This window comes from Bos indicus, chromosome 11, assembly GCF_029378745.1.
Source record: "Bos indicus isolate NIAB-ARS_2022 breed Sahiwal x Tharparkar chromosome 11, NIAB-ARS_B.indTharparkar_mat_pri_1.0, whole genome shotgun sequence".
Classification (NCBI taxonomy): domain Eukaryota; kingdom Metazoa; phylum Chordata; class Mammalia; order Artiodactyla; family Bovidae; genus Bos; species Bos indicus.
In genome coordinates, this window is record NC_091770.1 from 46,916,685 (window position 1) to 47,060,863 (window position 144,179).

Sequence of the window (144,179 nt, forward strand, 5' to 3'; positions counted from 1 at the left end):
GACAATTCATTTCCAAGTGTTAGGCAAGAGCCCAGTTTCAGGCCCTGGAATGGGTCCCCCTTCCTGCAACAGTCAGAGGATAAATACATTCACATAGACTTGTCTTTATTTCCTAGAAACTAAAATGCTTTTCCAAGACTGCGGGTGAATATTTGCTTTCAAGTTTGAAAGGCAATCAGCTCCCTGGACATCACAGATGGCTTTGGGTGCAGGATCTAGTCTAGCCCAGCCCATCCGCAGCAGGGAGCGCCCTCTGCTGGGTGGACTGCTCTCAACTTTTCCTCAATGACAGTCTCTCCAGTGTTCACATAAGGGATCCAAGTTTGGATCCAGGAGGTGAACAGGCCTCTGTGTGTCTCTAACCTTGCCCATGGCAGCATGGGCTTGTCTGAGAGGGTGGGCAGGTCCGCAAAAAACCCTGCACAGAGGGTGTCACAATGTTACAGTCTCCCTTCCACAGAAAATGACAGCAGGAAAACAAGCTCCAACACCAACAGCAGTCTCCAAGGTCCTGCATATCACACACTGGCTTCCAGTTTTGAGGAACTGAAACTAATCGTATCTGACAACAGAGTCAAAAGTGCAATGAACCTGCCTGCCTGAGGCCTTCCTCATCCAGTTGACTACAGTCAAGATTGGAGGCTCACAGAGGCCTGCCCCTCACCTGGAACTCATAGAGCTTATACATTCAGTCCTGACAAACTCTCCTTATTGCTGGGTGGTGTGACGTGACTAGTGTGGGCTGCTATTTAGTTTTGTTTACAGGCCTCAGCCTGGTTTGCTAACATACGTGAGGCAGAGAGTGTTTCTTAGAATGAGAAATCTTATACTTTCTGTCTAAAGTAGGAGAGGAATATTTTAAAGACTTTTTTCCTGACAGAGAAGCAATTTCTAAGAGATTTTTCATTTTCTGTAGATTTTAGGATAGTTGTCTATGAGATAAGACAAGCATTAATAGAGACCTTTAAAAGTTTTCTAGTAATTTCACAAGAGACAAATTCTCTCTGAAATTCATCCATCTTAACGAATATTTTGTAAAAGGAGTTTCTGAACACTTGATTTGTCATAAAAGAAAACACCACAGAATTCTCACTTTAATTCTTTTCCCCACAATTTATGTTTCCATTCTCAGGACTGAATTTATTTGTTTCTTAAGACTTCTGTAAGAAAGTGCTAGAGATTGATGGGCTAAAACAACAGAAAGGTATTCTGTCAAGACTGAAGCCCTGAGGAATGAAACCAAGTGTTGTCCAGGCCAGGGCAGCTACCCTCTGAGGTGAAGGCTCTCCTCACCTTTCTCCCTTTCTTGAGCCCCAGGTTTTCCTTAACCATTGGCACCATAAGTCCAGTCACCGCATCTGTCTTCACATGGTCTCTTCTTTGAATCTCTGTCTTTGTGTCCTTTCTCCTCCCTTAGAAGGCCGCTTATATTAAAGGCCCACCATAGCACAGTATGACCACACCATGATCACCAAATGATATCAATACTGGCTATTTTCTAAATAATGTCATGTTCACAGGTCCTCGAGTCCAAAATGTCACTGTAATTTTTAGGGGAACAGAATTCAACCAGTAATAGTACATAAAAGCAATTCTTACTTTAAAAGATGCTAAAGGATTCATATAAAACTAGCATTAATACTTCTAATAGCTTCTTCACTTTGTTTCGTATTTGTTCGCTTTTCTTTCAGATGCTTATCTTTTGACTTCGTTCACTATATCGTTAATTAGAGGGCTGGAATTTTCAGAACAGCGGCCTGCCTGCCACCTGCTAGAAACCCCTATTTGTCTTGGTAGCTTCAGAAAGCAGGAAGAAAAGCCAGGAGAATTTTTTTTAAAAATACAAGATCAAAGAAAGAAAAAACTAAAAGAAGTATAAATAAATAAAACAGTGAGTTACACTTTGGTGAACTATAGAACATATAAAATTCTTTATCTCCCTCTACACCGTGCTTTTTTGTTCGAGTGAATGAGAGCATCACCATAAAGTTCAGAGTTGAAAGGCAAGCATCATTTTTGCTCATTATCAAAATTTTATTCTTGAGTATTTCTCAGAGAATATACAGACCAAATATTATTATGGAATCTTGCAGGATATTGTATTAGTTCATTTGTCTTGATTACGTTAGTCTGATTTTGGATTTAAACAGCAACATACATACATATAGATCTATCGAGAGACAGAAAGACAGAGAGAGAGACAGAAACAGAGACAAAGACAGACTCAGATAGAATCATGATAGCATATGCACTAGGTTGAAGCTGCTGAGTTTTTGATATTTCATTTTACATAAAATTCTTACACATTTTTCCTTATCTTGAACTGAACTATCACTTTCTGCACAAGCTATATGATTTTTCCCCTGTCAATTTCTTTGGACGTAAGTGTCTTTGACATTTAATTCACTAGGTGCCAGGAAAAGAGCAGTTCTAACACCTGATTTCAACATTCTTAAACAGGTAACCTGAGACCTGCAGTTATTGGACAGATCTTGAACCAGCTCACCTCCACACTGTTGTTTGGAGAAATTTCTGAAGGTCAGTACTAGCTGTTCTGTTATCTAGATCATCTGGGAAGAAAAGCAAGATGCTCGTCCCCTTCCGAACACTGACCCTGGACACACCTGTCTACATGTCAGGGTCTTCAGTGCTTTCTTGGAGCCCCAGGCCTTGTACACTGTGTCCTGACAGTCAATCTGCACTTTCTCAGTGAGATTCTTCTTCCCACTGTTCCAAGCAGTATAAACTTTAGCTAATGGTATTCATCTAAACACACAAGAGCTTTATTTCACTTTGCTTGAGCTTGACCCCTCCCACCCTCCTCTGGCTCTGTCTACACCGCTGCCCCCACCAGGGGATTTGCATGTGGTTCCCCAGGGAGGACCTTCCCTTACAAGTCTGAGATAAAAGCTGAGCTCTGGTCTTGCTCTGACTTATCAGGACTCCTCAGTTCAAACTTCTGAACATGAGATTCCCTGCTCAGCTCCTGGGGTTCCTCCTGCTCTGGGTCCCAGGTAAGGACAGAGTGGGTATGAGAGGAGGATGGGGACCTCAGTTCTAGGGACATCTCCGCTCTCCATGTGTGTTCTGTCTGCGTGTTCGATGTGTATGGCTTGTCGTGCAGATGTTTAGATCTGAGAGAGTGAGGAAAGTTCCAGAAGGAAGAAGGACCTGTACTCTGGTCAGGACGGTGACAGAGGAAGTGGGGATGATGTAGGGGATGTTTAGTGGCTTTTTACACTTCATGGATGTCATGTTCATTATCGTGATGGTACATTTTTGTTGTATGGATGAAAAGTATTGATAATGAGAGTAAAACAAAGTAGTATTTTAGCTAACATAAATAAGAAATTGGATATGATAATATCCAATTAGAGCTCATAATATTTGTATGTAATTTGAAAATTTCTGTCCTTTCTTTAGGATCCAGTGGGGATGTTGTGCTGACCCAGACTCCCCTCTCCCTGTCTGTCATCCCTGGAGAGACGGTCTCCATCTCCTGCAAGTCTACTCAGAGTCTGAAATATAGTGATGGAAAAACCTATTTGCGTTGGGTTCAACATAAACCAGGCCAATCACCACAGGGTGTGATCTATCAGGTTTCCAACCGTAATACTGGGGTCCCAGACAGGTTCACTGGCAGTGGGTCAGAAACAGATTTCACACTTACAATCAGCAGTGTGCAGGCTGAGGATGCTGGAGTCTATTACTGTTTTCAAGGTACATATGAACCTCCCACAGTGATACAGCCCTGAACACAAACCTCCCTGCCTGGGTGGCTCAGCTGCTCAAAGTGCAGCTTCTCTGGGGAACTGACAGAGGATGCTCTGAGTCTTTATAAGTGGTGGCAGTCTCAGGGGAAGGGTTTTCAGTGAGGACTCTGGATCATGAGCGTCTTCAGGCACCACATGTTAAGGTCCCATGAGCTGCACAGCCTGGTCCTGGCAGAAGCAGCAGGGACTGTAGGGGTCCTGTGTCCTATAGCAGCCAGTTCTGTGAAAGGTGGGCTGAGTGAAAGGTCAGGGATTTCTTCTCACCCAGGTTACCATTGTCTCATTGGTGTGATATGGAGAAAAGTTCAGGAAAAAGAACATAACAATGGTATTTACACCCATCTGAGACAAAAAGGATGGAACCATGCATGCTTGTTCAGAATTTGACTTGTATTAAATCGTTGTATATATTTGGAGATTTGTTTAACCGTTTCCCCTTGATCTGCATGCATGATAAGTCACTTCAGTTGTATCTGACTCTTTGCAACACCATGGACTGCAGACTGCCATGCTCCTCTGTCCGTGGGACTTCCCAGGCAAGAATACTTTAGTACGTTGCCATTTCCTTCTCCAGGGGATCTTCTCGACCCAGAGATCAAACCCACATCTCTTGTATCTCCCCATTGGCAGGAGGGTTCTTTACCACTAACGTGATCAGTAAAGCCCTTTCCCCTTGGTTTATTGATCGGTAATGAAGATAATTAAAAGATTTTATTTTCCTTAGCAATAAAAACGCTAAGACTTGTTATAAGAATTAAATAGATGAATATATACAAAATAGTTATCATATGACTGGTAAAATTTGTAAGTGAAAATGAAAAGTGAGTGGCAGTGTGAGTCGCTCAGTCATGGCTTTGCAATCCCATGGACTGTAGCCTGCCTGGGTCCTCTGTCCATGGAATTCTCCAGGTTCTCACTCAGCAAATACTTGTTGCCATTGTCAGTTTGCTTCATCTTGTACTTAGAGAGATATGGTCTTTTGCACAGTATCTGAATTTCAAATCATTCCTTAGAATCTCTTTATCTTTGGTAACTCCAACTTTGTTAAGTGGTGGGGTATCGTATTTTCTATAACCTACCAAGAAGTGTATATATTTTGGGGGGAAAAGGAAGGGCTACAGCCCATCATTCTTTCCAAGGCAAGAATACTGGAGCAGGTTGCCATTCCCTTCTTGAGAGGATCTTCCTGACCAAGGGATTGAACCTGATCTGCATTGGCAATGGCAAGCAGAGTCTTTATATAGACATCAGAGGGGCTCCAGATAACAAGGAGTCTGACTCCATTGTTAATATGGGATCAGTGACACCTCTCAGCCTGTTCTCCAACATCCACTTTGCCCTATATCTGTCCAACAACCACAGGGACACTCAAAACTCACAAACCCAAGTCCACACAAGGTGACTTTACCAAGTCCCTCTGCAACCCTATTAAAAGCCCAAACTTCTGCCTCTTTCAACCCAGCCTGCTCCAGCTAGTCCCCACCTTACTCCACCTGGAATTTGCTTATGTAAGTGATAATCTTTCTCTCATATTATATACATATGGGGGCTGTCTGGAGACTCAAGAAAATTCTTAATAATTATTTCTATCTCATGTACAAGGAGTACAAACAGAGAATGTACTTGAAAAGTTGAGAAGCAGTGGCCTAGGGAAGTGAGCCCTATTCCTCTTTAATGACACTTAAACACTTTTGCCATCTCACTAAGGAATCCTCAAAGCTAAAAATCTTTAAGGAAAAAAAAAAGAGATGGTGGAGGCCTCAAAGCCAAGCACAGCTTTCAGTAATATCCTTGGTCAGAGATGAAAATAACGCTCTAAGGGCACCAGAGAAGGTTGGATCCTGATTAGAACAAAGCCTTCAGGTATAATGGGGGAAGGGCCACTCCTGGGAGAGGAGATGAACCAGCGAGAGCAAGGAATCACCAGGCTGAGGACCAGCCTCAAATTCATGTCTCCCTGATTGGATGAAAGTGATCAACAGCTAGCATTTTGCCAGATTCCAAAGTAAATCATTTCTTTTTTTTTTTTATTTTATTTTTAAACTTTACATAATTGTATTAGTTTTTGCCAAATATCAAAATGAATCCATCACAGGTATACATGTGCTCCCCCTCCTGAACCCTCCTCCCTCCTCCCTCCCCATACCATCCCTCTGGGTCATCCCAGTGCACTAGCCCCAAGCATCCAGTATCGTGCATTGAACCTGGACTGGCATCTCGTTTCATACATGATATTTTACATGTTTCAATGCCATTCTCCCAAATCTTCCCACCCTCTCCCTCTCCCACAGATTCCATAAGACTGTTCCATACATCAGCATCACTTTTGCTGTCTCCAAAGTAAATCATTTCTGACTGACATGAATCATTCCAGGGTCTAAAATCATCTCTAACATTTTTAGGGTAAAAGTGTATGTTAATGTACATAAACATTAAGTGTATACATTACAGTCTCACTTTTATTAAAACACAGAGGCATACATTATCAAGAGGGAAAAATACTCAGTTTCAGAGAAGGGAATGAACACAGGTGGAATATAATGGACATCAAGACAGAGCCAGAGGATTCATAGCTATGAGGGGAATTACTTATTATATGCTTATCATACATGTGACAGGATGTAGAATATTTTCATGAAACCATAAACTTTTAAAAATGACCAGGAAGAATTAAGTACCTACATTAACAAGAGACTTGACTGAGCTTCTTCCAGTGCTTTGTTGTTTGGGGTCTAGTTAGCAGTATACCCTCTGGAAAATGTTCATATCATGCTGCTGCGGCTGCTAAGTCTATTGTCGTGTCCAACTCTGTGCAACCCCATAGACAGTAGCCCACTAGGCTCCCCCTTCCCTGGGATTCTCCAGCAAGAACACTGGAGTGGGATGCCATTTCCTTCTCCAAAGCATAAACGTGAAAAGTGAAAGTGAACTCAATCAGTCGTGTCCGACTCTTCGCGACCCCATGGACTGCAGCCTACCAGGCTCCTCCATCCTTGGGATTTTCCAGGCAAGAGTACTGGGGTGAGGTACCATCGCCTTTTCCGTTCATATCATACCAGGTTATAATTGCATCATGCCTATGTCTTTAGGTTTATCTACATCCAAGGGATATTTTAGTTATTGCTTAGGTTATAGGTACTTAAAACTAGAGAAAATTTACACACAGAACTACATTCATTAAAAAAAAACCTGAATAAGCAACATCACATTTTCCTTCATAACTCCTGTTCCATATTTGCACTCACACTAAGTTCCTTCTTTTCCCAGTTTCCCGTGGGGCTGCTGTGCTGACTTCATCTCTCCCTCTGGCCTGTGGCCATGGAGGGAGCATTGCCATCTCCTGAAGGCCATCTCTTCTCATCCACAGTAATGGACACACCTGCCCACCATGCTTCTGGCACAAACCACACACTCTCCTCAACCACTGATCATAGGGCTTCCCCAGGCTTCAGGGATCCAAGCCTGGCTCAGTGACTGTGGGTCTGGGACGGATTTCACACTTGCACTCACCAGGGTGGGGTCCCTACATGTGACTTCTGTGCACAGAACCCTCACTTGGACCACACGTGTCATGGCCCTAAACACACCCCTCCCCCATGGGCTCAGCCCTTGTGCTCAGCTGAGCAGCTGCTTCCCCCAGGGAATCGGGGTCAGAGCAGCTACTCCTCTCAGTGGAGGAAAACTGGGGGAGGACAAAATGGTGGGGAGCCCTGGAAGGATGTGGGAACATCCTCAGGTTCAGAGCCCAGAAGTCCCTGTTATGAACTCCCCAGGGTCTGGACCTCTGGCTGAGATGCTCACAGACGGCTCCATGCTGACTCTCCCTCAGCTCTCAGCATCACTGACTGTGAAGGACCAACCACCTGCTCTCCAGTCCTGTGGAGCACTGATTTACCTGCCAGACTCAGACACTTGCTCATAGACAGGGTTGTGGCCCCAGGAAGGGACTGGTCAGTGATTCTCAGAAAACTGTCTTTCCCTCAGTCTCTCTGGCAGAAAATCCTAGTCTAGAGAATCTTAATCATCCTGATGTATATTCTCTTAAAAATCTGGACATTATCCTCATATTAGAGACAGAGTACTATGATGAAATTTGAACTTCATGTGAGTATCATGTAGTCACAGCTTCTAAGTTTGTTCAACTAAATCCGTTCTAGAATTTCCTGGCTTTGAATCATACTCATGCCTTTCCTCTGCTCCATGCATCTCAGCTCCTGCTTCTGTCCTAGACTACCATGACCTCAGGTTTCCCTGAAGGTAGACATCTTCTCCCCTAACTCTCACAATCCCCGTGTTCTTGGTTGGAGTGGTTAGTGGCTTTGAAAGTGCAAGAGTAGGGTATGACGTATTTTATATTTTTATCCAGATGGTGATATATGTAAACCTTCATGTGTTGTATACTTAACATATGTGCCTATTCTTCCTGTATGTTTTTTAATATCACAATGAAAATGAAAAAGAACAAATCCAGAGTCTTTAAACAAATATTTAAACAAGAACAAAAATTAGCACATAGAGAGGGAAACTCAGCATTCTTATAGAGAAGTGTAATATGATGCACGAATATGAGAGCTGGATCATAAAGAAGGCTGAGCGCTGAAGAATTCATGCTTTTCAACTGTGGTTCTGGAGAAGACTCTTGAGAGTCCCTTGGACAGCAAGGAGATAAAACCAGTCAATCTCCCCCCCTCCCCCACCGTTTATTTATTTATTTATTTATTTTACTTTACAGTATTGTATTGGTTTTGCCATACATTGACTTGAATCTGCCATGGGTGTACTTGTGTTCTCCATCCTGAACCCCCCTTCCACCTCCCTCCCCATCCCATCCCTCTGGGTCATCCAGTGCACCAACCCTGAGCATCCTGTACTATGCATTGAACCTGGACTGGTGATTGGTTTCACATATGATAATTACATGTTTCAATGTCATTCTCCATATCATCCCTCCCTTTCCCTCTCCCACAGAGTCCAAAAGACTGTTCTATACATCTGTGTCTCTTTTGCTGTCTCACATACAGGGTTATCATTACCATCTTTCTAAATTCCATATATATGCATTAGTATACTGTACTGGTGTTTTTTTTTTCTGGCTTACTTCACTCTGTATAATAGGCTCCAGTTTTGTCCACCTCATTAGAACTGATTCAAATGTATTCTTTTTAATGGCTGAGTACTATTCCATTGTGTATATGTGCCACAGCTTTCTTATCCATTCATCTGCTGATGGACATCTAGGTTGCTTCCATGTCCTGGATATTATAAACAGTGCTTCGATGAACATTGGGGTACACGTGTCTCTTTCAGTTCTGCAAACCACTCAATCTTAAGGGAAATCAACCCTGAGTATTCATTGCAAAGACTGGTGCTGAAGTTTAAGCTCTAGTACTTTGGCCACCTGATGCAAAGAGCCAGCTCACTGGGAAAGAACCTGATGCTGGGAAAGACTGAGGGCAGGAGGACAAGGAGTTGACAGATGGTTGAATGGCATCATTGACCCAATAGACATGAGTCTAAGCAAGCTCCAGGAAATTACGAAGGACAGGGAAGCCCAGCTTGCTGCAGTTCATGGGGTTGCAGAGTCAGACACCATTTAGTAACTGAACTACAATGACATGAATTCAAAAGTTCTAAGAAACTAGAGAACCGGAAGGCAAAATGGAAGGACACATTTAACTGTGTGCTTTTTACCCTTGCAAAGCATGAATTTCATCTGTAATGAAGTTGAAGGTCTTTCTTCCAAATGTTTCTTCAAACATTTTCTCTTTCTTTGCTCCCCCTTGGGCTCTGTGCACATCGCTGCCCCCACCAGGGGATTTGCCTGTTGTTCCCCAGGGAGGACCTTCCCTTGCAAGTCTGAGATAGAAGCTCAGCTCTGGTCTTGCTCTGACTTACCAGGACTCCTCAGTTCACACTTCTGAACATGAGGTTCCCTGTCAGCTCCTGGGCTCCTCCTGCTCTGGGTCCCAGGTGAGGACGGAGGGGGGATGAGAAGGAAGATGCAGAGAGTGGTGAGCTCTGGGCCAGCACTGCTTTTCATGTGTCTTTGTCCCCATATTAGATGCACACCTTGCCCTCTGTAAAGGGCATGTGATGTTTATCAACATGAGAATGAGGATAAATGCAGAGGAAGTAAGTAGGTGTTCCCTGTTAAATACTGTGAGATACAAAGTGTGCGCAAGTGTGCATGACTCCTAGAGACCTTTTACATTGTGAATCTTGGATTATTTTGAAACTGGAAATTTGGGTATTAATCAGGATTAAAAAAATAACTTAGTCTGAAATAAGCAAGAGAAAATTTCAGAAAATGCCTCTTCAAATTTGTCTGAAATATTGTGCTTTTCTCTATTTATTTTAGGGTGCATTGGGGCTATAAGGCAGACCCAGACTCTACGCTCCCTGTCTGTCATCCCTGGAGAGACGGCCTCCGTCTCCTGCAGAGCCAGTCAGAGCGTTCAAAATAGATATGGAGACAATTTTTTTGCATTGGTATGTGCAGAAGCCCAGCCAGTCTCCACAGCTCCTGATCTATGGAGCTTCTAACCAGGCCTCTGGAGTCTGAGACAGGTTCACTGGCAGTGGGTCAGGGACAGACTTCACCCTCAAAAGCAGCAGGGTGGGGGCTGAGGATGCTGGAGTTTATTATTGCCACCAAAGTAAAGAAACTCCTCCCACAGTGATTCAGCCCCGAACATAAACCCCCTTCTCCTGGTGGCCCGGCTGCTCACATGTGTTGATTGTGTGGTAAGCAGGCAGGCAGAGTCTCTGAGTCTGTGTAGGAGGAAGATGCTGGAGAAAGAGGGGAACAGAATGTGTCTGAAGGCTCAGGAAGGTGTTGAAGTGTCTTTGCTCAACTTCAGACAACATGGATTAAGGCCATGGGGGTTCTTGATTGACAGCACCAGCAGGACAATGGGGGGTCTAAGTGCCCTCTGAACCAACAGACCTGAGGAGGGAGAGGTGAGTGAGAGGCATCATACTTTACCCCTTGCGTAGAGTGACGTGTAGAATCAATACAGTTCGTATATCAGGGAGACAATGAGGCAGATTTGTAGCAGAATAGGTGGTGGGATTTTTAGGGAGATAAAATGTCATAATATTAAAAAGTAGTTTTTTCCACTTTCTGCACTTTCTGAATCTTCTTTTTCCTACATATCTTCCTATTTCTTAATCATGTGTCAGATCACAGTCTCTACAAGGAGTCCCCAGACAGACTTAGTGGGGAAAATTTAGTGAAAATTTCGAGTTATGAATGTTCAAAATTTTTTTGGAGTGATAGCAAGCACACTATCCTAATGCTAACATTAATTGTCTCAATTAACCTTCATGGAAAAAAAAATATGAGTATTTGTATTCTTTAACCTGGGTTAAAACAAAATTTTTTTAATAACATAAACTAGACGGGGTAAGGTATAGAATTTATACCAAGGAACATTGGAAGGATACAGAATAATATGCCTAGTTCTTTTCCTCAAAAGTTAAGAATTTTAAGCTGTGGGGAGACTGCAGGAATGGAAACGTGAATGGAATTGAGTCGACACACACAGCTGAGCATACTGCTCTTGGCTTCTATTCAGTGGGATTAAAAATGGTGGTGCTGTTGAGGACTGACAAGAAGAACCCAGAGAGAAAACCCAGTAAGTTCCTTATGGAATCACGGGGAGGAAGGGCCATCTGCCTGGTTTCCTGGGTTGTGTATGCTGCTGCTAAGTCGCTTCAGTCATGTCCGACTGTGTGTGACCCTGTGGACTGTAGCCTTCCAGGCTCCTCTGTCCGTGGGATTCTCCAGGCAAGAATACTGGAGTGGTTTACCATGCGCTCCTCCAGGAGATCTTCCCAACCCAGGGACTGAAACCATGTCTCTTATGTCTGCTGCATTGGCAGGCACTAGTTCTTGACCACTAGTGCCACCTGGGAAGCCCCTGCTGTGTCTCGGCCACTGCACATGTCACAGGAAATGAGTGTGTGGCCAGGGATTGAGATCTTCCATCATCAAGGGCTCAGTGACGTTCCTGGGCAGAGACCCAAGGTCATGTCCCCTAGTCACTGTCACCTTAATTCAGCCGAGCAGTCTCCAGACATACTTGCTCCTGAAGGTGGTCCAGCAGAGGCCGAGGAGATGGAGACCAACTTCCAGGAGTCAGACAAGTATTAAAGTTGCACATAGCAGCCTTGAGTAAAGAAAAAGAAACTGTCTGAATAAGTAGGAGGTTTCTATTTTCTGACCCAGCACCCCTAGCCTGCCTGCTGACTCAGATTTCAGGACTCTCCTCTCTCATGGAGGTTACCTTATGAGGCCTCAAACCTCAGGTGGATTTATGGTTTCCAGCTGGGTTGGTGCACTTGACCCAAGTCAGAGCTTCTGTCCACATGAAATTTTGGAAAACAGTATAAGAGTGAAATGTTGGGTAACATTGGCTCAACAAGAAAAGAATGTTTTTTACTTTGTTATTTCAAGTCATCTAATTCTTACACCTTCCATTTTCCCCTGATATTATACAAATATGAATTTTCCACTTTACATTTTCTTTATTGGTAACTTTTTCAGTAGCTAGATTTCCAAATTGTCCAACATTCATGGAGATTTTGGAGAAGGAAATGACAACCCACTTCAGTACCCTTGATGGAAAATACCATGGACAGAGGAGCCTGGTAGGCTACAGTCCATGGGGTGGCAAAGAGTCAGACACAACCGAGCGACTCCACTTTCACTTTTCACTTTCATGCATTGGAGAAGGAAATGGCAACCCATTCCAGTATTCTTGCCTGGAGAATCCCAGGGACAGAGGAGCCTGGTGGGCTGCCGTCTATGGGGTCACAGAGTCAGACACAATTGAAGCGACTTAGCAGTAACAGCAACAGCATGGAGATTTATGTCACATTTTTATCAGGATCACTTTATCAGGAGCTTAGAAACTTGGTAGTAAATTGTCATAAAAACAAAAAATTCAAACAATAAATAAATACTTTGGGTTCGCATGAATGTTCATTTCCTAAAAGTGCACCTGACTCCTGTTTCTAGTGATAGTTGTATAGAATGTGAATACTTCAAATAGATCCCATTTTTAGAAGTGCTCTAAATACTTCTGAGTTTATCACAGGCATGCTAGTCACATTCTCTGACATGGCATGGATTGCATTAAATAATTTCAAATCCACCTGGACTACATAATACTGTTTCTTGTTAAAGGGATAAAACTTATTAGAGGTCATTCCTTACCAGATAATGGATTTCATAGTAAGTGCAATTAAAGCTGGATTCTTGATTATAATAGAAATTTTAAGAAACGGTATACACAGAGAATTTGTAACACGAGCAGAGAACTGCTGGACTTCAGGAGGTATTTCTACACATATTCACAGGAGGAACAGTTTTATACCAATTCAGTTGACTTCTTATTACCATCATCAGTGAGGAGCCTGGAGATGCTACACGTTTTTCTCTGAGCAGGAAACTCACTGGACCCTGAATGGTGTATAAAGATTCAAACACAAATTACCATAGAGAGACTCAGCTTCTCACGGTGGCAGGAGCAGCTGCAGTGCCCAGAGGATGAGCTGACACCAGGATGGGCTCCAGTGGAAATGGCCTTGGAGCCTCGAGAAAGAGACCGTGAGCACCTCGGTCACAGGCACTGAGTCCTCTTTTTGTAAACAGAGATCAGGGCATCACTAGGACAGCCTCCCACAGCCTCTTCCTTCCTTCTGACTAAGGCAGCTCACGCCCCACAGACCCTCCAGGGAAGGGCTGCCATGTCCCCCCTGGAGCATCCACTAGGTTCCCTGATGGGTTTCCTGTTGCTCAGCAGGCTGATCTCTGAGTGTCGGTTATGTCCAGATGGCTGATGTCTTTGATCAGCTCTCTGTGTCCGCAGTGGCCCGGAGGCAGGGGTGCTCACACCACAGGCTGAACCTACTGCACAGCCCTCTGAAATCTGGCAGATTCAGTGTCACCTGGTCCATGAGCCACAACAGCCCTCCTACATGTGGACTATGTAGTGTCCAGAAGTCACAGAGGCTGTCAGACAATTCCTTTAAGAAAAAGACACACATTCAGAACCCTGGAAAGTGATGCACATCCCAGTCTTGTTTATGACACCCTTGAAAACTCTCTTACCATTGGGGGAAAACTTTCTGTGCAGTTTGGTATCAAGTGTTCTTGTCCAGAAATATAATCTGGGCAGTACGTCCAACCAAGGGAGATCATCAACTACACAACGACCAGAAAATCACCAAGCAGCCTGAAAAGATTCCCAACTCACTGCACAGGACTTTGTTTTGACACAATTTCTGAACTGGTGCTCCAGTTAGGAGGGTTTAAATTGGAATTATCTTGGCGTGTATCTACTGTCACCTGGTCCTTGTGTCAAAAGCACACCAGGAGGCAGTCAAGTCCATTTTCTAATACACGTTGCATGTTTCGTTCCTAAGTTTCTCTTTATTTGCCTAGCACCTTCAATATTTTGATGCTGAGAGGCTGGAAATTCACTTTATGCGTCCTCTCTCTCTCTCGTGCTCTCTCTAAATCTCTGTTTTCTTTTATTTCTGCAATTCCTTAACATAGACATATTTTCTCAGCTGCTTCTCCTTCTCTCTTTTTTCTACATGTTCTAAGTGTCATGAACTCCCAACACTAGAAGTGTAGCGACCAACACTAGTAGTTTTAGCTTGTGCATGAGTGCTCGGTCGCGTCAGTCATGTCCGACTCTTGTGAGCCTATAGGCTGTAGCCCAGCAGACTCCTCTGTCCGTGGGATTCATCAGGCAAGAATACTGGAGTGGGTTACCATGCCTTCCTCTGCAATCTTCCTGACCCAGGGGTCGATCCTGAATCTCCTGCACTGAAGCTGGTTTCTTTACTGACTGAGCCACCAGGGAAGTCCAGAACTTTAGTTTATACCAAGACAAATGATTTGACTGCATCTTGAAACATTATTGTCTGTTTCAAACAAAGAGGTTTTGTATGTTTAGGTTGATTGTGACCAGCAATTATTTGGTATATTTATATAATAGAATAAACAAATTGTCCTCCTTATAAAATAATAAATTATTTGTGGGGAATTACCTGAAATAATAGATTTTTATACATTCTAATAACTGGTTTTATAATTCACATAGGCTGTGGGGATACCAGAACAGAGAGACAACTTGTGGGATCATGTTTCTGATTGTCTAGGAATAGGGTATGGAATGTGAGTAACATCTGCACAAGGAAGTTTCCAGCAATTTATCATACACTATAGTTCTTCCTTAATCTTATACCTTCTTGTCTTCTCCATGGAGTACAAATGTAATCCTATTTAATATTCAACATGTGTACTTATTTTTAATATCTGATTCTTATTCTCTCCTTGGTCTGGTAACTGTTTTAAAGAAGCCAACATGCAAATTTCTGGAAGCACCAAAAGATGGGGTCAGCTAATGCTTCAGAGAGCGTTTGAACTTCAGTCCTGGTCTTGGTCAAAGTGACTAGGTAGACACGAACTTCACGGCAGAGAAAAACCACTCTCACTTACTCATGAAGGCAAAGTATTTTCATTTTAAGATGAGGAATGGCCACAAAATACTTTATTCATCCCTGTGTCTTTCCTGTTCAAAACCTTATATTTGAGTTAATGGGAGATAAAAAGAAATGGTTATAGAGAATTCAGTTGATTTTAAATATCAGTTTAAGTGATTTAACTTGATTTTTTCCCCTACAATATCTTGAATATCCCTTCTGTGTTAGGATTTGTAAACTCCTGAATTCATGAGTAGCTTAAAAAAAAGCATTAAATTTGAGAATTCTCAGCTTATAGTTTCCTTTTTTTTCAGGTACACCTGCTTATCTGGATGAAAAATTGGAGAAAACTATGTCCTTTGCAATCTTGGTATACCATACAAATTCTCATTCAAAGGCAGCTTCAACTAAAACTTAAGGGACTAGAATCTGTGATTTGTTGCCTAAAATCTTCCAGTGTTCTCCACTCCCCATTTCTCAAGTGAACTACACATTCTTAGAGGCCAAAGAAAAAAAACACATGTAGACAGTGGAAAAATATTAAACATTCAGAGAATCTGTGCTTTTGTAGGAGAATATATTTTGAGTACACGGGTGAGTTTTGAGTGAAGATCCCAGAGGACATGAAGAGCTTATATGGCAGAGAAAGCTTGGGCGGGCAATGCAGTGAAATTATTGTCTTACTTTGTCCAGTTCGTCTATGGGTGAGTGGGAAACAGCACAGAGTAAAACTATTACAGACAAAGGCTCCATCTCCAGCACACGATTTCCTCTCTCATCGTATTGATCAGTTGTGTAGATCGACAGAATTTTTTACTTATTTTAAGAGAAAGGAAACAAAAATGAGTCAAACATTTAGATACCGATTCTCTCACGACCATGAAAAGTAAGGTTTTAATGATGTGAAACAAATGGGCATGGATCAAACCTGTTTCACCTGTGTTTTGAGAAGGCTTATACAGTCATGTTAGGGGAAGCACACTGATTGAAACCGCCCACCCTGGCCAGGCACCATGGTAACCATTTGCATGAGTTGTTTTATGACAGGAGATCCCGATAAGAAATACGGAACTAATAAGCCACCACCAACCGGAAGAGTTCGAAAAGGTCGAAAGGAGACACCCCATGTCCATCCACTTCCCAGAATCCCTCTCGCTAGCATCCATCTTGGCTGAGTGATGTGTGCGCCACCAGGAAAGACTCTGAATTAGAATGATTGGCCAAAGACTACCTGGAAACTAATCCCATCACCATAGAACATGAGACTGTGAGCCACGCGCAAGAGCGGTTCTCCTGGGTTCCCTTACCCTACTGCTCTCCACCCAGGTGCCCTTTCCCAATAAAATCTCTTGCTTTGTCAGCACATGTGTCTCCTCAGGCAATTCATTTCCAAGTGTTAGACAAGAGCCCAGTTTTGGGCCCTGGAAGGGGTCCCCCTTCCTGCAACAGTCAGAGGATAAATACATTCACATAGACTTGTCTTTATTTCCTAGAAACTAAAATGCTTTTCCAAAGACTGTGGGTGATAATTTGCTTTCAAGTTTAAAAGGCAATCAGCTCCCTAGACATCACAAAAGCCTTTGGGTGCAGGATCTAGCCCAGCAGATCTGCAGCAGGGAGCGCCCTCTGCTGGGTGGACTGCTCCCAACTCCTCCTCAATGACAATCTCTCACCTGTTCACATGAGGGATCTGGGTTTGGATCCAGGAGGTGAACAGGCCTCTATGTGTCTCTAACCTTGCCCATGACAGCATGGGCTTGTCTGAGAGGGTGGCCAGTTCCACAGAAAACGCTACACAGAGGGTGTCACAATGTTACAGTCGCCATTCCACAGAAAATGACAGCAGGAAAACAAGCTCAAACACCAACAGCACAGTCTCCAAGGTCCTGCATATCACACACTGGCTTCTGGTTTTGAGGAACTGAAACTAATAGTATCTGACAACAGAGTCAAAAGTGCAATGAACCTGCCTGCCTGAGGCCTTCCTCATCCAGTTGACTACAGTCAAGATTGGAGGCTCACAGAGGCCTGCCCCTCACCTGGAACTCATACAGCTTATACATTCAACCCTGACAAACTCTCCTTGTTGCTGGGTGGTGTGACGTGACTAGTGTGGGCTGCTATTTAGTTTTGTTTACAGGCCTCAGCCTGGTTTGCTAACATACGTGAGGCAGAGAGTGTTTTTTAAAATGAGAAATCTTATACTTTCTGTCTAAAGTAGGAGAGGAATGTTTTAAAGACTTTTTTCCTGACAGAGGATCAATTTCTAAGAGATTTTACATTTTCTGTAGATTTTAGGATAGTTGTCTATGAGATAAGTATTAATAGAGACCTTTAAAAGTTTTCTAGTAAGTTCACAAAAAAGACAAATTCTCTCTGAAATTAACCCATCTTAAAGAATATTTTGTAAAAGGAGTTTCTGAACACTTGATTTGTCATAAAAGAAAATACCACAGAATTCTCACTTTAATTCTTTTCCCCACAATTTATGTTTCCATTCTCAGGACTGAATTTATTTGTTTCTTAAGACTTCTATAAGAAACTACTAGAGATTGATGGGCTAAAACAATAGAAAGGTATTCTGTCAGGACTGAAGACCTGAGGAATGAAACCAAGTGTTGTCCAGGCCAGGGCAGCTACCCTCTGAGGTGAAGGCTCTCCTCACCTTTCTTCCCTTTCTTGGGCCCCAGGTTTTCCTTAACCATTGGCACCATAAGTCTAGTCACCGCGTCTGTCCTCACATGGTCTCTTCTCTGAATCTCTGTCTTTGTGTCCTTTCTCCTCCCTTAGAAGGCCGCTTATATTAAAGGCCCACCATAGCACAGTATAACCACACCATGATCACCAAATGATATCAATACTGGCTATTTTCTAAATAATGTCGTGTTCAGAGGTCCTCGAGTCTAAAATGTCAGTATAATTTTTAGGGGAACAGAATTCAGCCAGTAATAGTATACAAAAGCAATTCTTACTTTAATAGATGCTAAAGGACTCATATAAAACTAGTATTAATATTTCTTATAGCTTCTTCCCTTTGTTTCGTATTGGTTTGCTTTTCTTTCAGATGCTTATCTTTTGACTTCGTTCACTGCATTGTTAATTAGAGGGCTGGAATTTTCAGAACAGCAGCCTGCCTGCCGCCTGCTAGAAACCCCTATTAGTCTTGGTAGCTTCAGAAAGCAGGAAGAAAACCCAGGAGAATTTTTTTTAAAAAAGACAAGATCAAAGAAAGCAAAAACTGAGAGAAGTATAAATAAATAAAAGGGTGAGTCACACTTCAGTGCACTATAGAACATATAAAATTCTTTATCTCCCTCTACACTGTGGTTTTTTTTGAGTGAGTGAGATTATTACCATAAAGTTCAGAGTTGAAAGGCAAGCATCATTTTTGCTCAGTTATCAAAATTTTATTCTTGAGTATTTCTCAAAGAATATACAGACCAAATATTATTATGGAATCTTGCAGGATATTGTATTAGTTCATTTCTCTTGATTAGGTTAGTCTGATTTTGGATTTAAATTGCCCAAAGTCTAAGAAAGCAAAGTCTACTTTTATAATTGCCAAGATTCTGTTTTCAGTACAAAAGGAATTTGACATTGTCATTATTTTTAAGGAACCGTTCAGTTCACCATGACCTGCATCAGGCTGACCCATGAGAACAGTCCTGTAGTTTTCCTATTTAATAAAAGCTGGTGTGACAGACTGACCCCCTGAGCACTGGTGGCCTGGAGCCTGATTCCATAAGAACTGGACTGAAATAAAAGCCCAGAAAGGTGACAGTGATAGACACAGGCCACCCTGAGACTTTCAAATAAAGAATCCAGTCATTGCTCTTCTCACAAACACCATCTCCTTTTGAAATGCAGGCTCATGACTGTGGCTTCCAACATACAGGCAGTGAGAAACCTTAGTTTTTCACACAGAACTGACAAGAACCAGGACATCCTGCGGAAACTGGTTCTACTTAATGAGAGTTAACAGAGGAAGAGCTCTCTTTAAGCACCACTGGGAATAAAAGAAAACACGGTCATACATTTTTCATGTTGTCCCATCATCTCAAGTGAGCTTTTTCTTCAAGAACTTCTTTGATTATATATATATATATACATGTACATACATACATATATATGTATATACATATGTATATATATACATACATATATATATGTGGCTTCCTGGTTGGGAAGATCCCCTGAAGAAGGAAATGGCATCCCACTCCAGTATTCTTGCGTGTGAAATCCCATGAACAGAGGAGCCTGGTGGGTGGGCTGCAGTCCTCGATGTCGCAAAGGGTTTGATACATCTCAGCAACTAAAGAAAAACAGCAACATATATACATATAGATCTATCGAGAGACAGAAAGACAGAGAGAGAGAGAGAGAAACAGAGACAAAGACAGACTCAGATAGAATCATGATAGCATATGCACTAGGTTGAAGCTGCTGGGTTTTTGATATTTCATTTGACATTTCATTTTACATAAAATTCTTACACATTTTTCCTTATCTTAAACTGAACTATCAACTTTCTGCACAAGCTATATCATTTTCCCCCTGTCAATTTCATTTGACTTAAGTGTCTTTGAAATTTAATTCACTAGGTGCCAGGAAAAGAGCAGTTCTAACACCTGATTTCCACATTCTTAAACAGGTAACCTGAGACCATAGTTATTGGACAGATCTTGAACCAGCTCAACCTTCATACTCTTGTTTGGAGAAATTTCTGAAGGTCAGTACTAGCTGTTCTATTATCTAGATCATCTGGGAAGAAAAGCAAGATGGTGGTCCCCTTCCGAATACTGACCCTGGATACACCTGTCTACATGTCAGGGTCTTCAGTGCTTTCTTAGAGCTCCAGGCCTTGTACACTGCGTCCTGCATTTTCTCAGTGAGATTCTTCTTCCTACTGTTCCAAGCAGTATAAACTTTAGCTAATGGTATTCATCTAAACACACAAGAGCTTTATTTCACTTTGCTTGAGCTTGATCCCTCCCACCCTCCTCTGGCTCTGTCTACACCGCTGCCCCCACCAGGGGATTTGCATGTGGTTCCCCAGGGAGGACCTTCCCTTACAAGTCTGAGATAAAAGCTCAGCTCTGATCTTGCTCTGACTTATCAGGACTCCTCAGTTCAAACTTCTGAACATGAGATTCCCTGCTCAGCTCCTGGGGCTCCTCCTGCTCTGGGTCCCAGGTAAGGACAGAGGGGGCATGAGAAGAGGATGGGGGCCTCAGTTCTGGGGGCATCTCCACTCTCCATGTGCATTCTATCTGTGTGTTCGATGTGTATGGCTTGTCATGCAGACGAACATAGGATGTTTAGATCTGAGAGAGTGAGGAAAGTTCCAGAAGGAAGAAGGACCTGTACTCTGGTCAGGACGGTGACAGAGGAAGTGGGGATGATGTAAGGGATGTTTAGTGGCTTCTGTACACTTCACAGATGTCAGGTTCATTGTCGTGATTGTACATTGTTTTGTATGGATGAAAGGTATTGATAATGAGAGGAAAAAGAAGTAGTATTTTAGCTAACATAAATAAGAAATTGGAAATGATAATTAGAGCTCATAATATTTGCATGTAACTTGATAATTTTCTATCATTTCTTTAGGATCCAGTGGGGATGTTGTGCTGACCCAGACTCCCCTCTCCCTGTCTATCATCCCTGGAGAGACGGTCTCCATCTCCTGCAAGTCTACTCAGAGTCTGAAATATAGTGATGGAAAAACCTATTTGTACTGGCTTCAACGTAAACCAGGCCAATCACCACAGCTTTTGATCTATTATGTTTCCAGCCGTTACACTGGGGTCCCAGACAGGTTCACTGGCAGTGGGTCAGAGACAGATTTCACACTTACGATCAACAGTGTGCAGGCTGAGGATGTTGGAGTCTATTACTGTTTTCAAGCTACACATGATCCTCCCACAGTGATTCAGCCCTGAACACAAACCTCCCTGCCTGGGTGGTGCAGCTGCTCAAAGTGCAGCTTCTCTGGGGAACTAACAGCGGATGCTCTGAGTCTGTATAAGATGTGGCAGTCTCAGGGGAAGAGGTTGCAGTGAGGGCTCTGGATCATGAGTGTCTTAGCTATTCTTCAGGCACCACATGTTAAGGTCCCATGAGCTGCACAGCCTGGTCCTGGCAGAAGCAGCATGGACTGTAGGGGTCCTGTGTCCTATAGCAGCCAGTTCTGTGAAAGGAGGGCTGAGTGAAAGGTCAGGGATTTCTTCTCACCTAGGTTACCATTGTCTCATTGGGTTGAAATGGAGGAAAGCTCAGGGAAAGGAACATAACAATGGTATTTACTCCCATCTGAGACAAAAAGGATGAAACCATGCATTCTTGTTCAGCATTTGACTTGTATTTAATAGTTGTATATATTTGGAGATTTATTGAACCGTTTCCCCTTGGTTTGAATGCATGATAAGTCACTTCAGTTGTATCTGACTCTTTGCAACACCATGGACTGTAGACTGCCATGCTCCTCTGTCCATGGGACTTCCCAGGCAAGAATACTGGAGTAGGTTGCCATTTCCTTCTCCAGGGGATCTTCTTGACCCAGGGATCGAACCCACATCTCTTATATTTCCCCATTGGCAGGGGGTTCTTTACCACTAATGTGATCAGGAAAGCCCTTTCCCCTTGGTTTATTGATCAGTAAGGAAGGAAATTAAAAGATTTTCTTTTCTTTAGCAATAAAAATGCTAAAACTTGTTATAAGAATTAACTAGATGAATACATACAAAATAGTTATCATATGATTGTGAGTAGTAGTGTGAGTTGCTCAGTCATGGCTTTGCAATCCCATGGACTGTAGCCTGCCTGGGTCCTCTGTCCATGGAATTCTCCAGGTTTTCACTCAGTAAATACTTGTTGCCATTGTCAGTTTGCTTCATCTCTTCAACTTAGAGAGATAGGGTCTTTTGCACAGTATCTGAACTTCAAATTATTCCTTAGATTCTCTTTATCTTTGGTAACTCCAACTTTGTTAAGTGGTGGAGTATTGTATTTTCTATAACCTACCAAGAAGTGTATAAATTTTGGGAAATAAAAGAAGGGCTACAGCCCACCATTTATCAAGGCAAGAATACTGGAGCAGGTTGCCATTCCCTTCTTGAGAGGATCTTCCTGACCAAGGGATTGAACCTGATCTCCTGCATTGGCAATGGCAAGCGGAGTCTTTATATAGACATCAGAGGGGCTCCAGATAACAAGGAGTCTGACTCCATTGTTAATATGGGATCATATTAACACCTCTCAGCCTGTTCTCCAACATCCACTTTGCCCTATATCTGTCCAACAACCACAGGGACACTCAAAACTCACAAACCCAAGTCCACACAAGGTGAATTTACCAAGTCCCTCCACAACCCTATTAAGAGCCCAAACTTCCGCCTCTTTCAACCCAGCCTGCTCCAGCTAGTGCTCACCTCACTCCACCTGGAATTTGCTTATGTAAGTGATAATCTTTCTCTCAAATTATATAGGTATGTGGGCTGTCTGGAGACTCAAGAAAATTCTTAATAATTAATTCTATCTCATGTACAGGGAGTACAAAGAGAGAAGGTACTTGAAAAGTTGAGAAGTAGTGAAGCCCGGAGAAGGAAATGGCGACCCACTCCAGTGTTCGTTCCTGCCTGGAGAATCCCAGGGGCGGGGAAGTCTTGTGGGCTGCCGTCTATCGGGTCACACAGAGTCAGACACAATTGAAACGACTTAGCAGCAGCAGCAGCAGTAGCAATGAAGCCTAGGGAAGTGAGCCCTATTCCTCTTTAATGACACTTAAACATTTTTGCCATCTCACTAAGGAATCCTCAAAGCTTAAAATTTTTAAGGAAAAAAAAAAAAAAAAAGAGAGATATGGTAGAGGCCTGAAAGCCAAGCACAGCTTTCAGTAATATCCTTGGTCAGAGATAAAAATAAGTCTCCAAGGGCACCAGAGAAAGTTGGATCCTGATTAGAACAAAGCCTTCAGGCAGAATGGGGGAAGGGCCACACCTGGGACAGGAGATGAACCAGCAACAGCAAGGAATCACCAGGCTGAGGACCAGCCTCAAATTCATGTCTCCCTGATTGGATGAAAGTGATCAACAGCTAGCATTTTGCCATTCAAAAGTAAATCAATTCTAACTGACAGAAATCATTCAAGGGTCTAAAATCATCTCTAACATTTTTATGGACCTAACAGAAGCAGAAGGTATTATGAAGAGATGGCAAGAATACACAGAAGAATTGTACAAAAAAGATCTTCACGACCAAGATAATCACGATGGTGTGATCACTCACTTAGAGCCAGACATCCTGGAATGTGAAGTCAATTGGGCCTTAGAAGGCATCACTACGAACAAAGCTAGTGGAGGTGATGGAATTCCAGTTGAGCTATTCCAAATCCTGAAAGATGATGCTGTGAAAGTGCTGCACTCAATATGCCAGCAATTTTGGAAAACTCAGCAGTGGCCACAGGACTGGAAAAGGTCAGTTTTCATTCCAGTCCCAAAGAAAGGCAATGCCAAAGAATGCTCAAACTACTGTACAATTGCATTCATCTCACATGCTAGTAAAGTAATGCTCAAAATTCTCCAAGCCAGGCTTCAGCAATACGTGAACCGTGAACTTCCTGATGTTCAAACTGGTTTTAGAAAAGGCAGAGGAACCAGAGATCAATTGCCAACATCCGCTATATCATCGAAAAAGCAACAGAGTTCCCGAAAAACATCTATTTCTGCCTTATTGACTATGCCAAAGCCTTTGACTGTGGATCACAATCAACTGTGGAAAATTCTGAAAGAGATGGGAATACCAGATCACCTGATCTGCCTCTTGAGAAATCTGTATGCAGGTCAGGAAGCAAAAGTTAGAACTGGACATGGAACAACAGACTGGTTCCAAATAGGAAAAGGAGTACGTCAAGGCTATATATTGTCATCCTGCTTATTTAACTTATATGCAGAGTACATCATGAGAAACGCTGGACTGGAAGAAACACAAGCTGGAATCAAGATTGCCGGGAGAAATATCAATAACCTCAGATATGCAGATGACACCACCCTTATGGCAGAAAGTGAAGAGGAACTAAAAAGCCTCTTGATGAAAGTGAAAGAGGAGAGTGAAAAAGTTGGCTTAAAGCTCAACATTCAGAAATCGAAGATCGTGGCATCCGGTCCCATCACTTCATGGGAAATACATGGGGAAATACAGTGTCAGACTTTATTTTTGGGGGCTCCAAAATCACTGCAGATGGTGATTGCAGCCATGAAATTAAAAGACGCTTACTCCTTGGAAGGAAAGTTATGACCAACCTAGATAGCATATTCAAAAGCAGAGACATTACTTTGCCAACAAAGGTTCGTCTAGTCAAGGCTATGGTTTTTCCAGTGGTCATGTATGGATGTGAGAGTTGGACTGTGAAGAAGGCTGAGCGCCGAAGAATTGATGCTTTTGAACTGTGGTGTTGGAGAAGACTCTTGAGAGTCCCTTGGACTGCAAGGAGATCCAACCAGTCCATTCTGAAGGAGATCAGCCCTGGGATTTCTTTGGAAGGAATGATGCTAAAGCTGAAACTCCAGTACTTTGGCCACCTCATGCTAAGAGTTGACTCATTGGAAAAGACTCTGATTCTGGGAGGGAATGGGGGCAGGAGGAGAAGGGGATGACAGAGGATGAGATGGCTGGATGGCATCACTGACTCGATGGACGGGAGTCTGGGTGAACTCCGGGGGTTGGTGATAGACAGGGAGGCCTGGCATGCTGCGATTCATGGGGTCGCAAAGAGTCAGACATGACTGAGCTACTGAACTGAACTGAACTGAACATTTTTAGGGTACATATGTATGTTAATCTACATAAACATTAAGTGTGTACATTACAGTCTCACTTTCATTAAAACACGGAGGCATACATTATCAAGAGGGAAAAATACTCAGTTTCAGAGAAGGCAATGAACACAGGTGGAATATAATGGACATCAAGACAGAGCCAGAGGATTCGTAGCTATGAGGGGAATTACTTATTATATGCTTATCATATATGTGACAAGATGTAGAATATTTTCATGCACCATAAACTTTTAAAAATGACCAGGAAGAATTAAGTGCCTACATTAACAAGAGACTTGACTGAGCTTCTTCCAGTGCTTTGTTGTTTGGGGTCTAGTCAGCAGTATACACTCTGCAAAATGTTCACATATTACCAGCTTATAATTACATCATGCCCATGTCCTTAGGTTTATCTACATCCTAGGGATATTTTAGTCATTGCTTAGGTTATAGGTACTTAAAACTATAGAAAATTTATACACAGAACTACATTCATTAAAAAAAAAAAAAACACCTGAATAAGCAACATCATTTTTTTCCTTCATAACTCCTGTTCCATGTTTTCACTCACACTAAGTTCCTTCCTTTCCCAGTTTCCCGTAGGGCTGCTTGCTGACTCCATCTCTCCCTCTGGCCTGTGGCCATGGAGGGAGCGTTGCCATCTCCTGAAGGCCATCTCTTCTCATCCACAGTAATGGACACACCTTCCCGCCATGTTTCCAGCACAAACCACACACTCGCCTCAACCACTGATCATAGAAGGTCACCAGGCTCCTGAGGTCCCAGCCTGGCTCAGTGACTGTGGGTCTGGATGGATTTAACACTCACACTCACCAGGGTGGGGTCCCTACATGTGACTTCTGTGCACAGAACCCTCACTTGGACCACACGTGTCATGGCCCTAAGCACACTCTTCCCCTGTGGGCTCAGCCCTTGTGCTCAGCTAAGCAGCTGCTTCCCCCAGGGAATCGGGGTCAGAGCAGCTGCTCCTCTCAGTGGAGGACAAACTGGGGGAGGAGGAAATGGTGGGGAGCCCTGGAAGGAGGTGGGAACATCCTCAGGTCCAGAGCCCAGGAGTCCCTGTCATCACCTCCCCAAGGGTCTGGACCTCTGGCTGAGATGCTCACAGATGGCTCCATGCTGACTCTCCCTCAGCTCTCAGCATCACTGACTGTGAAGGACCCACCACCTGCTCTCCAGTCCTGTGGAGCACAGACCTTCCCCACACTGATTTACCTGCCAGACTCAGACACTTGCTCATAGACAGAGTTGGGGCCCCAGGGAGGGACTGGTCAGTGATTCTGAGAAAACTGTCTTTCCCTCAGTCTCTCTGGCAGAAAATCCTGGTCTAGAGAATCTTAATCATCCTGATGTATATTCTCTTAAAAATCTGGAATTTATCCTCATATTAGAGACAGAATACTATGATGAAATTTGAACTTCATGTGAGTATAATGTAGTCACAACTTCTAAGTTTATTCAACTAAATCAGTTCTAGAATTTCCTGGCTTTGAATCATACTCATGACTTTCTTCTGCTTCATGCATCTCAGCTCCTGCTTCTGTCCTAGACTACATGACCTCAGGTTTCCCTGAAGGTAGATATCTTCTCCTCTAACTCTCAGAATCCCCGTGTTCTTGGTTGGAGTAGTTAGTGGTTTTCAAAGTGCAAGAGTCAGGCATCTGTAGGGTATGACGTATTTTATATTTTTATCCAGATGGTGATATATGTAAACCTTCATGTGTTGTATACTTAACATATTTGCCTGTTCTTCCTTATGTTTTTTAATATCACAATGAAAATGAAAAAGAACAAATCCAGAGTCTTTAAACAAATATTTAAACAAGAATAAAAATTAGCACATAGAGAGGGAAACTCAGCATTCTTAAAGAGAAGTGTAATATGATGCATGAATATGAGAGTTGGATCATAAAGAAGGCTGAGCGCTGAAGAATTCATGCTTTTGAACTGTGGTTCTGGAGAAGACTCTTGAGAGTCCTTTGGATAGCAAGGAGATCAAACCAGTCAATCTCCCCTGTCCCCAATTATTTATTTATTTATTTTACTTTACAGTATTGTATTGGTTTTGCCATACATTGATTTGAATCTGCCATGGGTGTGTGTGTGTTTTCCATCCTGAACCCCAGTTCCACCTCCCTCCCGATCCCATCCCTCTGGGTCATCCCAGTGCACCAGCCGTGAGCATCCTCTATCATGCATTGAACCTGGACTGGCGATTGGTTTCACAAATGATAATTACATGTTTCAATGCCATTCTCCCATATCATCCCTCCCTTGCCCTCTCCCACAGAGTCCAAAAGAATGTTCTATACATCTGTGTCTCTTTTGCTGTCTCACATACAGGGTTATTGTTACCATCTTTCTAAATTCCATATATATATATGCATTAGTATACTGTATTAGTGTTTTTCTTTCTGGCTTACTTCACTGTATAATAGGCTCCAGTTTCATCTACCTCATTAGAACTGATTCAAATGTATTCTTTTTAATGGCTGAGTACTATTCCATTGCGTATATGTACCAGGACTTTCTTATCCATTCATCTGCTGATGGACATCTAGGTTGCTTTCATGTCCTGGCTATTATAAACAGTGCTGCGCTGAACACTGGGGTACACACATCTCTTTCAATTCTGCAAACCAGTCGATCTTAAGGGAAATCAACTCTGAGTATTTGGAAGGATTGGTGCTGAAGTTTAAGCTCTAGTACCTTGGCCACCTGATGCAAAGAGCCAGCTCATTGGAAAGAACCTGATGCTGGGAAAGACTGAGGGCAGGAGGACAAGGAGTCGACAGATGGTTGGATGGCATCATTGACCCAATGTACATGAGTCTAAGCAAGCTCCAAGAGATTGTGAAGGACAGGGAAGCCCAGCTTGCTGCAGTTCATGGGCTTGCAGAGTCAGACGCCATTTAGTAACTGAACCACAATAACATGAATTCAAAAGTTCTAAGAAACTAGAGAACCAGGAGGGAAAATGGAAGGACACATTTAACTGTGTGCTTTTTACCCTTGCAAAGCATGAATTTCATCTGTAATGAAGTTGAAGGTCTTTCTTCCACACATAAACATTTTCTCTTCCTTTGCTCCCCCTTGGGCTCTGTGCACATTGCTGCCCCCAACAGGGCATTTGCATGTTGTTCCCCAGGGAGGACCTTCCCTTACAAGTCTGAGATAGAAGCTCAGCTCTGGTCTTGCTCTGACTTACCAGGACTCCTCAGTTCACACTTCTGAACATGAGGTTCCCTGTCAGCTCCTGGGCTCCTCCTGCTCTGGGTCCCAGATGAGGATGGAGGGGGGGATGAGAAGGAGGATGCAGAGAGTGGTGAGCTCTGGGGCAGCACTGCTTTTCATGTGTCTTTGTCCCCATGTTAGATGCACACCTTGCTCTCTGTAAAGGCCATGTGATGTTTAACGATATCAGAATGAGGATAAATACAGAGGAGGTAAGTAGGTATTCCCTGTTAAATACTGTGAGATACAAAGTGTGGGCAAGTGTGCATGACTCTTAGAGACCTTTTACATTGTGAACCTTGGATTATTTTGAAACTGGAAATTTTGGGTATTAATCAGGATTAAAAAATAACTTAGCTTGAAATAAGCAATAGAAAAATTCAGAAAATGCCTCTTCAAATTTGTCTGAAATATTGTGCATTTCTCTATTTATTTGAGGATCCACTGGGGCTATTATGCAGAACCAACTATACGCTCCCTGTCTGTCATCCCTGGAGAGACTGCCTTCATCTCCTGCAGAGCCAGTCAGAGCATTCAATATAGATAGGGAGACAATTTTTTTGCACTGGTATGTGCAGAAGCCCAGCCAGTCTCCACAGCTCCTGATTTATAGGGCTTCTAACTGGGAGTCTTGGGTCCCAGACAGGTTCACAAGCAGTGGGTTGCGAACAGATTTCATCCTCATAATCAGCAGGGTGGAGGCTAAGGATGCTGGAGTTTATTACTGCCAGCAGAGTTTACAAGCACCTCCTACAGTGGTACAACCCCAAACATAAACCTCTCTCTCCTGGTGGCCCAGTTGCTCACATGTGTTCATGGAGGGCATGAGACTCTGAGTCTGTGTAGGAGGAAGATGCTGGAGAACCATGGGAACAGAACGTATCTGAGGGCTCAGGAAGGTAATGAAGTCTCTCTGCTCAAGTTCAGACAACATAGGTTAAGGCCCCGTTTGGGTACTTGAATAACAGCACCAGCAGGAGAAGGGACAGTTTAAATGTGCTCTGAGCAAATGGACCTGAGGAAGGGGAGGCGAATGAGAGGTCATCCTACTTCTCCCACTTGGTACAGTGACGTGTAGAATCAATACAGTCAGTATATCAGGGGACAAGTGAGGTGAGTTTATAGCAAAACAAGTTCAATACCTGTTAGCAGTTCACACTTTATAATATATTATTCAGTTCAGTTCAGTTCAGTTGTTCAGTTGTGTCCAACTCTTTGCAACGTAGCCACCAACGCTAGTAGTTTAGCTTGTGCATGTATGCTCAGTAACATCAGTCATGTCCGACTCTTGTGATCCTATAGGCTGTAGCCCACCAGACTCCTCTGTCCGTGGGATTCATCAGGCAAGAATACTGGAGTGGGTTACCATGCCTTCTTCCGCAATCTTCCTGACCGAGGGGTAGATCCTGAATCTCCTACATTGAAGCTGATTTCTTTACTGACTGAGCCACCAGGGAAGCCCAGAAGTTTAGTTTATACCAAGGCAAATGATTTGACTGCATCTTGAAACATTATTGTCTCTTTCAAACAAAGAGGTTTTGTATGTTTAGGTTGATTGTGACCAGCAATTATTTGGTATATATTTATAATAGAATAAACAAATTGTCCTCCTTATAAAATAATAAATTATTTGGGGGGAATTACCTGAAATAATAGATTTCTATACATTCTAATAACTGGTTTTATAATTCTCATAGGCTGTGGGGATACCAGAACAGAGAGACAACTTGTGGGATCATGGTGTTTCTGATTGACTAGGATAAAGGTATGAAATGTAAGTAACATCTGCACGAGGAAGTTTCCAGCAATTTATCATACACTATAGTTCTTCCTTAATCTTATACCTTCTTGTCTTCTCCAGAGAGTGCAAATGTTATCCTATTTAATATTCAACCTATGTACTTATTTTTAATATCTGATTCTTATTCTCTCCTTGGTCTGGTAACTGTTTTAAAGAAGCCAACATGCAAATTTCTGGAAGCACCAAAAGATGGGGTCAGCTAATGCTTCAGAGAGCATTTGGACTTCAGTCCTTGTCTTGGTCAAAGTGACTAGGTAGACACGAACTTCATGGCAGAGAAAAATCACTCTCACTCATGAAGGCAATGTATTTTTATTTTCAGATGAGGAATGGCCACAAAATACTTTATTCATCCCTTGTGTCTTTCCTGTTCAGATCTTTCATTTGAGTTAATGGGAGATGAAAAGAAATGGCTACAAAGAATTCAGTTGATTTTAGATATCAGTTTAAGTGATTTAACTTGATTTTTTCCCCTACAATATTTGAATATCCATTCTGTAATAGGATTTGTAAACTCCTGAAATCATGAATAGGTTAAAAAAAAAAAAGCATTAAATTTGAGAACTCTCAGCTTATAGCTTGCTTTTTTTCAGGTACACCTGCTTCTCTGGATGAAAAATTGGAGAAAATTATTTCCTTTGCAATCTTGGTATACCATACAAATTCTCATTCAAAGGAAGCTTCAACTAAAACTTAAGGGACTAGAATCTGTGATTTGTTGCCTTTCATGCATTGGAGAAGGAAACGGCAACCCACTCCAGTGTTCTTGCCTGGAGAATCTCGGGGACGGGGGAGCCAGGTGGGCTGCCGTCTCTGGGGTCGCACAGAGTCGGACACGACTGAAGCAACTTAGCAGCAGCAGCAGCCTAAAATCTTCTGGTGTTCTCCACTCCCCATTCTCAAATGAACTAGACATTCTAGAGGTCAAAGGAAAAAAACACATGTAGACAGTGGAAAAATATTAAACATTCAGAGAATCTGTGATTTTGTAGTAGAATATATTTTGAGTACAAGGGTGAGTTTTGAGTGAAGATCCCAGAGGACATGAAGAGCTTATATGGCAGAGAAAGCTTGGGCGGGCAATGCAATGAAATTATTGTCTTACTTTGTCCAGTTCGTCTATGGGTGAGTGGGAAACAGCGCAGAGTAAAACTATTACAGACAAAGGCTCCATCTCCAGCACACGATTTCCTCTCTCATCCTATTGATCAGTTGTGTAGATCGACAGAAGTTTTTACTTATTTTAAGAGAAAGGAAACAAAAGTGAGTCAAACATTCAGATACTGATTCTCTCATGACCGTGAAAAGTAAGGTCTTAATGATGCAAAACAGATGGACATGGCATCAAACCTGTTTCACCTGTGTTTTGAGAAACCTTATACAGTCATGTTAGGGGAAGCACACTGACTGAAACTGCCTACCGTGGCTAGGCACCATGGTAACCATTTGCATGAGTTGTTTTATGACAGGAGATCCCGATAAGAAATACGGAACTAATAAGCCACCATCAACCGAAAGAGTTCGGGAAAAGTCGAAAGGAGACACCGCGTGTCTGTCCACTTCCCACAATCCCTCTCGCTAGAATCCATCTTGGCTGAGCAATGCCTGTGCCACCAGGAAAGACCCTGAATTACAATGATTGGCCAAAGACCACCCGGAAACTAATCCCATCACCATAAAACCTGAGACTGGGAGCCACGCGGAAGAGCAGTTCCCCTGGGTTCCCTTACCCTACTGCTCTCCACCCAGGTGCCCTTTCCCAATAAAATCTCTTGCTTTGTCAGCACATGTGTCTCCTCAGACAATTCATTTCCAAGTGTTAGACAAAAGCCCAGTTTGGGGCCCTGGAAGGGGTCCCCTTCCTGCAACATTCAGAGAATAAATACATTCACATGGACTTTTCTTTGCTTCCTAGAAACTAAATTGCTTTTCCAAAGACTGTGGGTGACAATTTGCTTTCAAGTTTGAAAGGCAATCAGCTCCCGGGACACCACAAAAGCCTTTGGGTGCAGGATCTAGCCCAGCAGATGTGCAGCAGGGAGCGCCCTCTGCTGGGTGGACTGCTCTCAACTCTTCCTCAATGACAATCTCTCACCTGTTCACATGAGGGATCTGGGTTTGGATCCAGGAGGTGAACAGGCCTCTGTGTGTCTCTACCTTGCCCATGGCAGCATGGGCTTGTCTGAGAGGGTGGCCAGGTCTGCAGAAAACCCTACTCAGAGGGTGTCACAATGTTACAGTCGCCATTCCACAGAAAATGACAGCAGGAAAACAAGCTCAAACACCAACAGCACAGTCTCCAAGGTCATGCATATCACACACTGGCTTCTGGTTTTGAGGAACTGAAACTAATAGTATCTGACAACAGAGTCAAAAGTGCAATGAACTTGCCTGCCTGAGGCCTTCCTCATTCAGCTGACTACAGTCAAGATTGGAGGCTCACAAAGGCCTCCCCCTCACCTGGAACTCATAGAACTTATACATTCAACGCTGAAAAACTCTCCTTGTTGCTGGGTGGTGTGACGTGACTAGTGTGGGCTGCTATTTAGTTTTGTTTACAGGCCTCAGCCTGGTTTGCTAACATACGTGAGGCAGAGAGTGTTTTTTAGAATGAGAAATCTTATACTTTCTGTCTAAAGTAGGAGAGGAATGTTTTAAAGACTTTTTTCCTGACAGAGGATCAATTTCTAAGAGATTTTACATTTTCTGTAGATTTTAGGATAGTTGTCTATGAGATAAGACAAGCATTAATAGAGACCTATAAAAGTTTTCTAGTAATTTCACAAAAGAGACAAATTCTCTCTGAAATTCATCCATCTTAAAGAATATTTTGTAAAAGGAGTTTCTGAACACTTGATTTGTCATAAAAGAAAACACCACAGAATTCTCACTTTAATTCTTTTCCCCACAATTTATGTTTCCATTCTCAGGACTGAATTTATTTGTTTCTTAAGACTTCTATAAGAAAGTACTAGAGATTGATGGGCTAAAACAACAGAAAGGTATTCTGTCAGGACTGAAGACCTGAGGAATGAAACCAAGTGTTGTCCAGGGAAGCTACCCTCTGAGGTGAAGGCTCTCCTCACCTTTCTTCCCTTTCTTGAGCCCCAGGTTTTCCTTAACCATTGGCACCATAAGTCCAGTCACCGCATCTGTCCTCACATGGTCTCTTCTCTGAATCTCTGTCTTTGTGTCCTTTCTCCTCCCTTAGAAGGCCACTTATATTAAAGGCCCACCATAGCACAGTATAACCACACCATGATCACCAAATGATATCAATACTGGCTATTTTCTAAATAATATCATGTTCAGAGGTCCTAGATTCTAAAATGTCACTGTAATTTTTAGGGGAACAGAATTCAACCAGTAATAGTACATAAAAGCAATTCTGACTTTAATAGATGCTAAAGGATTCATATAAAACTAGTATTAATATTTCTTATAGCTTCTTCCCTGTGTTTCGTATTGGTTTGCTTTTCTTTCAGATGCTTATCTTTTGACTTCGTTCACTGCATCATTAATTAGAGGTCTGGAATTTTCAGAACAGCGGCCTGCCACCTGCTAGAAACTCCTATTTGACTTGGTAGCTTCAGAAAGCAGGAAGAAAACCCAGGAGAATTTTTTTTTTTTAAGACAAGATCAAAGCAAAAACTGAGAGAAGTATAAATAAATAAAAGGGTGAGTTACACTTCGGTGAACTATGGAACATATAAAATTCTTTATCTCCCTCTACACTGTGGTTTTTTTTTTTGAGTGAATGAGATTATTACCATAAAGTTCAGAGTTGAAAGGCAAGCATCATTTTTGCTCAGTTATCAAAATTTTATTCTTGAGTATTTCTCAAAGAATATAAAGACCAAATATTATTATGGAATCTTGCAGGATATTGTATTAGTTCAATTGTCTTGATTAGTTTAGTCTGATTTTGGATTTAAATTGCCCAGAGTCTAAGAAACCAAAGTCTACTTTTATAATTGCCAAGATTCTGTTTTCGGGACAAAAGGAATTTGACATGGTCAGTATTTTTCAGGAACCGTTCAGTTCACCATGACCTGCATCAGGCTGACCCATGAGAATAGTCCTGTAGTTTTCCTATTTAATAAAAGCTGGTGTGACAGACTGACCCCCTGAGCACTGGTGGCCTGGAGCCTGATTCCATAAGAACTGGACTGAAATAAAAGCCCAGAAAGGTGACAGTGATAGACACAGGCCTCCCTGAGACATTCAAATAAAGAATCCAGTCATTGCTCTTCTCACAAACACCATCCCCTTTTGAAATGCAGGCTCATGACTGTGGCTTCCAACATACAGGCAGTGAGAACCTTAGTTTTTCACACAGAACTGACAAGAACCAGGACATCCTGTGGAAACTGGTTCTACTTAATGAGGGTTAACAGAGAAAGAGTTCTCTTTAAGCACCACTGGGAAAAAAAGAAAACACAGTCATACATTTTTCATGTTGTCCCATCATCTCAAGTGAAATTTTTCTTCAAGAACTTCTTTGATTATATATATATACACATGTACATACATACATATATATGTATATACATATGTATATATATACATACATATATATATGTGGCTTCCTGGTTGGAGAGATCCCCTGAAGAGGAAATGGCATCTCACTCCAGTATTCTTGCATGCGAAATCCCATGAACAGAGGAGCCTGGTGGGTGGGCTGCAGTCCTTGGCATCGCAAAGAGTTTGATACATCTCATCAACTAAAGAAAAACAGCAACATATATACATATAGATCTATCGAGAGACAGACAGAAAGACAGAGAGAGAGACAGAAACAGAGACAAAGACAGATTCAGAATCATGATAGCATATGCACTAGGTTGAAGCCGCTGGGTTTTTGATATTTCATTTGATATTTCATTTTACATAAAATTCTTAAACATTTTTCCTTATCTTGAACTGAACTATCAACTTTCTGCACAAGCTATATCATTTTTCTTCTGCCATTTTCTTTGGACTTAAGTGTCTTTGAAATTTAATTCACTAGGTGCCAGGAAAGAGCAGTTCTAACAGCTGATTTCAACATTCTTAAACAGGTAACCTGAGACCTGCAGTTATTGGACAGATCTTGAACCAGCTCACCTCCACACTCTTCTTTGGAGAAATTTCTGAAGGTCAGTACTAGCTGTTCTATTATCTAGATCATCTGGGAAGAAAAGCAAGATGGTGGTCCCCTTCCGAATACTGACCCTGGACACACCTGTCTACATGTCAGGGTCTTCAGTGCTTTCTTAGAGCCTCAGGCCTTGTACACTGTGTCCTGACAGTCAATCTGCACTTTCTCAGTGAAATTCTTCTTCCCACTGTTCCAGGCAGTATAAACTTTAGCTAATGATATTCATCTAAACACACAAGAGCTTTATTTCACTTTGCTTGAACTTGACCCCTCCCATCCTCCTCTGGCTCTGTCTACACCGCTGCCCCCACCAGGGGATTTGCATGTGGTTCCCCAGGGAGGACCTTCCCTTACAAGTCTGAGATAAAAGCTCAGCTCTGATCTTGCTCTGACTTATCAGGACTCCTCAGTTCAAACTTCTGAACATGAGATTCCCTGCTCAGCTCCTGGGGCTCCTCCTGCTCTGGGTCCCAGGTAAGGACAGAGGAGGCATGAGAGAAGGATGGGGGCCTCAGTTCTGGGGGCATCTCCACTCTCCATGTGTGTTCTGTCTACGTGTTCGATGTGTATGGCTTGTCGTGCAGAAGAACATGGGACGTTTAGATCTGAGAGAGTGAGGAAAGTTCCAGAAGGAAGAAGGACCTGTACTCTGGTCAGGACGGTGACAGAGGAAGTGGGGGTGATGTAGGGGATGTTTAGTGGCTTCTGTACACTTCAAGGATGTCAGGTTCATTATCGTGATTGTACATTTTTGTTGTATGGATGAAAAGTATTGACGATGAGAGGAAAACGAAGTAGTATTTTAGCTAACATAAATAAGAAATTGGAAATGATAATTAGAGCTCATAATATTTGCATGTAACTTGAAATTTTTCTGTCATTTCTTTAGGGTCCAGTGGGGATGTTGTGCTGACCCAGACTCCCCTCTCCCTGTCTGTCATCCCTGGAGAGACGGTCTCCATCTCCTGCAAGTCTACTCAGAGTCTGAAATATAGTGATGGAAAAACCTATTTGTACTGGCTTCAACATAAACCAGGCCAGTCTCCACGGCAATTGATTTATCAGATTTCCAACCGTAACACTGGGGTCCCAGACAGGTTCACTGGCAGTGGGGCAGAGACAGATTTCACACTTACGATCAGCAGTGTGCAGGCTGAGGATGTTGGAGTCTATTACTGTTTTCAAGCTACACATGATCCTCCCACAGTGATTCAGCCCTGAACACAAACCTCCCTGCCTGGGTGGCGCAGCTGCTCAAAGTGCAGCTTCTCTGGGGAACTGACAGCGGATGCTCTGAGTCTGTATAAGCGGTAGCAGTCTCAGGGGAAGAGGTTGCAGTGAGGGCTCTGGATCATGAGTGTCTTAGCTATTCTTCAGGCACCACATGTTAAGATCCCATGAGCTGCACAGCCTGGTCCTGGCAGAAGCAGCAGGGACTGTAGGGGTCCTGTGTCCTATAGCAGCCAGTTCTGTGAAAGGGGGGCCGAGTAAAAGGTCAGGGATTTCTTCTCACCCAGGTACCATTGTCTCATTGGGGTGAAATGGAGGAAAGCTCAGGGAAAGGAACATAACAATGGTATTTACTCCCATCTGAGACAAAAAGGATGGAACCATGCATTCTTGTTCAGAATTTGACTTGTATTTAATAGTTGTATATATTTGGAGATTTATTGAACCGTTTCCCCTTGGTTTGAATGCATGATAAGTCACTTCAGTTGTATCTGACTCTTTGCGACACCACAGACTGTAGACTGCCATGCTCCTCTGTCCATGGGACTTCCCAGGCAAGAATACTGGAGTAGGTTGCCATTTCCTTCTCCAGGGGATCTTCTCGAACCAGGGATCGAACCCACATCTCTTATATTTCCCCATTGGCAGGAGGGTTCTTTACCACTAATGTGATCAGGAAAGCCCTTTCCCCTTGGTTTATTGATCGGTAATGAAGGAAATTAAAAGATTTTCTTTTCTTTAGCAATAAAAATGCTAAAACTTGTTATAAGAATTAAATAGATGAATACATACAAAATAGTTATCATATAACTGGTAAAGTTTGTAAGTGAAAATGAAAAGTGAGTGGCAGTGTGAGTGGCTCAGTCATGGCTTTGCAGTCCCATGGGCTATAGCCTGCCTGGGTCCTCTGTCCATGGAATTCTCCAGGTTTTCACTCAGTAAATACTTGTTGCCATTTTCAGTTTGCTTTATCTTGTACTTAGAGAGATATGGTCTTTTGCACAGTATCGTAATTTCAAATTGTTCCTTAGATTCTCTTTATCTTTGGTAACTCCAACTTTGTTAAGTGATGGAGTATCGTATTTTCTATAACCTACCAAGAAGTGTATAAATATTGGGGAAAAAAGGAAGGGCTACAGCCCATCATTCTTTCCAAAGCAAGAATACTAGAGCAGATTGCAATTCCCTTCTTGAGAGGATCTTCCTGACCAAGGGATTGAACCTGATCTCCTCCATTGGCAATGGCAAGCAGAGTCTTTATATAGACATCAGAGGGGCTCCAGATAGCAAGGAGTCTGACTCCATTGTTAATATGGGATCAGCGACACCTCTCAGCCTGTTCTCCAACATCCACTTTGCCCTATATCTGTCCAACAGCCACAGGGACACTCAAAACTCACAAACCCAAGTCCACACAGGGTGAATTTACCAAGTCCCTCCGCAACCCTATTAAGAGCCCAAACTTCCGCCTCTTTCAACCCAGCCTGCTCCAGCTAGTGCTCACCTTACTCCACCTGGAATTTGCTTATGTAAGTGATAATCTTTCTCTCAAATTATATAGGTATGGGGGCTGTCTGGAGACTCAAGAAAATTCTTAATAATTAATTCTATCTCATGAACAAGGAGTACAAAGAGAGAATGTACTTCAAAAGGTGAGAAGTAGTGAAGCCTAGGGAAGTGAGCCCTATTTCTCTTTAATGACACTTAAACACTTTTGCCATCTCACTAAGGAATCCTCAAAGCTAAAAATTTTTAAGGAAAAAAAAAGAGATGGTGGAGGCCTCAAAGCCAAGCACAGCTTTCAATAATATCCTTGGTCAAAGATAAAAATAAGGCAAAATGTTCATATCATGCTGCTGCTGCTGCTGAGTCGCTTCAGTCGTGTCCGACTCTGCGACCCGATAAACAGCAGCCCACTAGGCACCCCCGTCGTGGGATTTTCCAGGCAAAAACACTGGAGTGGGATGCCATTTCCTTCTCCAATGCATAAACGTGAAAAGTGAAAGTGAAGTCACTCAGTCGTGTCCGACTCTTCACAAACCCATGGACTGCAGCCTACCAGGCTCTTCCATCCATGGGATTTTCCAGGCAAGAGTACTGGAGTGGGGTGCCATATCCTCCTCCGTTCATATCATACCAGGTTATAATTACATCATGCCCATGTCCTTAGCTTTATCTACATCCTAGGGATATTTTAGTCGTTGCTTAGGTTATAGGTACTTAAAACTAGAGAAAATTTATGCACAGAACTACATTGATGTAAAAAAAAAAAACCTGAATAAGCAACATCATTTTTTCCTTCATAACTCCTGTTCCATGTTTCCACTCACACTAATTTCCTTCTTTTCCCAGTTTCCCATAGGGCTGCTGTGCTGACTCCACCTCCTCCCTCTGGCCTGTGGCCATGGAGGGAGCGCCGCCATCTCCTGAAGGCCATCTCTTCTCATCCACAGTAATGGACACACCTGCCCGCCATGCTTCCTGTACAAACCACACACTCTCCTCAACCACTGATCATAGGGGTTCCCCAGGCTCCTGGGTCCCAGCCTGGCTCAGTGACTGTGGGTCTGGGACGGATTTCACACTTACACTCACCAGGGTGGGGTCCCTGCATGTGACTTCTGTGCATAGAACCCTCACTGGGACCACAGGTGTCATGGCCCTAAACACACCCCTCCCCCGTGGGCTCAGCCCTTGTGCTCAGCTGAGCAGTTGCTTCCCCCAGGGAATCGGGGTCAGAGCAGCTGCTCCTCTCAGTGGAGGACAAACTGGGGGAGGAGGAAATGGTGGGGAGCCCTGGAAGGAGGTGGGAACATCCTCAGGTCCAGAGCCCAGGAGTCCCTGTCATCACCTCCCCAGGGTCTGGACCTCTGGCTGAGATGCTCACAGATGGCTCCATGCTGACTCTCCCTCAGCACTCAGCATCACTGACTGTGAAGGACCAACCACCTGCTCTCCAGTCCTGTGGAGCACAGACCTTCCCCACACTGATTTACCTGCCAGACTCAGGCACTTGCTCATGGACAGGGTTGGGGCCCCAGGGAGGGACTGGTCAGTGATTCTGAGAAAACTGTCTTTCCCTCAGTCTCTCTGGCAGAAAATCCTAGTCTAGAGAATCTTAATCATCCTGATGTATATTCTCTTAAAAATCTGGAAATTATCCTCATATTAGAGACAGAATACTATGATGAAATTTGAACTTCATGTGAGTATCATGTAGTCACAACTTCTAAGTTTGTTCAACTAAATCAGTTCTAGAATTTCCTGGCTTTGAATCATAATCATGCCTTTCCTTTGCTCCATGCATCTCAGCTCCTGCTTCTGTCCTAGACTACATGACCTCAGGTTTCCCTCAAGGTAGACATCTTCTCCCCTAACTCTCAGATTCCCCGTGTTCTTGGTTGGAGTAGTTAGTGGTTTTCAAAGTGCAAGAGTCAGGCATCTGTAGGGTATGACGTATTTTATATTTTTATCCAGATGGTGATATATGTAAACCTTCATGTGCTGTATACTTAACATATTTGCCTGTTCTTCCTGTATGTTTTTTAATATCACAATGAAAATGAAAAAGAACAAATCCAGAGTCTTTAAACAAATATTTAAACAAGAACAAAAATTAGCACATAGAGAGGGAAACTCAGCATTCTTAAAGAGAAGTGTAATATGATGCACAAACATGAGACTTGGATCATAAAGAAGGCTGAGCGCCGAAGAATTCATGCTTTTGAACTGTGGTTCTGGAGAAGACTCTTGAGAGTCCCTTGGACAGCAAGGAGATCAAACCAGTCAATATCCCCGCCCCCCAATTATTTATTTATTTATTTTACTTTACAACATTGTATTGGTTTTGCCATACATTGACTTGAATCTGCCATGGGTGTACGTGTGTTCTCCATCCTGAACCCCCCATCCACCTCCCTCCCCATCCCATCCCTCTGGGTCATCACAGTGCACCAACCCTGAGCATCCTGTATCATGCATTGAACCTGGACTGGCGATTCATTTCACATATGATAATTACATGTTTCTATGCCATTCTCCCATATCATCCCTCCCTCTCCCTCTCCCACAGAGTCCAAAAGACTGTTCTATACATCTGTGTCTCCTTCGCTGTCTCACATACAGGGTTATCGTTACCATCTTTCTAAATTCCATATATATGTGCTAGTATACTGTATTGGTGTTTTTCTTTCTGGCTTGCTTCACTCTGTATAATAAGATGGGCACCTCATTAGAACTGATTCAAATGTATTCTTTTTAATGGCTGAGTACTATTCCATTGTGTATATGTACCAGGACTTTCTTATCCATTCATCTGCTGATGGACATCTAGGTTGCTTCCATGTCCTGGCTATTATAAACAGTGCTGCAATGAACATTGGGGTACACATGTCTCTTTCAATTCTGCAAACCACTCAATCTTAAGGGAAATCAACCCTGAGTATTCATTGGAAGGATTGGTGCTGAAGTTTAAGCTCTAGTACCTTGGCCACCTGATGCAAAGAGCCAGCTCATTGGAAAGAACCTGATGCTGGGAAAGATTGAGGGCAGGAGGACAAGGAGTTGACAGATGGTTGGATGGCATCATTGATACAATGGACATGAGTTTAAGCAAGCTCCAGGAGATTGTGAAGGACAGGGAAGCCCAGCTTGCTGCAGTTCATGGGCTTGCAGAGTCAGATGCCATTTAGTAACTGAACCACAATAACATGAATTCAAAAGTTCTAAGAAACTAGAGAACCGGAGGGAAAATGGAAGGACACATTTAACTGTGTGCTTTTTACCCTTGCAAAGCATGAATTTCATCTGTAATGAAGTTGAAGGTCTTTCTTCCACACATAAACATTTTCTCTTCCTTTGCTCCCCCTTGGGCTCTGTGCACATTGCTGCCCCCAACAGGGCATTTGCATGTTGTTCCCCAGGGAGGACCTTCCCTTGCAAGTCTGAGATAGAAGCTCAGCTCTGGTCTTGCTCTGACTTACCAGGACTCCTCAGTTTACACTTCTGAACATGAGGTTCCCTGTCAGCTCCTGGAGTTCCTCCTGCTCTGGGTCCAGCTGAGGATGGAGGGGGATGAGAAGGAGGAGGTTAAGGCCCCGTGTGGGTACTTGAATGACAGCACCAGCAGGAGAAAGGACAGTTTAAATGTCCTTTGAGCAAATAGACCTGAGGAAGGGGAGGCGAATGAGAGGTCATCCTACTTCTCCCCTTGTGTACAGTGACGTGTAGAATCAATACAGTCAGTATATCAGGGGACAAGTGAGGTGAATTTATATCAAAACAAGTGCAATACCTGTTAGCAGTTCACACTTTTTAATATATTATTCAGTTCAGTTCAGTTCATTTCAGTTGCTCAGTCCTGTCCAACCTTTTGCGACCTCATGGACTGCAGCACGCCAGGCTTCCTGCCCATCACCAACTCCTGGAGTTTGCTCAAACTCATGCACATCAAGTTGTTGATGCCATCTAACCATCTCATCCTCTGTCATCCCCTTCCCTTCCTGCCTTCAATCTTTCCCGACATCAGGGTGTTTTCCAAGGAGTCAGTTCTTCACATCAGGTGGCCAAAGGATTGGAGTTTCAGCTTCAGCATCAGTCCTTCCAATGAACACTGAGGATTGATCTCCTTTAGGATGGACCGGTTGGATGTCCTTGCTGTCCAAGGGACTCTCAATACTCTTCTCCAACACCACAGTTCAAAAGCATCAATTCTTCAGCACTCAGCTTTCTTTATCCTCCAACTCTCACATCCATACATGACTACTGGAAAAACCATAGCTTTGACTAGACAGACATTTGTTGGCATATATTATTATTATCATATTATATATTGGTATATTATTAAGATAATAAAATTCTTTAAGGATCAAAAATGGATTTTTCCCACTTTCCTCACTTTCTAAATCTCCTTTTTACTCTATGTCTTCCTATTCCTTCACCATGTGCCTGATCACAGTCTATGCAACCTGGCCTCAGGGGGAGTTGGTGGGAAAATTAGTAAAAGCTTTTGAGTTTAGTTCAGTTCAGTTCAGTCGCTCAGTCGTGTCCGACTCTTTGTGACCTCATGAACTGTAGCACACCAGGCCTCCTTGTTCATCACTAACTCCTGGAGTTTACCCAAACTCATGTCCATTGAGTCAGTGATGCCATCCAACCATCTCATCCTCTGTCATTCCCTTCTCCTCTGGCCTTCAATCTTTCCCAGCATCAGGGTCTTTTCAAATGAGTCAGCTCTTCACATCAGGTGGCCAAAGTATTGGAGTTTCAGCTTCAGCATCAGTCCTTCCAATGAACACTCAAGATTGATCTCCTTTAGGATGGCCTGGTTTGATTTCCTTGCAGTCCAAGAGACTCTCAAAAGTCTTCTCCAACACCACAGTTTAAAAGCATCAATTCTTCAGCACTCAGCTTTCTTTATAGTCCAACTCTAACATCCATACATGACCACAGGAAAAACCATAGCCTTGACTAGACGGACCTTTGGTTTTGTTTTTTTTTTGTTTTGTTTTTGTTTTGTTTTGTTTTTGTTTTTCTCAATTACCTATCACAATAAGGAATAAGGTGTCTTAAAAAGTAGGTATTTAAAAACTGAAAAAAAAAAAAAAGACAAAACATAAACTGGATTATATAGATGTAGAATTTATTCTGTAGAACCCTGGAAGAATACAGAATGATATGAGAGGTTTTGTTTTGTTTGTTTGTTGAAAAGGAAGCATTTTATAGTGTGAGAAGACAGCAGGAATGGAATCATGAGGAAGATCTAGTCACCTCTCATAGTTGGACATATTCTGCTCTTTGCTTCTCTTTGGTGGAATTCAAAAAGGTGGTGGGGTTGAGAACTGAAAATAGGAACCCAGAAAGAAGATCCAGTGTGTTCCTTATGGAATCACAGAGAGGAAGAGATGTGGGCCTGGGTTTCTTTGTGATGTCTAGGCCACTGTTAGTGTCAGAGGAAAGGAGTGTGTGGAGCAGGCTTGAGGTCTGTTGTTATCAAGGGCTCAGTGATGTCCCTGTGCAGAAACCTGAGGTCATGTCCCACAGTCACTGTCAACCTACTTCAGATGAGGAGAGTCTCTAAAACCTATTTGCTCCTGGAGACAGTCCAGCAGAGGCCATGTGGTTGGGTTGGGAGATGCTACAGGCATCTGTAGGCCTGAACAGAAAGACCTGAAGGGTGCAGAACAGCAGATGCAGAGGAGATGGAGACCCATGGGGAGGATTCCTGGTTTTAGGCCCAGCATCTCCTCCCATGACTGCTGACTCAGATCTCAGAATGTCCCCTTTAGGGAACTGCCCTTATGCTAGAAGTAGCCTTTTGAGTCCATAGCCCTCATATGGATTCTCTCTTTCCAGCTACATTCCTCTGTTAGAACCAAATCAGAACTTCTGTTCATATGCCATTTTGAAGATAATACAGAAGGACAGATTGCTTGGTAAATATCACCTCAAAACTGAAAGCTTTGATTTTTCGTGTCATCTAGTCCTCATAGTTTCCACTCTTTTCTGATGTTCTGAAAATATGTATTCCTCACTTTACCCCTTTATTATGTTGTACCTTCTGCAGTGGTTGGTTACCAAATAAGTGGTTGGCTTATCCAGTGTTCTCCCTAGCAATAGTGATTCACCTTTTGTATTATTTCACATTTCTTATTTTTAACCAAAATACAGTTTGGAGATTATAAGCCTGGTATAGGATTATTATGAAAACAAATGAATTCAAACAGTAAATAAATGCAAAGTTTTCACATGAATCTTCATATCCTGAAATCAAATATGGGTCACATTTTCTGTATTCTGCTCTATTGCTCTGTCATGTCCAACTCTTTTTGACTCCATAGACTATAGCACGCAAGTCTCCTCTGTGGTGGAATTCTCCAGGCAAGAATACTGGAGTGGGTTGCTATGCCCTTCTCCAGGGGATCTTCCCAACCGAGAGATCGAAACCAGGCTCCTGGATTGCTGGCGCATTCTTTACCATCTGACCACCAGGGAAGCCCAAGAATACTGGAGTGGGTAGCCGATCCCTTTCCCAGGGGATCTTCCCAACCCAGGAATCGAACCAGGGTCTACTGCATTGCAGGCAGATTCTTTAACAGCTTAGCTACCAGGGAAGTTCTCACGTTTTCTAGCGATTCTTATATAGAAACTGAATACTTCAAATAGATCCCAGTTTTTAAATGCTCTAACATATTTCCCAACTAATACTGGACATGCTAGTTGCATATTCGGACAGTGTATGATTGACATAAACTAATTCCAAATCCCCCTGAACAATATAATCCTGTTGCTGATTAAAGGAATAAAACTTATTAAAGATGATTTCCTTTCCAGCTTGAGATTACACAGGAAATGCTTAAAATTGTATTATTATCTTGATTATAAGTGTTTTTATCTTCATGGATTTGTAACATATACAAAGAAACACAAGTAGCCAGCACCAGGATTTCACCAGATGTTCAAGGAGGGGACACATTTCTATTCAACAGTCTATTGATTTCTCATTAGAATCAGCAGTGAGGAGCCTGGACACACTGCACGCATGTCTGTGAACAGGACACTCACTGGGCTCCGCAGAATGTAAGGCTCCAAACAGAATCTTCCCAATGAGGCTCAGCCCCAGGGTGGCAGGAGGAGCTGTGGTGAGCAGAGAACGGGCTGACACCAGGCTGGGCTGAGGCATATATGAGTGTAGGGCCTTGAGGAGGAGGCCACAAGAGGCCTCAGTCACAGTCACTGGGTCCTCTTCTGTGTAAACAGGGTTCAGAGGTCCCCTAGGACAGCCTCCCAGAACCTCCATCCTCCTCACCACTAAGGGAGCTCATGCCCCACCGTGCCTCCAGGGAATGGCTGCCATGTTCCCCCTGGAGCATCCACTAAGCTCCCTGTTGTATTTTGATGTCAGGCAGGTTTCGAATCATTTAACTATTGTTACACAGTGTTCTAAGTGTAAACAGATCCAGATGATTGATGTTTTCAATCAAGTCTTCTGTGTTTTCCAGGACCCCGTGGAGGGCTGCTGGCACTGCAGGCTACAGAGAGCAGTTTGCTTTTCTGACTGCACTCAGATCTGGAAGATTCCATGTCACCTGGTCCAGGAGCCAGACCAGTCCTCCTCCATGTGGATTACGCTGTGTCTAGAACCAGAGAAGCTGTCTGGCAATTATTTTCATAAAGAGAAAGACAAACATTCAACACCCTGAAAGAGAATGTACATCTACAACCTGCTTAGGGAGCAATCTGACAACTCTATAACCACTGCGGGAAATTTTTTCATCCAATTTGGTACCACTAGTTTTGTGTCCTGAAGTGGCATTTGGACAGCACCTCAAGTAAGGAAAATTGGCCACCAGACAACAACCAGAATGCCACCAGGCAGCCCAGTAAGAGTTCCCAAGTCATTTCTCTTGACTTTCTTTTGACACAACTTCTGAACTAGCGCTTGAGTGGGAAAATTCTATCTGCATTTGTACCTACTTTCACCTGGTCCTTATGTCAAACATGCTAGGGACAGTCAAGTCAAAGTCCTAATACACATACATGTCCATCCTGCTGCAAGTTTTGGCCTTAAGTTTTTATTTGCCTCACCCCGTGAAGTCTTTATGTGAGGAGGATGGTAGTTCATATTATGCCTCTTCTCTCCTTCTCTCTCTCTCTAATCTCACTGTGTTCTCTTTTTTCTCTGCAAATGTTAACAGAACACATTTTACAACAGGTTTTTCATTCTGTCTTTTTTTTTTTTCCTACTTGGTCTGAGTGTAGTAAACTCTGGTTATGACCAACACTAGAAGTTTCGAGTATATGAAGACAAATGATTTTACTCACTCTTGAAACATTCAATTCCAAACAAAAAGACACTGCCTGTTTAGGGGTATAAACAGGGTTGTTGTGTCCACCAATTATTGGCTTTATTTTCTGTAATAGAATCAAAGGTTTCTTATCTTTGTATTTATACACTTTATCATAAGGGTATCAAAAGGGTGAGACCCAATTCCTGCTTATATTTATAAAATAATAAACTATTTTGATGTGATTCCCTTGAACAATGGATTTTCAACATTCTAACAATCAGCTTCACATTTAACATAAGGCTATGAGAATTCCAGGAGAAGAGCCGACCTGTGGGATTGAAAATGTTTCTAATTGACCAGGATGTGTGTTTGTAGTGGGAGCATTTTATTTTCTTTTTCATTCATGTACTTATTTTTCATATCTGACCATTATTCTCGGATTGATCAGGTCACTGCTTTAGAAGAGTCAATATGCACATTTCTGGAAGCACAGAAAAACGGGGGCAGTTGATGCTCCAAAGAGCATTTGGACTTTGAGTGATCCATGGCTTCTGGTCAAAAGTGACTAAGTAATGTGAAATTCACTCCTGTGAGCCCAATGCTTCCTAAAGGCAGAAAATCACCATTCTCACTTACTGATGCAGGCAGTGTATTTTCATTATAATATGAGGAACGGCCACTAAATACTTTATTCATCCCTGTGTCTTTCCAACTCTAATCTTTCCATTTGTGTTAACAAGGGAGGAAAAGAAGTGATTACAGAGAATTTAACTGCTTTCAGATATCAGTTTACATCATTTGCTTTGACGTTGTTTTTTCCACAGGGTCTTAAATATCCCTTTTTCAAAACTATAATAATTTTTTTATCTTCTTTACTACATGGTTAAATAAATTGCTGGAATTCTCAGCACAGCAGCATACTGTGTTTAGCCAATACTAGAAATCCCTCTTGTCTTGGTATCTTCAGAGCCAGATGTAAAACCCAGAATCATTCTGAAAAAGACGAGGTCAAAGAAAGTGAAAGCTTAGAGAAATGGAATAAAATTAAAGCATAACTAATAGTGTGACTAGTGAAATACGGAGCATATGTCATTCTGCAAGTAACTCAACACCATGATTTTCTCAGCAGATGAGATTAGTCCAGAAAGTTCAGAGTTTAAAGATGAACATCATTTTTGGTCAGCTATCTGCCGAGGTCCAGCCCCAGCTGATCCAGGGAGTTCGAAGGGGAGACGGCTTCAGCGAGTTCACTGGATACAATAGCTTTATTTAAATATTCATCAAAGATATAAAGAGTAATAGAATGAGGATAGCTCAGTAGGAAAATTCAACGGAGAAAAGAGGCTGAGTAGCTTGGTTTACGCGGAAAATCAGTATAACCTGTGACATCAGGTTCGCTCTGACCACAGAGGCCGCAGGCGCCCTCTCGAATAGCGGAAGTTGCCTCACCTTAGGCACCTTCTCGAGTGGGTCTTAGAAGCCCAGGCAAATAAATGGTTGCAGGGGACCTCCACGCTCCAGATGGAGACTCAGCCAGAAATTGAGAAGAAGAATGACATGGGGAGACCAAGCTTCGGTGAGCAAGGCCCGTAGCTTTATTTTCAACAGGGGCCTTTATACCATAAGTTGCACATAGAGAATAACAGGGGATGTGAAATCATGCAAAGTCAGCAGTCTTTGATCCTTATCGAAACCAGGGTTTCTTTCCTGCAAATTTATCGTATACAAATGGTTTAGGTGATTTACATCATCTTCTGACCAGAAGGCCTATTAACATTTTATGACTCTGACAAAGGTTTGTCAATCCATAAGACTTATTTTCTCTAAGAGTAATTATTTTAAAGTTTGGCGCCATCCTCTAAAGGTGTTAGATAAAGTTGCATTCCTATAGGGCAGAGGTGCAGTGGGTTTACAACAAAGGAAAGAATTTATTACCTTCAGATCAGATCAGATCAGATCAGTCTCTCAGTCGTGTCCGACTCTTTGCGACCCCATGAATCGCAGCACGCCAGGCCTCCCTGTCCATCACCAACTCCCTGGAGTTCACTCAGACTCACGTCCATCGAGTCAGTGATGCCATCCAGCCATCTCATCCTCTGTCATCCCCTTCTCCTCTTGCCCCCAATCCCTCCCAGCATCAGAGTCTTTTCCAATGAGTCAACTCTTCGCATGAGGTGGCCAAAGTACCAGAGTTTCAGCTTCAGCATCATTCCTTCCAAAGAAATCCCAGGGCTGATCTCCTTCAGAATGGACTGATTGGATCTCTTTGCAGTCCAAGGGACTCTCAAGAGTCTTCCCCAACACCACACTTCAAAAGCATCAATTCTTCGGCACTCAGTCTTCTTCACAGTCCAACTCTCACATCCATACATGACCACAGGAAAAACCATAGCCTTGACTAGACGAACCTTTGTTGGCAAAGTAATGTCTCTGCTTTTGAATATGCTATCTAGGTTGGTCATAACTTTCCTTCCAAGGAGTAAGCGTCTTTTAATTTCATGGCTGCAGTCACCATCTGCAGCGATTTTAGAGCCCAGAAAAATAAAGTCTGACACTGTTTCCACTGTTTCCCCATCTATTTCCCATGAAGTGATGGGACCGGATGCCATGATCTTCGTTTTCTGAATGTTGAGCTTTAAGCCAACTTTTTCACTCTCCACTTTCACTTTCATCAAGAGGCTTTTTAGTTCCTCTTCACGTTCTGCCATAAGGGTGGTGTCACTGCATATCTGAGGCTATTGATATTTCTCCCGGCAGTCTTGATTCCAGCTTGTGTTTCTTCCAGTCCAGCGTTTCTCATGATGTACTCTGCATAGAAGTTAAATAAACCGGGTGACAATATACAGCCTTGATGAACTCCTTTTCCTATTTGGAACCAGTCTGTTGTTCCATGTCCATAACTGTTGCTTCCTGACCTGCATACAAATTTCTCAAGAGGCAGATCAGGTGGTCTGGTATTCCCATCTCTTTCAGAATTTTCCACAGTTTATTGTGATCCACATAGACAAAGGCTTTGGCATAGTCAATAAAGCAGAAATAGATGTTTTTCGGGAACTCTCTCGCTTTTTCCATGATCCAGCGGATGTTGGCAATTTGATCTCTGGTTTCTCTGCCTTTTCTAAAACCAGCTTGAACATGTGGAAGTTCATGGTTCACATATTGCTGAAGCCTGGCTTGGAGAATTTTGAGCATTACTTTACTAGTGTGTGAGATGAGTGCAATTGTGCAGTAGTTTGGGCATTCTTTGGCATTGCCTTTCTTTGGGATTGGAATGAAAACTGATCTTTTCCAGTCCTGTGGCCACTGCTGAGTTTTCCAAATTTGCTGGCATATTGAGTGCAGCACTTTCACAGCATCATCTTTCAGGATTTGGAATAGCTCAACTGGAATTCCATTACCTCCACTAGCTTTGTTCCTAGTGATGCTTTCTAAGGCCCACCTGACTTCACATTCCAGAATGTCTGGCTCTAGGTCAGTGATCACACCATCGTGATTATCTGGGTTGTGAGGGTCTAAAGTTGCTAGCACCAAGGCCACTACTTATTTTTTCTACATACCAACTATATTAATTAATACACATTCAAGGATACAATACAGGGGATGTGGAAACTTGGCAGCAAGCATTGGCTTATCAATGAAATCTTTTACTAGTTTTATTCTAACAGTTTCTAACTCTCTGAGAGGCTCTAAGCTATTTGAATATCTTAAGCTTCCCGTGCCTTTTGCAGCTGGGAGACTGTAAACAATCGTATGCATAGCTGTAGGAGTCCGGGTAAACTTGTCAGGCAAGTTAGAGAGCCATCTGAGGGGTTTGGATTTAAACACTCCTAATGCCCAGGAACTTATTAACTGGAGCTGTAAGTTAACTCCTTTTCAGAGAGAGCGAGATGGTGGTGGGGGACAGCCCCCGTAAAGTCAGAGGTGAGAGCACAAAGCAGTAAAGTAGGCAGACTCTGATTTTGGCGGGTAAATGCTCGAGAATATCCAGGGGGACTCCTGAGGCTCGATCCCGCCTTTGCGTATGCCGAGCCTCCTTCCTCATGACCTTTACCATGGGCGGAGCTCCTCACGCTGGCTCCTGGCAGCTATCATTTCAACATTTTCAAAATTTTATTCTTGAATATTTCCAAGAGAATATGCAGACCAAGCATTGCTGTGGAATCGTACAGAGTATTGTATTAGTTAATTTGTCTTCAAGGTCAATTAAGCTTGTCTTTGGCTTTAAAGTCCCCTGAAGAAGGGCATGGCAACCCATTCCAGTTTTCTTGCCTGGGAAATCCCATGGCCAGAGGAACCTGGTGGGCTAGAGTCCATCTCATTGTAAAGAGTTGGACAAGACTGAAGTGACTTAGCATGCAAGACTTGGGTTTAAATTACCCAATTTTAAAAAGACAGCAAAGTCTACTTTTACAATATTCAAGATTCTGTTTGCAGGACAAAAAGAATTTGATATTGGCACTATTTTTCTGGTACTCTTCAATTCCACATGACCTGTATCAGGCTGACAGAGGACAATGGTCTTCTTGTTTGTCTACCTAAGGAAGCTGCTGTGACAGACTGTGCCTCCGAGCACTAGTGGCCCAGAATCCTGTTCCATGCGGACCATTGGTAAGTAAAAGCTAAGGAATGCGTCAGTGATAGACACAGGCCACCCTGAGACATTCAAAGAAAGGACCCAGCCATTGCCTTTCTCACAAATTCTCACAAACAGCATCTCCTCTGGAAATGTAGATACGTGGCTGTAGCTTCCAACACACAGGTATTGAGAGCCTTAGGTCCTCACACAGAGCTGAGGGAACCAGGAAATCCTGTAGCACCTGATTCTACCTGAGTCCACAGAGGAAAATGTTTCTAAGCACCACTCAGACAAAAAACACAGTCACGCTTTTTTCCTAATGTCCACCATCTCCAGTGAATATTTTTCTCAAAAACTCCTTTGACTAACCTGCTTTATATAAATACATACATACATACATATATATATATATATATATATATGTAGAGAGAGAGAGAGAGAAAGAGAGACAGACAGAGACAGAGAGACAAAGACAAGAGAGACAGAGACACAGAGACAAAGACAGACACAGATAGAATTATGGTAGAACATGCAGCAGATTGAAAAAACTGAGTTTCAGGTATTTCATATCACTGATTTAGGCATAAAAGTCTTATCAAACTTTTATTGTCTTAAACTGAACTATTACCTCTCTGAACAACGTATATATTATTTTTTTCCTTGGCAATTTCTTTAGACTTCAATATTCTTTGAGAGTTAATTCACTTGCTGCCAGGATCAATTCTAACACTTGATTCCAATATTCTTAAACAGGTAACTTGGGAACTGCAATTATCTGACCGTTCTTGAAGCAGCTCAACTTCACGATATTCTTTGGAGGAAACTCTGAGGGTCAGTACTAGTGGGGAAGAAGTTGTTCTCTTATCTAGATCAGCTGGGAAGAATCAAAGTGAGATGGACATTCCCTCCCAGATACTAACCCTGAACATATGTGTCCACAAGTAGGGTCCCCATTGCTTTCTTAGAGTCCTGGCCCATGTTCACTGGGTTCTTGCAAACAATCTGCACTCTCACAGTGAGATTCTTCGTCCCACTGCTCCAAGCAGTGTAGACTGTAGCCATTGGTTTACATCTCAGCACAGAAGACCTTTAGTTCACTTGGCTGAAAGTTGACCCCTCCCACCCTCCCCCTGGCTCTGTCCACACCTCCGCCCCCACCAGTGGATTTGCATGTTGTTCCCCAGGGAGGACCTTCCCTTGCAAGTCTGAGATAAAAGCTCAGCTCTGGTCTTACTCTGACTTATCAGGACTCCTCAGTTCACACTTCTGAACATGAGATTCTCTGCTCAGCTCCTGGGGCTCCTCCTGCTCTGGGTCCCAGGTAAGTACAGAGAGGGATGAGAAGGAGGATGGGGGTGAGTTCTGGGGCAGCACTGCTCTCCACATGTGTTCTCTGTTAGATGTGTATGACTTGTCCTGCAGATGAGCATGGGAACCTTAGATCAATGATAGTGAGGAATGTTCCAGAAGGAAGAAGGTCCTGTGCTCTGGTCAGGACTGTGACAGGGGAAGTGGGGATGATGTAGGGGATGTTTAGAGGTCTCTTTATACTTCACAGATATCAAGTTCATTATTGTGATTGTACAATTTTGCTGTATGATCACAGACAATGTGAGTAATACAAAGTAGTATTAATGTTTTAGCTAAAATAAATCAGAAAATGGAAACAATAAAAATGGTTGCTAATATTTGTAGCTTTCTAATTCTCTGTCATTCCTTTAGGATCCAGTGGGGATGTTGTGCTGACCCAGACTCCACTCTCCCTGTCTATCATCCCTGGAGAGATGGCCTCCATCTCCTGCAAGTCTAGTCAGAGCCTGGTACACAGTGATGGAAAAACCTATTTGAATTGGATTCAATATAAACCAGGCCAATCACCACAGGGTCTGATCTATCAGGTTTCCAACCGTTACTCCGGGGTCTCAGACAGGTTCACTGGCAGTGGGTCAGGGACAGATTTCACACTTACAATCAGCAGAGTGCAGGCTGAGGATGCTGGAGTCTATTACTGTTACCAAGGTACAGAAGATCCTCCCACAGTGATACAGCCCTGAACACAAACCTCCCTGCCTGGGTGGCTCAGCTGTTCAAAGTGCAGCTTCTCTGGGGAACTGACAGCAGATGCTCTGAGTCTGTGTTAGAGGAAGATGGTGGAGATCTCTGGGGAAGAGTTTGCAGTGAGGGCTCTGGACCGTGAGTGTCTTGTCTGCCTGTCAGGTACCATGTGTTAAGGCTCCATCAGTGGCATAGCCTGGTCCTGGCAGAAGCAGCAGGGACTGTAAGGGGTTCTGTGTCCTGTAGCAGCCAGTTCTGTGAAAAGGGAACTAAGTGAAAGGTCAGCCTCCTCCATCCTTGTCTACATTTGTCAATTAAATGCATCCAGTCTAATAACCATAGGCAATTTTGGAAAATAATACAGAATAAAGTTAATAATACAGAATAATGTCCAGTTAGACATTAGTCTAACTGGAAAAGGATCTTTAAAGTTTGCAATTTTATGTCATCTAATGTCTATTTTTTCCACTGTTGTTGTATAGACAGTGAATACTTTAATGTTTTAAAAATATTTCTGAATTAATAATGGCTCTGCTAGTTACATGTCGTGACATGCTATGATCGAAGTAAAATAATTCCAGATTGCTAGGACAGTATAATACTTCTGGTTAAAGAAATAAACATATTAGACATGATTTTCTATTTCAGCCTAATGGGTTCCATAGCGATTGCAATTAAAATTGCATGCTTAATTAGTGTGTATGTATGCTAAGTTGCTTCAGAAGTGTCTGACTTTGTACAACCCTGTTGACTGTAGCCTGCCAGGCTCCGCTGGCTATGGGATTTTTCAGGCAAGAATACTAGAATGGGTTGCTATTTCATACTCCAAGGGGCAACTTTTGACATTAACCAATAAATACATGGTCCAGTGTAGCCTGGTGTATTATGTGTTGTGTCCATATTACACAGAGCCTTAAAGACACTGGTTCATCCTCAGTGATAGGAGGACAAGGATCAGCTGCTTGTTCTTTACCTTGAATAGGATGTGGCAGTATGCCTCAGGCATCTGAACCACTACCATACTCACTAATTAGCATCCCATTAATTTATCTAAAATTTCAATCCCATCCTCTTGTTGTTGCTATTGTTCAGTTACTCAGTCTTGTAGGAATCTTTGTGATCCCACAGACTGCAGCACACCAGGCTTCCCTGTCCTTCACTATTACCCAGAGTTTGCTCAAACTCATGTCCACTGAGTTGGTGATGTCCTCCAACCATCTCATCCTCTGTTGTCACCTTCTCCTCCTGCCCTCAATTCTTCCCAGCATCAGGGTCTTTTCCAATGAATCAGTTCTTTGCATCAGGTGGCCAAAGAATTGGAGCTTCAGCTTCAGCATCAGTCCTTCCAATGAATATTCAGGGTTGATTTCTTTTAGAATTGACTGGTTTGATTTCCTTGCTGTCCAAGGGGATCTCAGTTTTCTTCAGCACCACCTTCTGAAAGCATCAATTCTTCAGCATTCAGCCTTCTTTATGGTCCAAATCTCACATTTGTACATGACTACAGGAAAAACCACTGGAGAAGGCAATGGCACCCCACTCCAGTACTCTTGCCTGGAAAATCCCACGGACGGAGGAGCCTGGTAGGCTGCAGTCCATGGGGTTGCTAAGAGTCGGACACGACTGAGCTTTCGCTTTCACTTTCACAGGAAAAACCATAGCTTTGACTATATGGACCTTTGGATCAAATAATTTTTTCCAGTCATCCACATCCCAGCAATTTCTTGCCCATCGAGTCTGATGAACATGATGATACTCTAGAGGTCTGAACTGTGGTTCTCCTGCAGGTGCTTTCTGTAACATCCATCTACTGCCCCTATCTACCCCAGGCACTGCAGCATCATTGGTCCACTGGGTTATAAGGCCACTGCAGGTAGTACTTAGTGCAGATTCTTCTCTTCTGGGGATCACTTAGAGCTAGCAGTCTTACAAGTTGCTAAGAATTGAGTCAATACGTAACTTATGGAATCCAAAGAATACTAAGTTGCAACTCCACTTTTTAGTTATGAGGGTTATATTTTTATTTTGAAGATAATTTCATGATCTTCCCCCTGATCATTCAAACGCTAGAATCTTATTTGCAACTACAGCCAGTACACCAGAGGGAGCTGTGGTAAGGTGTGTGATTTTTCTCAGCATTCTTTAAAGTCAACCACTTAATTCATGGCTTTGACCTGATCTTGATTTTTACCTAGGAAAGTCCTTGAAGTGACTTTTTTTTAATCCTGGAAAATCATAGACATATTTTTCAAAAATTTTTGCACTGCTCTCCCTACGTCTTCCTTTTAGGACTTCAGTTATATATGCAATAGATTGCTACAAGTTCTCTTGCAGCTTGCTAATGTTTTGCTCATTTTATTGTATTTTTTAAAATATTTTTTCTCATTGTGCTCAGTGGTGGGTGTTTTCAGTCGTGAAAGTCACTAACCTTTTCTTCAACCTAATCTAAACTTGTCAATTGATACTGTTTGAGTTTTTTTTTTTTTTTTAATTAGGAAAGGCATGAGTGGCATCTACTATAGGGATAATTTCACCATCTACTGAAACAAAGCCTTTTGGAGTATGCATCCTGATGCCTCATGAATGATGAGACTGTGCGCTGGCTGGTGGAAAAACCTAATCCCGGCTCTATGAGAACGCAGCAGGGATTTTCTTCTACCAAGTTCAGAGAAAATTTTCTACAGCATCAGTAGATTCTGCACATGTCTGTATCCATCAGTACATCATTAAACACAGGCTTCCCTAGAAGCTCAGACAGAAAGCATCCGCCTGTAATGCAGGAGACATGGGTTCAATCTAGGGGTCAGGAAGATCCCCTAGAGAAGGAAATGGCAAGCTCCAGTATTCTTGCCTGGAGAATCCCATGGACAGAGAAACCTGGTGGGCTACAGTCCATGGGGTTGCAAAGAATCAGACAAGACTAAGCAACTAACACGCACACACAAGTTCAAAAAATTTTCCTACAACATCAGTAGATTCTGCATGTCTGTATCCAGCAGTGCATTATTAAATATATGGAGGAGAAACTCTGAGTTATCCTGAGTTCTGTCTCTCTGCTAATAATTTATCACTCCAAGTGCATCATGGAATCAGGTCAAACAGTAAGACATTCTAGACTCAACAATATCCCTGGATACCCAATGCAGAGACCTTGTAAAAATTTCTTGCAGTTTCCTGAAATATGTCATCCATGATAGAACCTGTCTTGGATGGGAAAGTAGCAGGGAAAAAATGTATCAAAATTGAAAATAATAATGGAACACTCTGCTAAAATAACAGAAGAATAATTTAATTCTGTGACCTCCTGGGAGAAACGTACTGTCCATGGGCAAATTTGAGCTGCTCTGATCAGACCTGGGTATCTGGCAGACACTGGGCTTCCCTGGTGGCTCAGATGGTAAAGAATCTGCCTTCAATGCAGGAAACTTGTGTTCAATCCCTGGGTTGGGAAGGTCCCCTGGAGAAGGAAATGACAACCCACTCCAGTATTCTTGCCTGGAAAATCCCATGGACGGAGGAGACTGGAGGGCTACAGACCAAGGGGTCGAAAAGAGTCGGACATGACTGTGTGACATTCACTTTCAGACACTGCACCTGTGCTGTGTTATGGACACTACCAGCCCTGCAGCTGTGCCCAGCTCTGCCCCATCCTCTGCTGATTTGCATGTTACTGGAGATAAATCCACTGCTGTGGAGACTTATTAATGTTCTAATCACATCTTGTGCAGAAATCAGTCCCAGTCAGGACTCAGAGTGAACATGAGGTCCCCCACTCAGCTCCTCAGTCTCCTGCTGCTCTGGCTCCTCCCAGGTAAGGATGGAAAGCTATAGGAATTTATTATGCCCATGTATTGTGGTTCTACAGGATAGTCCTCTTATATCATTAATAATAACATGGATATGGGTTTTTGTGTTTCCAATCTCAGATGCCAGGTGTGGCATCCAGATGACTCAGTCTCCATCCTCCTTGTCTGCCTCTCTAGGAGACAGAGCATCCATCATTTGCTGGGCCAATTAAAGCATTAGCAAATGGTTAGACAGATATGAGCAGAAACCAGGGCAAGTTCCTAAGCTCCTGTTCTATGCAGCATCCAATTTGGGAACTGGGGTCCCATCCCGGTTCAGTGGCAGTAGATCTGGGACAGATTTCACTGTCACCACTCTCACCTGGAGGCTGAAGATGCTGCAACTTATTACTGTCTACAAACTGATAGTACACCTCCTACAGTGTTACACACCCAAACATAAACCACCCTGGGGAGCAGATGTGTGAGGCTAGACTGTCCAGAAACTCTTGGTGCCTCCATCTGCTGAGAGCATTTCTGAGATGCACCCTGGCTTTGGATGTGACTAGAAGTTTTGGTGGAAGAGGCAGGACCAGCACCCTAACTCTCTTTCCTTCTTCTGAGTGCCATCAGAACAGACATGATGACACCTCTTATGATTAAGTAAAGGATGGATGATTACACATGAGTCTAATTTATGGTTCTAACCAGGATTTTCAGCAAGAGAAAAACAAATCTATGTCTTCCAAGTAGGTTTTTTTTTTTTCTTTTTTAAACACAGGATGTGACTCTAAACTATAACCTGTAATGTGTGGGGAATGTGAGGCAGTAATAGAATAAGTGATTCCCTGGTGCTTCCCCAAAGGCCAGAGCACATTTGCCACTGGAAGTGTAGGCTGTGTTCACCCACATGTAGGGTTCATGTGGCCTGTCTCTGATGCCCAGGCTTGGGGATGCTGATGTTGCAAGCTGCCTGCAGCCCCTCAGGTGATTCTTAAGTCTTGCCTGTGTCCACGTATCTGCCTGCGGTTGCTGATAAATATTGAATAAATATTGAATATTCTGACCTCCAAATCTCATTGGTGTGTCCATCATTAAACAACTCTATAGGAAACCACACCAAAAAATCAGTTTTTAAAATGTGCTTCCAGAATTGAAGATGATAATGAAAATTTTGAAAGCAGGTTAATCCATATGGTCATATATATCATATCTCAGAAAATTGCCACCTATAATGGCCCCAGAATACATTTGATTGTGCTTCTGAATATGTACAGCAAGACTGGGCTCATAACAAGTGAAAATCATTAAACAATACAGTAAATAGAAAACTGAAGAAACTGCATGAAATATACGACAATCATTTGACAAAGGCATTTGAAAAAGCTTTCTTTTCCAAAACACTCCAAACACCAAAATGTGGATATAGCATTCTTTTACCTATTTATTTAAAATACCTTGTTGCTAAAAAATTGTTTGGATTAAACAGCATCATCAGAATCATTGAGAAGTTGCTTATTACAAAATGAAAAATAGAGCAGACTCACCTTAAATTTAGTTTTCAGGTTTAATAGTTCAGTTCAGTTGCTCAGTTGTGTCTGACTCTTTGTGACCCCATGGACTGAAGCATGCCAGGCTTTCCGATCCATCACCAACTCCCAGAGATTGCTCAAACTTATGTCCATTGGGTCGGTGATGCCATCCAACTATCTCATCCTCTGTGGTCCCCTTCTCCTCCCACCTTCAATGTTTCCCAGCATCAGGATCTTTTCAAATGAGTCAGTTCCACGCATCAGGTGACCAAAGTATTGGAGCTTCAGCTTCAACATCAGTCCTTCCAGTGGATATTCAGGACTGATTTCCTTTAGGACCAACTGTTTTGATCTTCTTGCTGTCCAAGGGACTCTCAAGAGTCTTATCCAACACCACAGTTCAAAAGCGTCAATTCTTCAGTGCTCAACTTTCTCTGTGGTCCAACTCTCACATCCATATATGACTACTGAAAAAACCATAGCTTTGACTATACGGACCTTTGTTGGCAAAGTAATGTCTCTGCTTTTTAATATGCTTTCTAGGTTGGTCATAGCTTTTTGGTGTCTAAAAAGAAAGAGGGGTCTACTTTTTAACAAGATAACAGGTGATCTATACAACTTCTTAAAAACTATGTTTTATGGTATGTTCATTCTGCTGATGAGTTTTTTTGTTTGTTTGTTTGTTTGTTTTTGCCCACTGAAGCCATTTAAGAGGGTTTCTTTTTAAAGCCATATACCGAAAAAACCAGCTTCGCTTTCCAATCAATGCAAAATTAAAAATGAAATGAATATAGGCACAGATCTTATAACCTCATGGAAACAGTGGGATATAGGTTGAAAACAGTGTGTTTCAAAACATGGAATTAGGTCACATTTATGAAAACTGAACTATCTCAAAATCTTATCTCTTCCTCAGCTTTCTTTACACTTGGGTTTATGTTATCAAGGCCCACAATTCAGATTACTTCCATATAATATTCTATCACGTTATACTATTGTGTGGAGAAAATTGGTGATTGTGTGTCTGAACACTCTATGTAGAAATATCACTTCTTGTAATGTATATTTTCACTTTGTTTGGGATGAAGCATATGACACTAAAAACTTTTTATCAAAGCTGATGAAAATTTGAGACAAATACCTCATTTGTGGAAAATTTGTGTTGTGTATATAATATGCAATCTGTGCACATATATTTATTTGATGTATTACTGCTGCAGATATTTATACATGTTTAATGCATATAGAAGTTTATGTAACTAAATATATACCGTTTTTATATATACTTCTACCCACAACACATGCATTTGAGCAAAGTGATTACATAAATGAAACAAATGAGGTATAGTACCAGCTTTTGTTGTTGCTGTTCAGTCGCTAAGTCGTGTCCAACTCTGCGACCCCATGGACTGCAGTGCACCAGGCTTCCCTGTCCTCCACTATCTCCCAGAGTTTGTTCAAACTCATGCATCAGCTTCAGCTATAGCATTGTCCTATTTAAACACTATTTTTAAAACTCCCACATTGGTTGTGCTCACATTGAAATACTGTTCCAACCCAGTCCTAGTTCAAAGGGCGTGAATGGAGATAATATTGTCTAAAGTTAAAATGTAAATCATTGCAGGCTATGAAAATTCTCATTATAGTTATGTTCACAATGATGCTATATGTTCTGGGTCTGAGATATTCATTATTCGGTCTTTTTTTTTTTTCCTTTTAAGTTGAAATGTGGTTAATAATTTTCTCACCAATATATTACTTGTGATTTATAAAGATAATAGTGATTAAACTGACCAATTAACAAACAGAAGACTGAATCACTGAAAAATAAATTGCTGTTGTTCAGTCCCCCAGTTGTGTCTGAATCTTTGTGACCCCATGGACTGTAGGCGTTCCTGTCCATCACTGTCTCCTGGAGTTTGCTCAAACTCATGTCCATTGAGTCAGTGATGCCATCCAACCATCTTATCCTCTGTCATACCCTTCTCCTCCTGCCTTCAAGCTTTCCCAGCATTAGGGTCTTTTCTAATGTATTGGCTCTTCTCATCAGGTGGCTAAAGTATTGGAGCTTCAGCTTTAGCAGCAGTCCTTTCGATGAATAGTTAGGGCTGATTTCCTTTAGGATTGACTGATTGGATATCCTTGCAGTCCAAGGGACTCTCAAGAGTCATCTCCAACACCACACAGTTCAAAGGCATCAATTATTTGGCACTCAGCTTTCTTTTTGGTCCAACTCTCACATCTCTAGGCTTCCCTGGTGCTTCAGACCTTAAAGAGTCTGCCTCTAATGTGGGAGACCGGGCTCGGTCCCTGGGTCAGGAGATCCCCTGGAGAAGGAAGTGGCAACCCACAGTATTCTTGGCTGGCAAATCCCTAGGGCAGAAGAGCCTGGGAGGCTACAGTCCATGGGGTCACAAAGAGTGGGACACAACTGAGCAACTAACACTTTCACTTTCTCACATCCATACATGACTACTGGAAAAACCATAGATTTGACTAGATGGACCTTTGTCAGCAAAGTAATGTCTCTGCCTTTTATTACACTAAGTTTGTCACAGCTTTTCTTCCAAGGAGCAAGCACGTTTTAATTTCATGGATGCAGTCACCATCTGCCGTGGATAAAATCAGATATTTCCAAGTACAGTATAAGCAACAATTATCAGCCTAAAAGTGGGAAGCATATCAGAATTTCAGGAGAGACAGTTATGAAGAATTGATTTATTTACTAATAGATGTTAAAGTCCCATATTTATGCTACAAATATTGTACCAGCATATAATTTGTTTCCTTGACCAGCTCTTGGACTGTGTAACAAATATTGGTTGAGTGACTCTCCAGACCTCTTGGGTAGATTAGAGGACAAACTACACTTTAAAATGCACTGTGATTTTTAAGATTTTTTTCTTTAGGTCATTCTTTAGCCAACTGTCCTAATGCTGTATAAAAATTTTACCAGCTGAGCCACCAGAGAAGCCCAAGAATACTGGAATGGGTAGCCTATCCTTTCTCCAGAGGATCTTCCCAACCCAGGAATTGAACTGGGGTCTCCTGCATTGCAGGCAGGTTCTTTACCACTGAGCTACCAGGGAAGCCCTATAAATAATTTAATTGTTTCTTTATTTTACCTTTTTTGCTCTGGATCTTCTTGCTGCATGCAGGCTTTGTCTAGTTACTATGAGGATGGGCTTCTCTTCATTGCAGTTCACTGACTTTTCATTGTGGTGGCTACTCTTACCATGGAGCACAGGCTATGGAGTGCTCAGGCTTCAGAAGTTGCAGCTCACAGGCTTTAGAGAGCAGACTCAGTATCGTGGTGCATGGGCTTTAGCTGCTCTGAATGTGTGGAATCCTCAGACCAAAGATCAAACCTGTGTCCCCTGCATTGGCAGGTGATTCTCATCCACTATGTTAGGCAAGTCCCCTAACATTATATAGATTATTGATATTGGACAACTTGAAGGGGCCAACTGAAAAAGTCATCCTATGTCCAGCCGTGACCAAGATAGGCAGCAAGAATGAATTCTAAATCAACCTGTGTCCTAATGACCTCTAACTGAGAGAGGCATTGTATTGACCACTGGAGAGTAGATCACATTGATCTGAACCCCTGCCATATTCACTAATCATTAGCCCATGAATTTTTGTAGGATTTACATCTCATCCTTTGGCACACATATATCTTACCAGTCATTCTCATTCCAGCAACTTCTTGCCCATCAAGTCTAATGAACATAATACTCTAGAGGTCTGAACTGTGGTTCTCCTGCTGGAGCTTTCTGTAATATCCATCCACTGTCCCTATCTACCCCAGGCACGGTAGCATCATTGGTCCAGTAGGTCATAAGGTCTACTGCAGGTTGTACTTAGTGCAGAGTCTTCTTGTCTTCTGGGATCACTCAGAACTGACAAACATACAAGTTATTAAGAAATGAGTCACAACAACTGACTCCACAATGCATATGTAGCTTGCAGACTCCAAAGAAAACTAAGTTGTGTTGCCTCTATTTTTTAGTTATTAGGGTTGTATTTTCATTTGAAATGGAGAAGGCAATGGCAACCCACTCCAGTACTCTTGCCTAAAAAATCCCATGGATGAAGGAGCCTGGTAGGCTGCAGTCCATGGGGTCGCTAAGGATCGGACACAACTGAGCGACTTCACTTTCAATTCACTTTCATTTGAAAATACAATTTCATTTCAAATGAATTTCATTTCATTTCTTGATATTCTCCTGGCCATTCAAATGCTAGAAACATATTCACAACTACAGCCAGGACACCAGAAGGAGCTGTGTGTGATTTTTCTCAGGCTTCCCTAAATTCAGCCACTGAATTCATGGTTTTGACCTGATCTTGATTTTTAACGATTGAAGTCCTGGAAATGATTTTGTAAAACCTGGAAAATCATAGACATAATATTTTTTTCAAAAGTTTTGCTACTGCTATTGGAAAAGAAATGCAAAAAAGCAAAATGGCTGTCTGGGGAGGCCTTACAAATCGCTGTGAAAAGAAGAGAAGTGAAAAACAAAGGAGAAAAGGAAAGATATAAGCATCTGAATGCAGAGTTCCAAAGAATAGCAAGAAGAGATAAGAAAGCCTTCCTCAGCAATCAGTGCAAAGAAATAGAGGAAAACAACAGAATGAGAAACACTAGAGATCTCTTCAAGAAAATTAGAGATAACAAGGGAACATTTCATGCAAAGATGGGCTCAATAAAGGACAGACATGGTATGGACCTAACAGAAGCAGAAGATATTAAGAAGAGGTGGCAAGAATACACAGAAGAACTGTACAAAAAAGATCTTCACGACCCAGATAATCATGATGGTATGATCACTGACCTAGAGCCAGACATCCTGGAATGTGAAGTCAAGTGGGCCTTAGAAAGCATCACTACGAACAAAGCTAGTGGAAGTGATGGAATTCCAGTTGAGCTATTCCAAATCCTGAAAGATGATGCTGTGAAAGTGCTGCACTCAATATGCCAGCAAATTTGGAAAACTCAGCAGTGGGCACAGGACTGGAAAAGGTCAGTTTTCATTCCAATCCCAAAGAAAGGCATTGCCAAAGAATGCTCAAACTACCGCACAATTGCACTCATCTCACATGCTAGTAAAGTAATGCTCAAAATTCTCCAAGCCAGGCTTCAGCAATATGTGAACCGTGAACTTCCAGATGTTCAAGCTGGTTTTAGAAAAGGCAGAGGAACTGGAGATAAAATTGCCAACATCTGCTGGATCATGGAAAAAGCAAGAGAGTTCCAAAAAACACATCTATTTCTGCTTTATTGACTATGCCAAAGCCTTTGACTGTGTGGATCACAATAAACTGTGGAGAATTCTGAAAGAGATGGGAATACCAGACCACCTGATCTGCCTCTTGAGAAATTTGTATGCAGGTCAGGAAGCAACAGTTAGAACTGGACATGGAACAACAGACTGGTTCCAAATAGGAAAAGGAGTACATCAAGGCTGTATATTGTCACTCTGCTTATTTAACTTATATGCAGAGTACATCATGAGAAATGCTGGACTGGAAGAAACACAAGCTGGAATCAAGATTACCGGGAGAAATATCAATAACCTCAGATATGCAGATGACACCACCCTTATGGCAGAAAGTGAAGAAGAACTAAAAAGCCTCTTGATGAAAGTGAAAGAGGAGACTGAAAAAGTTGGCTTAAAGCTCAACATTCAGAAAATGAAGATCATGGCATCAATAACCTCAGATATACAGAGGACATCACCCTTATGGCAGAAAGTGAAGAGGAACTAAAAAGCCTCTTGATGAAAGTGAAAGTGGAGAGTGAAAAAGTTGGCTTAAAGCTCAACATTCAGAAAACGAAGATCATGGCAAATAGATGGGGAAACAGTGGAAACAGTGTCAGACTTTATTTTTGGGGGCTCCAAAATCACAACAGATGGTGACTGCAGCCATGAAATTAAAAGACACTTACTCCTTGGAAGGAAAGTTATGACCAACCTAGATAGCATATTCGAAAGCAGAGACATTACTTTGCCAACAAAGGCCCATCTAGTCAAGGCTATGGTTTTTCCTGTGGTCATGTATGGATGTGAGAGTTGGACTGTGAAGAAGGCTGAGTGCCGAAGAATTGATGCTTTTGAACTGTGGTGTTGGAAAAGACTCTTGAGAGTCCCTTGGACTGCAAGGAGATCCAACCAGTCCATTCTGAAGGAGATCAGCCCTGGGATTTCTTTGGAAGGAATGATGCTAAAGCTGAAACTCCAATACTTTGGCCACCCCATGCGAAGAGTTGACTCATTGGAAAAGACTCTGATGCTGGGAGGGATTGGGGGCAAGAGGAGAAGGGGACAACAGAGGATGAGATGGCTGGATGGTATCACTGACTCGATGGACATGAGTCTGAGTGAACTCCGGGAGTTGGTGATGGACAGGGAGGCCTGGTGTGCTGCGATTCATGGGGTCGCAAAGAGTCGGACATGACTGAGCACTGAACTGAACTGAACCGAACTGAAAGTTTAAAACTGTACCCTCTAACATATTAAATATGAACCACATATAGCTTCACAACTTAAATTAGAATTACTTAAAATTAAAAACATAGCTTCTCGGTTGCACTACCTGCATTCTAGGTGCTCAGTAGCCACCTGTGGCTAATGTGGATTGCCATGCCCTCCTCCAGGGGATCTTCCTGACCCAGGGATCAAACCCTCATCTGTTTTGTCTCCTGTGTTGGCAGGTGTATTCTTTACCACTAGAGCCACCTGGGAATCCCCAGTGGTTGCCATATTGAGCAGTGCAAATGCTGGCACTTTCGTCATCACAGAAAATTCAATTACTCAGTAATGGTCCAAAAGATCACCCCTGGTCACTCAGTGGTGTTATGGCTCAGAGCACAGACCTCACACACTCTTGGTCCTGATGCTTCCTTGGCTGGTACAGCTACTATGGTTCTCAGGACTTCTCTGTAGGGGTTTCTGGGATGAGAGGATGAGGCTGGGTTGACAGTTCTAGACTAGGAGCCTGCTCCTACCTGCCCGGCCCTTGCCACTGTACCTGCAGGGACCCTCCTGTCCCATATGCTCTTTCCCAAAACCATGAGATGTCTTTGACATTTCATGTGGATCAAGCACCTAGCCCTAACTCTTTTATGACCAATATCTTTCCTGAATTCCTATTTAGATGACTGGATTATTGAGGATAGAAATTTTGTGTGGAAGAAACAGTATCAGCTTCAGAAGTATTAATACCAGTAAAAATCTCACAGTCAAAATGCTTTGAGATTCCACATTGAAAATTTTATAACTGTATCACAAAACTGCCATTAGATGGCAGACAAACGCAGCAGAAACACAAGACAGAAGGCTGTTCTTAGGAGTGCTGAGATCCTGAGTGCTACTGTCCCGTTTTCAACAGGAGCCCCTAAGGCTTGAACGGGCTCAGATGTGATGGGGACACCTGGAGAGGAGCTGCCTTGTGCTGAGTGGTGGAGAAAACCCATGAGCTAGGAAGATTCCCATGCCCTCCTCCAGGGGATATTCCCAACCCAGGGATTGAACCCGCATCTCCTGCACTGTAGGGTGACCACAAGACTGTGTCTTATCCCTAGAGACCTGCCTACCAGTTCATCTCCCTGCTGTGTTCAGTTTACCTCTTATGGTAACTGACAGGATCCTCCTTAGGAAGGTTGCCAATGGACAGTTAAACCCAGAGAAAGAAAGAAGGAAACCAGACTAAACCAGACATGCTGTCTAGCATGCTCCAAGGAGATGCGAGAAGACTGAAGGAGATGCCTGACATCCCAGAAGGTCTTCACAAACCTCACTCCTCTCAGTCTTGTCCACGGAAACCCCAGAGCTACACACTTGTCCTGAAGAGCTGAAAACAGTACAGATGACCTGATCTGAAACTGTGAGATGCCCCAACTTACAACACACAGGAAAGAAACCAAGGGCCCCACTGTGGTCTCTAAGGGAAGCAAGATATCATTCCTTCTCTTGAGACATGGGCTGGACCTGCTGCGGTCAGTAACATGCATTCATATTCCATCAATATGTAAATTCCTGTATTAATTATTTCCTCCAGCAACAACTTAAATTGTCAATCTTTGTTGACTGTGCATGCATGCTTTAGTCATGTCCGACTCTATGTGACCCCATGAACTGTAGCCCACCAGGCTCCTCTGTCCATAGGGATTCTCCAGGCAAGAATACTGGAGTGGGTTGCCATGGCCTCCTCCAAGGGATCTTTCCAACCCAGGGATCAAACCCAGGTCTTGTACATTGTAGCCAAATTCTTTACCATCTGAGCCAAAATGTATACGTTGCCTTCATAATCCCAAGAGGACTAACCAATATTAACTCTACTTTTCAGTTGTGAGGCTGGTGTTTTCATTTCAAAGATAATTTCCTGATTTTCCCCTGACCACCCACATGTTAGAAACGTATTTACAACTACAGCCAGGACCGCAGTGGGAGTTATGGAAAAGGTGTGTGATTTTTATTGGGCTTCTCTATTTAGCCACTGAATTCATGGTTTTGAGCTGACTTTGGCTTTTTAATTTTGAAAGCCCTGGGAATAACTTCTTAAAATCTGGAAAACTCTAGTGATGCATTCAAATATTTTTTGTGCTTCCTCTCACTACCTCTTCCTCTTTAGGACTTCAGTTATATACACAATAGATGACTTGAAGTTGTCATAGCTCATTTCATGCTCTGCTCATTTTATTGTATTTCTTCAATATCTTTTTCCCACTGTGCTCAATTTGGATATTTTCTATTGCTAAAGTCATTAATATTTTCTTCTATGGTACCTAATCTTGTCAGTTGAAACTGTTGGACTCTATTAAAGTCTTGCTTTTAAGCTTTATTAGGAAAGACCAAAATGGCATTTAATATAGGGGCAATTTTGCCCCACTACTAAAACAAAGCCTTTCAGAGTGTGCCATCTGATGCCTAATGAATTTTGAGCTTTACTGCTCCATCTAGTGTAAACAACTAATCTTCGCTCTTCAGGTTTCTCCTTTAATATAACTTCAGAGGAATTTTTCTATAATATCAGTAAATTACTCACATGTCTGTATCCATCAGTACATTGTTAAATATGGAGGGGAAACTCTATAGTTATCCTGGGTTCTCTCTGTGTATTGACAATTTATCACCTCAAACGCATCAGGGAATCAGATCAAAAAAGAAGATGCTCTGGGCCCAATGATATCACCAGATATCAAATGCAGAGATCTTCTAAAATTTCTGGCAGTTCCTTTGAATGCATCATGTCTGGTAGAACCTGTCTTAGATGAAAAAGTAGCAATAAAAGCATTGTATGAACACTGAAAATAGCAAAATAGCACTGTACTGAAAGAACACTAAACAGATTCAATGCCTTGACCTCCAGAGAGAAACACACTGTCCATAGACAAATTTGAGCTGCTCTCATCAGACTTGGGCATCTGGCAGACATTGCACCTGTGCTGTGTTATGGAGATTGGCCAGCCCTGCAGCTATGCTCAACTCTCTGCTAATTTGCATATCACTGGAGATCAACCCACTGCCCTGGAGACTTATTAATGCTCTGATCACATCTTGTGCAGAAATCAGTCCCAGTCAGGACTCAGAGTGAACATGAAGGCCCCCACTCAGCTCCTCAGTCTCCTGCTGCTCTGGCTCCTCCCAGGTAAGGATGGAGAGCTTTAGAATTTACTCTGCCTGTGTGATCAGTACTGCCTGATCCTACAGGATAGTCCTCTTGTATCATTAGTAATAACATGGAGATGTGTTTTTATGTTTCCAATCTCAGGTGCCAGATGTGACATCCAGGTGACCCAGTCTCCCTCCTACCTGTCTGCTTCTCTAGGAGACAGAGTCTCCATCACTTGCCAGGCCAATCAGAGCGTTAGCCACTACTTAAACTGGTATCAACAGAAACCAGGGGAAGCTCCTAAGCTCCTGATCTATTATGCAACCAGCCGGTACACCAGAGTCCCATCCCGATTCAGTGGCAGTGGATCTGGGACAGATTTCACCCTCACCATCAGCAGCCTGGAGGCTGACGATGCTGCAAATTATTACTGTCAGCAGGATTATAGTACACCTCCCACAGTGTTACACACCCAAACATAAACCACCCAGGTGAGGAGATGTGTGCGACTGGGCTGCCCCAGCTGCTCCGGGTGCCTCCATCTGCTGAGAGCATTTTGGAGATGCACCCATGCTTTGAATGCCACTGGAAGGTCTGGTAGAAGGGGCAGGGAGCCTCCTCAGCACACTGACTCCTTGCTCCTCCTCAGTGTCAGCAGCATAGACATGACTCTTCCCCACCTGATTTAATAAAAGACAGATGATTATACCTGCAGAGTCTGGTTTGTGACACCAGTCAGAGTTCACTCAGCAAAAGAAAAGCCAGTCTACATCGCTCAGTCGTGTCCAACTCTTTGCGACCCCATGGACTGTAGCCTACCAGGATCCTCCCTCCATGGGATTCTCCAGGCAAGAGTACTCGAGTGGGTTGCCATTTTCCTTCTCCAGGGGATCTTCCCAACCCAGGGATCGAACCTGGGTCTCCTGCATTCCAGGCAGACGCTTTAACCTCTGAGCCATCAGGGACTCCATATTCCAGGCAGTGATTTTTTTAAATACATAAAAATGTTTGTTCCAATGCTGTTCTCAACCATATGTAAAATAGATAGGCAGTGGGAATTTGCTGCATGATGCAGGGGGTTCTAATCCGGGGCTCTGTGACAACCTATAGGGGTAGGATGGGCTGGGAGGTGGGAGGGAGATTCAAAAGGGAGGGTACATACCTATACTTATGGCTGATTCATGTTGATGTATGGCAGAAACCAACACAATATTGTAATTATCCTCCACTAAAAAATAAAAAGGAAAAGTACATGGAGTGTGAGTCTTAAATATAACCTTTCAAAGTCTGGGGAGTGTGATACTAGGTGAAGCAGTGGAAGAAATAAGTGATTCTCTAGTGCTCCAGGTGTGGGAATTGCCCTCCTTGGTGTGGGAATTGTAAGATTCAACATTGTCCATCAAGGGACCCAGAAGGATACTAACCCCACAGAGAACCAGGTAATAATAAGCGGACTTATTACCCAGCATAAGCGGTGAACCTGAAGAGCCGATGAACCTACTCTAACCCCACTCAGCTGTAGCCTGCGAACACCTGGAGAGTGTTTACCTAGGTAGATACCCATATATACCCTCACTTTTGATCCAGCAATAGCCCTTCTTGGTATTTACCAAAATTAGTTTAAAACTTAAATTCACCTACACATGGACTTAATAGCAGCTTTATTCATAGTTGCTCACATTTGGAAGTAATCAAGATGTTCTTCAGTAAATGAATGGGTAAATAAATTCTTGCACATTCAGACTATGGAATAGCTTTGCTGTTTAGTCACTAAGTCATGTCTGACTCTTTTGTGACCCCATGGATTGTAGCCCACCAGGCTCCTTCTGTCCATAGGATTTCCCAGGCAAGAATACTGGAATGAGTTGCCATTTCCTTCTCCAAGGGATCTTCCCAACCCAGGGATAGAACCCATGTCTCCTGCATTGGCAGATAGGTTCTTTACCACTGAGCCACCAGGGAAGCTCATAGAATATTACTCAGCTCTGAAAAAGAAATAGCTATCAAGCCACAAAAGACATGGGGCAAACTTAAATGCATATTACTAAGTGAAAGACGTCTATCTAGAATGGCTACATATTACACGATTCCCACTATATGACATTCTTAACGGCTGGATTATGAAGATAATTAAAAGGTCAGTGGTTGCCAGAGATTGGGTACAGTAGAGGAGAAGGATAAATAGGCAGAGCACAGAGAGTTTCCAGGTTTATGAAAGTATTCTGTGTAATATTAAAATGATGAATGTGTTTCATTGAACATTTGTCCAAACCCATAGAATGTACACCAACAGTGTTCCCTCAGGTAAACTATGGGCTTCCAATGATCTTAATGTGTCAATATAGGTCCATCAAATGTAACAGAGGTGTCACTCTGGTGAGTGATGTTGTTAATAGGGGAAGCTGTACTTTGTGGGGGCATAAGCGGAATCCCCTTACCTTCCTGTTAGTTATTCAACATGTACATTTTAAACTTCATCTGTGTTGGTGGTATGGCAGTCATGTGTTCCTTTTCACTGCAGAATAATTCTCTTATATATGAACATATAAAAATTAATTTATTCATTCTTTAATTAAAGAGTTGTTTTTAGGTTGTATGAATCAAGTTATTTTTGGAATATTCTTTTCTTCATATTTATTTACTTATTTATTTGGCTGTGGAAGGCAGGATCTTTTGTTTCAGCAAATGGGTTTTCCTCTAGTTGCAGAACAAGGACTTCGTTGCTCTGTGGCCTCTGGGATCTTAGCTCCCTGACCAGGGATCAAACCTGCATCCCCTGCATTAGAAAGTGAACTCTTAACCACTGGATCACCAGAGAAGTCCCTGGAATATTCTTGCAATGTCTTTTGTGGAATTATACACTCATTTTCCTTGGGTACATTCCTAAGTGTGGAAGTGCCAAGTCATAGGATTAGGATGGGTTTGGTAAACACTGCAAAATAGTTTTCCAAAATGATGAGTGTATTAAAAAATCCTCCAGCCATGTATACAAGTTCCAGTTGCTGCAGTCCTTTCCAATATTTGGTATTGTCAGACATTTTATAATATCTGTATTGATAAAAATGAAGTGGTATTGTATTGCAAATTTATATTTCCCTGATGACCAATCATGCTCAAAGACTCTTTATATGTCTGCATGCTTGCATGTCTGACTGAGTCAGACAGTCAGCCATGTCTGACTCTATGACCCCATGGACTGTAGCCCACCAAGCGCCTCTGTTCAAGCGATTCTCCAGGCAAGAATACTAGAGTGGGTAGCCATTTCATTCTCCAGGGGATCTTCCTGACCCAGGGATCAAAACTGAGTCTCCTGCATTGCAGACAAATTCTTTACCATCTGAGCCACCTGGGAATCCCTTTATATGTCTACATAGACATTTTTATGCTATTTATGTAGTATGAATCATATATAACACATAAAATGTATATTTGAAGAACCTGCCTACACTGTGGGAGACCTGGGTTCAATCCTGGGTCAGGAAGATCCCCTAGAAATGGGAATGGCTACCCACTCCAATATTCTTGCCTGGAGAATCCCATGGACAGAGGAGCCTGGTGGGCTGCAGTCCATGGGGTCACAAAGAGTGGACACAACTGAGCAGCTAACACTTGCACTGGTTAATCTCTATTGTTCTCTTGTGTTTGCTTCATGAGTTTACATGTGTGTCCTGTTCAATAAATTTTGGCTACTTTTAGGGCCCAAAGATATTTTCCTAAACTTTCTTTTAGAAGCCTCAGTATTTTACCTCTCACATGAAAACTAACTCTAATTTATATTTTTGCCTAGTGTTAGATGAATCAGAATTTTATTTACATTTCCATATCTAATAGCTCCTCACCATTTATTGTGAAACAAAAATAAATAAGCAAAAAACTAGGAAATTATACCCCACTTTAATGGCACCCCCGTCCAGTATTCCTGCCTGGAAAATCCCATGGACGGAGGAGCCTGGAAGGCTGCAGTCCATGGGGTCGCCGAGGGTCGGACACGACTGAGCGACTTCACTTTCACTTTTCACTTTCATGCATTGGAGAAGGAAATGGCAACCCACTCCAGTGTTCTTGCCTGGAGAATCCCAGGGACGGCGGAGCCTGGTGGGCTGCTGTCTATGGGGTCGCACAGAGTCGGACACGACTGAAGCGACTTAGCAATTAGTGCATCTGTTAGAAACCAAGCGATTGTGCATGTGGCTCTTTTTCTCTATTTTTAAGATTTTTAAACTCTTTATTGAATTTGTTATACTATTCCTTGTGTTTTATGTTTTAATTTTTTGGCCAGGAGGCACATGGGATCTTAGCTCCCTAATAAGGGATCAAACCCACACCCCCAGCATTGGAGGGTGAAGTCTTAACCACTGGACCATCTGGGAAGTCCCAGCTCTTCTTCCTGATTCTGTTCTGTCTCATTTGTCTGTTTATCTATCTATGTACCTAGGGTACACACACTGTTGATCATTGTAGTTTTATAATAATCTAGAAGAATGATATTATAAGTCTACTGACTTTATTTTTATTCTTTAAGGTTTTACTGGTTCTTTGAATTTCCAGACAAATTCTAGGATCATCTTTTCAACTTCAAAAAATCCTTTGTGGATTTTAGTTGGATTACATCGACTCTACATGTCAAATTTGCAGAAATAAAATCTTAAAAATATTGAATTTTCCAGTCTATGGACAAGGAAAAACTCAGGGTACTGACCCAGGCTCTGGACTTCAGAAAGAGTCACCGTAACCAGCCAGGACAGTTAATTCTCAATAGGTACTTAGCCTAGTATTAGCAGAACCCAATGTCGGTTCGTATGACCTTCATCAGGAGTGCATCCATCTCTAATTTCAGGCTTTATTCTGGTTCAGTAGATTGGTTTAAGACAAGGACCTTGCCCACAGTTAGAGGCCTGCAGGTTAGAGATACTACAGAGTCACCGGCCTTGGACCACCCTCACATAGTGCACAGGTCAGGAATAATCCTCTTTTGCTATCTGCTGACCCTTGAGTTCAGACCGCACCTGTTGCTTTCTACGCTCCCACAACTATCCTTGGAGTTACTGTGATGGAGTTCAGGAAAGCAGGGTAGAATTTCATGGAATATGATTAAAACTCATTTTATTCTGATTTCAAGATTCAGTACATGATAGTAAATGACAAGTCAGGAAAGTTCCCAAAAAAATGAATCCAGAGCTCTATAGCATTTTTTTATTCACTTGCAAATAGTAAGAGGGCCATATACTTTGTTTCCTTCTTGGTGATGGTGTGGCCAAAAGCAACACCAAAGTGGGTCCGGCTGCTTGCCGCTCAAAAGCCAATAAACAGTCAGGTTGGTGGAAAGGAACGCTTGATTTATTTCAGATGTTGGCAGCTGGTAGGCGGAGGGTGGCAGACATCTGTCCAAAGGCTGACTCCCCACCACCACTGGCAACCAGTAGGGCGAGAGCTTTTGTAGACAGAAGGAAGGGGCTACATGCAGAAGCAGCACGGTCAGCTCTGACAGTCATCTTCACGTTGGTCACTGATGGTTGACCAGCTTGGTTGTTTTAGGTACAGTTAATCTTCAGTTCCAGGCTCCATTCATTCCCATTTCTTTGAGGCCAGTTCTCTGAATTGTGGCAGCTCATGTCCTGGGTACAGTCTGAGCATCATGTAGTTACCTTCTCCACCTGGTGTTCTAGTATCTATAAGACGGCTCACAGGATACAGCTGAGATATGGCTATTATCTATAGCTCTTGAGAAATAGCTAAAGGTCCTTGACTATGCTTGCTGCTGCTGCTAAGTTGCTTCAGTCGTGTCCGACTCTGTGCGACCCCATAGACGGCAGCCCACCAGGCTCCGCCGTCCCTGGGATTCTCCAGGCAAGAACACCAGAGTGGGTTGCCATTTCCTTCTCCAATGCATGAAAGTGAGAAGTCAAAGTGAAGTCGCTCAGTCGTGTCCGACTCTTAGCGACCCCATGGACTGCAGCCCACCAGGCTCCTCCATCCATGGGATTTTCCAGGCAGGAGTACTGGAGTCGGGTGCCATTGCCCCATTGCCTTCTCCGTGACTATGCTTAATGACTACATTGTTATTTGGTCTCCTTTGATTGTTTTCCTTTGTTTTCATATGTTCTCACTTCTCTGATTAAACTCTTTCTTTGACTAAAGTTTTCCACAGACAAAAGGCAGGCAGAGGACATGAGGGGAGCCCAAGGATCCTAGGGTACTACTCCATTTCAACAGTGCGACTATACGACCTGTTTATTCTTTTAGGTATGAGACGATTTGCCCTGTTTAAATTTAATAGTGTAGAAAGTGCTGTGACAGAACATTCTCCTTCAAAAAATGTGATCACTACTCAAGCACTCTTCCCAAACAATGCAGAATTTTCCTGCTCCTCACAGATATAACTCACATAAGTAATGCAAATCTCTACTTCAAAGCCAAGACGATGGTATCCTCCAAAACTCAGTGGGGGTAGATAACTTTTTAATGTGAAATTACTTTTAATTTTAAAAAACCTATTTAACAAGTATTCATAATTCTTAAGGAAATTCCCTGGGGGTGCAGGAATTAGGACTCTGTGCTTTTACTGCTGAGGGTGCAGGTTCAATCCCTGGTTGGGGAACTAAGATCCTGCAAGCCACAAGGTGCAGCCAAAAAATAACAGTAATAATTCCTAAATACAAAATAATCCAATAACTCTTCCAGGATTGAGTCTGATTTATTGTGTCTCCTCTGTCATAGAAATAAATGGCACCTAATTAAACCTATAAACCCACTAGTCCCCTATCCTTCTAACCAGTACCTGAGGTTCCAACATTTCCTCCCAATACTCAAGTCCACCTCCCAGGTCCATCTAGCATGTCACTCAAAGCAATACCATGCCAAGAAAGACATTTAGAATAGAATGAACTCTGGAGGAGTCAGAGATTCCTGGACCATCCTCTGTACATCTGTAAAGAAACTGTGAGTACGAGGAAGAGAACAACTTGTAAATCTTTCAGCTATTTTTTCTCCTATTTTATTCCATAATTACAACAGCAGCAACAACCTTCTGCTTCGACTGCTTGATCTTAATAAGTTTCCTCTGCTTTTTTCCTCAGACTAACAGGAATAATACTGAACCTCTTAGTCATAATAAGAAAACTGGAAAAATCAAGTGTAGCACAGGGATTCCTTAAGTCATCAATGCTAAAATATTTGAGTTACCAGTACACACATATAGACCATATATGTCTAACATAAATGAAAAATAAACCCATGAAGCAGTAATTCTCATTAGTATACACAACATGCACAGGGATCCTCTTTCTATTTTAGCTCATTTTATTTTATTCTATTATTCTAGTTTATATCATTAAAAAATTGCTCACTGCCCACTAAATTAATTTTTTGATCCATGATTGAATAAAACACTCCACATTACAAAATACCATTCTCAAGCATATGCTTCTTTTTTTTATAGTTGAATTATGTGTTTTTTTTCCTTAGACTTACTCTTTATTTATTTTTTTTTTTATTCTTATGCTTCTTAGTATTGAAAATAAGGTCCAAAACACTTGAAAAAATACCCTAGAGTAGGCCCCAAACTGATAATAGTAGTTTTCCTTATTCTATGTCATGGGCTAAGTTTTGGAGACAAAGTGAAACGATTTTAAAAATTGAATAAGGATTATATAAGAAAGAGAACAGCAATGTGACATTCTAGTCTTTCACAGGACAAAATATAATGGGCAGTGGGAGAAAACACACTGAAAGAGTCTGAAGGGCCATGACTGTAGATCTATGGGCTTCAGAACTGATTGATAAATTAAGATTAAGAGACTTGTGAACCTGTTGGATAAAAGATGACGCTGAACCCTGGCTGTGGGTGAAATATAGTTATGTATAGAAATATACTGTAAAGTATCTACTACTGTTTTCACAATTTCACAAGTATGGAAACTGAGGTAAAAAGAGTTCAAAAATTTGATTGATATCATACAACCAAGTAAGTTATGGAGCTCCAATCCAACTGAGATGGTTTGCCTTCAAGGTTCAGTGTGTTAACCACTGTGGCTGTGGATAAAGCTCTAATTTCTGAATGTACAGAGATTGTCTTACAATTTAGAATAACATCAATAAAGCAGTGTTTTGAGAGAGACAAAAGAAGAGAAAGCAAAGGATTTCTACTTGGCAATGGAGTTACTGTGGTGTGGTCAAGGTTGGGGTCCTCAGCTATTCAGTTAATCTCTGCTTATACCACACTTTTGTTGTTCTCTGCTAGTTTAACCTATGTGTCAATTTTTGGTTTCTGTCTCACTGCATCCCTCAGTTCCCCTGGAAGGTATTGTGAGGACAGGGTGATGGCTGCACAGGAAAGTTGATCCTTAAGGTCTCAGTTCTGATTGGATCTAAGCGTCACTCCATTTAGTAATCTCACAGGACGTGGTGTCCACTAGATGCTTACAGAAGGAGTGGACACTTTTCTGTATTCTCTACATCAAGTATATCGTGGTTTTATGTCACTATTTATGGGGAGACTTAAATTGCTTCTTTAAACCATATTGAATGCATACAATCTAAAGGCTGGGAGCAGTGCCTCTGGTCCTCACTCTGCTCTCTGGCTCCACACAAGGCAAAGAAGCCTGTGTCTTTTAGGGTTTTGCGAAGGTGCCTTCATTACACAGCTCTTTCTCCTCTTCCCCAGCACTCTCTCTCCATCCATTCCAGGAAGAAATAGAAAATATGAACAGACCAGTCACAAGCAATGAAATTGAAACTGTGTTAAAAATCTTCCAATGAACCAAAGTCCAGACCCAAATGGCTTCACAGATTAATTCTATCAAAATTTAGAGAAGATATAGCACTTATCCTTTTCAAACTCTGCCAAAAATGCCAGAGAGTGAAATACTCCCAAACTCATTCTAAGAAGCAGCATCTTCCTGATACCAAAAGCAGCAAAGATTTCACAAACAAGAAAATTACAGGCCAATATCACTGATGAACATAGAGTGGAAAATCCTCAACAAAATACTAGCAAACTGAATCCAACAACACATTAAAAGGATCATACACCACAATCCAGTGGAGTTTATCTCAGGGATGCAAAGATTCTTCAATATATGCAAATTAATCAATGTGATTCTCCATTCATTCTCTAATCCACAAGTTCTCACACTTTTTAGCCTGAAAATGAATGAGTGCTCCTTCTTTGAATCTGATAATCAAGTATTCCATGATTTGTGAAATAGTAATTCTATAATGTTAAATCAATTCTCATTTACTTCTCCAGGAAAGATTTTCTTCGTATTGTTTATAACAGATTTCCACATGACCTGACCATACCTCCACCAGATCCCTGGGGAGAGCAGTAATTTCAAAATGCTTGACTGCTGGTGCCTGAAACTGCTGGAGGTGACACTTCAGATAAGGAGGGACTAATCTCACTGACTAAATTTTTATCATGACCAGTAGATATTACAAAACAGTGACAGATTTAAAGTGCCAAAAGGAAAAAAAAAAAAAAGGCAACAAGAATTTTATAATGAAACTATCTTTTGAAAACAAAGAAATGTAAAAATATCCCCTAATAAACAAAAGTGAAGAGAAGTCATTGCTAGCAGGTATGCCTATAAAAACTACAAAAGAAAACCCTTCAGATCAACTGACTCAAATCCACAGGAAGGAATAACAAAGGTAAAGAAGATAGAAACAAAAAATGCTTGCTTCAATTTATATAATGTTCAAGTCCAGGAAAAATCAAACTATTGTGACAGATGTGACAATAACAACTACCTTGTTGCACTAGGAGGAGTTATTATTGACCCAAAAGCTCCTTGAGAGAGGTGTTTGGAAACGATCTGGTCAGTGAACTTATATAAACTTGACTCAGTTGCACAAATAAGATTTCTGCCATTTACCCTGCATTTGTTTTAATCTCAATTTTTAAAAAAGTACAAACCGAGTACAAAAAAGTACAAACATTTATTTCATGTTTTAAATAAAAAACATGAAAAGAGAATAAGCATTACTGAATATTTATGAAACTTAAGCTTATTAAGGAAAAGGCAATGGCAACCCACTCCGATACTCTTGCCTGGAAAATCCCATGGACCAAGGAGCCTGGAAGGCTGAAGTCCGTGGGGTCCCTAGGAGTCGGACATGACTGAACGACTTCACTTTCCCTTTTCACTTTTATGCATTGGAGAAGGAAATGGCAACCCACTCCAGTGTTCTTGCCTGGAGAATTCCAGAGACGGCACAGCCTGGTGGGCTGCTGTCTATGGGGTCTCACAGAGTCGGACACGACTGAAGCGACTTAGCAGCAGCAGCAGCGAGCTTATTAAAGAGAAGTGTAAATGTAACTGGAAAAGTACTAAAGAAATAGAAAACTGGCTGAGGAAATGAAGGAAACATTTAATTACATCTCTTTCCCATTGGGAAGCATTGATTTTATCTCTGTTGGTTTTCCCTCAAACACAGACATTTTATATTTCTCTGCCCTCTCTCGAGAGCCCTTATCCTCCCATTGGCACTCTCCATGTGACTGCACCCACCAGGGCATTTGCATTTTGGTCCCTAAGAAAGGCCTCAGATAAAACACTTCAGGTGAGAACTTTAAGTCTGACATAAAAGATCAGCTCTAGTCCTGCTTTGACATCATGACTCATCAGATGAACTCTCAAAATGAAATTCTGCTCAGCTCCTGGGGCTCCTCCTGCTCTGGGTCCCAGGTGAGGATGGAGTGGGGATGAGAAAGAGGATAGGGAGTGAGTTCTGGGGCCACCACTGCCCTCCATGTCTGTTTTGTCCAAGAGTTAGAGGCATATGTTTTATCCTTTGGGAAGAGATATGTGATGTTTAGGTCTATGAGTCTGAGGAACATTCTAGAAAGAAAAAGGACCTATCCTCTAGTAAAGACTGTGACACAGAAAGAGGGGGATGTTGTAGGTGACTTGCAGAGAGCCCTCGGTGCATCACAAATCTTATGCTCTTTTTCAAAATTGAATATATTGGGATAGAAACCAAAATCACAAAATGTTGCTTAACTTGAAATAAATAACAGAAGGAGAGAATATGGCCATGAGAAAACAGAAAAATCAGGCATGTAAAGATAATATTTCCATAAACAGAGTGGCTTCCCTTGTGGCGCTAGTGGTAAAGAATCTACCTGTCAATGCAGGAGATATAAAAGACATGGGTTTGATCCCTGGGTTGGGAAGATCCCCCAGAGAAGAGAATGGCAACCCACTCCAATATTCTTGCCTGGGAAATCCCACGGACATAGGAGCCTGGCAGGGTCATAAGGAGTCAGACATGACTGAGCAACTAACATACTTTTTTCCCCACCAACTCAGATAATAAAGACATTTACAAAACCTTCCCTGAGCTCCCTTTAAACTAGAATATTTATCAGTGAATTTTTCTTATAGCCAATAACAGGTGCAGTTACTTAGGAAAGATGACCCACTTCATTCATACGTCTCAGGGCTCAGGAATCCAGTCCAGTGATCTGCAGGTGGGGAGCTCCCGCTGAGGGATGGCTTATCTCAGTTATCACCCAAGGAGAAACTCTCACTTTTCATCAGAAAGAACCTCCGTTTGGACCTGTCATGACACAATCCTATGTCTGTCTCTAATCTTGGCCAAAGCAACGTGGACTTGTACTATTTGGGCTGACAAAGTCTATAGATCAAAGTCTAAAAAACACGTGGTGGTGGAGAAGACGCTTGAGAGTCCCTTGCTGCTGCTGCTGCTAAGTCGCTTCAGTCGTGTCCGACTCTGTGCGACCCCAGAGACGGCAACCCACCAGGCTCCCCCGTCCTTGGGATTCTCCAGACAAGAATACTGGAGTGAATTGCCATTTCCTTCTCCAATGCATGAAAGTGAAAAGTGAAAGTGAAGTCACTCAGTCATGTCTGACTCTTAGTGACCCCACGGACTACAGCCTACCAGGCTCCTCCATCCATGGGATTTTCCAGGCAAGAGTACTGGAGTGGGGTGCCATTGCTTTCGGAAAATCAAACCATTCAATCCTAAGGGAAATCAACCCTGAATATTCACTGGAAGGACTGAAGCTGCAGCTCCAATATTTTGGCCACCTGATGTGAAGAGCTGACTCATTGGAAAAGACCCTGATGCTAGGAAAGATTGAAGGCAAAAAGAGAAGAGGACAGCAGAGGATGAGATGGTTAGATAGCATCACCAACTCAATGGACATGAGTTTGAGTAAACTCCGGGAGATAGTGGAGGACAGGGAAGCCTGGCATGCTTCAGTCTGTGGGGTTGCAAAGAGCCAGACACGACTGAGCAACTAAACAACAATGACTACAAAATATGTAACCATATCACACTGTCCACCCCACAAATTCTAACTCCACAATAACACACTCAAATGATTCTACCAACAACACTATCTGATAACATGTAGGAAGCAGAGGTTCTTTTTTAGAATTAAGGATATTATGTTCTCTGTGTACAGGCTCTTTAAGAAAATTTCAAAGCCTTTTTCTGACAAAGAAATAATTTTTATAAGCATTTACTTGTTCTGTGTATTTCAAGGCAACAGATGGTAAAATAAAACACCAATCAGAATTTAAAACTTTATGTTAATTTCACAGAAAATAGCAATACTATATGAAATTCAAGCTAAAGAATACTTTGTAAAAGTAGCCTTTTAAAGAGTTGATTTGGGACTTCTCTGGTGGTACAGTGGATAAAAATATGCCTGCCAAAACAAGGGACATGGGCATGGGTTTGATCCCTGGTCCTGGAAGATTCCATAGGGCCCAGGACAGCTAAGCCCATGAGCCACAACTCCTGAAGCCCGTGTGCCTAGATCCTGTGCTCCTCAACAAGAGAAGCCACCACAATGAGAAACTCACGCACTGCAATGAAGACCATCCCCCACCCATAGCAACTAGAGAAAGCCCACATGCACCAACAAAGATCCAACACAACCAAAAATTAATTTAAAAAAAAAAAGAATTGATTTACAACAGAAGAAAATACAGCCTTATTTCCACTCTTATTTTTTCACTATAGAAGTTTCCGTATTAGGTAATGAGTGATTAGGTTCCCAGGCCTGCCATAACCAAGTATCACAAACATAGAGACCTAAAACAATACAAATTTATTCCCTCATAGCTCCAGAGGCAGAAAGTTTAAAATTAATACCCCTGAGGGGTTCTGATCCAGCACTGTTTTCTACAGTGACCATATTTTCTTTTCACTTTTTTAAAAATTGGAGTATAATTGCTTTACAATATTGTGTTTGTTTCTGCTGTACAATGAAGTAAGTCAGTTATAAGTTCAGTTGCTCAGTCGTGTCCAACTCTTTGAGACCCCACAGACTGCAGCACACTGGGCTTCCCTGTCCATCACCAATTCGTGGAGCTTGCTCAAATTCATATCCGTAGAGTCAGTGATGCCATCCAACCATCTCATCCTCTGTCATCCCTTTCTCCTCCCACCTTCAATCTTTCCCAGCATCAGGGTCTTTTCCAATGATCAGCTATATAAATACATATATACCCTCCCTCGTCGACCACCCTCCCCTCCATCCGATATCCCACCCCTCTAGGTCATCACAGAACATTGAGCTGGGCTCCCTGTGCTATACAACAACTCCCCACTAGCTGTTTTACACATGGTGGTGTATATATGTCAATGCTACTCTCAGTTCATCCCATACTCCCCTTCCCTGGCCCTGTGTCCACATGTCCCTACTCTACATCTGTGTCTCTATTCCTGTCCTGCAAATAGGTTCACCAGTACTGTTTTTCTAGATTCCATATACATGCATTGACATATGACATTTGTCTTTTTCTTTCTGACTTACTTCACTGTATGACAGACTCTAGGCCCATCCACATACAGTGATCATCTTTGACGAAAGCCCAGGAAAATGTCAGTCATAGGTACAGAACACTGAGACATTAAAAGAGTAGATTTGTTCTCATTATAACATACAGAATTTCCTTTTAAACTGTAGATTCAAGACTATGGCCAACCAAATACATGATGAGAAAAAGTTGATATGAAAAGAATTTATAACCATTCAGAAAAAAGATAATATATGAAAATATTCCTTGTTCATTCTCTCCTACTATTCCAAGGAAATTTTTCTCTTAAGAAATCCTTTGATTAATCTGGTATATTTATTCAAAATGTGATAGTCACCAGTCTATAACAACTGGTTCCCAAGTATTTCACATTCACTGCCTGAGGCACGAAATTCTGTTTTCTTGTCTTTTGCCTTAAATAGGGACTATAAGCTTTTTAGTTAGAAGAACGAGATTTTTCTAGCCGGATAAATTTCTTTTGACCCAAGTCACTTGAATGCTTTGTAAACTTTAATTCACTAGGTACTGGAGAAAGACAGTTTCTAATACTTGGCTCTAAAATTCTTAAACAGTTAACCAGGTGATAGAACATGACAGATTACTCAAGGTAACTAAAGTCCATGATGTTTTGGGGAGAAAACTTGAAGATCAATACTAATGGGGATGAAAGCTGTTTCCTTCTATCAATTAGCTAGGAGAAAACCAAGCAAGATGCCCATTCACCTCCCAAAGACTGATTTGCACATACATCTCCACATTGTCAGGGTCTCTAATGCTTTCTTAGAGAGGCAAGACATCTACACTGGGTAAAGTAGGCATCCTTAAGCCAGTGCCCCTTAGGTTTTTAGATCACAGTCACACATATATATACGGGCTTCCCTGGTGGCTCAGATGGTAAAGAATCTGCCTGCAACGCGGGAGACCTGGGTTCTATCCCTGGGTTGGGAAGATCCCCTGGAGTAGGGCATGACAACCCACTCCAGTATTCTTGCCTGGAGAATCCCCATGGACAGAGGAGCCTGGCGGGCTACAGTCCATGGGGTTGCACAGAGTCAGACACAACTGAGCAAACAAGCACAGCACAGCACACACATATACACAACATAGGTATAATACATATTTTAAAAACCCACAAAACAGACTTACCATAAGACCATATCACATATTCGTTTTCCATTCTATTCTATTTTATTCCATTATTCTAGCTATTGTCATTAAACTATCTGGTCATGACACTCTGAATATGGGGTCCCCAAACCCCAGGCAATGGAATGCTACCAGTCCAAGGCCTGATAGGAATTGGGCCACACAGCAGGAGGCGAGGAGGGATGGGCAAGTGAGCAAAGCCTCATCTATGTTTACAACTGCTCCTCATTGCTCACCTTACTGCCTGAGGTCCATCTCCTGTCAGATCAGCGCGGCATTAGATTCTCATAAGAGCGCAAACCCTACTGCACTCGAGTCATCCCCAAACTATTCCCCCTCCCCCCGTCCGTGGAAAAATTTTCTTCCATGAAACCAGTCCCTAGTGGCAAAAAGGTTGTGGACTGCTGCTCTAAATTAAATGATTTCTTGGCCCGTGAACAGATAAAATCCTCCATTTTAAAATACGGCCCTAGGGAATAGGTTTCTAAGCATGACATGTTACAAAGGCCCTGCATTAAAAAGCCTGAAGAAACTACTGGAACAAACTCAAAAATCACAGCAGGACTTTCTCCTTATTGTAAATCATGAGGCCAGTGTTAGAGAAATGCAGAAAAGATTAAAAAGGATCTATCAAGTTAGAACCAATATTTCACACCCATCTCGAGAGCTTGATAGCTCATATAATACACAATAGGTTCAAATTAAAATTTAAGTCTTAGAGTTATAAAAATATAACTATTTTTCTTTCTAAATTTTTACAAAAAGACCTTCCTATTGTAATTAGATTTTAGACCCTCAGTACAGATAAGTACCACAAAATGTAGAGATGATTTTATCTTACAAATACCAGAGAGAAAACCCTTGGGACTGAATGTGGATCCATGATGTGAGCACCCAGGAGGCCCTGAGCCCCACAGCAGCACTGGCTCTGCAGCTGTAAGGACAAAACTGCTTAACCCCTCATGATTTGCATGCTTTCTCCAGAGTCCATTTCTGCTCTTCAGAAGCCTCATAAATAGTGATTTTGAGGCAAGTGATTTTCAGGCAAGTGAATCTAAGTGATTCTGGGCAAGAAAAAAGAAGCTCAGGCAGGACCTGGATGAAACATGGGTGTCCTGACTCAGCTCTCCTGCTTTCTGTTCTTCTGGCTCCCAGGTGAGAAGGGGAATGCGGGGGATACACCCTGGAGATGATGGGAATTCTTCCCTGCTAACTGGGAAATCCTGCCCAGGGTTTCTGTGGATCTCTGACCCCCAATCCCTTCTTAGAGACCCCAGTGCAGTTAAACTCTGCTGGGAGGCAAGAGGCATGGGATTTGTCAACCATGGTGACTTTGTGCTTTGCTTCCTTCTCAGCTGCCAGTGGGGAGGCTGTGCTCTACCAGACTCCAGCCTACATCGCTGCATCCCTAGGAGAGAGCATCTCCATCACTTGCAGAGCCAATCAAAGCATTAGTGATTACTTAAGCTGGTATAAGCAGAAACCTGGCCAGGCTCCTATGATTCTCATCTATGATGCTGATAATCGTTATAATGGTGTCCCAGAGAGGTTCACTGCGACTCAATCTGAGACAGAGTTTGTTTTCACAATCAGCCAAGTAGAGGCTGATGATGCTGCCATGTATTACTGCCAGCAGGATTATGCACTTCCTCCCACGGTGTTACAGCCCCAAACATGAACAATCCTCCCAGGCCAGTTATGTGCTGAGGGTTGGTGGTTACAGCAGCTGCACTGTGCTGTGTGCTCTGTTCAGAGCTGCAGGGTTTACTTTGAGGAAGGGTTTGCAGGGTGAAAGGATAATCCTTTCGAGGGACTTCAGTCCTTTGAAAGCTTCCTTTCTGGACAACACAAAACCCTCCAACCTCTATTTAAGTTATTCTAAAAAGAGATTTCCATTTCAGGCCTGCAGAGGAGTTTGTCCACAACACGGTCTTTTCACGGTGTGTAAAAAGTTTATTGTTATTACCTTTTATTGAGGTATAGTTGTGTAATATGTGTTTCCAGTGCACAACATAGATTCACAATTTTTTAAAGTTATATTCATTTATGTGAAAGTCTCTCAGTCGTGTCTGATTCCTTGTGACCCCATGAACTGTAGCCCGCCAGGCTGCTCTGTCCATGAAATTCTCCAGGCAAGAATACGGGAGTGGGCTGCCATGCCCTTCTCCATGGGTCTTCCAGACACAGAGATTGAACCTGAGTCTCCTGCTTTGCAGGCAGATTCTTTACAGTCTGAACCACCAGGGAAGTTCCACATTCATTTATAGTTATTATAAAATATTGGCTATTTTTCCTGTGTTGCACAATATATCCTTATAACTTACTTTGTTAAGTTTTTATTTTGGATTGGGGAATAACCAGTTAACAATGTTGTGACAGTTTCAGGTGAACAGCGAAGAAACTCAGCCATACATATACATGTATCCATTCTCCCCCAAACTCCCCTCCCATCCAGGCTGCCACATAACATTAAGCAGAGTTCCATCATGGCACAGTCTTTGAATCTCTTCTCTGAAAAGCACTCTGAGAAGTATTTTTAAAGACAGAAAACTGGGACGACCCAGAGGGATGGTATGGGGCGGGAGGAGGGAGGAGGGTTCAGGATGGGGAACACATGTATACCCGTGGCAGATTCATTTTGATATTTGGCAAAACTAATACAATTATGTAAAGTTTAAAAATAAAATAAAATTAATTATAAATTAAAAAAAAAATAAAGACAGAAAACTAGACCAACAAAAAGAACCCATATTCAAGGAATATGACTATTTCTACTACTATTACTATTACAAATTCAAGGAAATATGCCTATTTATACTACTGATATTTTTACTAATACTACTACTACTAAAAATAATATACACAAACAATAACTACATGGCCAATTGCCATTTAAGAAGTCTTCAGTCAGTTCAGTCGCTCAGTTGTGTCTGACTCTTTGCAACCCCAAGGACTGCAGCAAGCCAGGCCTCCCTGTCTATCACCAACTCCTGGAGTTTACTCAGACTCATGTCCTTTGAGTTGGTGATGCCATCCAACCATCTCATCCTCTGTCGTCCCCTTCTCTTCCCGCCTTCAATCTTTCCCAGCATCAGGGTCTTTTCCAATGAGTCAGCTCTTCACATCAGGTGGCCAAAGTATTTGAGTTTCAGCTTCAGCATCAGTTTTTCCATTGAATATTCAGTACTGATTTCCTTTAGGATGGACTTGTTGGATCTCCTTGCAGTCCAAGGGACTCTCAAGAGTCTTCTCCAATACCACAGTTAAAAACCATCAATTCTTTGGTGCTCAGGTTTCTTTATAGTCCAACTCTCACATCTATACATGACTATTGGAAAAACCATAGCTTTGACTAGACCAACTTTGTGGGCGAAGTAATGTCTCTGCTTTTTAATATGCTATCTAGGTTGATCATGGCTTTTTTTCCAAGGAGCAAGTGTCTTAATTTCATGGCTGCAGTCACCATCTGCAGTGATTTTGTACTGATCCAAGAAAATAAAGTCTGTCACTGTTTCCACTGTTTCCCCATCTATTTCCCCATCTAGATGCCATGATCTTCATTTTTTGAATGTTGAGTTTTAAGCCAACTTTTTCACTCTCCTCTTTCACTTTCATCAAGAGGCTCTTTAGTTCTTCTTTGCTTTCTGCCATAAGGATGGTGTCATCTGCATGTCTGAGGTTATTGATATTTCTCCCAGCAATCTTGATTCCAGCTTGTGCTTCATCCAGCCTGGCATTTCTCATGATGCACTCTGCATATAAGTTAAATAAGCAGGGTGACAATATACAGCCTTAACATACTTCTTTCCCTATTTGGAACCAGTCTGTTGTTACATGTCTAGTTCTAACTGTTGCCTCCAGACCTGCATACAGATTTCTCAAGAGGCAGTTCAGATGGTCTGTTATTCCCATCTCTTGAATTTTCCACAGTTTGTGGTGATCCACACAGTCAAAGGCTTGGGCATAGTCAATAAAGCAGAAATAAAAGATTTTCTAGAACTCTCTTATTTTTTTGATGATCCAACGAATTTTGGCAATTGACCTCTGGTTCCTTTGCCTTTTGTAAATCCAGCTTGAACTTCTGGAAGTTCATGGTTCACGTACTGTTGAAGCCTGCTTGGAGAATTTTGAGCATTACTTTGCTAGCATGTGAGATGAGTACATTTGTGCAGTAGTTTGAGCATTCTTTGGCATTGCCTTTCTTTGGGACTGGAATGAAAACTGACCTTTTCCAGTCTTGTGACCACTGCTGAGTTTTCCAAATTTGTTGGCATATTTAGTGCAGCACTTTCACAGCATCATCTTTTAGGATTTGAAATAGCTCAACTGGAATTCCATCACTGCCACTAGCTTTGTTCAGAGTGATGCTTCCTAAGGCCCACTTGGCTTTGCATTCCAGGATGTCTGGCTCTAGGTGAGTGATCATACCATCATGATTATTTGGGTCATGAAGATCTCTTTTGTATATTTCTTCTTTGTATTCTTGCCACCTCTTCTTAATATCTTCTGCTTCTGTTAGGTCCATACCATTTCTGTCCTTTATTGAGCCTATCTTTGCATGAAATGTTCCCTTGGTATCTCTAATTTTCTTGAAGAGATCTCTAGTCTTTTCCATTCTATTGTTTTTCTCTGTTTCTTTGCTTTGATCACTGAGAAAGTGTTTCTTATCTCTCCTTGCTATTCTTAGGAACTCTGCATTCAAATGGGTGTATCTTTCCTTTTCTCCATCAGGAAGCTCCCATAAGCCTCTTATCTTTCTCCAACAGAGGGCAGACAGACTGAAAATCACAATCACAGAAAACTAACTAATCTGATCACATGGACCACAGCCTTGGAACTCAATGAAACTATGAGCCATGCCGTGTAGGGCCACCCAAGACAGACAGGTCATGGTGGTGAGTTCTGACAAAACATGGTCCACTGTAGAAGGGAATGGCAAACCACTTCAGTATTCTTGCCTTGAGAACCCCATGAACAGTATGAAAAGGCAAAAAGATAGGACACGGAAAGATGAACTCCCCAGGTTGGTAGGCACCCAATATGCTGCTGGAGATCAGTGGAGAAATAACTCCAGAAAGACTGATGAGACGAACCAAAGCAAAAACAATACCCAGTTGTGGATATAACTGGTGGTGGAAGTAAAGTCCAATGCTGTAAAGAGCAATATTGCATAGGAACCTGGAATGTTATGTCCATGAATCAAGGCAAATTGGAAGTGGTCAAACAAGAGATGGCAAGAGTGAACGTCAACATTTTAGGAATCAGCGAGCTAAAATGGACTGGAATGGGTGAATTTAATTCAGATGACCATTATATCTACTACTGTGGGCAAGAATCCCTTAGAAGAAATGGCGTACCCATGACGGTCAGCAAGAGTCCGAAATGCAGTACTTGGATGCAATCTCAAAAACAACAGAATGATCTCTGTTCATTTCCAAGGCAAACCATTCAGTATCACAGTAATGCAAGTCTATGCCCCGACCAGTAATGCTGAAGAAGCTGAAGTTGAACGGTTCTATAAAGACCTACAAAACCTTCTAAAACTAACAACCACAAAAGATGTTCTTTTCATTATAGGGGACAGGAATGCAAAAGTAGGAAGTCAAGAAATACCTGAAATAGCAGGCAAATTTGGCCTTAGAGTACAGAATGAAGCAGGGTAATAGAGTTTTGCCAAGAGAATGCACTGGTCATAGCAAACACCCTCTTCCAACAACACAAGAGAAAACTCTACACATGGACATCACAGAATGGTCAATATCAAAATCAGATCAGTTGTATTCCTTGCAGCCAAAGATGGAGAACCTCTATGCTTCTGCTGCTGCTGCTAAGTCGCTTCAGTCGTGTCCAACTCTGTGCGACCCCATAGACGGCAGCCCACCAGGCTCCCCGATCCCTGGGATTCTCCAGGCAAGAACACTGGAGTGAGTTGCCATTTTCTGGAGAACCTTATACAGTCAGCAAAAACAAGACTGGGAGCTGACTGTGGCTCAGATCATGAACTCCTTATTGCCAAATTCAGACTTAAATTGAAGAAAGTAGGGAAAATCACTAGACCATTCAGTCAGTTCAGTTCAGTCACTCAGTCGTGTCTGACTCTTTGCGACCCCATGAAGTGCAGCACACCAGACCTCTCTGTCCATCACCAACTCCCAGAGTTCACTCAAACTCATGTCCATTGAGTCAGTGATACCATCCAGCCATCTCATCCTCTGTTGTCCCCTTCTCCTCCTCCCCGCAATCCCTCCCAGCATCAGGGTCTTTTCCAATGAGTAAACTCTTCGCATGGGGTGGCCAAAGTATTGGAGTTTCAGCTTTAGCATCAGTCCTTCCAATGAACACCCAGGACTGATCTCCTTTAGGATGGACTTGTTGGATCTCCTTGCAGTCCAAGGGACTCTCAAGAGTCTTCTCCAACACCACAGTTCAAAAGCATCCAGAGACCATTCAGGTATGACCTAAATCAAATCCCTTACAATTATACAATGGAAGTGACAAGTAGATTCAAGGAATTAGATCTGATAGACAGAGTGCTTGAAGAACTATGGATGGAGGTTTATGACACTGTACAGGAGGCAGGGATCAACACCATCTCCAAGAGAAAAAAAGCAAAAAGTTTGTCTGATGAGGCCTTACAAATAGCTGTGAAAAGAAGAGAAGCAAAATACAAAGGAGAAAGGGAAAGATATACCTATTTGAATACAGAGTTCCAAAGAATAGCAAGGAGAGATAAGAAAGCCTTCCTCAGTGATCAATGAAGTCTTAGAGATTTACTAAGTGTTGAATGTTGTAGCAAGGGCTTATTCACCTATAGCAATTATCTCATAATAACCCCCCTAATGATGAACAATCATTAGTGCTTAGAGCTACTTAGAAGTACTTAGAGCTTAAGTTACTCAAGGTACTAGTGGTTGTAAAGGAAGAAGATGGGGAAAAAAAAAAAAGCCTGTTAATCTGGCTCCAGGAGACCTTCCTGACCCAGAGATCAAACCCACATCTCCTGAAGCTCTTACATGGCAGGCGTATTCTTTACCACTGTGCCACTGGGGAAGCCCACAGTTTCTGCTGGTACCAGGCAAACTAGGTTTTCTGGTTGAAGTATAGAAGATTCTGGCTGGACCTGTAGATGATGATGACCTTCCTCTCCTGCAGACACAGCCAAGGAACTTCGAGACTGGGTCATCATGACGTCCCCAGAGACACCTGCAATCATGATGGAATGGCGATTATACATTGCATCATTCATATATTAAAGCATATATATATAAAATGTAGGGTTTGCTCCTTATCATAACTAATTACACCATTTAAGTAAAATGATTTACTCATTTTGCATGGTAAAATCATCTTTTAATTTTATAAAGATACTTCTTCCCTAAATCTCTCACCCGAGACCCAGAAGGCCAGAAAGATAAGGAGTTATGGCTGTGGCATTATCTTGCTGCTTCTCACTCTTCTGACGCACTCAGGCCCCATCTTCAGGAAACCCCTTTAATAGAGCCCTGAGCATCCTGCCTAGAGCTCCAGGAGCCTAGGCAAAGCATCAGAGCATGGCATCAAAAGTACATATGCAGTGAGCTGTGAAGACAAATAATGCACTATGAAAAGGAGACAAAAATATCATATGACTACTCCAGGAAATGTATGGTCTATGAGAGGCTTGGCAACCAAATTAAAACTGTGATTCCTCAATACCATTCAGCAAAAATTCCTAAATGTAAAATTTTCTTGCTATCAGCTGTACTTTTTCAAGCCAACTGAAGAAAGCCTAAAAACTAATTTATGTGCTCAGTCTCTCAGTCGTGTCCAACTCTTCGCAACCTCATGGACTGTAGCCCACCAGGCTCCTCTGTCCATGGAGTTTCCCAGGCAAGATTCTAAGATGCCCTATCATATTATGGACTCCATATTCCACACGGGTCTTCCACCTTCATCTTCCTATGTGACTGCTTCCTCATCACACTTGGGTTCTAATGTCTTAAATCCAAGACTCTCTTAGGATCTTGAAAAGATTTTGTGATAGGATGGTGCAATATGAAGTTTAAGGAACATAGTATTAATAGGTGCAAGGGTATAAATGGGCATTTGGTCTAGGGAAGACCTCAGCTTCTAAATAAGAAGACCTTGGGGAAAGACAGGAGAGAAAGCATGAGGAATAATATGTAGAATTCAGGGAACATCTAGCATAAATATGTGTAATCTGTTCAGTCGCTCAGTCATGTCCATTGCTTTGTGACCTCATGGACTGCAGTACACCAGGCTTTCCTGTCCATAGGTCAACCCCCGGACCTTGCTCAAACTCATGTCCATCGAGTCGGTGATGCCATCCAACCATCTCATCCTCTGTCATCCCCTTCTCCTCCTTTGTTCAATCTTTCCCAGCATCAGGGTCTTTTCAAATGAGTCAGTTCTTTACATCAGGTAGCCAAAGGAATGGCATTTCAGCTTTAGCATCAGTCCTTCTAATAAATATTCAGGACTGATTTCCTTTAGGATTGACTGGCTTGATCTTCTTGCAGTCCAAGGGACTCTCAAGAGTCTTCTCCAACACCACAGTTCAAAAGTATCAATTCTTCAGTGCTCAGCTTTCTTTATAGTCCAACTCTCACATCCATACATGACTACTGGAAAAACCATAGCTTTGACTAGGTGGACCTTTGTCAGCAAAGTAATATCTCTGCTTTTTAATATGCTGTCTAGATTGGTCATAGCTTTCTTCCAAGGAGCAAGTGTTTTTTAATTTCATGACTGCAGCCATGATCTGCAGTGATTTTGGAGCCCAAGAAAATAAAGTCTGTCACTGTTTCCATTGTTTCCCCATCTATTTCCCCATCTGTTTCCCCATCTAGATGCCATGATCTTCGTTTTTTGAATGTTGAGTTTTAAGCCAACTTTTTCACTCTCCTCTTTCACTTTCATCAAGAGGCTTTTTAGTTCCTCTTCACTTTCTGCCATAAGGGTGGTGTCATCTGCATATCTGAGGTTATTGATATTTCTCCTGGCAAACTTGATTCCAGCTTGTGCTTCATCCAGCCTGGCATTTCACATGATGTACTCTGCATAGAAGTAATATACTGTCTTGACATACTCCTTTCCCAGTATGGAACCAGTCTGTTGATCCATGTCTGGTTCTAACTGTTGCTTATTGACCTGCATACAAATTTCTCAGGATGCAGGTAAAGGTGGTCTTGTATTCCCATCTCTTTAAGAATTTTCCACAGTTTGTTGTGATCCACACAGTCAAAGTAAGAGCACACAGAATTAGGAAGATGGCTGATATTTCTCAGATGTGCAGATAGAAAATTTCTTATCTTGGCTGGTCTTGATGGAGATAATGGGACAGACTATACATAAATGCTTAGCTGGAGATGAAAGGTTAGTGATGACAGATACCCAATGTCTAGTGCTTTGTTTACAAATCATGACTGTGTGCATTTTTATTGCTCTTCTACTTCATAGCATTTCTTGCTGGTACTGCTAATAATTTATCTTACTAAGAGCATCAGAGGATCAAAGAGAAGGCCCCACTGGCCTCCATCATGTACATAGGTTCTCATTTGAAGAAAGTTATAAAATTTTTGAAGTTTTCGGTGTGTGCCATACCTGAAAGACTCTGCCTTAGTTGGAGAGATAGCAAGAAAAGCAAGTTTTCAACTCCAAAGGGAGCAAAATCAAACATTCTAATCATAGCATGGTAGGCTGATTGTGTCCTATGGCCTGCATGAAGAAACATGTTCTCTGCAGGCTAATTTGTGTTGCTCTGGTCTAACGTGGGATGCTGGGAACTCATTGCTTCTGTGCGGTTACTGAGCTCAACCAGCCCTGCAGCCTCGACCAGCCCTGCCCTTCCCCTGCTGATTTGCATGTCCCCAGAGCTCAGCCCACTACCCCAGACACTTCCTTATAGTCTGATCACAGCCTGGGCAGGAGTCCTTCCCGGTTAGAATGCACAGTGAACATGAGGGCCCCTGGGCAGCTCCTTGGTCTCCTGCTGCTCTGGCTCCCAGGAAAGGAGGGAGAACACTGGGGATTTGTGCAGCCCAGTGTGGTCAGTACTACCTGGCCCTTCAGGGAAGTCCTCTTATAACTTGGTTAATCCTGTGGATATATGTTTTTATGTTTCCAATCTCGGGTGCCAGGTGTGACATCCAGGTAACCCAGTCTCCATCCTCTTTGTCTGCATCTCTAGGAGACAGAGTCTCCATCACTTGCCAGGCCAGTCAGAGCATTGACACTAAATTAGCCTGGTATCAACAGAAACCAGGGAAAGCTCCTAAGCTCCTCATCTATGCAGTACCCAGGTCGCCTTCCTGGTTCCCTTCCCAGTTCAGTGGCAGTGGATTTGGGGCAGATTTCACCCTCACCATCAGCAGTCTGAAGGCTGATGATATTGCAACTTACTACTGTCAGCAGGATCACGGTTTACCTCCCACAGTGTCACACACACGAACACAGACCACCCAAGGAAGCAGATGGGTGAAGCTGGGCCGCCCCAGCTACTCCTCCTAGTTCCTCCATCTATTGGAAACAATGCACAAATACTCTCGGATGCACCCCCACTTTGAAAGTCACTGGAAGGTTTTGGCAGAAGGGGCAGGAGTCTCCTCAGTACACCCTAACCCTCTTTCTTCCTCCACAGCACCAGCAGCACAGACATGGCCAAGTCACTCCTGATTTAACATAAACAGAGATGATTTGCCCTGAGGAGCCTGATTTGGGCTTCCCACGTGGCTCAGCAGTAAAGAATCCTCCTGCCAATGAAGGAGATGTGGGTTTGATCCCTGGGTTGGGAAGATCCCCTGGAGGAGGAAATGGCTACCCACTCCAGTATTCTCGCCTGGAGAATCCCGTGGACTGAGGAGCCTGGCAGGCTACATGGGGTCACAGAAGAGTAAGACACGACTGAGCTGCTGAGCAGGCACGCACGCACACACACAAGGGTTCATGCAGCAAAAAGAAGTCACTCTAGATAGTTCAAACAGAACTTTAAAGCAAAAAATTAGGGTCTAAAGTACAATATTCACATGCTTGGGGATATGCTAATAAAGGAAGTGGATGCCAGAAATGGAAAATTCCCACATGGTTTCCCCAAAGCCAGAGCACCTCTGCTATTGGAGATACAGACTGCCTAACCGTGTGGTCCTCAGACTTGGGTAGGAAACCTAGGGGGAAGGATGTTGATGCTCCTACCTGCCTGGAGCACCTCACTAGGTGATCCTATGGTTCTCACTCTGTCCATATATTATCCTGCAGAAAGGCTCAGTGGTGAGGAACCGACCTGCCAGTGCAGGAGCTGCAAGAGACGTGAGTTTGATCCATGCGTTGGGAAGATCGCCTGGAGAAGGAAATGGCAACCCACTCCAGTATTCTTGCCCACAAAATTCCATGGGCAGAGGAGCCTGGTGAGCTACAGTCCATGGGGTCTCAAAGAGTCGGACACCACTGAGCATGCATGCGCATATATAACCCATGGATAATATTGAAGACTTCTCTTTGGGTTTCCAAATATTAGGGAAGTCCCCTCACTGGACAACCCTACATCTGGTCCCATCACTTCATGGCAAATAGATGGGGAAACAATGGAAACAGTGACAGACTTCATTTCTTGGGCCCTAAAATCACTGCAGATGATGACTGAAGCCATGAAATTAAAAGATGCTCCTTGGAAGAAAAGCTATGACAGATCTAGACAGCATATTATAAAACAGAGACATTAATTTGCTGACAAAGGTCCGTCTAGCAAAGCTATGGTTTTTCCAGTAGTCATGTATGGATATGAGATTGGACCATATAGAAGGCTGAGCACTGAAGAATTGATACTTTTGAACTGTGATTTGGAGAAGACTCTTGAGAGTCCCAAGGAGATCAAACCAGTCAATCCTAAAGGAAATCAACCCTGAATATTCATTGGAAAGACTCATGCTGAAGCTGAAGCTCCAATACTTTGGCCACCTGATGTGAAGAACTAACTCATTTGAAAAGACCTTGATGCTGGGAAAGATTGAGGGCAGGAGGAGAAGGGGACGATAGAGGATGAGATGGTTGGATGGCATCACTGATCCAATGGACATGAGTTTGAACAAGCTCCAGAAGATGGTGAAGGACAGGGAAGCCTGGCATGCAGTGCACGGGGTCACAAAGAGTTGGACATGACTGAGCAACTGAACAGCAACATGGGAGTAAGAGCCAAGAACAAGCCTAGTTTAACCCCACTTAGAAACCAAAGGAGCCAATTTAAGAAAAATCAAGTTTAAGAAGAGGGATTAAACTCACACATTCAATCACAATATTTCCCCTTAAGAATCCATGCTCCCAATGCAGGGGACCTGGGTTCCATCCCTGGTCAAGAAACTAGATCCCACATGCCACAACTAAAGATCCCTCATGCTGCAACTAAAGATCTGGTAGGCTGCAATGAAGAAGATTTTGTGTGCCTTGACTAAGACCCAGAACAGTCAAATAAATAAGTAAATTTTAAATAAATAAATACAAAAAATTTTTTAAACCTTAATTGCAAAAATGATTTTTTAAAGAAATAAACCCAAAGCAAATTCCCTGGCAGTCCAGTGGTTAGGACTCCACATTCTCATTGCCAAGGGCCCCAGGGTCAATCCTTGATCAAGGAACTGAAATCCACAAGTTTTGTGGTATAATCAGAAAAAAGAAACAAAGAAACCCACAACAGAAAGAACAGGGCAGAGACAGCAGCAGCAAAATATTAGGTTGTGTGGTAAGCAGCTTAACTGACCCCTGGAGCTGAACAGAATTGCGGGTGGGGCGGCAGAATTGGAAAGTAGAGTGAGATTGAAATCCTTTTGAAATGGAATCAGGACGTACATATCAAGGGAAGGAGGCAATGCAGGTCAGTGGACAGAAAAGATCCAGAGCCCAGGTTCTTAGTCAAAATGAGCAAAACTGGGAAGAGGAGGAAGTGGGGAGTGGTCAGAGGGGTGGGAGGGGCCTCTCACTGAGCAGTCCTGAGTCAGCAGAAAGCAGGGTAGAGTGTTCATGAAGGATTTGAAGATTTTGACAACAAAGGCAAAAATGTGAGGAACTGTTAGGTAAGTAGAATAGGGAAAAGGAGTCCAAAATGGCGGTGGCTAAAAGACAAGGAAGGGAAAAGCCCGCGAAAATAGAACAAAGGAAGGTCAAAGGAAGGTCTGAGGACCAGAGTGAAGACTTCAGGTAGAACAAACAGCACTCTTGGCTAAGCCCAATTTGCATAGGGCAGGCCCAGGTGGAGGAAAAAACATATAAAAGGAGGAGCCAAAGCACTTTCTTGCTCTCTTTCTCTCCCACATGCGTGCGCTCTTTCTCTCTCCCTCGCTCACTCTCTCTCTCTGTCCCCGCACTCTCCTCCACACTCTTCTCTTCGAGTCTTTGGGTTGGCATGCCCTCACGCTTTGAGGATGGATTCTCCTGCTATCTTCTAAATAAAATAGAGCTGTAACACTGATTTGCCTAAGAGCTATAACACGGTTTGTCCAAGACCTGAGAGCTGTGACGCACTGAGGGCTTTAATGTCTGTCGCTCCAAATCTTTGTTGTGACGAGACAAAGAACCAAGGAACATACACTCGCGTGACAGAACCAAGCCTGAATTCAGGGACTCCATGGCTGCACGCAGAGCTGGCTCAATCACAGTAGTTGTCTGCAATGGGTTTCTGTGCAGCAGGGTGAGGGGGACACAGGGTTACATGCCAAGTAGACAGACAAGGGGCTAGGGAACTCCAGGGTAGAGCTTGAAAGATTCATCACTAGTGTAAAACCAACTGGAAACCACAACATTCAATATATAAATCTCATTGTCAGAGCTTCTCCAAGGGTTCATAAGCCCTGGTATGTTGCTACTGTTTTATCTTTCACTCTAGAAAGTGAAAAAAAAAAAAAAACACCTGCAGCCTTCATGTCTTCGTGGAAACAAGATATGTGTGTTTGTGTGCATGTTCAGGCACTCAGTGGTGTCTGACTCTTTGCAACTATATGGGCTGTAGCCTGCCAGTCTCCTCGTCCATTGAATTTCCCAAGCAAGAATACTGGAATGGGTTGTCATTTCCTCTTTCAGGGGATCTTCCTGCCCCAGAGACTGAACCTGAGTCTCTTGCATCTCCTGCACCAACAGTCGGATCTTTTACCGCTAGCGCCACCTGGAAAGCCCCAGAAACAAGATGAGCGTCTACATTTTCCAGAGCGGGACCAGACTTTCGGGTCAGGAGTACAGCTTATGTGCTTGTACATGGTTGGGCAAAGGACTGCTTCTCTCAGCATGTCTTTCTTCAGAAATGGATGGAAATAGACACAGCCCCAAAGCAGCAAAGAAGCAGCGATCTCCAGGTCTCAAGTGACCTCTGTCTTCCTCCTTCTGGCCAAATGCAGGCCATCCTTGCCCCTTGGGGATTCAAGTCAGATGTCTATTTGTGGCACTCTAGCCTGGAGAACAGCAATTGATCAGGTTCTGATCACCACTGAATGTAGCTCAAGAATTTCCTCCTCATTTTTTGAATTATCAGCTTAAGTCAAGTACAAAGGACAGACAGTATGATCTTAAGGAGGAAGGAATCAAGCTGAAGCCAAAAGAACCACACCTACTTTGGACTTTACTGTGAATGATGCTGCTGCTCTGGCTGCTGCTGCTAAGTTGCATCAGTCGTGTCCGACTCTGTGCGACCCCATAGACGGCAGCCCACCAGGCTCCCCCGTCCCTGGGATTCTCCAAGCAAGAACACTGGAGTGGGTTGCCATTTCCTTCTCCAATGCATGAAAGTGAAAAGGGAAAGTGAAGTTGGTCAGTCATGTCCGACTCTAGCGACCCCATGGACTACAGCCTACCAGGCTCCTCCGTCCATGGGATTTTCCAGGCAAAAGTACTGGAGTGGGGTGCCATTGCCTTCTCCGATTGTGAATGATGAGCTGGAAAAAATTTTGAACCACAGACTTCTGGATGGATTATCAGATGCAAACATTCAGGAGCCAGGTAGGGAATCCCTCAGTCCTCAAACTCTGCAAAATTGTGTCACTGTGTCTCTGACATGTTGGGTGGTTTTCTGTATGGTACTGATGGGAGACAGACCTTTCAAATAGGCTGGTTACTTGTGTCAAACTAAAAAAAAAAAAAAAAGGTGTTTCTTGAAATGCTAGACCTGAGAACACTGATTAGAAAGCTTCTCAACAGTTTTCAGGATGACTTATCTACATGTATTTTGTCTTTCTCTCTTTCATGTTTTCTTTCTCTCCCTAGGACAGAAGAGCCTGGTGGGCTACAGTCTATGGGGCTGCAAAGAGTCAAACACGACTGAGCAGCTGAGCACACACACACACCATGAGCAGTTGAGAATTTATTCTAAGAATCTGACTTTGTTGGCAGCCACATGGAAAGCAGCTTTAGTGATGAGTTTTTTGGAATGCTCCCCTAAATTTTCTGTTTCCATCACTCATGCATAAATCTAAGAACCCCTCAGACCAGTTTATTGACTCTATTTTTCCTTAGTAAATCAATCTTATCAAGGCCCATCCTGGACACTCTGTAGAATGGTAGGTCTTCACAAATGCTTCTAAGACATCCTTTGCCTTCAAATAATAAACCACATACACATTAAGGTTCTCAGCCACTTTTCAGTGATCCATGTGATGTTACAGCAAACATCACAACCATTCCTATTGATCCTACTGTGTGTAGTCAAAAAAACTAGCTTTTGCACAACAGTTCTTATAATAAGAATCTTTTATTAGCAGCAAATTCTGCTTTTAATAGTCATTTACTTACATGCTTCACTTTCAATCTCCTATTTACTCACTTAGGAATATACATTTTTCAGCCCCCACATCACACCCATATGTCCTACATTGGTAAAACAATATCTCCTATACAGAACAGGAAAACTCCTACCTTTTTTGCACTCTTAATTTAAATATTATTAAAACAGTATTTGAATGACAAAGAAAAATTAAACATGTATATATCATTTAAAAATTATATTTACAATTGCTCATGACTATGGAGAATTCTACTTGATGATATCAAGCTATCAAAATTGGTACAGCCTTAGTGTTTCTATGGGAATATATTCCCATAATTTTTAAAAACCAAATAATCTACAATAGTACAGTAGAAAGAGAAGACATTGCTCCCCTTTCTTCCACAACAACACACCACTGTAATCAATTTTAGGAGACAATTACTGAGCACAGTTGATTGTATTTCCTTCTGCAATTAGCCTCTATTCATATCCATACATATTCAATTAAAATGGGATCATAGTATCATACAATATATACCATTCAGCCTATATCTTCTGTATCACCTTCTACGTGACTATGCAGAAACCTACTTTATCCCCTTAGTGGCTGTTTTGTGCTCCATTGCAAAGCTCTGTCATAATTAGTTTATGATGAAGATGTCAGTTCTTTTCTCTTCTTTTACCTTTTTTTCTGATTGGAGGATAACTGCTTTACAACATTGTGTTAGTTACTATACGCTATAAGTGAATCAGCTACAAGTATACATATATTCACTCCCTCTTGGGCCTCCCTTTCCCCCCACCATCCCACACCTCTAGGTCATCCTTAAGCACTGAACTGAGCTCCCGGTGCTATACAGCAGTCTCCCACTAGCTCTTAATATTTATTTTACACACAATATACGTCAGTGCTCCTCTCTCAATTCATCCCATCCTCTCCTTCCCCTGCTGCATCCACAAGTTCATTCTCTATGTCTACATCTCTATTCCTCCTTGCAAATAGGTTTATCAGTACCGTTTTTCTACATTTCATATATATGCACTAATATATGGTATTTTTCTCTTTCTGACTTACTTCACTCTGTATTACATACTCTAGGTTCATCCACATCACTCCAAATAACCCAATTTCGTTCCTTTTTATGGATGAGTAATATTCCACTGTATATGCCTAACACAACTTCTCTTTTTTTACTTTTTAAACCACATTTCATGTGTAGTCTTGTATATAGTATTGAACCTACTTCAGAATTACTATTACAATTTCTTTTGTAAAACTTACTATTACCATAGTCAGTATTAATCCTTGGTCCTTTATAATTTATCGGCTCTGATCTAGTCTTGATTTTTCAACTATTTATGGTTTGTTTTTGTCTCTTGTTTTGTTGTTTTCATTCATTCTGCAAATGTTTGTTGAGCATTTACCAAGTGAAGATACTAGACTGGACCTTCCAAATATAAGGCAATGAAACATCAAACAGCTTACAATCCAGTAGGGCAGAAAGAATCTAACTGCAGATAAGAGCAACTAGGTGTTACAGGCTCAGTGACCTGCCTCTGTACTCTACAACATTGAGTTGTTTGCTGGGAGATAATCCAACAGAAAGTCTCTCTTAAATTGAGTCTTGAAAGACAATTAGTTGTTCACAAGTAAGGCAGGTGAACAAAAGTGTTTCCAAGAAGAGGGGGAGCTTTGTAGAAGCTGGAGGTCTCAGGAGAACAGTAAGGACTTTAGTATGCTGAAGTGGGAATGGAAAGTTAAAAGGGAAACAGGACCAGAATAAGTAGAGATGGGCTCACAGCAAAATGAGGTCTTCGGGGCCCTTGATGGGGTTACTATGGAAACATCAAGGCATGCCACAATTCTCTAGCAGCTCCAAAGACAGCATACACCTGGTTCAGCTCATTGTGGCATGGTGGGTACCCCTCCAGCTCTACCTGTCCTATGACAACAGACAACTAACCAAGAAAAGTCTACTTTTCTACTCTTTTGATCTTTGTTTTTGTTTCATGGGCCATCTACAGCTTCACTCCAAAATATATTTCAAAGTAAGACATGGGCCTTGGTTTGATATATTAATACATTTAGTCTTTTTTTAAAACAACATGGTGGCAAAAGAGAGTTTCAAATAGAAAAAAACATTATTTCAGTATTATTAACTGAGAAAAGCTAAGAAGTTTCATAATAACATTGAATGAGGTTTGTCATGTGCAAGCCCCGCCCCTCCCCTCACCCCAGGAGAAGGTATAAAGAAGTACAGTTTTTAAAATGATATTATTTACAAAACAGAAATAGACATAGAAAACAAATTTATGGTTACCACAGGGGAAAGACGGGGGAGAGATAAATTAGGAGTTTGGGATTAACAGATACATGATATTAAAGAGATAAACAACAAGGCCCTACTGTATATAGCACAGGGAAATACATTCAGTCAGTTCAGTTCAGTTTAGTCTCTCAGTCGTGTCCAGCTCTTTGCGACTCCATGGACTGCAGCACACCAGGCCTCCCTGTCCATCACCAACTCCCAGAGTTTTCTCAAACTCATGTCCATTGAGTCGGTGATGCCATCCAACCATCTCATCCTCTGTTGTCCCCTTCTCCTCCTGCCCTCAATCTTTCCCAGCATCAGGGTCTTTTCCAATGAGTCAGCTCTTTGCATCAGATGGACAAAGTATTGGAGTTTCAGCTTCAACATCAGTCCTTCCAATGAACATTCAGGATTGATCTCTTTTAGGATGGACTGGTTTGATCTCCTTGCAGTCAAAGGGATTCTCAAGAGTCTTCTCCAACACCACAGTTCAAAAGCATTGGTTCTTCAGCACTCAGTTTTCTTTATAGTCCAACTCTCACATCCATACATGACTACTGGAATACCTTATAATAATGTATAATGGAAAAGAATGTTAAAAAGAATATATATGTGTGTGTATATAGCTGAATCACTTTGATGTCTCTAACACAACACTGTAAATCAACTAAGCTTCAACTGTCTAAAAGTACAGGGTTTTATAAAATGAGTTTATCTTTCTTTCTAATTTATATTCAACCTGCTTTCCAGTAAATAAGTAGCAGTCCAGAGGTGGGAGATTGCTAACGTATGGGACCATTTATTTAGGCCATCGACATAAATAAATCATCTAAGGATTTTAGAATTCACCTAAGAATGACAAACATTCTCTATCAGAAAAGCCCCAGGGCCTCCACACCTGCTTGAGATGGGAGTTAAGCTTCAGCGGCTTGACCCGAGGCTCTGTTCCCCTTTAGTGAGAAGGGTTTTTATACAGCGAGATAACTAACGTACAGCTATCATTGTGATGGACGTTAGGTCAAGGAACCAAGCTGGAAGTCAAACGTGAGTAAAATCCAAACTTTCCTTTCTGAGTTGTCTGTGTCTTATGATCCCTGTGTCTCTGAAATGATCCATACATTCATTGACTCTATGAAACCAGACTCTGCCATTCTCCAGGGCAAAGCTATAATCCATCCGTAATCAAACAGGAGAACTGATTGCACATTTTCTATGAAGAACCAGTCTCTGGGTGAGAATAACTTGTCTGAGTGATAGTTTCAGAAATGTATTGGGGAGCAAAGGGTCTGTTCTGAAACAGCTTTGCTCAGTGGTCAGGAAGGGAAAGGGTTTTTGTATAGGAACAAGGTTAAGAGGAACTGTTGTGTAAATACTTTCGGCCAAGGAACCAAGGTAGAGATCAAAAGTAAGTATTGTTTTCAGCTAATCCTTTGCTGTTTCTGTCTAATTGGTTTACTTTTTGTTCCTTTTTGCCTGTTTTCATTAATTCAGTGTCAGGGCTAAAACAAATTTCATTCCCAGGTTAGGTACAGAGGAGGGGAAGGGAAATTCTTCCATAGGAGGCTAGCTGATGGTAAATTTAAGATTAATTTTAACGTAATTGGGGAAGGGGGCTTGATGCCCCTTCAGGGTAGGTATTTGTACAAGCAGAAATTAGGGGGAATCACTGTGGTTCACTTTCGGGCCAAGGACCAGAGTGGAGATCAAATGTGAGTAAACTTTTGTTCAATTGTTTGTACTGGAGACTTCTGTCCTGTTGTATCAGTTGTGCGGGTTTGTGATATTTTGGTTACATGAGCCATGCCTGGTGTCCCCAAAAGTAAAAGACAAAAAATCAGAAGATAGTCAATTTTTAAGCTGAACAAACAGCCACATCGTTGAATTTGTAAGGAGAGCAGGGTTTGTGGAGAGAAAGGCAGAGAAATGACTGGATTTTTCTGTGGACTGGGCTCTTTCCTGTGATTGGCTTCAGAAGGAGGTTTTTGTTAAGGGGGATATGTCAGGGACTTCGCTGTGAATTACGTTCGGCGGCGGGACCAAGGTGGAAATCAATCGTAAGTGCACTTTTCAACTCCTTTTTCCTATAGAGCTGTGAAATTTGGGGGGTTTAATGCTTGGGATATGAGTTGAGGTCAGTTTTGAAGAGAATGGGGTTCTTCTGAAAAATCAGATGAGTCGGGGGCTGGAAATCAGTTTGTCTCAAGAAAGAGCAAAAAGCTAGTTAGTTAATGTGGCACCTAAATGACCAGATTTTCTCTGTATCTGACCATTGAAAGAGATTAGCAGCAAAAAGTGTTTTTTGTTGAGAGGAAAGTAAGTTAAATCTGTGGATCATCTTTGGCCAAGGGACACGTCTGGAGATTAGACGTAAATAATTTTTCTCTATTACCTTCTGAAATGTGGGTCTAAATGCCAGTATGGACTTTTAGAGGCTTAAGTATGAGTTTTGTAGAGATGGGTAAATGAGACTATTTCAGAGTTATTGTCAGTTTGAAAAGTTAAACTCAGCTCCAAAACTGGATTTGTAGACAAAAAAGATTAATTTAATCTAAACCAAATGACTCAAAGGGGGAAAAAATAAGTGTCGATGAAAAAGGACACTTTTCCAAAGATAAAGATGTTTAGCTTTTAAAAATCATAACAGAGACTTAAATTTTTTACATCTTAAGATTTGTAGAATGTCCCTGGGATAGGATATTAAAATTTTTTCAAATATCTCCATAACAAGGAATCTTTGCAGCTCTAAAGAGCCAAAGTGAATTAATTTTCATTGAGATTTGCCAAATATTGTACTGATTTTTGCTAGATGTACAAAACAGAAAAGTAGAGAAATGTGTCTGATAAATTATTTTATACCAATAAAAATTAATGGAATGCACTAAAAAATCAGTAAGACATTAGAAAAATATACTTGTCTATGTTAAAGTTTCTGCTTGATTGAGAATCAGCAGCTGTGTTATTTTTAGAGTCTAAAATGAATGAAAAACTGTCAATATTCAGAAATGCTATAGGGGTTCTATACCTTGACAGATGACTCTAAAAAAAAAGCCAAATTTCTGTATTAGACTGTACTGGAAATGTATAAATACATCTCCTCTTATAAATGAAGGCAAGAGGGTTGCTCCCAAAAGCTCAGCTTTGAAGAAATTTAAGCGAAGGAAAATAAAATAACTGCACTTTTTAGATGCCCACAGACGTTAAAAAGATAGGAAATATTTTAATGAGTATGATTTTTCTTATTACTTGGCGGTGTCTTTGTACCGCTGTGGGGGCTGTGGCCGCTAACGTGGTCTGCAGACCTCGCGGCTGTCTTTAGACTTCGGGGCGTCTTCTTTCATGATTGAAGGACGTTGGCGGCCAGGCCCCTGGGCTCTAGTGGCCACGCACCTGGCCGCTAAAGGCCTCAAAAGGCATGGCCAACCCGGTGATCGCCCATTCAGCTGTGTTATGGCCCGCTTTCCTGACACAGTGATACGAATCATGTCGCTAACAGTAGAGAACAGAAATGTGATGGACGTGAGCTAACATGGGGAAAATAGGGAGAAGCCTGATTTTTAACAGCAATTACAAAAATAAAACTTATATTATTGTATCTGCTTAATAAAAATTACCAGTAGGGGACTATAAAGAACTTAGTTTTTTTTTCAGTGATCTATAATTATTTCAATATCCTCTCATCAAATATATTTAGTAATATATGTTCAATCAAAATGAAATATATATAAAAGTTAACATTATATATTTATATATATATATAATTTTCTCTTTATACATATAACTCTTAGGGCAAAATTCAGACCAGCAAAAATCTAACTGAAGACTAGCAATCTGGCCATTCAGGTTTTGATCAGTTAACTTACTGAGTTAAAAGTTCAAACTAAATATCATTATAGTTATATTGCTGAAAAAAATTAGATAAATTTGTGGTGTTTTTAATTTTCAAAAATGTAATGGCTTCAGTAAGATTATATTTCAGGCATACAAAATATCTAAATGTATATAAATGCCATTGATAAAAACTCAATGGCATTTTTTTATAAATGGCATTTTTTTATAAATTTTTTATAAAAAACAGGAAAGTATTTTCCAACCCCCTCATTCCATGATAGAAAATTTTCAATCTGGGTGTTTTACCCTTTAAAATCATTTTAAAATTCGTTATTGTCATTGTTGTTTACTCTGGCTAATTTCAAAAGTGATACTTGAAAAAAATTATTTTTGGTTTGTGGACAACCTGACAGGACTATTTTAGGGACATTTTAAAACTCTTTTCAAACTGTTTAAACTATGTAAGTATTTTAAACTGTTCTAAAATAATTTGGGGCCTTTTAAAAATCTTTCAATTAATTTTAAACTCTATTAAAAAGTTAATATGAGGTCTTACAAGAATTTCCATGTCAAATATGATAATTGTTTAATATTTTAATGCAGGATAGAATGTTTAAAGCCATCAAGGATTGACCCAAATAGGAGTATCTTCATAGGATATTTCATCTCCTTTTTTTCTAGAATTCAACTTATTTTACTGCATAGGCTATTTTATAAAATTCTCTGAAAAAAAAATAATACGAAGAGTAAAAGAAAGGAAAATATCAAAACATTAAAAATTCAGTATCTGATGTTGAACTGCTTGGTTAACATGGAGGTTTATAGCTTTATAAAATCTGTTTACTGATCTGTGACTTCTCCCAGCAAAGAATTCTTTGTTATTTAATTCACACTCCCCCATTCAAGAACTCAAAGGCCCACCAAGGGGATTTCTAGCAGGCCATCTGACAGCTGCTCAGAAGTGCATCTCATCAGCTTCTCCTGGGCAGGTGGCTGAAATTACAGTTGACCCTACGAGTCTGCCTGAGACTTGCCCCATATGGTGACAGTCATAAGGCCAGGGCTGGGGGTCTCCCTTTGAGGCCTTTTGCAAGGAGTGGGAGAGTTGCTGGCTTGATCACAGATGGTGAAGGGGTTGACACCCACACACACATGCTCGGACCCAGACTCAGAGTTTAGGGCTCACCCATGAAGGGTGGGTCTGACCCCAACACACCCAAAGGAAGCCCAGGAAGTAGAAGACAGCCTGACATCACTGCACAGGACTAGGAGAGGCAAGGGGGAAGTGATCTTGTTAGATCTGTTCTCACTTCTAAACTCCAAGAGGGTCTGATGAAGTGGTTTTGTTTCTTGGCCTCTTGTGCTGGGTTCCCTTGTAGGAGGCAGGGAACACAGATGAAGGAAAGAAAGATAAGGTCAGAAAACTTAAAACTCTTTTCAAACTGCTCAAACTATTTAAGTATTTTAAACAGTTCTAAAATTATTTAGGGCTTTAAAAAAATCTTTTAATGAATTTTTAAATTCCATTAAAAAGTTGATAGGGCTTCCCTGATAGCTCAGCCAGTAAAGAATCTGCCTGCAATGTGGGAGACCTGGGTTTGATCCCTAGGTTGGGACAATCCCCTGGAAGATATAAGGACTTACAAGAATTTTTGTATCAAATATGCTAATTATTTAATACTTTAATGCAGGAGAGAATGTTTAAAGCTATCAAGGATTGACCCAAAGAGGAGTATCTTCATGGGATATTTCACTTCATTTTTTTCTAAAATTCATATTATTTTGCAGCCTTAGAATGGCTGCAAAGAGTACAAAAAATTCAGAGCTTTCTTAAGGAGTAGGGGGCTACAGAAAAACTCAAAATCATGGCAATTGTGAGTTTGCTTCTTGACTTCCCTGGGTGGCCCCTGGATACTATAAAAAGAGCATGTGGCTCTCTGCACATCTTTCTATTGCATTTCCAAGGTCACCTCCAGACAGTGCACCCCAGTAGAGAACTTCACTGTTACTTAAACACCCTTCTCTGTTCTTCCTTCCTCAGGGTCTGATGCTGAGCCATCCGTCTTCCTCTTCAAACCATCTGATGAGCAGCTGAAGACCGGAACTGTCTCTGTCGTGTGCTTGGTGAATGATTTCTACCCCAAAGATATCAATGTCAAGTGGAAAGTGGATGGGGTTACTCAGAGCAGCAGCAACTTCCAAAACAGTTTCACAGACCAGGACAGCAAGAAAAGCACCTACAGCCTCAGCAGCATCCTGACACTGCCCAGCTCAGAGTACCAAAGCCATGACGCCTATACGTGTGAGGTCAGCCACAAGAGCCTGACTACCACCCTCGTCAAGAGCTTCAGTAAGAATGAGTGTTAGAGCAAGAGGTCTACAGGCTCCCCAGTCACCTGTGCTGATTCGGTCCCAGCCCCTCACCCCTCCTCAGGCCCTTTGTCCACAGATCAACCCCTATTGCAATCCTCTGACCCATCTCCCCACCTCATCCCCCTCCCCCTCTTTGGCTTTAATCGTGCTAATGTTGGGGGGACAATGAATAAATAAAGTAAATCTTTGCACCTGTGATTTCTCTCTCCTTTCTGATTTAAGGGTTTTTGTTTTGTTTTTTAAATTTTGGGGGGGATGGGGGGCTGCTGCACTGGGTCTACCCACTCCAGTGTACTTGCCTGGAGAATCCCATGGACAGTGGAGGCTGGCAAGCAATAGTCCATAGGGACACAAAGAGCTGGACTCAACTGAAGGGACTTAGCACACACGCACACACTGGGTCTTCATTGCTGCACGGAGTTTCTCTAGTTGCAAAGAGCAGGGGCTGCTCTCTAGTTGCGGTGAACGGGCTTCCCACTGAGGTGATTTCTCTTGTTGCAGAGCATGGGTTCTAGAGCATGTGAGCTTCAGTAGTTGCAGCACAGGGGCTCAGTAGTTGCCCAGCCACAGCATGTGGAATCTTCCCAGACCAAGGATGAAACCCAAGTCCCCTGCTTTGGCAGGAAGATTCTCAACCACTGGAGCACCAGGGAAGTTCCTTGATCAAAGGCTTTTAAACACTGTTTTTCTAATGACCCCAGTTTATCTTCTAAGGAATTAAATATTGAGTTGATAAAAACCATACCATCATTTATAAAAATCATCAGCCTCCATTCTAGCCTACCCTACCTTACTCTTTCATGAAACCCACAAGCCATCTATATTCATAGCCCTCTCCTGGGCCATGGTATGAGAGGCTTGCTTCTTTTTTTTTTTATTATTGAAATATAGTTGATTTACAATGTTGTGTTAGTTTCAGATGTACAGCAAAGTGACTTAGTTGTCTATATACACATATGCACTCTTTTTTAGATTTTGTTCCCATACAGGTCATCACAGGGTATAGAGTACAGTTTCCTGGGCTATACAATAAGTTTTCCTTAGTTATATATGTCATTGGGATTGAGACTCTTGCCTCTTTGATTTCCCCTTCTCAGCAGGCTTCAGAGCCCTTTGCAGGGTGATGGTTCTTATGATAACATAGTCTTTGATCCAGTTGAATCTAATTTACCAACAGAAAATCTTTCAAAAGAATGGAATGGCTAGAAACAGATTCATTCATTGTGGCTATACAATGATAATAATGTAGGTGAAGAAGCAATAGGGAGATATTTAAGTCCATTATGGCACTTTGACTTAAGGGAATACGATGCCTTCATTACATTTTAAATGCAATAGATGTTGAGGCCTCCTATCTGCCAAAGACCACATTAAATGTTTCCACAACCTAATTTAATTCTTACTACACTACACAGTTAAAATGAAAGAACATGAAAGTTGCCCAGTCGTGTCCAATTCTTTGTGACCCCATTGCAGTCCATGGAATTCTCCAGGCCAGAATACTGGAGTGGATAGCCGTTCCCTTCTCCAGGAGATCTTCCCAACCGAGGGATAGAATCCAGGCCTCCAGCATTGCAGGTGGTTTCTTTATCAGCTGAGCCACCAGGGAAGCCCAAGCCCAAGAATAGTGGGTAGCCTATCCCTTCTCCAGTGGATCTTCCTGACCCAGGAATCCAATCTGGGTCTCCTGCATTGCAGGTGGATTCTCTACCAGCTGAGCTACCAGAAAACACAGTTAAAACACAAAATGTTTATTAAAGTGTAAGTCAGGTTCTATATAGCTGAGAGATATTCATACCCTAATACCTACCAATCCTGCCCTTGAATGAATATGTCCCTGCCCACTAAAAAAACTTATGTAAGAATTTTTCAGAGCATCTTCATTCATAAAAGCCCCAAACTAGAAACAACCCAAATGTCCACCAACAGTAGAATGAGTCATTAAATTGTAGCATGTTTGTATATTAAACTATAACTATACCAAACAATATAGATGATTCTCATAAGCATGACAATCAGCAAAAGAAACCAAACACAAAAGATATGCCCTATATTTTCATCTATGAAGAGTTCAAAACCAGGAAAAATACAATTAGAAATTGGGATAGGAATTACTTTGGGCCGCGAAGGCAATGGCACCCCACTCCAGTACTCTTGCCTGGAAAATCCCATGGATGGAGGAGCCTGGTGGGCTGCAGTCCATGGGGTCACCAGGAGTCGAACAAAACGGAGTGACTTCACTTTCACTTTTCACTTTCATGCATAGGAGAAGGCAATGGCACCCCACTCCAGTGTTCTTGCCTGGAGAATCCCAGGGACAACGATGCCTGGTAGGCTGCCATCTATGGGGTCGCACAGAGTCGGACACGACTGAAGCGACTTAGCAGCAGCAGCAGCGGAGGTAGTGCCTAAGAGAATATAAGATGGGGCTTCTTGTATTCTTGGTAATGTGAAGCATGCCATTTTGTGAAAATGTATTGAGCTGTGAAATTATAATCTGTGCACGATTCTGTATATGCATTCTACTTCAAGATATGCTCACATCAATATCTTATACCCAATTTACAGATAAGAGAGGCCAAGAGGAATAAGTAATAGATCAAAGCCACACAGATGGTGGGCCAAGGATCAAATCCCCACCTGCCCAATTCTGCTCCCTTGACATCTATATAATCATTCTGCCTTCCGGTGCTTAGGGTGCTGCACAGAACAGAAACTCAAATGCTACCTTCTCAGGGACTTCTCCATTTGGAAATCAGAGGCATACATACATAAGTAGCAATGGAAAGGAACAGACGTTCAGCTATGGGCAAAAGAATGTAGTTAACCTGATCCATATATTAGGATCCCATGAATGAGAGGTTATGTGTTTGGGAAGCGGGGAGGTCAGGAGGAGGCCACATATAATACCAACCTTGACTCTCTTCCCCCACTTCTGTGCAGGCATCCTAGCCTCTCCCATCTCATCTACTTACCCATCCAACAAATATTTACTGAGCACCTTTTTCAGCTGATACCCTGAAAGAGGTACACAAGTAACTAAGATGGTGTCCTTTCCCTCAAGAACTTTATAATCCAGTTTTTCTTCCATTTTTTTTCCTTTCCTTTGTCAGTACTGGAGCAAGTGGGAAAAGACTCTCATGGGAAAAGAGGGTAGGGAGACAACACTGACATTGTACATCTTGAGAATATTTATTTTTATCAAGTCTCTGAAATTTTGGAGGTCTGAACAAAGTTCAGAAAGACTTAGTAAGGTCCCTTCAAATGACATAAACTTTCTCATCCATCTCTGGAGGCAAAACTCAACAGTCAATAGCATCTCTGATCCCATGCAAGGGTCTTTTCATAAAGCAAAACTTTGAAGACAGACCCACTGTGACTCAAGGAAGTAGAAACAGGTATTACGGGTAATAACTGTATCCTACAAAAAGATACGTTCAAATTCCAGCTCGAATTCCTATAAAAGTGACCTCATTTGGGAATAGGGTTCTCGCAGATGTAATCAAATTAAAGTGAGATTATACTGAAATGCTGGTAAAGATGCAGTGAAACTGGATCTTTCATCCATTGCTAGCGGAAATGTAAGATGTTACAGGTAACACTAAAAAATAGTTGGCTGGTTTCCTGAAAAACTAAACAAAATACACCAGTAATTGCATTCCACAGCATTTATCCCCAAGAAATAAGAAAGTACACATACACAAAAACCTGTTCATAGTTATTCATAACAGTTTTGTATGTAATAACTGCAAACCACCAACATGGCCCCCTATACATGACTCAAAAGGTGACTCAGCAGATCCCTCAACATGCCTCTAACTAATAGGCTGAACAAATTGTGATATATCCACTTTATGGATACCATGTAGCAATAAAAAGAAACAAAATACTGATATATATGCAACAACTAGGATGATCCTGAAGTGTACTATACTGAGTGGAAAAAAAAGAAAGCCAGTCTCAACAGGTCACACAGTACAAGATTCTTTTTACATGACATTATTGTTGTTGTTGCTCAGTCGCTCAGTCATGTCTGACTCTTTGTGACCCCATGGACTGCAGCACACCAGGCTTCCCTGTCCTTTACCACCTCCCGAAGCTTGCTCAAACTCGTGTCCATCGAGTCAGTTGCCATTCAACCATCTCATCCTCTGTCGTCCCCTTCTCCTCCTGCCCTCAATCTTTCCCAGCATCAGGATCTTTTCTAATGAGTTGGCTGTTCGCATCAGGTTGCCTAAATATTGGAGCTTCAGAATCAGTCCTTCCAATGAATATTCAGGGTTGATTTCCTTTAGGATTGACTGGTTGGATTTCCTTGCAATCCAAGGGACTCTCAAGAGTCTTCTCCAACACCACAGTTCAAAAGCATCAATTCTTCAGCACTCAGCCCTCTTGAAACTATATTATTATCGAGGTGGAGAACAGATTACTGGTTGCCAGGGGTGAGGGTTGGTGGGGGAAAAGAAGACTGAATGTAACTATAGAGGGAGAACTTGGTGGGCATCCCTGGTGGTCTAGGGGTTAAAAATCCACCTGCCAATGCAGGGGGCTCAGGTTCAATCCCTTCTCTGGAGTATTCCACATGCCGTGATACAACTAAGCCTGCGCACCACAACTACAGAGCCCGAACTCACTCTATAGAGCCTGTGCTCTGCAACAAGAGACGCACCACAATAAGAAGCCTGCATACCGCAACTAAAGAGTAGCACCACCACAACCAGGTTCACCACAACTGCATCTAGAGAAAACCCCAACGCAGCAACCAAGACCCAGTGCATCCAACAGTTAATTAAAAATTTAAAAATATGGGGAGAAATTGGTGATAAGGGAATAATCCTATTTCTGGATTGCAGTAGTGGTTATATACATCTAGAAATGTGATAGGGCTTCTCTGGTGGCTCAGACAATAAAGAATCTGCCTGCAATGCAGCAGACATGGGTTGGATCCCTGGGTCGGGAAGATCCCTTGGAAAAGAGAATGGCAACCCACTCCAGTATTCTTGCCTGGAGAATCCCATGGACAGAGGAGCCTGGTGGGCTACAGTCCACGGAGTCTCAAAGAGTCAGGCACAACTGAGTGACTAACAGTTCCACTTTCATCAGATCAGTTCAGTCGCTCAGTCGTGTCCTACTCTTTGAGACCCCATGAATCGCAGCACACCAGGCCTCCCTGTCCATCACCAACTCCCGGAGTTCACTCAGACTCACGTCCGTCGAGTCAGTGATGCCATCCAGCCATCTCACCCTCTGTCATCCCCTTCTCCTCCTGCCCCCAATCCCTCCCAGCATCAGAGTCTTTTCCAGTGAGTCAACTCTTCGCATGAGGTGGCCAAAGTACTGGAGTTTCAGCTTCAGCATCATTCCTTCAAATGACATAGCATGGTACATACACATTGTAGCAATGTCACATTGCTGAGGTTGATATTGTGCTATAATTATGTAAGAAGTAACCACTGGGGGAAATGGGTGAAGAGCACACCAGACATCTATGTTCTGTCACTGCAGCTTCCTGTTATTCTCTAGTTTTTTTCAAAATAATCTTTTTTTAAGTGAGGTCATTTTGAATTAGGGTGGTCCCTAAATCCAATGCCCAGTGTCCTTCTATAAAGAGATTAGAGATGCAGCGACACACAGGGAGAAGGTCATGTGGTGATGAAAGCAAAGATTGGAATAAAGCAACTGCAAAGTAATTCACATCAAGGATCACTGAGCGTGCGTGTGTGCTCAGTCACTTCAGCTATGCCAGACTCTTCTCAATCCTACGTTCTGAAGCCCACCAGGCTCCTCAGCACATAAGATTCTCCAGGCAAGAATACTAGAGTGGGTTGCTGTGCCCTCCTCCAGGGGATCTTCCCAATCCAGGGATCCAACCCATGTCTTCTGCATTGCAGGCAGGTTCTTTATCCCTGAGCCACCAAGAAAGCCCCCCAAGGATCATTGGAGAGCCAGAAAAGCTAGCAAAGAGGCTTGTGGTGGCTTCTGCCTCAGAGCTTCAAGCAGGAACCACTTTAATTTCAAGCTTCTGGCCTCCTGAACTGAATAAATTTGTGTCATTTCAAGTCACCAAGTTCGTGGTATCAGGTTGGCCAAAAACTTCATTCTGGTTTGCCCGTACCATCTTATGAAACTATTTAGCCACCCCAATACTTTGTTGGGCTCCCTTGGTGGCTCAATGGTAAAGAATCCACCAGCCAATGCAGGAGACACGGGTTTGGTCCCTGAGTCGGGAGGATTCCCTGGAGGAGGAAACGGCAACCCACTCCTGTATTCTTGCCTAGGAAATCCCATGGACAGAGGAGTCTGGCAGGTGACAGTCCATGGGGTCGGGCATGACTTAGCGACTGAAGAACAAATGCTTTGTCACAGCAGCCCAAGCAAACTAACATAATGGTGATAAGAGGGATGAGAGTTCAGTTCTCAACAAACTTCCATCTGTACAGATGAATGAGTCAGCATCAGAAAATCATTAATTCTCTTATTGGTTAATAGGACAAGGAAGCTGAATCAGCCCCATGAAATGACAGCATCAGAAAAGAAAATGGTTTAGGGAAATTGAAAAAACCAGTAGTCTATAGATCTGTGGCACCTTCTATAGGCCTGGCAGCCACCTGGGCTCACCAAAGTCCAGCAACTCAAGAAAATACAAAGAGACTTACTAGGTTGGGGGACACAATGAAAGAGCTAGGTCTTGGAATTGTCAGTGCTTGGACCAGGTACAGTGTAAAAAAATAAACAGACAAGGATCTGTCTTCACTTCCTCTTTCCCTTTCCTCTTTCATTGCTTATCCTCCATCGATCAGCTTTTGCTGCTGCTTCCTCCTCCTCTGTCACCCTTTTGGTCCCCCAGTTCTTGCTCTCCACCATCCATTTTTTGATTGTTTTTTTGTTACTATTTCTTGACTCACCCTCTTTTCTCTCTGTTTTATCCAAATTTTACATTTAATTATCAACCTGTTTAAGAACCTACGGGGATGTTTTAGCACCAAATCTAAGACCCATGGTTAATTCTGGAAACGTCTTTTCTTATTAAAAAAAAAAGAAAGTTAATAGAAAGTTACAGCATAGTTTTGAAGCTACTCTAATGTACTCTAATAGACATTAGAGCTGGAAAAAAAGACTCCAGGATCCATAATCCATAGCTTTGTCTTAATATAATGCAAATGTCTTATATCATACAAACCCAGAGGGGAAATGATGCATCCAAGAGTACTTGGGGTGGTGTGGTGGGTGGAACAGGTGGCTTAGGAGTGGTGGGTGGAAGTAGGGGTTTAGCCATTGGACTATCCCAATCTTACGACACTAAATATTTATTATTATTCTAAACCCACTCCCAACTACCAGGAAGTTTTGGTTCTTTTAACTGTGTCTTAGTGTATATGCAATCCATATGCTGCTTTCAAGATGTCCAATTATTTTTATTCCCAAACAGGTGATGCCCAGCTCCATGCCATAGATGTGGACCTCTTTTTTCTCACGAATGATTGATATTTCATGCTTGGTAAGTCTCGAACACTGTTGAAACGCTGTCTCTGCCCAGGAAAAGACTACCAACCCAGCTGAAGGTGGGGGTATGCCAGTGTAGGGCCCCCAAGTTTTCCTTGAGAGACTTCCTTTTCTCACTTCCTTTTATTCCTTTTCTCATTAAGTAGTGATTGAATGCCTAAAATATTGCTGGCACTGTTTTAGATGCTGGAGATTCAACATAGGTAAAATTCCCCGCCCTTGTGAGGATTATAGTCTAGCTGCAGAGATAAATGATAAATAAGATTAATACATAAACAATATCTTAAATAATTATATGTATTAAATAAAAATTTATAGCAGAGAAAGAGGGCAGTGATTGTTAGAGTGAGGTTATAAGGTCAGATCAGTCATGAGGAATGTTGTCACTAATAAGGTAACATTTAGATTTAAAGACCTAAATGAAGTGAGGAAGTGAATCATGATAAGGGATAACCATTTTAGGCAGTGGGAAGAGCAATGGATGAAAAGTCCTAAAGTAGGTGTGTACCCAGAGTGTTGACAGCACAGAGTCACAGCGGGGAGGGGCAGGTCCTACCGGCGCCCGTTGGGTACAGGAAAATTTTTTATACTCCAAGTAAGACAAACAGTGGGTTTTGAGCAAAATAATTTCACATGACTTATACATAACCGGACCCTCCTGAGTGCTCTGATGAGAATACACTGTCAGGGGTGGGATAGGACCCATCGCTAGGAGTTTACTAGAATAACCTAAGGCAAGAGGTCACACTGCTTTGAAAGCAGGACTAACAGGACATGCTGACAATGTGGGTGCAGAAAAAGACAGAGGAGACAAGGTTGCATCCAGAATTTTCTGCCTGAGGAATTGGGATAGAGTTGCTTTAATGAAATGAGGAAGCTTACAGAAGTTGCAAGTCTGGGAGAAAAGCTCAATTTGGTCCATCTAGAATTAACTTTTGCATAGAGTATGAGGTGTGAGAGTCAACATAAATATTATGTTTTCATACAGATACCCAGTTGCCCCAGCACCATTTATTTTTAAAGATTTTAATTTTCTCTGTTGGATTACTTTGGCACATTTGTTGAAAAACAGTTAACCATAAAAGTGAAAGAAAAAGCGTTAGTCATTCAGTAGTGTCCGACTCTTTGTGACCCCATGGACTATAGCCCGCCAGGCTCCTTGTCCATGGGTATTCTCCAGACACTCAATATTCTTTATGGTCCAACTCTCACATCCGTACATAACTACTGGATTAACCATAGCTTTGACTATACAGACTTTTGTCAGCAAAGTGACGTCTCTGCTTTTTAATAAGCTGTCTAGGTTTGTCATAGCTTTTTTTCCCAAGGAGTGTCTTTTAATTTCATGGCTGCATTCACCATCTGCATTGATTTTGGAACCCAAGAAAATAAAATCTGTCACTGTTTCCACTTTTTCCCCATCTATTTGCCATGAAGTGATACCAAACATTACTTTTCCATCTTCATATGAATTACCTTCCTCTCCTTTGAAGTGTCAAATCACTACCTCCAACATCCTCTTTTGTCTTTAGCTGAAGATGATATTTAAGATGACGGTTTCAGCCATTTGGGCAAGTTACTCAGTTTTTCTAGATCTCTCCCACTTATCCATGTGATTAAACTGTTTTCTCCTGTTAATGTGTCTCAGGTCAATTTAATTGTCAGACCAGCCAGAAGAATCTAAAGCAGTAGAGAAAAATGTATTCCTTCCTGACAAAGGCTTGTGAAAATCGTCTAGCAGCGAAAGAAGATCGGTGCTGTAAGAGAAGGAAAAATTGCTGAGGCATATCTAGTATGTGAGGTGGGAAAGGGGGACCACAAGTAGAGATGTTACCCTTACCTAGGAACACAGACAGCTCACCCAGTAACAGAAGAGAAAGGGGTGTCCACAGGCACTGATGACATTAACCTTGCCTTGTGGACGTGCAAACTGTTACTAAGGAGGTTATGTAATGTGCTTAAGATCACAGAGTTCATATGAGGTAGAACTATGTCTTAAACCGTAAGCCCAAAACAGCAGTTTTTCTCATAGTTTTGCACATGGCAGGTTCTGTGTAAGTTTTCAATATTACTGGTTTGTAACAGTACTAGTTAAGCCTCAATTAACTTCTCTAATGCTAACAAAGGGCTTCCCTGGTGGCTCAGATGGTAAAGCGTCTGTTTGCAATGCAGGAACCAGAGTTCGATCCCTGAGTTGGGAAGATCCCCTGGAGAAGGAAATGGCAACCCACTCCAGTACTCTTGCCTGGAAAATTCCATGGACAGAGGAGCCTGGTAGGCTACATTCCATGGGGTCGCAAAGAGTCGATAGGACTGAGTGACTTCACTTTCACTTTTCAATACTAACAAAACAGTTGAACTTTACAGTGACTATGAATCTTTTCTATTAGTCCTTCTCAAAAAAAAAAATAAATATATATATATGTTTTTTTAAACTTTTTATTTTATCCTGGGCTATAGCCGATTAACAATTTTGTGATAGTTTCAAGTGGACAGCAAAGGGACTCAGCCATACATAAACATGTCTCCATTCTCCCCTAAATTTCCCTCCCATCCAGGCTGCCATGTAACATTGAGCAGAGTTCCATGTACTACACAGTAGGGCCTTGTTGGTTACCCATTTTAAATATAGTGGAATGTACATGGCCATCCCGAATTCCCCGTCTCTTCCTTCCTGGCAACCATAAGGTCGCTCTCTAAGTTGGTGAGTCTGTTTCTGTTTGCAAGTAAGTTTATCTGGAAAAAACACAAATTTTTATTTCATTAAAGGCTCAAAGAACAACCTCCAACCTATGACATAGTAACAAAATATTGATGGTCAAGGTAGGAAACAAAAATTACACAGAGAAGACCTTCTGCAATACTGTTGGTGGCTCAACACATACCAAGTTGTAACAGATTTGTACACCATGATACAGTAATGGATAGTAATGTCTCAACACTGGCAGAGATCATGTCACTGAATCCACCAACAACCCATTTGTAGTTTGTATTATAAGCACACTAAGACTTAGAGTACATACTACATCCAAGGTCATTTCCTAAGTCAGGAAATACTAAAATCAGTTTTCAAACTCAGGCAGCCTGATCAAGAGCCCAAATTCTAAAATGCAGTCCCTTGATAACTACTATTCATGGTTGCAATTTTCAGGATCAAAGAATCACCGAACTTTGAATGAGAGGAGCTGGGAATTGAATATCTCATTAACAGATTTAGAGACTAAAAAGTATGGCATGACATGGTCACTGGGTGACAGAATCAAGATTTGAAGTCAGTGTTCTTTCTACCTGTTTTGTTTTTACCAGATGCAGCAATGACTAATTATTAAAGACTTCTCCTCAAGGGAGGAATTCATGACCTTCAGCAAAAATGGAGGGTCATCCAAGCCCAAGACAACTAGGAGTATTGGTCTAGTTTGGAAAGATAACTCATTAACCAAAGGTCCCTTTTTGCATCCCCAGTGTTTTCCACCATCACAGCACTCAGGCCCCAGCCATGCCCAAACCACCCCAACCCCAGACTGGTTATTACTGAGTTTCATGGTGACTGGCCTAAGACCAAAAAAGTAATGAAATCGTAACAAGGGAGAACCCCAAGGACCAAGATAGCAACTGTCATAGCAACAGTCACAGTGCTTTGGTCAAGGAGAAGATCTTTTGGGGAACTGAAAACAGAACCTTGAGCACATCTGCTGGTTTCACTCCCATCCTCCTTCAACAGCCTGTGTGGTTCACACACTCCACACCCTTGCACTAGTTTCCATGGCCCCCTGCACCTGGGACCCCCACAGCACCCGACCAAGTCTGTGTCCAGCACTAGGATGGAAGCAGCATGGACCCTACCCTTGTTTAATACCATCCTGCCTAACCCCACTGCCCCATCTCCAGTCCTAGAGGCTTGAAAACCTCAGCCCAGAAAGGTCAGCATCCTCTAAGTGGCTTGATGTGGTAACAGAACGCATATACACTGTATGTGAGAAGGAAGCTGTGAGCAGTCAGGTTCCTCATGAGGCCCCTGAAGAAGTGTCTGAGAGAAACAAGAAACAATTCAGTGGAATCTAAAAAGAAATGATACGAACAAAATTACTTGCAAAACAGGAAGAGACTCAACAGACTTAGAGAATGAATTTATGGTTGCCAGGGGTGAAGGGATATTTAGGAGTTTGGGATGGTCATGTACACACTGCTATATTTAAAATGGATAACCAACATGGTCCTACAGTATAACACAAGGAACTCTGCTCAATGTTATGTGGTGGCCTGGATGGGAAGGAGTTTAGGAGAGAATGGAGACACATGTATATTTATGGCTGAGCCCCTTTGCTGTCCACCTGAAACTATCACAGTATTGTTAATTGGCTATATCCCAATACAAAATAGGAGAAGGCAATGGCAACCCACTCCAGTACTCTTGCCTGGAAAATCCCATGGGCTGAGGAGCCTGGTAGGCTGTAGTCCATGGGGTCACGAAGAGTCAGACACGACTGAGCGACTTCACTTTCACTTTCAATACAAAATAAACAGGTTAAATTTTAAAAAAATTTTTAAAGAAACCATTCATGTTGAATAGTTTGAGCATCTCAGGGATAGGAGGCTGGGAACACAGGGATGATTCACAGAAACATTTCAGATCACATTTCAGTAAATTTCCCAGCTCCCAGGACAGAAGCAGTCTCCTCTACTTTTCCCCCTTCCATCTATGCATGTAGCCATGTACACATCCATTCAGCCATGTGTTGGTCCTCACTCAAGTCACAGGGTTAATTGTTTGCACTTCTACACCAAGCAACCCTAACTAATATAGGTAATATCCATTTGTATGGATGCCCACATTCCTTCATTCCACAGATTTTCTTATTAGCATCTTCAGTACCTGGCTCTGTGCTATGTTCTGCAGAAACATGGTGAACAAGATAGAGCTCTCAACCTCAAGGAGCTCCCAACCTAGTGTGGAAACAAGCTAGCAGAAATCCCACCAGAGCAGTGGCATGTCTACAGGGCCCTGTGGAACCACACAGGATGGGCCCATAACACACGTTGGAGGTCAGGAAACCTCCATACAAGGAAAGATACATACCTTCATCCTCCTGCCCAAACAGTAGCCAACCTGGGATTTACCTGACCCCAGGTAAACACCCCAGGGTGTTCTCTGGCTTCTCTGGTGGCTTGGTGGTAAAGAATCTGTCTGTCAATGTGGGAGAGGTGGGTTTGATTCTGGGTGGAGAAAAATCCCCTGGAGAAGGAAATGGCAACCCACTCCAGTATTCTTGCCTGGGAAATCCCATGGACAGAGGAGCCTGCCAGGCCACAGTCCATGGGGATAGCAAGAGTCAGACACAACGTAGTGACTAAACACAACAACAAAAGGGTGTTCTCATGAATCACTCCAGTGCTCCAACCCTTTGAGTGGGAAGCCATGGGCTAAGGCACTGTGACATGGGGATCCATCACTTGGAAACCTGTTTACCCTGTCTAGGTCTTAGGTTCTTTGTCTATAATAAAGCAATAGAAATAAAACCTCTGTCTCAGTATTACTATGAACATTAAATGAAATATTGTGTGTAATTCACTTAGGATAGGGCATGTCACAGAGAATGTGGACAATCCACAATCTTTTCTGATTTTTAATGTTTCATAGGTTCTTGGTTTCCATGGCTGAGCTCAGTGAATATTCTCCCTGCAGTGATTCCACAAGGAAGCTTTTTAATTTTGTGTGAAATCTTCATTTCTTCCAGTTTGCAATAATACACCACAGTCCTTCTGTTCCTCTTCACCTAGTTGATATGTAAAGGCAAGAAAATTCTCTCAACCTTCTGAAAAATGGAAATACTGAGACACAAAGTAGAACCATTTATTGATACAATATCTCGCCCACAGGCCTAAGGATCAACTTCAGTTCAGTGTATTTCCTCCTCCAGGGCATCTTGCCTGACACTGTTATGGAACATAAAAATGTTGCAAGATTGGCAAACAGTCCTTGAAATTACTGGACAGTAGCTATTTGAGGAATTATGCTCTGAGCCTTAATTTCATTCCTTTTCTAATCATAATCCTATAGGTTTGGGATTGTATCTGCACTCAATGACCTGAAGAATGGGAGCCTTGCTGTATAGCACAAGGAACTCTGCTCAATGTTGTGTGGCAGCCTGGACGGGAGGGAATTTGGGAGAGAATGGATACATGTATATGTATGGCTGAGGCCCTTCTCTGTTCACCTGAAACTATCACCACATTGTTAATCGGCTATCAGATCAGATCAGATCAGATCAGTCGCTCAGTCATGTCCGACTCTTTGCGACCCCATGAATCACAGCACGCCAGGCCTCCCTGTCCATCACCAACTCCCGGAGTTCACTCAGACTCACGTCCTTCAAGTCAGTGATGCCATCCAGCCATCTCATCCTCTGTTGTCCCCTTCTCCTCTTGCCCCCAATCCCTCCCAGCATCAGAATCTTTTCCAATGAGTCAACTCTTTGCATGAGGTGGCCAAAGTACTGGAGTTTCAGCTTCAGCATCATTCCTTCCAAAGAAATTCCAGGGCTGATCTCCTTCAGAATGGACTGGTTGGATCTCCTTGCAGTCCAAGGGACTCTCAAGAGTCTTCTCCAACACCACAGTTCAAAAGCATCAATTCTTCGGCGCTCAGCCTTCTTCACAGTCCAACTCTCACATCCATACATGACCACATACCCCAATACAAAATAAAAATATTTTAAGTGTTGTAGGATTAGGTGGAAGGTGCATTTCCCAAAAGACTAAAATTTTGTACTGGAAAAATAAAAAAAAGAAACGAGCTCTCCAAACATTAGCACATGGTTTCAAGTGGTCCAACCATTCAGCTCTCTTCTCACCAGAAGTATGGTGAACTAAAAGTGTGTTTATATCATTGTGGAAAGGAGGCTCTGGAGTCTAAGACATCACAGACTCTTCTTGGACGACCTGCCAGCCGAGACCTGGCTTCTCACCCGGGTTCACATGGGCACAGGTGATGGCTCATTTACTGAAGTCCTCTAAAAACCCGATCTGGGTTTTTTGCCCTTCCCTATTGGAAAGAGACACATAACAAGGAAAAAATGAGCATCACAGATACAGAGGAATGAGAAAATAAATAGATAAATAACTTGGGGAGTCAGAATATATTCAACTCATTCTCTTACAACTTCTGCCCCTACACCTATTCCTGGATTCTTTCATTCTATAGACATTTACGAGCACTTGGGTCTGTGTCCTGGGGGCTGGTGGGTAGGTGAGGGAAGATGCACAGTAAAGAGGAAGACACAGATGTCCCTAACTTCACAAGGCTGCAGATGACCTACAAACACTCACCTTGGGACCTTTAAGATCCTCAGCCACCACAGAAGCTTGAATGTGTTCCCTGGACCTGAATAAAATAAGGACCTTTCCCTACTTCCATTCATGTCTCTGTACTTGCCACAGACTCAAAGATCCACATATGAGCTTCCCACATATGTTTTCTTTCACTGCCCACCAAAGACAATGATCCAGAAGTGAGAAAATTCTGGATTGAGGATCACCAATCTAAATGGGTAATCTATCCTAGACGTCTACATTCTGGGGGAGCTGCTTAAATTCTCTTCTTCTGTTTTAACAAATAGAAAATATTTTGTGCGTGGGTACACAGTGTTTTGGAGAAGGCAATGGCATCCCACTCCAATACTGTTGCCTGGAGAATCCCATGGATGGAAGAGCCTGGTGGGCTGCAGTCCATGGGGTCGCTAAGAGTTGGACACGACTGAGCGACTTCACTTTCACTTTCCACTTTCATGCATTGGAGAAGGAAATGGCAGCCCACTCCAGTGTTCTTGCCTGGAGAATCCCATGGATGGAGAAGCCTGGTGGGCTGCAGTCCATGGGGTCGCACAGAGTCAGACACGACTGAAGCGACTTAGCAGCAGCAGCAGCACACAGTGTTTTATTTAACAAATTAATGTTTGTAATTTAATTCCACAGTGTATTGAATTAAAGAACATTTGGAAAAAGATTAGAGGGAAAAGGGGACTTCCCTAGTAGTCCAGTGGCTAAAACAGGAGGCTTCCAGGCAGGGGGCCCAGTTGGATCCCTGGTCACCAAACTAGATCCCTCATGCTGAAACTAAGAGTTTTCGAGCTGCAACTGAAGATCCTCCATCCTGCAAAGAAGATCAAAGATCCCATGTAAAGCAACTAAACCCTGGTGCAGTCAAATAAATAAATATTTTTTAAAAAATTAGAGGGAAAAGGAAAAATAAAGAGAGCTGTGAAAGAAAGTGTTAGTTGCTCAGCTGTGTCCAACGCTTTGAGATCCCATGGACTATAGCCTGCCAGGCTCCTCTGTCCAGGGAATTCTCCAGGCAAGAATACTGGAGTGGGTTGCCATTCCCTTCTCCAGGGGAATCTTCCTGACCCAGGTATCAAACCCAGGTCTCCTGCATCACAGGTAGATTCTTTACCATCCGAGCCACCAGGGAAGCCCAAAGAGAGCTGGAAGAAAGGCAAAAGATAATAGAAATTGGAATAAAAAAGAGAAAGACAAAAAGAAACAGAGAAACTGGGTAGCTCTCAAGAGAGTTCTCATTAGGTCTTTCCCCTGAGAGCCCAGGCCACAGGCTTCTGAGAACTTCTTTGTTGAGGTGGTGATCAGCTTGTCTGCCATGCACTGTATCATCTAGGGTTCCGCTGCTAGATGATAACCTAGCAATTAAATACTCTAGTAATGGTGATCTAGGAAACAGTTTCCACTGACTTTATTCACCAGAGCAGCCACCCTAAGATAGAAAGATTTCCTCAGATTTCAGCAGTTGTGAAGAGAGCCCCAAGCCCAAGGGCTGGTTAGGTCTGAGGCCTCCTGCTCTTCTCCTTGAGAGCTTGTCTTCTCCTCCCCTCCCCCTGCCCACTCTTTGAGGATTGAAAAAGCTTGAAGACACATAACAAGGAAAAATAAACATCACAGAACATTTTAAGAAAATAAATAGAAAAGTAACTTGGGGACTCAGAACAACTCATTCTGTTACAACTTCTGACCCAACACCTATTCTTGGATTCTTCTCCCAAATTGACTAAAAATCCAAAGTTCTTGAAACAGGAGACAGTAATCAGAGAGATGAAAATGACATAGTGCAACACACACGCAGACCCACAGACTGGTATCTGACAAGAGCATCTCCACCCTCAACCTCAACATGGCTTTCAATTGAGCATTCTGCTCAGAAATACAGTAACACCTGATTTTTACATAAGAAAAACGAATGCATGTCTTCCAGTTACTGTATTCTGTAGTCAGAGTTAACAAATGAAATCAAACAAATTGTGTTTTCATAGGATTATCTGATATGACAATTTCAAATATACTTTTAACCTGTGTTGTCAGATTCACGACACACTCTGAAATAATGAAGCACAAGTGATTTGTGCAATGACACAATATCAAACTTGTTCACTTCATAATTTATTAGCTATTTATCTGCAGGTATGTCTGAAAATCAATGAAAACTTGGTTCTATTTTCAGCTGACCTCCAGAGATCCCATCTCCTCTAAAAGATCATCTCTGAAAAATGAGAAACTCTGCTGATTTCACCCAATCTACTCTCTTGATTCCCTGCATCACTGTGTTCAGTACATACCATCCATCATTCATGTATTTGATTTGTGTGAGACCCAAAGATTTCTGTCTTTATTTCCCATCAAAATATAAGCTCCTAAAAGGCAGGGCATTCTGTCCATTATAAAGAAACTGATAGTGTTTTTCTTGAAAACTATGCAACAAAACAATATTTGAAGATCACAATAGTAGTTTGAGAACCAACTGAAAGTCATTCTTTATTCTCATACTTTGGTTGATGATCCATCTACCATGTATTAAGACCTCGAACTAGAATTTTTGCACCTTCATCTTTATGCGGTTGTATACTTGTTTTAGTGCCTCATATGAGGCACAGTGCCTTGGTTGAAAAGCATTTGTCAAATAAACAAATGAGTAAATGAATATGAATTATTTATGGTTGATACATGTTTGTGTAACTATTATAGGGGTTGTTTTTCTGTGTGTGTGATTGTGCTTATTTGTTATTTGGATAGACAAACTCATAGAGTGTGACATTATTACCCCAGTTTACAGATGAAGAAATAGAACAGGAAAGACTGAGAAACTTGCCCAAGTGGAAAAGCCGTCTCTCAGATACCTGCCCTCTGATTTCAAACCTCCTTTTGTTCAACACAACCACCTGCTTGAAACACCATTGGATCTGACCATCCAGATCTTCCTGAAGAGTCCCATTGCATTTGGAATCCACCTTCCAAAAGTGACCTTCAGGGACTGGTCTTCTTGCTTTGCTGTCCATGTGTGGTGTACCTGCTCTATGCTGCCTTCAGTCACAATGAATTGTGTCTTCAGTCACAGCTAATAAATTATGAAGTTCTGATTTCATGTAAGGATGGGAGATTGCACCTTCTGGAGCCAGCCACCTAGAAATTAAGCATCATTTCTCACAATCCCAAATATTCTAGTTCAAATCCACCAACACCACCCCCGCCCACCACCTTGCCACTCTCTCTACTCTGTGCACACACATGATGGGCGTTTCCTCTTTGAGTGGAAAGCAAGTACACTTTTGGGTAGAATGGTTTGACCAGAGGTAAGAAGTCATTGAGTTGACAGGAAAGAACTTATTTGCACTAAATGACTAAGAATCACTGCTCTTTCACAACTGGAAAGGATTGCTTATGTTTCTCACCAGACAGATTTATCAAATAACCTCAGTTATAAGAAGAAGTTTTCAAAATAAATAGTGTGTATAAAGTTATTTCCAACACTTACTCCAAAAATAAATATTAAAGTTATAAAAATTCCAGTATTTATTTAAAATTTTAATAACATTCTATTCTTGAGTTAAGAATGTTTTATAGACATGAGAAAAACTCTAACATATAGGATAGACTCACCAGGAAGAATGTCATTTGACAATGGCCCTGAGACGTCAACTCACTGTGAAGAGATATAAGGACATGGAAGTCACAAGTTCTACCCTCAAGAAGTCTGTGTAAAAAATAAAACATAACCCTCATCCCCTAAAATGGGTATAAACAAGGGCAATTAGAACAGTGCCAAATTGAACACTATCACCCCAAGAAGAACCAGGTAAAAGTATCAGAGTGATTGGGATTTGGTTTGAGTTAATCATGAAGTTTGGATAAGAGAGTTAAAGGTGAATTCACAGAACATTAGGACTGAAGAAAAGTGGCCAGAAAAATCAGTCAGATAAAAAAAGGAGAGACTAAGCCCTCAAAAGTTTGACTGACTGACTTTGTAGTTGACTAAGTAATTAACTAGTTAACTGCAAAATGTTGAAAGCACCGAAGGATTGATGCTTTCAAATTGTGGTGCTGGAGAAGGCCCTTGAGAGACCCTTGGATTGCAAGGAGATCAAACCAGTAAATCCTGAAGGAAATCAACCCTGAATATTCATTGGAAGGATGATGCTGAAGCTGAAGCTCCAATACTTTGACCACCTGATTCAAAGAGCCAACTCACTGGAAAATACTGATGCTGGGAAAGATTGAGGGCAAGAGGAGAAGGCGGCAGCAGAGGGTGAGATGGTTAGACAGCATCACCAACTCAATGGACATGAATCTGAGCAAACTCTGAGGGATAATGGAGGACAAAGGAGCCTGGAGTGCTTCAGTCAACGGGGTCATAAAAAGTCAGACATGTGTACACCTATGGCTGAGTCATATTGTTATTTGACAGAAAAACAACAAAATTCTGTAAAGCAATTATCCTTCAATTAAAAAATAGATTAATTTTTATAAAGTCAGACACAACTTAGTGACGGAACAACAGTAACAAAGCTTAACTTCCAATGATTTAGTAGTTGACGTTGAGCCAACATTAGAAGTCAGTTTTGAGGCTCTCTGTCCATTTCTCCTTCCTCTACATTTTCAAGCAGACTTAGCCAAGGAGGCTTTGAAAGGTTGGCGCATAGAGTGAGTGGAAAAGGACCCCAGGCTTCCCTGAGGTGGCAGGAAAGACTAGAGGGCAACCTGGGCCAGGCTGCTTTGTTAACTTCTGATCTAAAGGGAATGACTGATCCTCCGAGTCACTGGCTTAAATACCCACGTGTTTTCTTGATTGGTTAGATGAGACTAGCTTTCAATAGATGGGCTTGCATAGAGTTGAATCAGTTTGACTGAGGGTCCCTGTTGTGCTGCATTTTCTCAGAATCTTTCCCTTAATAAGAACCCACCTAATCAAACTATGGAAGAACCAGTCCTAAGTATTCATGACTTGACCTATAGGGCAAATCATTGCATGGAATCAATGTGTCCCTGAAAGGTTAATATATTTTTAAGGGACATTTATGGAGAATTCTTTGAAAATGAAGGGTCCATCTACCAAAATAAAACATGTTTGCCAAGTTGACTATGGGTATATTTTTTAATCTTAAAGGGATATGAGCCTCTATTGGGGTTGACTGATTCTTAGTGGAACCAGACATTTTCTACAGAAGTAGCAAAATAAATTCATAAAGCTCAAACTCAGAGTTTCTAGGGCTTCTTCCTTCCTTTGGATTCAATAACAGGTTGCAGACGGAAGAGCCACAGAAATGTAAATGGAAGAGGGCTTCTCAACCTACTGGATTCATATTTTTTTTCTCTTAAAAAAAAAAAATTGAGTCAGTCAAGACAGATCACAGTGAATTGAACATCAGAGAGGAAGTCTTAGCCCAGAGAAGGGTGGAACCTTCACTCATGGACTGGTACGATATTCAATCCCAGCCATTATCCAGTATGAAATTATCTAAAATGTTTGGTCTATGTCAATTTTTATAAGTGAAACCCTACTAAAGAGCATGTTTATGAAATTTTATCATTTCCATAACCCTAATACATCTATTATTTTCATTTCTCATGTCATATTACTTTCTAATATTTATCTGTGTATTTCATTCATACTGATAGGAGTAAGTCACACTATTACCATAATTTTGTGTACAACTTCTTTCATTTACTTTTATTTCCCAGCACTTCTGTTTTTTTCTCCTTTTTAAATCTTTTAAACTATAAAAGCATGATAACACATTTACAGAAGACTTGGAAAATACAGAAAAATGTTACATATAGTTCTATTATATATTACAGTTATTTTTAAGGAGATAAATTAAGATTTTTAGTTGGAGCTTCAAGATCAAACTCTCAAAAATTAATAGAATGAACATACAGAAGAGTAGAAGGATATAGTAGACCTGAAAAGCACCATGAACCAATTCAACATAATTAAGATTTGTACAATTTTCACACAACAATAAGATACAAATTCTATTCAAGTTCCCATAGACTATAAACTAGGAGACACTGGAACATATCCAGGGACATAAAACAAGGTACAAAAATTTCATGATCTAAATGTATTGAAATCGATGCAGAGTCAGTTCTCTAGTCACCATGGAATTACGTTAGAAATCATTATCAAAAGATATTTGAAAATAACCCGTACATTTTCAAGCCAGCACTTCTGTTTTTGACTTAGATGTTATCTTGATCATTTTGACAGATACACATCATTCTCTCTTATTGATAGTGTTGAATTTTACTTAGTCGTTTCTTTATTGTTGGCCTTGACTTTTAGGGTGGTCAGCTATGCTGGCACACCACTCTTCTTGAAAATCTGACTCAAAGACCATCACTGTGAGAATCTGTCTGCTCTGGTTGGGGTATTTTGTCTCCAGAACAACAACCGGTCATGTCCTGACTTCAGCTGTTCTCTAATTGTTTCATATATGTTTATTTTGTTTCATTAAAATATTGTTAGCTTAAAAAAATATTGCTAGCTTCTCAAGATCATGGGGCCAATTTTTTAGCCTCAAGGTTAATCAATAGCTAGCACTCATGAGCAGAAAAAATGTAAGTTATTATTTGACCCTAAGTGAACATTTTCAGAATGCCTAAAATGTGTCAAACATTTGCTAAGTAGGGCTACATCCTTTTTCGCATGTGTTTACCACAACAATCCCATAAAGGAGGTACTACTATTCCTAAATTACAAAAAAAAAAGAAAAAGAAAAAAGGAGAATAAGACTCAAAGATTGATTTGACTTAGTCGCTCATGGACTGCAGCCCATCAGGCTTCTCTGTCCATGGGGATTCTTCAGGCAAGATTACTGGAGTGGGTCGCCATTTCCTTCTCCAAGGGATCTTCCCAACCCAGGGATTGAACCCAAGTCTCCCTCACTGCAGGCAGATTCTTTACTGACTGGGCCACCAAGGAAACCACCTCCCAACAAAGAAGAATAAGACTCAAAGATTGATTTGACCATCAGAAAAAATGCCATAGCCATTTTATAAATATCCATTTCTTTTTTATAAACTTTTTATTTTGCATTGGAGTATAGCCTATTAACAATGTTTTCAGAGTTTCAGGTGGATAACAAAGGGACTCAGCCATGCATATATTAAGACATGTATCCATTTTCCCCCATATTCGCCTCCCATCCAGGCTGCCACATAATATTGAGCAGAGTTCCACGTGTTCTACGGTGGGTCCTTGTTGGTTTTCCATTTTAAATATAACAGTATGTACACGTCTAACCCAAACTCTCTAACTATCCTTTCCCCTCAACTTTCCCCGGGATAATCATTAGTTCATTCTCTAAATCTATGAGTCTGTTTCTGTTTTGTAAGTATGTTCATTGGTATCATTTCTTTCTAGATTTCACATATAAGGGATGTCGTATGATATATAAATATAATTTCTTAAAGTCTAATTTCTTAAGATTTACAACTTTTGAGAGGAATCTTTAACTCTTAAGTCAGAAAGGAAGAACCACTGTCATGGAAATAACCCTCCCTGATGAAATTAAATCATCCATTGTTTTCTGTGAGCCCATACATACACATGGAGATTTCTTCAAGGTTTTAAATGATGCTTGACCCTTGCTTTCCAGAGGGTTGCTGATACAGAGCAAAAAGGAAGTCAAAATAATGAGATAACCTACTCTAACCACCAAGACTCATTTGCAGGCCCAGCTACTCCTGCTAGAATAATATTGCTGAGAAAATGAAACAAAATAAAGACTGTGAATTCTAAGATCTGAGCCCTCATCAGAAACACAGGCACAGAATATCAAAGCTTGAAAGGAATCCTCAAGGTTACCATGAATAAGCCCATTGTATTTAACAAGTGAAGATAGTAGAAATGCCCACTGATAAATGAAAGGTCTCAGAGAAGTTGAAAACAGCACAATGGAAAACAGATCATCATCATTTCATTAATCTGAACAACAGGTGAAGCAGCAAGGGGGTTTCCATAGCGCCACGTCAACATGGAACAAAGACTTTTATTTTAAGAGCCCAGCCCTGCACCTGCGCTATCCAGCTGGGCTTGGTAAAAGAAGAAATGAAAACAGGCTCTTCTCACTATTGAGCTGGAGTGAGGGTCCACTCACAGGTTGCTTAAGCCACAATGGAGGAGCAAAATGCTGCTGATGTGTACCCCATGAGTGGGACCTTTCCTCCTAAGATTCCCAATTTCAGTTACTACAAAGTTTGTCCTCTTAGTACCAAGGAAAAAGTAAGAAAAAGAGAAGTGAAGTGTTAGTTGCTTAATCATGTCTGACTCTTTGCGATCCCATGGACTGTAGCCCACCAGGCTCCTCTGTCCACAGAGTTCTCCAGGAAAGAATACTGGAGTGGGTTGCCAGCTGATCTTCCTGATCCAGGGATCAAACCTAGGTCTCCCTCATTGCAGGCAGTTTCTTTACCATCTGAGTCACAGAGAAGCCAAGGAAAAGTCAAAGAAAGGGATTGTTTAATACCCTGGCTCATGCCGAGTACCCTTCTCCCACTCCCATGAGTGGATTAAGCAGGAGGAATAGGAAACAACAGAAGGTCTGGTCCAGCCCAGCCATAGGTCAGAGGCAGAGAAATTAAGAACCCACTCATGTCCAGAAAAAGGAAATCATTCAATCTTGGAACAAATTGTCAAGAAAAGCAAAAAAAAAAAAAAAATTTAATCATAGTTTCCTCAGTATAATAATAAAAGTACAATGAAAAGATGATGGACTTCAGAGCAGGCAGACCTGACTTTGAATCCAACTCTGCTATAACTTGGGTGACTGGCTTTGAGCAAGTAAGTGACACTTTCAAAAGCTCAGTTTCTTAGTCTGTAATTTTAAAATATTAACAGACCACCTCTTTAAGGTTACTGTAAGAACAGAGACACCACAAAAGAACCAAGTCCAGGGCCTAGGTTAAAAGAAAGTACCCTTGTTCTTTTTATCAACCTACACACAGGCGTTGCTTTACCATTTGCAAGTTTAGACAAAATACTTCCTGGAGTTTCTTCACTTTGGAACAGGAGCTATCAATCCCATCCTCAGAGCTCCACTAACGATAAAGCAGGATACACTCTACCATTCTCCTCCTCCTCCCAAGAACCCGACACTCAAACTCAAAGGATTCTGTGAATCTCAGTTTAAATCCTGTCATTAGACCTCCTGGTTCTATCAAAACCTGATGACTTAATATCTGTTGTGTGCCATTATCAAAATCCACAAACCCCATTTCTTTCACAGAAGTCGAAATTAAAACATCCAGTGCAGGGCTAATGAAATTGCCAAAATTTGTTAAGAAACCTCAGAAAATTCCCTTTTTTGCTGCCTTACCTAACGGATGTGTTATTCTAGTTAAAATAAATTAAATAGATTTTAAAAGATCACGACTGAAATTAAATAAAACCAGGAAGGAAAGGAAATCAGTAGATCTGGTTTCCTTTCTCTAGTAATTTTATTTCTTTGATAAAGCAAATGTCACTTCAGAATCTCACAAAAGATTACCGTAGTACTATAAAGGGGCAAAATGTTGGCCAATTAAGAAACTATTTCATAAAATAGCAAATAAATTTGATTTTATGTATTCATACTTCTGAGTGTACAAGAGTTTTGTAAACTATAAAGGGCTTCACCATTGTAAGGGGTTCCTGTGATTTCTGAACTAGGGCATTTTTCTTTTTGTCTACTCTCCTTCTGTGATTCTGATGATTAGCTAAGATTAATATCAAACCTAGTATAGTGGTTAGTTACTCAATCATGTCTGACTTTTTGTGACCCCATGGACTCTGCACTCTAGGCTCCTCTATCCATGGAATTCTCCAGACAAGAATACTGGAGTGGGTAGCCATTCCTTTCTCCAGGGGATTTTCCCGACTCAGGGATCAAATTCTGATCTCCTGCATTGGCAGGCAGATTCTTTACCATCTGAGCCACCAGAGAAGCCCAATCAAACGTACAATTTGTTCTTTTACATGTTTTCACACATGTAAAAATGCATGTGCCTACAAGCAAGGCTGGAAAAGAAAACATGGACAAAACATTAAGCTGTTCTATTAAAGTGAAAATTTATGAACTTTCTTCCTTCTAAGTTTTTGTTATCAGAGTATAATTTTCCAATAAGTAATATTTAGGACAGGGAAAACATTGCTAAGATTGCACAGTGGAAGTCAGAAATAAACCATTGTTTTATTTTCCAATTTGGATAGATCAAAGGGCTTCCCAGGTGGCTCAGTGGTAAAGAATCCACCTGCCACTGTCGGAGACACAGAAGATATGGGTTCAATCCCTGGGTCTGGAAGATCCCCTGAAGAAGGAAATGGTAACCCACTTCAGTATTCTGGCCTGGAGAATTCCTAGGACAGAGAAGCCTGGCGGGCTATCATCCATCGGGTCACAAAGAGTTGGACACGACTGACCGACTGAGAGAGCACACACACACACACACACACACACACACACACACAATCCCTCTTGGGCACAGCTCTGTGTGAGGCCCTGGGCAGATCATTCTCCAGCCATGGAGACCCTGCCTAGAGTAAATAAAGCACCATTATTTAACCTGACAAACATGGGAGCTTATTGTTTCCTAACACTTTGAACTAAGTGGTTTGAAAGGTTAAATTCTACCAGTTACAGAAATGCTTTTCAGAATCCAAAATTATCCTTTATTATCAAGTGACACATGAACAATAAAAATAAGTTCAGCCATTCTGTACTGAAAACTGAAAATACTTTACATTTAGACAATTGTCTAAAATAAATTGCCATTGCATGTCGAGGGACAGATACACGCTTTAGTCAATTAAGTAACTTCTCCCTAACTTCTCACATTCATTTGCCTAGTTCCACTCTGGAAAGTACTTTAAAAGGCAAAAATAGGTTAATGAAAAACACTGAAAGGCATTGAATATTTTACTGAGAATGTTTCTATTTAATTGTTGGAAAAGTAATCCATGAACTTGATAAAACGTTCATACAGTACAGAAGAAAAATCATGGAAAGTAAATCTCTTTACCACTCTATGTCCCCCAGATTAAGAAATTTTTAACACAGTGTTTTAGCTCTAAAGTACATTTTTAATAAAAGTGGACTGAAACCAAAACCTGAAGTGTTAGAAAAGTCATAACAAGAAGCGAGACTTAGAGTTATACACTCTATAAGCTCTCCCTATGCTGCTGCTAAGTCGCTTCAGTCGTGTCCGACTCTGTGCGATCCTATAGACAGCAGCCCACCAGGCACCCCGGTCCCTGGGATTCTCCAGGCAAGAACACTGGAGTGGGTTGCCATTTCCTTCTCCAATGCATGAAAGTGAAAAGTCAAAGTGAAGTCGCTCAGCCGTGTCCGACTCTTAGCGACCCCATGGACTGCAGCCCACCAGGCTCCTCCGTCCGTGGGATTTTCCAGGCAAGAGTACTGGAGTGGGGTGCCATTGCCTTCTCCAAAACTCTCCCTATAGAGCAAAGTAATACTTCTACTTCCAAACCAAAACTTTTGAAATTCTTTTAGAATTGTCCTTAATATAAAAATTCAAGTTATCAAAGTGTTAATCATTTAATTACAGAAAAGTATTCCAAAAATAAGTTCTAGAATTCAGTCTCTTATTTGAATAAATATTTGGGGTCATTTATTCATTGCTGTCCAGATGGCTGGACATCATCACTGATGCAATGAACATGAACTTGGGCAAACTCCAGGAGATGGTGACAGACACGGAGGCCTGGCGTTCTGTAGTCCATGAGGTTGCAAAGGGTCAGACACGACTGGGTGACTAAACAACAATAGCAATTCATTGCCATTATTTATATCTGATATACATGAATGAGATGATCCACTGAGGTTCCTATAGAAAGGGGCATGCAGAAAATATATTTTATCCCATTAAATGAAGTTATCATTAATGAGAGGGGAGGAATAAATTAGGAATTTGGGATTAACAAATATTATACATTACTATATATAAAATAAGCAAGGACCAACTGTATAACACAGGGAACTAGATTCAATATTTTGTAATACCTTCTAATGGAAAAAATCTGAAAAAGAATATATGTATGTAAATGTCTATAACTGAACTAGTGTGCTATTCACCTGAAACATTGTAAATCAACTACACTTCAAATTTTAAAAAGAAAAAAATATAGAAACAAAGAAAAAATTATAATTAACAAGTACTTGCCATAATTGAAAACAAAAGTCAATGAGATTACTTAGAGAAAGAAGTCCTCCTTTCTCCTCAAAACTTTTAAACTTAAATGTAAAGCTACTTATGGCCACATCTCACATAATAACCATCAATTTTAGGACGATGAATTCATTGTGGTGAATTTTACTCTATGTGAATTATATCTCAATAAAAAATAAGAATGCATTAAATAAAACCCAAGAAATTGTACTTGAGGGAAAGAAGCTGATTTAAGCCATCAGCCCAAAGGACCCAGCTCTCAGGTCTGCAAAGTACCTCCAGAATTTCCCATGTTGAAGGGTATTTGGGGGAGAATGGATACATGTATACGTATGGCTGAGTCCCTTCACTGTTCACACGAAACTATCACAACATTGTTAATTGACTGTACCCCAATACAAAATAAAAAGTTAAAAAAAAAATTTCCAGATCCACATTTACAAGTGTTAGCAGCCTTGGTTCATGCTTATTCAGAGACTTAACTTTTCATGCTTAAAATAGTCTACTTTGATGAAACTATGCTTATTTTCTCCAATTAAAATTACATCTATCTATAAGGGAAAAGAATTTGAAAAATAATATATATACATACATATATATATATATATACACTTGCTGTACATCTGAAACTAACATACTATAAATCAACTTAAAACTTAATTTTAGTTGAAAATTTATTTTCAATTAAAATAAAACTAAAAAAAACAAAATTGCATCTACCACCTCAACCCCTCCCAACTGTATTTTGCTTACACAATCTCTTTATTTCCTCTTCACTAAAGCAATCTTTTCCTTACTCGTTTCCCAAATCAGAAAAACATAAAGTTGAAAAGCATTCTATACTCAGTGAGGGAAAGAAAACCACACAAATGAAAGCACACTCTCTCAGCTGAGGAGTAAGTTGGAAAAGTAAGTAAATTGGAAAAGACCAACTACCTGGAATGATATGAAATTATGTTTCCACCTCCCTGGGCTTCCTCTGGATTCTCCAAACCCACCCAGCCACCCCTCCACACATACACACACTCAGCCTGGGTAAGAGCCAGGGCCCAGCTCTTACCCCAGAGTTTCTGCACAGGCAGCAGATTGGCAGCACTCACTGTGGGAGCCCTAGTAGCAGCCCAGTGAGGCTCCTGCAGGGGCTGCAGGTGCCTTCTGTATCAGAGATCTGCTACATTTTACAGTGTTCACTATTCAGAGTTTGACTCTTTCTCCCCCAGTCAAGCTTCCCCACTCCCTGGAGCAATCTCCTGTGACCCCAGGGGACTTGTATGTAGCTGTCCAGGGAAGATGGTCTGCCTGAAGAGGTCATGGAGGAGTTTTGGTGAGGTGGGAATTCCAGCACAGCTCAGCCCAGCCTGCACTTCCAGCCATGGGAAAGCTCTGTGCATCCAGGGGAACAGATGGAGGCAAGGGTTAGATGAACAGAAGTACCTTTCTTGTCTTGACTGCAAAAAAAAAGAAAAAAGAAAAATCCCCTGCCACTCACTAACGCAGCTCAAACTACTTCTGACCCTTGGCTGGTTAGTTTGCCCAAGCTGGTCTACTAGCATCAGTCACTTTGGGTGAGATGGTTTGAAGAACCAGCAGAAACTGCACAATACAGAGATTTGCACACAGCAATTTGAGATAAGGATTCGAGGAAAGGCTGAGATAGATTCAAACAGCATTTACTATTACGTGACATCTAGGACCGAGAACTCTGACCACTGGCACATCTGGGAAAGTCTCTTTAGACCAGGCCTTATCAGTACAGTGGGGGTCAAGCTTCATTGGAAACACATGTCAAACACCCCAAAGGAAAAATCAAAGACCCTCCAGTTCCAGTGGTGCATGCCTTGTTTTTCTCATGAATCCTGGCAAAAACTTGTCTAAAATAGAAGGGAGGGGCAGCTCTGAGATGGGGAACGCCAGAGACAAACCTGTTGGAGCCAAGGATAGTCAACAGGGCAAGCTGTACCCTTGGGTCCCACTCAGCAAGGGCCACCATGAATCCCAGTCGGCCAACCAGCAGGCAGAGCAAGCCTGGTGTGCTGGGCTGGAGAGCCCCCTGCTGGTTATCGTGAAGAGACAACACCCAGCTCTTGACGACCCTGTGGACTGTAGCCTCCTCTGTCCTGGGGATTTTCCAGGCAAGAATACTGGAGTGGGTTGCCATTTCCTCCTCCAGGGGCTCTACCCCACCCAGGGATGGCAGGCAGATTCTTTACCACGGAGCCACCTGGGAAGCCCCAGGGCTTGGAGGATCACTCCCTAAAGCCTGGAGATGAATGAGACTCCGTATCTAAAACTCCATCGTCTGACTGCATCACACCCATCCTTATATGTGTATTACCTTTGTAAAAATATTTGACATCTCCCCTGCACATACTCACCATTTTTTTAGTTTAGTAATATTGTTTGGATTCTTTGGAAAATACAGAAAAACACTGGAATTCCCTGGCAGTCCAGTGATTAGGATCACTGCCAAGGGTTTGGGGTTCAATCTCTAGTTGGGGAATTAATCCTGCAAGCCATACAGCATGGCCAAAAAAAATAAATACAGAAAAACACATGAAAATAAAAGTCACATATGATCCCATCAGCAAAATAACTATTACTTTCAACACTATTTAATATGCGTAATTTTCAATTGGTCGAGATCATGCTCCACCTACTTGCAGATGCATTTCTGCCCTTGGCGCCATTGGTTAGTCGGGTGATGGGAAGCTCTGGCAAAAGGTTAGGGTGGGAAGAAGGCTTAAACCAAAGCATTAGTTCCCCTCTGCTTTGGGGAGGAATTTTCCAGCAGTGGCTATATCTCTTTTGTGGTCCTAGCTTCCACCAAGTGCCCAGTTTCTGGGTTCTGATGACATCACCTTTTCCTGCCCTGGGAGTGCAGTGGCTTGTGGCTGTCACTCATCTCTGGGTAAATTCAACATAAGGATTGCTTCTCTGCCCTTCCACTTCCTGTGAATCATTTCCCATGATAAATTCCCTTTGCTTAAAATGCCTAGAGTGGCAGGAAAATGCCCTTTACTTTCTTGACTAGGACTGACATATGTCACTCACACCTATACTTTTTGGTTAATTTATCACCCAATATTATTCTGTAAAGGTTTTTCAGTATCTTTTTTCTTTAAAAATCTTTCTTAATGGCTGCATAATGTCTCATGTGGAGAAGGAAATGGCACCCTACTCCAGTACTCTTGCCTGGAAAATCCCATGGGCGGAGGAGCCTGGTAGGCTGCAGTCCATGGGGTCGATGAGGGTCGGACAGGACTGAGCGACTTCACTTTCACTTTTCACTTTCATGCATTGGAGAAGGAAATGGCAACCCACTCCAGTGTTCTTGCCTGGAGAATCCCAGGGACGGGGGAGCCTGGTGGGCTGCCATCTATGGGGTCGCATAGAGTCGGACACGACTGAAGTGACTTAGCAGCAATGTCTCATGACATCACACCTTACTGGATTTGTGTTTTTCAAATCTGTAATGTTTGCTAGATTGTAACATTGGTATGAACATTGTTGTAAATAAATTTTTATCCACATTTCTTTTTTTCTCTAAACATTCAGAACCGGGTTTTTTTTGCAGGGGGTGGGGCGTTGGTGTTTGGTTTTTTTGGTTGCATCAGGTGACCTCTTAGTTGTGGAATGCAGGATCTTTGTTACATCACGTGGGGACCTTTTGTTGTGGTATGAGGATTCTTTAGTTATGGCAAGCGGGCTCAGAAGTCGTGGCATGCAAGTCTAGTTGCCCCTCAGCATGGGGGGTCTTAGTTCCCTGACCAAGGATCAAACTAGAGTCCCCTGCATCCCAAGGTAGACTCTTAACCACTGGACCACCAGAGAGGTGCCCTCTATCTAAATTTCTAAGTACTTGATCAGATTGGATTTCTGGATGTAACTGAAAAAGATTGATTCAATTGATTCTTGGTGAGTATTGCCTCCAAATCCCCAGAAAGATGAGACCAATTTACAATCCTACCAGAGGTCTAAATAGCGCTTGTCTCACCTTGCCCTCTACAACATTGGTTATATTATTTGCTAATTTTATAGACCAAAAAAAGGCATCTGCTAGCTATTGTTTTAATTTAGATGTGTTTTGTTTTCATTGTTAGTGAAGTAGAACTTTTTCCGGTGTTCATTAGCCACGTGCATTTTCTCTTTTGTAAATTATCTACTTTACCATTTTACTGTACAGTCTGTAATGATTCTCTTATTGACTGAGGTATCAGTCAAGGTTCTTAGATGCAAACAACAGAAATTGGTTCTGGCTAAATTAGGCAGAAATGGGATCTATTTAAAGGATACAATACATCTCCAAGACAGATAGCAAGGCTGGAAAATTAGGTTTAGAAAATAGTACTTCCCCGGTGGTCCAGTGGTTGCAGGTTTGATCCCTGGTCAGGGAGCGAAGATCCCACATTTCTCATGGCCAAAATACCAAAACATGTAACAGAAAAATATTGTAACAAAATTTAACAAAGACTAAAAAATGTCCATATTGAAAATAGAACCAAGGATACCTGCTAACAGTGGAAATATGGCCAAGATCCAATCCTAAACTGATCTAAATAAGGTGCTGTATTGTGGTTGCTACCCTGAATGCTGTTCCTGGCCTTGCCGCCACCCACCACTAAATGCTGAATGCTACCCCCAGCATGAACATGGTGTGTATTTCTCCACGTCTGTGAATTTGGCCTGGCATTTTCATTTGCTTTGAGTAATATGAGTGAAAGAGATATTGTACAATGTCTGAGAAGGCCTTCTAGCTTTCACAGAAATGCCCCCTCTTAGAATCCAGCCACCATGCTGTTAGGAAGCCCAAGATGGCCCACAGAGAGTGAGAGGCCCAGGCAAGCCCCCGACATACCAACCTCTGCCACGTTTGCCCGGTTGAAGTCACACACTGTCATGCATGATGGTGACGAGTCCAGCAAGCTCTGCTCAACTTGCAGGACTGTGAGCCAGTGAATGCTGGTAGTGGTCTTAAACTGCTCCGCTATGAGGTGGTTTACTACACAGCGATAGATAACTTGAGATGTTCCCTTAAGGTTCACATCCTGGGCAAGAACAGCCCATTGATCAAGCCTAGGTCCACGCGCTGGGAGCCAGGGAGCAGGAAGAAAGGATGCTTCAGGTGTAGTAGAAAGACATGCCTCACAGCAAGTTCCCACAGTGAGGAATTCCCCAGATAGAAATAGGGGGCTCAGATGCTGGAGAAGGAAAACAAAATCTGTTAAACTCAATACCTGCCTTTGATCTGCCTCTCCATATCTGCCTTTTGTATATTGATCTCACTGGACAGACATTGATCATTGTGTATCCTCCCACAAAACTCACTTTATATCTCATTGTGTGTGAGATTCCTAAACAATGGATTATTCTAATGGAAACACTTTGAAGGTTAACTGGATTTAGGAAGTGCCAAAGTTCCTGCCCCCAGAGTAACTAGTGACACTCAGAAAAAGTACCCACATAACAGAGTGTTTCCTAGCAGTAGAAGCAAGCACCTTTCACAACCCAGATTTGCTGTGTCCTGAAACTGAAAAGAAAACATTCTACTAAAAAAAAAAAAAAAAAAGGCTTCAAATAAACTGGGAAGTCTTTCTTAATCTTTTTTTTTTTTTTTTTTGCAACACTGGAAGTGTTGCCAACACCCTCCCCTCTTTATTTCTGAACCTTTCCTATAGACTTACAACTGATTTCTCTGGCCCACACTCTGCCTGATTCATCCCACCCTCCTCCCTGCAGCTAGCAGTGACAGATCACCTCTCTCTACTGCCTAAAAACACCCACTGTCAAGATTCAGAACAAAGCCTTTTGCTCTGATGAACATGGCCCTTCAGTAAGTGGTTCCTGCCTTTCCTTTTCTCAGCTCCTCCTAACTTGTCACCCACTCGCAGCTCCTCAGGGTCACCCACCAGTTCCTCACTAATCCTTGCCTTTGCACACTGTTTCCCCTTCATGAAACACTTCTCTCCTCATCTCCTTCCCCACTCATCACTGCCTGCTGGTGGTCTTTTACTCCTCCTTCAAGATTCAGCAGCTGGAGCAACCACCTTAGAAAGTCACTAAAATATAAACAGTAAAAAAGGAAACAAACAAACAAAAACCAGAAGAATTAGAACAGTATATTTTTAAATTTATTTAAATTAAAAAAAGGAAGTACAAACACACAAGCAGATAATGAAATAAAATATCCACACAGAGATATATACATCAATACCAGCATTACTCATAAAAAATGGAAAAAAACCCAAATGTCCATCAACTGATGAATAAATAAAATGTGCCATATTCATATAATAGTATGAATAAAAAAGAATAAATATTGAGAAAATTTTCCCAAAGAGAAACCCCTTGTCTGTTAGCAGTCACTCCCTATTTCCCCCGCAATGCCTCCCACCCCCAAACCCAGGTCCTAGGCAACCATGAATTCACTTTTTGTCTATAAATTCGCCTCTTCTAGAATTTCACATAAATGCAGTCATACAATATATGATAACTTGTGTCTTTTATTTAGCATTATGTTTTCAATCTTCATTCATTCTTATACAATGCATCAATATTGATTCTTTTTATTAAAAAAGAATAAATAAATTTTTTTGAATTAAAAAAAAATCTTTTTTAAGTTACAGCTAAATGATCACCTACACTACAAGGCTTTCCCTGACTTTCCCAGGCAGAATACACACATATAATCACACATCTCAATAATCCTACATGGCACTTCATAGGGGTATCTAAAATTATTATAACAATTTTTTCTTTCAGCAAATTCCAAAAAACAGTTGGCAGGTTATTAAAGAAATTTTTTTTATTATTACAGAAAATATCACACAAAAGCAGACAGCAGGGAACTCCCATTTACCTATGACTCAGTTCATGGTTTCCCCATCCAATAACACCCCACCCCCAGATTATTTTCAGCAAGCTATTTTTGCACATCCTAACCATTCTTCCCTCGTCCAAGGTAAGGAGCAATGGCTGCGCTTTGCTGGAGCAGCCGTGAAGAGATACCCCACGCCCAAGGTAAGAGAAACCCAAGTAAGACGGTAGGTGTTGCAAGAGGGCAGCAGAGGGCAAACACACTTAAACCATACTCACAGAAAACTAGTCAATCTAATCACACTAGGACCACAGCCTTGTCTAACTCAATGAAACTAAGCCATGTCCGTGTGGCAACCCAAGATGGGCGGGTCATGGTGGAGAGATCTAACAGAATATGGTCCACTGGAGAAGGGAATGGCAAACCACTTCAGTATTCTTGCCTTGAGAACCCCATGAACAGTATGAAGAGGCAAAATGATAGGATACTGAAAGAGAAACTCCCCAGGTCAGGAGGTGCCCAATATGCTACTGGAGATCAGTGGAGAAATAACTCCAGAAAGAATGAAGGGATGGAGCCAAAGCAAATACAATACCCAGCTGTGGATGTGACTGGTGATAGGAGCAAGGTCCAATGCTGTAAAGAGCAATATTGCATAGGAACCTGGAATGTGAGGTCCATGAATCAAGGCAAATTGGAAGTGGTCAAACAAGAGATGGCAAGAGTGAATGTCAACATTCTAGGAATCAGCAAACTGAAATGGACTGGAATGGGTGAATTTAACTCAGATGACCATTATATCTACTACTGCGGGCAGGAATCCCTCAGAAGAAATGGAGTGGCCATCATGGTCAACAAAAGAGTCCGAAATGCAGTACTTGGATGCAATCTCAAAAACGACAGAATGATCTCTGTTCGTTTCCAAGGCAAACCATTCAATATCACAGTAATCCAAGTCTATGCCCCAACCAGTAACGCTGAAGAAGCTGAAGTTGAACGGTTCTATGAAGACCTACAAGACGTTTTAGAGCTAACACCCAAAAAAGATGTCCTTTTCCTTATAGGGGACTGGAATGCAAAAGTAGGAAGTCAAGAAACACCTGGAGTAACAGGCAAATTTGGCCTTGGAGTACAGAATGAAGCAGGGCAAAGACTAATAGAGTTTTGCCAAGAAAATGCACTGGTCATAACAAACACCCTCTTCCAACAACACAAGAGAAGACTCTATACGTGGACATCACCAGGTGGTCAACACCGAAATCAGATTGATTATATTCTTTGCAGCCAAAGATGGAGAAGCTCTATACAGTCAGCAAAAACAAGACCAGGAGCTGACTGTAGCTCAGACCATGAACTCCTTATTGCCAAATTCAGACTTAAATTGAAGAAAGTAGGGAAAACCACTAGACCATTCAGGTATGACCTAAATCAAATCCACTGTATAATCAGTGGAAGTGAGAAATAGATTTAAGGGACTACATTTGATAGATAGAGTGCCTGATGAACTATGGACGGAGGTTCGTGACATTGTACAGGAGACAGGGATCAAGACCATTCCCATGGAAAAGAAATGCAAAAAAGCAAAATGGCTGTCTGGGGAGGCCTTACAAATAGCTGTGAAAAGAAGAGAAGTGAAAAGCAAAGGAGAAAAGTAAAGATATAAACATCTGAATGCAGAGTTCCAAAGAATAGCAAGAAGAGATAAGAAAGCCTTCTTCAGCGATCAATGCAAAGAAATAGAGGAAAACAACAGAATGGGAAAGACTAGGGATCTCTTCAAGAAAATCAGAGATACCAAAGGAACATTTCATGCAAAGAGGAGCGCGATAAAGGACAGAAATGGTATGGACCTAACAGAAGCAGAGGATATTAAGAAGAGATGGCAAGAATACACAGAAGAACTGTACAAAAAAGATCTTCACGACCCAGATAATCACGATGGTGTGATCACTGACCTAGAGCCAGACATCCTGGAATGTGAAGTCAAGTGGGCCTTAGAAAACATCACTATGAACAAAGCTAGTGGAGGTGATGGAATTCCAGTTGAGCTATTCCAAATCCTGAAAGATGATGCTGTGAGGGCGCCGGCTGCGGAAAATGGCTGCTCGGCCGCGGAGGCATATCTCTGGAATTGCAAAGCAGCCACAGGGTGACTTCTGTGATGGGGCTAAGAAAGCGATTGATGAACCTTCTTTTGCGACTTCCATGGAGTGGGACACGCAGGTGGTGAAAGGGTCTTCGCCGGTCGGTCCCGCAGGGCTGGGGTTGGAGAAGCTGCCATCCCGCCCGCAATGGCTGCAGCCCAAGAGATGCGCCATGTTCCAGTGCGCGCAGTGCTACGCCGTGCTCGCTGACTCTGTGCCCCTCGCCTGGGACCTGTTGCGGTCCCTCGGGGACCAGAGTCACAAATAATGTAGTTTTGGGGGCTCCGTTCCTAGTTGGCATTGAAGGTTCGCTCAAAGGCAGCACTTACAACCTTTTATTCTGTAGTTTCTGTGAGATTCCCATTGGTTTCCACCTATATTCTACCCATGCTGCCCTGGCTGCCTTGAGAGGCCACTTCTGCCTTTCCAGTGACAAAATGGTGTGCTACCTCTTAAAAACAAAAGCCATAGTAAATGCATCTGAGATGGATATCCACATCATCCCCTCTACCAGAAAAGGTTGCAGAGCTGAAAGAGAAGATAATGTTAACACATACTCGCTTAAATTCACTCATGAAAATTCTGAAGGAAATGTCTCCTGACCAGTCCAAGCTAACAAACTAATTCAGAATCAGAGGTTGAGTATCAGAGGCAGGCCTTATTGCTGTCTTCAACAGGTGCTGTTTGATCACTTCTCAAGAAATATCAACTTCAAGAATGTATAGGAAATGTGGTTTATTATGTTTACCTCTAGACTGATTTTCCAAGTGATTTGTGAAGCTGTTTCTGCTACTGCTAAGTCACTTCAGTCGTGTCCGACTCTGTGCGACCCCATAGACGGAAGCCTACCAGGCTCCCCAGTCCCTGGGATTCTCCAGGCAAGAACACTGGAGTGGGTTGCCATTTCCTTCTCCAATGCATGAAAGTGAAAAGTGAAAGTGAAATCGCTCAGTCGAGTCCGACCCTCAGCGACCCCATGGACTGCAGCCTACCAGGCTCTTAGATCCATGGGATTTTCCAGGCAAAAGTACTGGAGTGGGGTGCCATTGCCTTCTCCGAAGCTGTTTCTAGAAGATGACAAACAGGAGACTTCTGTCCAGGTTTCATAGCTATTTGTCTTATTTTGACTTCTTATCAATTTCATAATACTTATTCTT

General features: G+C 42.0%; 1 long non-coding RNA gene, 1 other non-coding gene, 1 pseudogene and 1 gene segment (V, D, J or C); 3 read left to right on the plus strand and 1 right to left on the minus strand.

The window, feature by feature from the left end:
• Positions 1-20,336: 20,336 nt before the first annotated feature.
• LOC109566143 (immunoglobulin kappa variable 2-29-like) lies at positions 20,337-107,256 on the plus strand. The segment is given in 4 exon segments: positions 20,337-20,465; positions 20,880-21,192; positions 102,228-102,262; positions 106,727-107,256. Coding segments are annotated over 4 exon segments (723 nt in total).
• On the plus strand, positions 52,099-69,123 carry LOC139185777 (uncharacterized). 2 transcript variants are annotated; one of them, XR_011569278.1, is made up of 4 exons: positions 52,124-52,195; positions 55,425-56,740; positions 67,818-67,900; positions 68,024-69,123. It is a non-coding gene; the product is annotated as an uncharacterized lncRNA (long non-coding RNA). The 2 variants fall into 2 exon arrangements; XR_011569277.1 differs by lacking the exons at positions 55,425-56,740; positions 67,818-67,900; positions 68,024-69,123 and adding an exon at positions 52,597-52,906 and having other exon boundaries at positions 52,099-52,195.
• TRNAS-GGA (transfer RNA serine (anticodon GGA)) lies at positions 68,758-68,829 on the minus strand. The gene has a single exon. It is a non-coding gene; the product is annotated as a tRNA-Ser (tRNA).
• Positions 107,257-141,914: 34,658 nt separating the features above from the next.
• LOC139185778 (protein Mis18-beta pseudogene) overlaps positions 141,915-144,179 on the plus strand; it is a 3,362-nt pseudogene continuing 1,097 nt past the window's right edge.